General features: G+C 42.9%; 4 protein-coding genes and 1 non-coding gene across 8 annotated transcripts in view; 1 reads left to right on the forward strand and 4 right to left on the reverse strand.

Annotated features, from left to right (window-relative positions):
• Nucleotides 1-8,500: 8,500 nt before the first annotated feature.
• cnih2 (cornichon family AMPA receptor auxiliary protein 2) lies at nucleotides 8,501-64,928 on the reverse strand. The gene is made up of 6 exons (XM_062964898.1): nucleotides 64,703-64,928; nucleotides 41,474-41,542; nucleotides 24,834-24,881; nucleotides 20,599-20,711; nucleotides 15,612-15,755; nucleotides 8,501-9,149 (listed from the first exon to the last, which is right to left on the reverse strand). Exons 1-6 carry the CDS (start codon nucleotides 64,781-64,783, stop codon nucleotides 9,122-9,124), a joined length of 483 nt encoding a protein of 160 aa, XP_062820968.1. The 5' UTR covers nucleotides 64,784-64,928; the 3' UTR covers nucleotides 8,501-9,121.
• Nucleotides 64,929-76,237: 11,309 nt separating this feature from the next.
• rab1b (RAB1B, member RAS oncogene family) lies at nucleotides 76,238-95,006 on the reverse strand. Its single transcript, XM_062964897.1, has 6 exons — nucleotides 94,829-95,006; nucleotides 88,579-88,651; nucleotides 86,078-86,173; nucleotides 84,969-85,064; nucleotides 84,731-84,862; nucleotides 76,238-78,469 (listed from the first exon to the last, which is right to left on the reverse strand). The coding sequence occupies exons 1-6, from the start codon at nucleotides 94,840-94,842 to the stop codon at nucleotides 78,275-78,277; spliced, it is 606 nt and encodes a 201-aa protein (XP_062820967.1). The 5' UTR covers nucleotides 94,843-95,006; the 3' UTR covers nucleotides 76,238-78,274.
• Nucleotides 95,007-100,784: 5,778 nt separating this feature from the next.
• On the reverse strand, nucleotides 100,785-125,084 carry klc2 (kinesin light chain 2). 3 transcript variants are annotated; one of them, XM_008121043.3, is made up of 17 exons: nucleotides 124,943-125,044; nucleotides 120,180-120,236; nucleotides 115,862-116,103; nucleotides 114,540-114,770; nucleotides 113,028-113,100; nucleotides 110,737-110,959; nucleotides 109,829-109,916; nucleotides 109,644-109,745; nucleotides 107,064-107,237; nucleotides 106,787-106,886; nucleotides 106,122-106,171; nucleotides 105,853-105,926; nucleotides 104,979-105,087; nucleotides 104,561-104,710; nucleotides 103,961-104,085; nucleotides 103,780-103,840; nucleotides 100,785-101,077 (listed from the first exon to the last, which is right to left on the reverse strand). In XM_008121043.3, the coding sequence occupies exons 3-17, from the start codon at nucleotides 116,099-116,101 to the stop codon at nucleotides 100,997-100,999; spliced, it is 1,881 nt and encodes a 626-aa protein (XP_008119250.1). In that variant the 5' UTR covers nucleotides 116,102-116,103; nucleotides 120,180-120,236; nucleotides 124,943-125,044; the 3' UTR covers nucleotides 100,785-100,996. The 3 variants fall into 3 exon arrangements, with proteins under 3 accessions (XP_008119250.1, XP_008119249.1, XP_003227776.1); XM_008121042.2 differs by lacking the exon at nucleotides 120,180-120,236 and having other exon boundaries at nucleotides 124,943-125,084; XM_003227728.4 differs by lacking the exons at nucleotides 120,180-120,236; nucleotides 124,943-125,044 and adding an exon at nucleotides 120,952-121,316.
• Nucleotides 108,466-108,659, forward strand: LOC134294436 (U2 spliceosomal RNA). Its single transcript, XR_010001345.1, has one exon. It is a non-coding gene; the product is annotated as a U2 spliceosomal RNA (small nuclear RNA).
• A 1,872-nt stretch (nucleotides 125,085-126,956) lies between the features above and the next one.
• pacs1 (phosphofurin acidic cluster sorting protein 1) overlaps nucleotides 126,957-144,179 on the reverse strand; it is a 64,614-nt gene continuing 47,391 nt past the window's right edge. For both annotated transcript variants that reach the window (XM_008121044.3, XM_003227729.4), the window contains exons 21-24: nucleotides 138,990-139,125; nucleotides 136,719-136,945; nucleotides 133,169-133,288; nucleotides 126,957-130,915 (exon numbers count right to left, since the gene is read on the reverse strand). In XM_008121044.3, the coding sequence (XP_008119251.2) occupies nucleotides 130,803-130,915; nucleotides 133,169-133,288; nucleotides 136,719-136,945; nucleotides 138,990-139,125 (596 nt within the window). In that variant the 3' untranslated portion in view covers nucleotides 126,957-130,802. The remainder of the gene's footprint in view (nucleotides 130,916-133,168; nucleotides 133,289-136,718; nucleotides 136,946-138,989; nucleotides 139,126-144,179) is intronic.

Consider the following 144,179-nt stretch of genomic DNA (forward strand, 5'->3'; position numbering starts at 1 on the left):
TCCAAGTGCTGCCAGTTAGAAGGCTAAGCTCCACCCACTTGGTCTCCTAGCAACCTACTCAGCCCAGGGGACAGGCAGAGTTAGGCTTCACTTAGGCCTCTTCCACACTACCTATAAAATACTGATTATCTGATTTGAACTGGATTATATGGCAGTGTAGACTCGAGGCCCTTCCACACAGCTATATAATCCATTTATAATGGACTTAATGTAAGGTAAAACTTTGACCCTTTACCTTAACTACCACCAGTTCCTCAATACTTTATTTCCCATACCACCAGACTTCGCCACAGCAATGCGTGGCTGGGCACAGCTAGTCTGTATATATAAAAGGGTAATGAAATTTCGGCCTAGGACAAAACAACAAAACTACACATCCCAGAAACACTAAAGTTGGCAGCACAACCCCTCATCCATGCCTCTACGTTCATACAACAAAAGGAAAAGAAAAATAAAGTCTAAGCTCTGCCCACTTGGTTTCCTAGCAACCCACTCACCCCAGGGGACAGGCAGAGTCAGGCCTCACTTAGGCCTCTTCTACACTGCTTATAAAATACAGATTATCTGATTTGAACTGGATTATATGGCAGTGTAGACTCAAGGCCCTTCCACACAGCTATATAACCCATTTATAATCTTACTAGCTTTGCCCGGCCACGCGTTGCTGTGTCTTATGCTTTCAGAGTGTTGCTCTTTATTTACTGTCCTGATTTTAGAGATTATATTGTTCTGTATTATTATTAATCGCTTTGAATGCGATTTCCTGCTTCTTGGCAGAATGGGGTTGGACTGGATGGCCCATGAGGTCTCTTCCAACTCTACTATTCTATGATTCTATATCACAGTAATTATTACATATTATATTTATAATCTTATATTATCTGCTTAGAACTGGATTATATGAGGCCCCTTCTTCACAGCTGTATAAAATGCACACTGAAGTGGATAATATGGCAGTGTGGAGTCCAGATAATACAGTGCAAAGCAGATAATATAAGATTATAAATGGGTTATATAGCTGTGTGGAAGGGCCTTGAGTCTACACTGCCATATAATCCAGTGCAAATTAGATAATCTGTGGAACAGGCCGAGGCCTAAGTCTGCCTGTCCCCTGGGCTGAGTTGGTTGCTAGGAGACCAAGTGGGCAGAGATTAGTCCTCTAACTGGCAGCAATTGGATAAAAACAATTATTGCTCCCCCTCTAACTAGGACTTTATTTTTCTTTTCTTTTTGTTGTATCAACCTAGAGGCGTGGATGATGGCTTGTGTTGTCAAATTTCGAGGTTGGGGGGCCTGTAGTTTTGTTGTTTTGTGGGTTGCCGTGATGCCATCACTCATTTATATATATAGAAGATATCTATGGATAGCACCAGCTCTTCGACTTAGAAATGGAGATGAGCACCAACCCCCAGACACAACTGCACTTAATGTCAGGGAAAAACCATTACCTTAACTACCACCAATTCCTCAATACTTTATTTCCCTTACCACCATACTTCGCCACAGCAATGCGTGGCCGAGCACAGCTAGTTTCAAAATAAAAATAGATACCAATAAAATTTCATTAATCAAGGCATCAGTAGGTTAAATGTTTTTGAATATTTACCGTATTTCCAAGAAAATAAACTAGCTCTGTAAGTGGAAAAGTAGGGGCAACAAAAACAATATGGTATCAACAATAACCTAATAGTAATAATAATAATGTGCGATTTTTTCTTACAGCAGCTGAGGATGTGATCAATGGTTTCGTCGGTTTCCTTGCACAGTCTGCATTTTGGGTCATCAGCTGATTTTTCGATCTTTGACAAATGCAATTCAGGCCAAAATCGAAAAATCAGCTGATGACCCAAAATGCAGACTCTGCAAGGAAACCGACGAAACCATGGATCATATCCTCAGCTGCTGTAAGAAAATCGCACAGACAGACTACAAACAGAGGCACAACTATGTGGCCCAAATGGTTCACTGGAACTTATGCCTCAAGCACCACCTCCCAGCAGCAAAGAACTGGTGGGATCACAAACCTGCAAAAGTATTGGAAAATGAGCACGCAAAGATACTGTGGGACTTCCGAATCCAGACTGACAAAGTTCTGGAACACAACACACCAGACATCACAGTTGTGGAAAAGAAAAAGGTTTGGATCATTGATGTCGCCATCCCAGGTGAAAGTCGCATTGACGAAAAGCAACAGGGAAAACTCAGCCGCTATCAGGACCTCAAGATTGAACTTCAAAGACTTTGGCAGAAAGCAGTGCAGGTGGTCCCGGTGGTGATGGGCACACTGGGTGCCGTGCCAAAAGATCTCAGCCGGCATTTGGAAACAATAGACATTGACGAAATTACGATCTGCCAACTGCAAAAGGCCACCCTACTAGGATCTGCACGCATCATCCGAAAATACATCACACAGTCCTAGACACTTGGGAAGTGTTCAACTTGTGATTTTGTGATATGAAATCCAGCATGTCTATCTTGTTTGCTGTGTCATAATAATAGTAATAATAATAATAATAATAATAATAATAATAATAATAATAATAATAATAATAATAATAAAAACTTCATTTGGATCCCACCCTATCTCCCCATGGGGACTCAGGCCGGCTTCCAACGTAGTAACAGGCAAATATTCAATGCTTATATGAACAATGCAGAGCTAGATATAGATCTATCATTATAGATACTAATTTCACATATGCATTTCCCCCTGAAACGTTTGCAAATCCCATCTCTCTGTGTGTGTGTGTGCATTTCCCCTACAATATTTGCAAGCCATATATATATATATATATATATATATATATATATATATATATTCATATCTATCTATACATGTCTATATATATTTGTGTGTTCATTTCCCCCTGTAATATTTGCAAGCCCGATATATAAGTAGGTAAGAATATATTAATATCTATCCAGACATCTCTCTTTATATAAATAATTATATCTATATAGAATTTGCAGAGACTTGCAAATATATGAGGATAAATTCATATATCAAAATAATGTATATGTATGGCTACAGATACACAGGTACATGTATAAAGGATTTGCAAAGACCTGCAAACATATGAAGGGAAAATTCATATATAAAATTAATGTACATAGATACAAATATAAAGGTACATAGAGATGGCAAAAGCTTGCAAGGGATTAATGCCTATATATCTGTAGGAAAGTTTAACAAATATTTCAGGGGAAAGTGCTTTCATAAGATTAATGAGTATATATTTTACTTCTTCCTGACTTGCAAGGGCGGCTTTTTCTTTTCAAAACATTCCCTTGATTAAGAGCGAGGGAGGCTTTGCAAAAGAAAACACACTGATAAGGGAGGAGAAGAGAGAAATAGATCACATATTGCAAGCAACAGCCTTCAGGCTCCGTTGCCAGCCTTGACCCTGACCCGATTATAAGCTGGGGGAGGCTTTTTCAGCTCATAAAAAGGGCTGAAAAACTCGGCTTATCTTTGAGTATATACGGTATTTCCTCCACCACAGACATCCCAGTTATAGAGAGCGCCGTGAACATATCCAAGAGCCCTGCCAATGTCTTCCACCAAAACCACCCTGCCCACCACCCACATGAAGGCTTTCCTATAGGATGAATTTAGTCCTAGATTTCATGTCTTTCCTCCACCACAGACATCCCAGTTATAGAAAGCGCCGTGAACATATCCAAGTTCACCCTAGATTTCATGTATTTCCTCCACCACAGACATCCCAGTTATAGAAAGCGCCGTGAACATGTCCAAGTTCACCCTAGATTTCATGTATTTCCTCCACCACAGACATCCCAGTTATAGAGAGCGCCGTGAACATGTTCAAGAGCCCTGCCAACGTCCTCCACAAACACTACCCTGCCCACCACCCACATGAAGGCTTTCCTACAGGGAGAATTTCACCCTAGATTTCATGTATTTCCTCCACCACAGACATCCCAGTTATAGAAAGCACCGTGAACATGTCCAAGTTCACCCCAGATTTCATGTATTTCCTCCACCACAGACATCCCAGTTATAGTGAGCATTGTGAACATGTCCAAGAGCCCTGCCAACGTCCTCCACAAACACCACCGTGCCCACCACCCAAGTCCAGACTTGACTTTTCTCTCTCTTGATTGGATTGTGATGTGTTTCGATGTAAATATCCCCACGCCTTGCGTTCTGGGAGAAGGGTGCGCATGTGTGCGCGGATACACAGATCCATAGAGCGCCCGCTTCCCAAATTAATCCACTTAGAAGCCGATAAGAGTCATAAAGGGAGAGGATTACCATGGGTGTCGGAAATCATTTACGCTTAAGTCACATGAATATACAGCAGCATTCAGAGCGGCTTAGCGGAGCCAGCGTGGGGCCTGAGAGCCGGGCCTCGCAGATCAGGGTTCGGATTCCCCGCTTGGCCACGGAAAGCCATGCTCTCTCAGCCTCAGAGGGAGACCAAGGTGAATCTTTTCATAGAATCATAGAATCCTAGAGTTGAACTTGGACATGTTCACGGCACTCTCTATAACTGGGATGTCTGTGGTGGAGGAAATACATGAAATCTAGGGTGAACTTGGACATGTTCACGGCACTCTCTATAACATGGGTCATCCAGTCCAACCCCATTCTGCCAAGAAGCGGGAAAATCGCATTCAAAGCGCCCCCGACACGTGTTGCTGTGGCTGATGGGAATCCTTGGTTGGCCAGGTTGAATAGCATTGAATAGTCGCGGCGCGGCAGGTATGAATGCTGCAATTAGTCACCTTGATTAGCATCTAATGGCCTTGCAGCTTCAAAGCCTGGCTGCTCCCTGCCTGGGGGAAATCCTCTGTTGGGAAGTGTTAGCTGGCCCTGATTGTTTCCTTTCTGGAATTCCCAATTTCCCTGCTTTCTGAGTGTTGTACGTTATTTACTCTCCTGGTTTTAGAGATTATATTGTTCTGTATTATTATACAGTAGAGTCTCACTTATCCAAGACTCGACTCGCTTATCCAATGTTCTGGATTATCCAATGCATTTTTGTAGTCAATGTTTTCAATATATCGTGATATTTTGGTGCTAAATTCGCAAATACAGTAATTACTACATAGCATTACTGTTTATTGAACTACTTTTTCTGTCAAATTTGTTGTATAACATGATGTTTTGATGCTTAATTTGTAAAATCTTCATCTAATTTGATGTTTATTACACTTTTCCTTAATCCCTCCTTATTATCCAACATATTCACTTATCCAACGTTCTGCTGGCCCGTTTATGTTGGATACATTGTAAGGTTATGTTGTAATTACTGTATTTACGAATTTAGCACCAAAATATCATGATATATTGAAAACACTGACTACAAAAATGTGTTAGATAATCCAGAACGTTGGATAAGTGAGACTCTACTGTATATAATAATATAATATTCCAGAATTGTATTACCTGGCATTCTCTGGGATATATATTATTACACTTTATTATTATTATTGGAGCCCCGGTGGCGAAGTTTGTTAAAACGCTGAGGTCCCAGGTTCAAATTCGGGGACCGGAGTGAGCGCCCGCTGTTAGCTCCAGCTTCTGCCAACTTAGCAGTTCAAACACATGCCAATGTGAGTAGATCAATAGGTACCGCTCCAGCGGGAAGGGAACGGCGTTCCATGCAGTCATGCCAGTGGCCACATGACCTTGGAGGTGTCTACAGACAATGCCGGCTCTTTGGCTTAGAAATGGAGATGAGCACCAACCCCTAGAGTCAGACACGACTGGACTTAACGTCAGGGGAAAACCTTTACCTTTTACTATTAATATATTATTATATTATATTACTATACTATATTTTATATTATATTATATTATTATAATATAATATTATTAATATTATATTGTTATATTATATGTAATAATATTCCAGAATTGTACTACCTTCCATTCACCCAGATAAATATTATTATACTTTTTATTTTTTATTTTTTATTATTATTATTATTATTATTATTATTATTATTATTATTATATCTACCCAGCTTGTATCTATAGAAAATAGAGATCTCCTCCCTTTCCTACTACCGTTTTCCTTCTTCCATTCCCTTTGTTTCCTTCCACCTCTGTTTCCTTCTCTTCTATCTATCTACAGTAGAGTCTCACTTATCCAAGACTCACTTATCCAAGCTTCTGGATTACCAAGGCATTTTTTGTAGTCCATGTTTTCAATATATCGTGATATTTTGGTGCTAAATTCGTAAATACAGTAATTACAACATAACATGACTGCGTATTGAACTACTTTTTCTGTCAAATGTGTTGTATAACATGACGTTTTGGTGCTTAATTTGTAAAATCATAACCTAATTTGATGTTTAATAGGCTTTTCCTTAATCCCTCCTTATTATCCAACATATTCACTTATCCAAGGTTCTGCCGGCCCGTTTAGCTTGGATAAGTGAGACTCTACTGTATATATGGTATATTTATTATTTATCTCTATTATTATTGGTATTGTTACATTTATTATTTTACTCTATTAATTATTATTACAGTAGTCTCTCACTTATCCAAGCTACTGTATCTATCTATCTATCATCCATCCTGTATTGCACCACCTGACATCCGTCAGGAAGTAGCAGCCTGTAATCTCCCATCCGGGAGATAGGGCGGTATATAAATAATAATAATAATTATTATTATTATTATTATTATTATTATAATGAAAGGACCAAGGCGGTGACATCTCTGTCCCATCCTCTGTTTGGATATCATCCAGCAAACCAACGACTTAAATCAAGAAACAGCTTCCTAAGATCGATAGAGATCCTTGCAGGAACACCGCAGCAAGCAAGAGTCCAAAAGTGGCAGGCTAAAACCCGGAACCGGATGAGAGACTCATTCCTGGGCTCTTTCCTCCTGCATTGTCCCATCCACCCTTCCTTCCCTTCTTTCTCTCCCATTCCATTCCATCCTTCCTTCCCTCCTTCCTTCCTTCCCATATGCTGGCAGCAAGACCCGAGGAGGAAGCATGTGTGCAAGTGTGCATGTGTGTGTGTGCAATGCAGGAAAACCAATTTGGGGGGGGGGGGGGGAGAGAAAGATAGGCCCGGGTGTTGCCATGGCAACCATATCTCCACCACTTCCAGCCTCAGCCTTCCTTCTCCATCTGACAACCTCCAGCAATCTGAAAATGAAGGACGGAACGAAGGACAGAAACCTCACAACCTCTGAGGATGCCTGGCCTAGATGTGGGCGAAACGTCAGGAGAGAATGCTTCCGGAACACAGCCACACAGCCCGGAAAACCCACAGCGACCTAAAGTTCCGAAATATATATACCCCACTTGTCTAGTTTCCAATAGATCTCACAACCTGTGAGGATGCCTGGCTTAGATGTGGGCGAAATGTCAGGAGAGAATGCTTCCGGAACACAGCCACACAGCCCGGAAAACCCACAGCAACCTAAAGTTCCGAAATATATATACCCCACTTGTCTAGTTTCCAATAGACCTCACAAACTCTGAGGATGCCTGGCCTAGATGTGGGTGAAACGTCAGGAGAGAGTGCTTCCGGAACACAGCCACACAGCCCGGAAAACCCACAGCGACCTAAAGTTCCGAAATATATATACCCCACTTGTCTAGTTTCCAATAGATCTCACAACCTGTGAGGATGCCTGGCTTAGATGTGGGCGAAATGTCAGGAGAGAATGCTTCCGGAACACAGCCACACAGCCCGGAAAACCCACAGCAACCTAAAGTTCCGAAATATATATACCCCACTTGTCTAGTTTCCAATAGATCTCACAACCTGTGAGGATGCCTGGCTTAGATGTGGGCAAAACGTCAGGAGAGAGTGCTTCCGGAACACAGCCACACAGCCCGGAAAACCCACAGCAACCTAAAGTTCCGAAATATATATACCCCATTTGTCTAGTTTCCAACAGGCCTCACAAACTCTGAGGATGCCTGGCCTAGATGTGGGTGAAACTTCAGGAGAGAGTGCTTCCGGAACACAGCCACACAGCCCGGAAAACCCACAGCGACCTAAAGTTCCGAAATATATATACCCCACTTGTCTAGTTTCCAACAGGCCTCACAACCTCTGAGGATGCCTTGCGAAGATGTGGGTGAAACGTCAGGAGAGAATGCTTCCGGAACACAGCCACACAGCCCGGAAAACCCACAGCGACCTAAAGTTCCGAAATATATATACCCCACTTGTCTAGTTTCCAACACTCACAACCTCTGAGGATGGCTGGCCTAGATGTGGGTGAAACATCAGGAGAGAATGCTTCTGTAACACGGCCATACAGCCCGGAAAACCCACAGCGACCTAAAGTTCCGAAATATATATACCCCACTTGTCTAGTTTCCAATAGACCTCACAAACTCTGAGGATGCCTTGCGAAGATGTGGGCGAAACGTCAGGAGAGAATGCTTCCGGAACATAGCCATACAGCATGGATAATGCACATCAACCAGCTTTCGACAACACATTGGACGAACGAAAGAGACGAAAAGAGAGGCCGGAAGCAGTCGAGACGGAAGAGCGACTCCCTGTAGAATTATTATTTGAGAGCGGAAGGAACGACAGGACGTGGACGGTGGTCCCCGCGTGCCTCCCTCCCTCCCGCCGGCCCCCCACGCACAACCACGTTTTGTTTTTCTTATGGCTCTCCTTTGTTTGTTTCCGTTGCCGACGAATCCGTTAAGACAAGTTATGATTCATATACTTACAAAAGGGGGGCCTGAAGACCACGGTCGGCCAAGGAGCCACGAAACCCCCCCAGGTTGGGATTCCCTAGAAAAAAGACCCAAAGGTCCCTGGCCTTGCAAATGTCCACCGCGAGAGTTCAAAACGACTTAGTTTGGCTTTACACACATACAGAGAGAAAGAGAGGCCCTGGTGTCCCCCCAGGACATGACGTGGGGCGTCCGGAAAGAAAGACGGAGCCGTGGCTCTGAGGCAGCAAAGTAGGGTGTCCAAGGCAGCCAGGAAGGGAACGGCCCACACGTGGCCGCCTTCGCGAAGGGGCAAGTCCGGCCCCTCCCGGGCAAAGTCTGTGCAGGAGCCTGGCCGTGAGTCCCATGGGGCGGAAGAAGACCCCCAGGAGGAGCCGGGAAAGGGCCGTCCGTCCGTCCATCCGAAGAAGAAGAAGGCCCCGTTAGAAACTCACCAACGTGTAGACCATACTGGAAGGAAGGAAGGAAGGAAGGAAGGAAGGAAGGAAGGAAGGAAGGAGGGAAGGAAGGAAGGAAGAGGAAGGAGGAAGGAAGGAGGAAGGAGGGAGGAAGGAAGGAGGAAGGAGGAGGGAGGGAGGGAGGAGGGAGGGAGGGAGGAAGGAGGAAGGAAGGAAGGAAGGAAGGAAGGAAGGAGGAAGGAAGGAGGAAGGAGGGAGGGAGGGAGGGAGGGAGGAAGGAGGAAGGAGGAAGGAAGGAAGGAAGGAAGAAGGAAGGAAGGAAGGAAGGATGGAAAGGAAGGAAGGAAGGAAGGAAGGATGAAAGGAAGGAGGAAGGAAGGAGGAAGGAGGGAGGAAGGAAGGAGGAAGGAGGGAGGGAGGGAGGGAGGGAGGGAGGGAGGAGGAAGGAGGAAGGAAGGAGGGAGGAAGGAGGGAGGGAGGGAGGGAGGAAGGAAGGAAGGAGGGAGGAAGGAAGGAAGGAGGAAGGAAGGAAGGAAGGAAGGAAGGAAGGAAGGAAGGAAGGAAGGAAGGAAGGAAGGATGAAAGGAAGGAAGGAAGGAAGGAAGGATGAAAGGAAGGAAGGAAGGAAGGAAGGAAGGAAGGATGAAAGGAAGGAAGGAAGGAAGGAAGGAAGGAAGGAAGGAAGGATGAAGGAAGGAAGGAAGGAAGGAAGGAAGGATGAAAGGAAGGAAGGAAGGAAGGATGAAAGGAAGGAAGGAAGGATGAAAGGATGAAAGGAAGGAAGGAAGGAAGGAAGGAAGGAAGGAAGGAAGGAAGGATGAAAAGGAAGGAAGGAAGGAAGGAAGGAAGGAAGGAAGGAAGGAAGATGAAAGGAAGGAAGGAAGGAAGGAAGGAAGGATGAAAGGAAGGAAGGAAGGATGAAAGGATGAAAGGAAGGAAGGAAGGAAGGAAGGAAGGATGAAAGGATGGAAGGAAGGAAGGAAGGAAGGAAGGAAGGAAGGAAGGAGGAAGGAAGGAGGAAGGAGGGAGGGAGGGAGGAAGGAAGGAAGGAAGGAAGGAGGAAGGAAGGAAGGAGGGAGGGAGGGAGGAAGGAAGGAAGGAAGGAAGGAAGGAAGGAAGGAGGAAGGAAGGAGGGAGGGAGGGAGGAAGGAAGGAGGAAGGAGGGAGGGAGGGAGGGAGGAAGGAAGGAAGGAAGGAGGAAGGAAGGAAGGAAGGAGGAAGGAGGGAGGGAGGGAGGGAGGGAGGAAGGAAGGAAGGAAGGAGGAAGGAAGGAGGGAGGGAGGGAGGAAGGAAGAAGGAGGAAGGAAGGAGGAAGGAAGGAGGAAGGAGGGAGGAGGGAGGAAGGAAGGAAGGAAGGAAGGAAGGAAGGAAGGAAGGAAGGAGGAAGGAAGGAGGGAGGGAGGAAGGAAGGAGGAAGGAGGGAGGGAGGGAGGGAGGGAGGAAGGAAGGAAGGAAGGAGGAAGGAAGGAAGGAAGGAAGGATGAAAGGAAGGAAGGAAGGAAGGAAGGATGAAAGGAAGGAAGGATGAAAGGATGAAAGGAAGGAAGGAAGGAAGGAAGGATGAAAGGATGGAAGGAAGGAAGGAAGGAAGGAAGGAAGGAAGGAAGGAAGGAAGGAAGGCGGAAGGAAGAGGAAGGAGGGAGGGAGGAAGGAAGGAAGGAAGGAAGGAAGGAGGGAGGGAGGAAGGAAGGAAGGAAGGAAGGAGGAAGGAAGGAGGGAGGGAGGGAGGAAGGAGGAAGGAGGGAGGGAGGGAGGGAGGGAGGGAGGGAGGGAGGGAGGGAGGAGGAAGGAAGGAAGGAAGGAAGAAGGAGGAAGGAGGGAGGGAGGAAGGAAGGAAGGAAGGAAGGAAGGAAGGAGGAAGGAGGGAGGAAGGAAGGAAGGAAGGAAGGAAGGAAGGAGGAAGGAGGGAGGGAGGGAGGGAGGAAGGAAGGAGGAAGGAAGGAAGGAGGAGGAGGGAGGGAGGAAGGAGGAAGGAAGGAGGGAGGGAGGGAGGAAGGAAGGAGGAAGGAGGGAGGGAGGGAGGGAGGAAGGAAGGAAGGAGGAAGGAAGGAAGGAGGAAGGAGGGAGGGAGGAAGGAAGGAAGGAGGAAGGAAGGAGGGAGGAAGGGAGGAAGGAGGAAGGAAGGAAGGAAGGAAGGAAGGAAGGATGAAAGGAAGGAAGGAAGGAAGGATGAAAGGAAGGAAGGAAGGAAGGAAGGAAGGAAGGAAGGATGAAAGGAAGGAGGAAGGAAGGAAGGATGAAAGGAAGGAAGGAAGGAAGGAAGGAAGGATGAAAGGGAAGGAAGGAAGGAAGGAAGGAAGGAAGGAAGGAAGGATGAAGGATGGAAGGAAGGAAGGAAGGAAGGAAGGAAGGAAGGAAGGAAGGATGAAAGGAAGGAAGGAAGGAAGGAAGGAGGAAGGAAGGAAGGAAGGAAGGAAGGATGAAGGAAGGAAGGAAGGAAGGATGAAAGGAAGGAAGGAAGGAAGGAAGGATGAAAGGAAGGAAGGAAGGAAGGAAGGATGGATGGAAGGGAAGGAAGGAAGGAAGGAAGGAAGGAGGAAGGAAGGAGGAAGGAGGGAGGGAGGAAGGAAGGAAGGAAGGAAGGAGGAAGGAAGGAAGGAGGAGGGAGGGAGGGAGGAAGGAAGGAAGGAAGGAAGGAAGGAGGGAGGAAGGAGGGAGGGAGGAAGGAAGGAGGGAGGGAGGGAGGGAGGGAGGAAGGAAGGAAGGAGGAAGGAAGGAAGGAAGGAGGAAGGAGGGAGGGGAGGGAGGAAGGAAGGAAGGAAGGAAGGAGGAAGGAGGGAGGAGGAAGGAAGGAAGGAGGGAGGAAGGAAGGAAGGAAGGAAGGAGGAAGGAAGGAGGGAGGGAGGGAGGAGGAAGGAGGGAAGGAGGGAGGGAGGGAGGAAGGAAGGAAGGAGGAAGGAAGGAAGGAGGAAGGAGGGAGGGAGGAAGGAAGGAGGAAGGAGGGAGGGAGGGAGGGAGGAAGAAGGAGGAAGGAAGGAAGGAGGGAGGGAGGGAGGAAGGAAGGAAGGAGGGAGGGAGGGAGGAAGGAAGGAAGGAAGGAAGGAAGGAGGAAGGAAGGAGGAGAAGGAGGGAGGGAGGGAGGAAGGAAGGAAGGAGGAAGGAAGGAAGGAGGAAGGAGGGAGGGAGGGAGGAAGGAAGGAAGGAAGGAGGAAAGGAAGGAGGGAGGGAGGGAGGAAGGAAGGAGGGAGGGAGGGAGGAAGGAAGGAAGGAGGAAGGGAGGAAGGAGGGAGGGAGGAAGGAAGGAAGGAAGGAAGGAAGGAAGGAAGGATGAAAGGAAGGAAGGAAGGAAGGAAGGAAGGAAGGATGAAAGGAAGGAAGGAAGGAAGGAAGGAAGGATGAAAGGAAGGAAGAAGGAAGGAAGGAAGGAAGGAAGGAAGGAAGGAAGGAAGGAAGGAAGGATGAAAGGATGGAAGGAAGGAAGGAAGGAAGGAGGAAGGAAGGAGGAAGGAGGGAGGGAGGGAGGGAGGAAGGAAGGAGGAAGGAAGGAAGGAGGGAGGAAGGAAGGAAGGAAGGAAGGAAGGAAGGAGGAAGGAAGGAGGGAGGGAGGAAGGAAGGAAGGAAGGAAGGAGGAAGGAAGGAAGGAGGAAGGAGGGAGGGAGGGAGGAAGGAAGGAAGGAAGGAAGGAAGGAAGGAGGAAGGAAGGAAGGAGGAAGGAGGGAGGGAGGGAGGGAGGAAGGAAGGAAGGAGGAAGGAGGAGGAAGGAGGGAGGGAGGGAGGGAGGAAGGAAGGAACGAGGAAGGAAGGGAGGAGGAAGGAGGGAGGAGGAGGGAAGGAAGGAGGAGGAGGAGGAGGATGGAGGGAGAGGAAGGAGGAGGAAGGAGAGGGAGGGAGGAAGTGAAGGAAGGAGGAAGGAGGAGGGAAGGAAGGAAGGAGGGAGGAAGGAGGAAGGAGGGAGGAAGGAGGGAGGGAGGGAGGAAGGAGGAAGGAAGGAAGGAAGGAAGGATGAAGGAAGGAAGGAAGGAAGGAAGGAAGGAAGGATGAAAGGAAGGAAGGAAGGAAGGAAGGATGAAAGGAAGGAAGGAAGGAAGGAAGGAAGGAAGGAAGGAAGGAAGGAAGGAAGGAAGGAAGGAAGGATGAAAGGATGGAAGGAAGGAAGGAAGGAAGGAAGGAAGGAAGGAAGGAAGGAAGGAGGAAGGAAGGAGGGAGGGAGGGAGGAAGGAAGGAAGGAAGGAGGAAGGAAGGAAGGAGGAGGGAGGGAGGAAGGAAGGAAGGAAGGAGGAAGGAAGGAAGGAAGGAAGGAAGGAAAGAAGTAAGGAAGGAAGAAGGAAGGAAGGAAGGAGGGTGGGAAGGAAGGAAAGAAGGAAGGAGGAAGGAAAGAAAGAAAGAAAGGATGGTAGGAAGGAAGGAAGGAAGGAAGGAGGGAGGGAGGGAAGGAAGGAAGGAAGAGAGGAAGGAAGGAAAGAAGGAAGGAAGGAAGAATGGAAGGAAGGAGGGAGGTAAGGAAGAAAGAAAAAAAGCAGAAAAGAAAAAAAGGAGGGAAGGAAGGCAGAATGGATGGAAGGAAGAAGAGAAGAAAGGAGGGAAGGATGGAAGGAAAAAATAAGGAAGGAAGGAGAGAAGGAAGGAGGGAAGGAAAGAGGGATGGGTGAAAGGAAGGAAGGAGAGAAGGGAGGAAGGAAGATGGGGAGCGAAGGAAGGAGGGTGGGAAGGAGGGAAGGAAAGAAGGAAGGATGGAAAGAAAAAATAAGGAAGGAAGGAGGGAAGGATGGAAGGAAAAAATAAAGAAGGAAGGAAGGAAGGAAAGAAGGAAGGATGGAAAGAAAAAATAAGGAAGGAAGGAGGGAAGGATGGAAGGAAAAAATAAAGAAGGAAGGAAGGAAGGAAAGAAGGAAGGATGGAAAGAAAAAATAAGAAAGGAAGGAGGGAAGGATGGAAGGAAAAAATAAAGAAGGAAGAAGAGAAGGAAGGAGGGAAGGAAAGAGGGATGGGTGAAAAGAAGGAAGGAGAGAAGGAAGGAAGGAAGATGGGGAGTGAAGGAAGGAGGGAAGGAAGGAAGGAAGGAGGGAAGGATGGAAAGAAAAAATAAGGAAGGAAGGAGGGAAGGAGGGAAGGAAAAAATAAAGAAGGAAGGAGAGAAGGAAGGAAGGAAGGAGGGAAGGAAGGAAGGAGGGAAGGATGGAAAGAAAAAATAAGGAAGGAAGGAGAGAAGGAAGGAAGGAAGAAAGGAAGGAGGGTGGGAAGGAGGAATGGAAGGAAAGAAGGATGAAAGGAAGAATGGAAGGAAGGAGGGAGGTAAGGAAGAAAGAAAAAAAGCAGAAAAGAAAAAAAGGAGGGAAGGAAGGCAGAATGGATGGAAGGAAGAAAAGAAAGGGGGGAAGGATGGAAGGAAAAAATAAGGAAGGAAGGAGAGAAGGAAGGAGGGAAGGAAAGAGGGATGGGTGAAAGGAAGGAAGGAGAGAAGGGAGGAAGGAAGATGGGGAGTGAAGGAAGGAGGGTGGGAAGGAGGGAAGGAAAGAAGGAAGGAAGGAAAGAAGGAAGGATGGAAAGAAAAAATAAGGAAGGAAGGAGAGAAGGAAGGAAGGAGGGAGGGAGGGAAGGAAGGAAGGAGGGAAGAAAGGAAGGAAGGAAGGAAGGAAGGAAGGAGGGAAAGATGGAAAGAAAAAATAAGGAAGGAAGGAGAGAAGGAAGGAAGGAGAGAAGGAGGAAAGAAGGAAGGACGGAGAAAAGGAAGGAAGGAAGGAGGGAAGGATGGAAAGAAAAAATAAGGAAGGAAGGAGAGAAGGAAGGAAGGAAAGAAGGAGGAAAGAAGGAAGGACGGAGAAAAGGAAGGAAGGAAGGAGGGAAGGATGTAAGGAGGGAAGGATGGAAAGAAAAAATAAGGAAGGAAAGAGAGAAGGAGGGAAGGATGGAAGGAAAAAATAAAGAAGGAAGGAGAAAAGGAAGGATGGAAAGAAAAAATAAGGAAGGAAAGAGAGAAGGAAGGAGATAGGAAGGGAAAGAATATATGGAGGGACAAAGAAAGGATGGAAGAAAGGCAGGAGGGAGGGAAGGAGGGAATGGAAGAAAGGAAGGAAGGAATTGATGGAAGGGGGAGGAAAAGAAGGAGGGAAGGAAGAAACGAAGGAAAGGTGGATGAAAGGAGGGAGGGAAGGATGGATGGAAGGAAAGAATAAAAAAGGAAGGAAGGCAGGATGGGCGGAAGGAAGGAAAGAGAGAGAAAGGCCGTCACCAAAGAGGAACTGCAGCAAACAAAACAAAGGACAAAACTTTTCTTTTTGCAGAAGAGAAGGAAGGTTATGCTGTCAAGCAGATCTGGGCCGACTTGGGCCTTCCTTCCAGGTGTTTTGGACTCCAACTCCCAGCATTCCTCACAGCCTCAGGCCCCTTCCTTTTCCCCCTCAGCCGCTTAAGCGGCTGAGGGGGAAAAGGAAAGGGCCTGAGGCTGTGAGGAATGCTGGGAGTTGCAGTCCAAAACACCTGAGCAAACACAAAGCAAACCCATCACATCAACAACGAAACACGAAAAGCAACAAGACCATTCCACCCATGCATGACGAAATAGGCCCACGCTCACCTGTACAGGTAATAGAAGAACGACAACAGGTAAAAGGCCAGTTTGCACCACGACTCCTTCTGGCAGTAGTTCAAGATGTCGGCGTTCATGATGGAGACGGCGTCATACATGACCTCCGATCCGTCCGCCGGGCGGTGGAAATACCTGCGACGGAGAGAATCAACAACAATAGCTGTCCTCCCATCAAATCCTCCTCCTGTTTTTTTCCTCCACCACAGACACCCCAGTGTTTGGCCACTAAACAGTGATAAACTTCGTCCTCTTTCATTTATTTTTTAATTACCATATATACTCGGCACTCCATGCAGTCATGCCGGCCACATGACCTTGGAGGTGTCTACGGACAACGCCGGCTCTTCAGCTTAGAAATAGAGATGAGCAGACATGACTAGGCTTAACGTCAGGGGAAAACCTTTACCTTTTTATAATAATATATATCCCAGAGAATGGCAGGCAGTACAATTCTGGAATATTATATTATATGATTATATATAATAATATAATATAATATAATACAGTAATAATATAATATAATAATTTACCTTACCTATAATCGAGTATAAGTCGACCCGAATATAAGCCGAGGCACCTAATTTTACCACAAAAAGAACTGGGAAAACATTGACACCAGTATAAGCCGAGATACCAATAAAATTACATTAATTGACACCTCAGTAGTTTAAATGTTTTTGAATCTTTACATCAAACTGTAATTTAAGACGTGACTGGGTTGTTGTATGTCTTTCGGGCTGTGTGGCCATGTTCCAGAAGCATTCTCTCCTGACGTTTCGCCCACATCTATGGCAGATGTGACTGTTCAACTCTGATTAAATCATTATTTTCCTCTTCTTCAATCTAAATGTGCTTATGTATCCTTTTAATAATAATAGAGTGAAATAATAAATGTAATAATAATAATAAATGCAGTAAAATAATAAACAAAATAATAAATCAAGTAAAATAATAAATGTATTAATAATAATAAATATAGATTAAAATAAATGGAGTAAAATAAATGTAAAAGTAACAATAATAGAGTGAAATAACAAATGTAATAATAATAATAAATGCAGTAAAATAACAAATGTAATAATAAATAGAGTAAAATAAATGTAAAAGTAACAATAATAGAGTAAAATAATAAATGTATTAATAATAATAAAGATAGATTAAAATAAATAGAGTAAAATAAATGTAAAAGAAACAATAATAGAGTGAAATAATAAATGTAATAATAATAATAAATGCAGTAAAATAACAAATGTAATAATAAATAGAGTAAAATAATAAATGTATGAATAATAATAAAAATAGATTAAAATAAATGTAAAAGTAACAACAATAATAGAGTAAAGTAATAAATGTAATAATAATAAATAGAGTAAAATAATAAATGTAACAATACCAATAATAATAGAGAAAAATACAGTAGAGTCTCACTTATCCAAGCCTCGCTTATCCAAGCCTCTGGATTATCCAATGCATTTTTGTAGTCAATGTTTTCAATATATCGTGATATTTTGGTGCTAAATTCGTAAATACATTAATTACAACATAACATTACTGCGAATTGAACTACGTTTACTGTCAAATTTGTTGTATAACATGATGTTTTGGTGCTTAATTTGTAAAATCATAACCTAATTTGATGTTTAATAGGCTTTTCCTTAATCCCTCCTTATTATCCAAGATATTCGCTTATCCAAGCTTCTGCCAGCCCGTTTAGCTTGGATAAGTGAGACTCTACTGTAATAATAATTAATAGAGTAAAATAATAAATGTAACAATACCAATAATAATAGAGAAAAATAATAAATATACCATATATACAGTAGAGTCTCACTTATCCAACATAAACAGGTCGCTTTATTTACTCTCCTGGTTTTAGAGATTATATTGTTCTGTATTATTATACCACAGTAATTATTTCATATTATATTTATAATGTTATATTATCTGCTTAGAACTGGATTATATGGGGCCCCTTCTACACAGCTATAGAAACTCCACACTGAAATGGATTATAAAAGTGTGGACTCAAGATAATCCAGTTCAAAGGAGATAATATAAGATTATAAATGGGTTATATAGCTGTGTGGAAGGGCCTTGAGTCTACACTGCCATATAATCCAGCTAAAATCAGATAATCTGTATCTTATAGGCAGTGTGGAAGAGGCCTAAGTGAGGCCTAACTCTGCCTGTCCCCTGGGCTGAGTGGGTTGCTAGGAGACCAAGTGGGCGGAGCTTAGCCTTCTAACTGGCAGCAACTGGATAAAAACAATTATTCTTCTCCCTCTAATTAGGACTTTATTTTTCTTTTCTTTTTGTTGTATGAACGTAGAGGCATGGATGAGGGGTTGTGCTGCCAAGTTTAGTGTTTCTGGGATGTGTAGTTTTGTTGTTTTGTCCTAGGCCGAAATTTCATTACCCTTTTATATATATAGACTAGCTGTGCCCGGCCACGTGTTGCTGTGGCTAGGACTTAATTTTTCTTTTCTTTTTGTTGTATGAACGTAGAGGCATGGATGAGAGGTTGTGTTGTCAATTTTCGAGGTTGTGGGACATTTAGTTTAGTTGTTTTGTCCGGTGCCGTGATTCCATTACCCTTTTATATATATATAGATGTGAACGACATGTCCATCCTGACCTGCTTGCAAAAATAAAAACCTCCCAAGATAAAACAGCTTGAAGGGGACGTTATATTTGCCGCGTTGGGACCAACCTGAAAGGACAATTAGATTATTATTTTCTATTCCTGGATATCTCTGTAGGTTTGCAGCCTCTGTCCTGGAAATGAATGCTGGTGAGACATTGATGCGGGAAGGGGAGGAGGAGAAGCATTGTCCTTTATGAGCATAATTAACACTTTTAATTTAGTATGTTCAGTTGCTGATCAATCTTTCTGTTTGCTGTGTGCCATAGAAAAGAATAGGAAAGGGTTAAGGGTGAGGCAGTGGGCGGGGTCATGCAAATTAAAGAACCCTGAGATGTCCATTCTGGAGGAAAAACAGAACATCTCGGATGAAATTGTCCCTGTATGAAAGCCTTGACTTGGGTGGGGGGCAGGATGGTGTCGGTGGAGGACATTGGACATGTTCACGGCGCTCGCCATAACCTACAATGTCATTGGTGTCTCCAGAGCAGTCGGAGCTATTTGTGGAAGTGGGTGCTTGTCTGTGGAAGCCACACACATACAGACATATTTTCACTTTTATTATGTGTATAGATTATGATTATGTTTATATTTATTTATTTATTTACAACATTTATATCCTGCCCTTCTCACCTTGAAGTGGACTCAGAGTGGCTTACAAGTTCTGATGTACACATACAATATATATTATTAGCATAGCACAATATTAACATATGCAATTATATTATTATATATTACCGTATATACTCAAAGATAAGCCAAGATTTTCAGCCTTTATTTATTGAGCTGAAAAAGCTTCCCCCGGCTTATAATTGGGTCAAGGTCAAGCTGGCAGCGGAGCCTGGAGGCCATTGCTTTCAATATATAATATATTTATCTCTCATCTTACCCTCCCTTATCAGTGTTTACTTTTCCAAAGCCCCCCTCGCTCTTAACCAAGGGAATATTTTGAAAAGGGGAATAAGCCCTTGCACATCAGCAAGAAGAATATATATATACCCATCAATCTTATAAAAGCATTTTCCCCTGAAATATTTGTTAATCTCTGCTACAGATATGTAGTCATTTCCCCCTGCAAGCCTTTGCAATCCCTATGTACCTTTATAATTGTATTTATCTATCTATCTACATTAATTTTATATATGAATTTCCTCCTCATGTGTTTGCAAGCCTTTGCAAACCCTATATACATATAGATATCTAGAGATTTCCATGTACCTGTATATCTGTATTTATGTGTATACATTATTTTTATATATGAATTTTTGCCTCACATGTTTGCAAGCCTTTGCAAACATGTATTATATGTAGTATTATATTGTATTGCATTATAATATTATCAATATTATATATATATATATATATATATATATATAGAGAGAGAGAGAGAGAGAGAGAGAGAGGGCATAGCACAGTATCAGTGTGTGTGTGTGTGTGTATGTATATATATACAGTAGAATCTCACTTATCCAACACTCGCTTATCCAAGGCATTTTTGTAGTCCATGTTTTCAATACATCGTGATATTTTGGTGCTAAATTCGTAAATACAGTAATTACTACATAACATTACTGCGTATTGAACTACTTTTTCTGTCAAATTTCTTGCCTAACGTGATGTTTTGGTGCTTAATTTTTAAAATCATAACCTAATTTGATGTTTAATAGGCTTTTTCTTAATCTCTCCTTATTATCCAACATATTCGCTTATCCAACATTCTGCTGGCCCGTTTATGTTGGATAAGTGAGACTCTATTGTATATATGGTATATTTATTATTTTTCTCTATTATTATTGGTATTGTTACATTTATTATTTTACTCTATTAATTATTATTATTACATTTATTACTTTATTATTGTTGTTACTTTTACATTTATTTTAATCTATTTTTATTATTTATTATTTTACTGCATTTATTATTATGTTTATTATTTTACTGCATTTATTATTATTATTACATTTATTATTTCACTCTATTATTATCAAAAGGATGCATAAACACATTTACATTGAAGAAGATGAAAATAATGATTTTATCAGAGTTGAAACAGTCATATCTTAAATTACAGTTTGATGTAAAGATTCAAAAACATTTAAACTACTGAGGCCTCAATTAATGTAATTTTATTGGTATCTCGTCTTATACTGGAGTCAATGTTTTCCCAGTTTTTTTTTGTGGTAAAATTAGGTGCCTCGGCTTATATTCAGGTCGGCTTATACTCCAGTATATACGGTATATAACTATATTGTATTATTAGTAGTATTAAATAAATGGGCATTAAACCGAACTATTATGAGATGGTAAAGTGGTAAAGCCGGGCTTTGTGCTCACCTCCACAAATGGTAGAAAAGCAACGGGATGTTGAGCCCCAGGGTCACCCATTCGGCGGCACAGAGAAACATGAGGCAGAAAAGGCCATGGATGGAGTATTCAGGGACCACCAGCTGCAAGAAAAACAACGTCAGAAACATAATCATGCTTCGAGCTATAAACATAAGTTCGAAAAAATGCAAATGTGAGTAGATCAATAGGTACTGCTCCTATTGGAGGGTAACAGCGCTCCATGCAGTCACTTCACATTGGAGGTGAAGAACATTGTCCGTAGACGCCTCCAAGGTCATGTGGCCACTGGCATGACAGCATGGAGCGCCGTTACCTTCCCGCCAATAGGAGCAGTACCTATTGATCTACTCACATTCGCATTTTTTCAAACTGCTAGGTAGAGACATATATCCACCATCCCTCGGAAGGAAGGAAGTCGTTAACCTGAAAAAAAGTCATTAACCTTTCCGGACTTTCATCGTTATCTTGAAATCAATTTCGGGTTTTTAACAGAAATCGTGACTCCCAAATACTGAAGCTTTGGAGCAACCTGAAAAAGCCCAATTTCTCACTGTTTTTTGTTCTCTTTCAGTCACATTCTTTGTAAATCCTGACATCTTTCCAAATTTCTTTCAGCTAATATTTCAATCTCCTGCCTGTGTGTGCAAAGGATCTTCTAAAAATATCACAATATCATCTGCAAACGCTTTTATAACTCTGGGGCCTTTTGTATAACTACATTGTGTGACCCATCTCACCATGAGATAAGAAATGAAATAATAATAATAATAATAATGCCACTTGCACAATGGAGGACCTTCTTATAGTGACCCCAGAGGCACTCCAAGTGTCCAGCTTCTGGTCAAAGGACATTTAGCATCATGCCAGCAACACCTGACTTGATGATGATGATGATGATAATAATAATAATGTACAAGGTTTTTGTGGATGAATGGCTCAAGTATTTTGTATTGTTTTAAATCTGTATTGAACTGCTTATGTTTTTATTCTTTTGTATTGTTGACCAATTTCCAACCTCCTGTTTTTGGGCAAGGTTCTGGAGCGGGTGGTTGCCACGCAGCTCCAGGAATTCCTCGATGACACTGATTTTCTGGACCGCTCGCAGTCTGGCTTCAGGCCTGGGCACAGCACCGAGACGGCTTTGGTGGCCTTGGTGGGTGACCTCCGCAGGGAGCTGGACAGGGGGAGTGTGACCCTGCTGGTTCTCTTGGACATCTCAGCGGCTTTCGATACCATCGACCATGGTATCCTTCTGGGGAGGCTCTCCGGGATGGGGCTCGGGGGCACGGTTCTGCAGTGGCTCCGGTCCTTCCTGAAGGGCCGCTCCCAGATGGTGAAGCTGGGGGACACGTGCTCGGACCCCTGGCCATTGACCTGTGGGGTCCCGCAAGGGTCTATCCTATCCCCCATGCTATCTAACATCTACATGAAACCGCTGGGAGAGGTCATCTGGAGTTTTGGAGGGCGTTGCCGTCTCTACGCAGATGACACGCAAATCCACTACTCGTTCCCATCTGATTCCAAGGAAGCCCCTCGGGTGCTGAACCAGTGCCTGGCCGCTGTGGCGGACTGGATGAGGAGGAACAAGCTGAGGATCAATCCTGACAAGACAAAGGCCCTCCTGGTCAGTCGCTCATCGGATCGGGGTATTGGGTGGCAACCTGTGCTGGACGGGGTTGCACTCCCCCTGAAATCACAGGTCTGCAGTTTGGGGGTCCTCCTGGACTCAGCGTTGACGCTTGAGGCTCAGGTGTCGGCGGTGGCCGGAAGGGCCTTTGCACAACTCAAGCTTGTGCGCCAACTGCGACCATACCTCGTGAAGTCTGATTTGACCACGGTGGTGCATGCTTTAGTTACCTCTAGACTGGACTACTGTAATGCGCTCTACGTGGGGCTTCCCTTGAAGACGGCCCGGAAATTACAATTGGTCCAGCGTTCGGCTGCCAGATTAATAACAGGGGCGAGTTACAGGGAGAGATCCACTCCCTTGTTCAAGGAGCTCCATTGGCTGCCGTTTATTTTCCAGTCCCAATTCAAGGTGCAGACCATCACCTATAAAGCCCTAAACGGTTTGGGACCCACCTACCTCCGTGACCGTATCTCCTATCATAAACCTGCCCGATCTCTTCAATCGTCAGGGGAGGCTCTCCTGTCGCCACTGCCAATATCTCAGGCCCGCCTTGTGGGAACAAGGGAGAGGGCCTTCTCTGCTGTGGCCCCCCGATTGTGGCACTCACTGCCCAGTGAGATTAGGCAAGCCCCCACACTAGCAGCCTTTAAGAAAGATTTGAAAACATGGCTCTTCCGTTGTGCTTTTGGAGAGTAATTACTGCAGACATCCCTTTTGTTACTCTCCTCCAATATCTGTCCTCCAGATTGCACCACTACTTTATGACCCTTTTTTCTGTGGTTTATTCCTATTCCCTTTCTCACCCCGAGTTTTTAACCTAGTGTTCATGTGGCCCGCCCTTGGTTTATTGTTCTTTTAATTTTGCTTAATGTAGTGTATATTATATTTTATTGTATTGTTTAATGTGTTATGATTTGTTGTTCTATTTATATTCTGTGATATTGTATTGTTCTGGGCATGGCCTCATGTAAGCCGCCCCAAGTGTTCCCGTTGGGGAGATGGTGGCGGGGTATAAATAAAGATTATTATTATTATTATTATTATTATTATTATTATTATTATTATTATTATTATTATTATGTATTGGCATCGAATTCTACCAGTTTTGTAAGCCGCCCTGAGTCCCTTCGGGTGAGAAGGGCAGGATAGAAATGATGGAAATAATAAATAATAATACAGTAGAGTCTCACTTATCCAAGCCTCTGGATTATCCAAGCCATTTTTGTAGTCAATGTTTTCAATATATCATATTTTGGTGCTAAATTCGTAAATACAGTAATTACAACATAACATGACTGCGTATTGAACTACTTTTTTTGTCAAATTTGTTGTCTAACATGATGTTTTGGTGCTTAATTTGTAAAATCATAACCTAATTTGATGTTTAATAGGCTTTTCCTTAATCCCTCCTTATTATGGGGCCGGGCTGTAGCGCAGGCTGTTGAGCAGCTGCAATAAATCACTCTGACCATGAGGTCATGTGTTCGAGGCCAGCCCGTGGCGGGGTGAGCACTCATCAATTAAAGATAAAAAATAGCCCCTGCTCGTTGCTGACCTAGCAACCCGAAAGATAGTTGCATCTATCAAGTAGGAAATAAGGTACCACTTATAAAAAAAATTGGGGAGGCAAGTTTAACTAATTTACGACCTAGAATGAGGAAGTGTCGTCAGAGTGGATGATGAAGCAGCTGCTCCCCCTGTGACCAGAATCGAACATCCCCCTCAGGAGGTTAAATTGCCTCTGCGTCTGTCTGTCTTGGTCTCTGTTTGATGTGTTTATGGGCATTGTATGTTTGCCCTATGTGTGTATAATGTGATCCGCCCTGAGTCCCCTTCGGGGTGAGAAGGGCGGAATATAAATACTGTAAATAAATAAATAAATAAATACATATTCGCTTATCCAAGCTTCTGCCAGCCCGTTTAGCTTGGATAAGTGAGACTCTACTGTAATAATAAATAGGTTTATTTATACCCCGCCTCCATCTCCTCCGAAGGGGACTCGGGGCAACTCGCAGATAATACCAGATAAAAACAATAACAATATACAATACATCAATGAGCAAAAACATACACAAATTACAAAATTTAAACATTAACCACTAGAAATAAAAAAAAAACAACTTTATCTTCCGCCCTATCTCCCCAAGGGGACTCAGAACTTTGCTGTGTTTTACTTCTCTGCTTCTTCTTCTATTTCTTTCCCAAATCAAGGAGCAAATTGGCAACGCTCTCCATCTGGAAGGCATCCGAAGAAAGTGCATGCGGAGTGGGCGGATAGTCACGCGAAGCCAGCAAAGTTTCCCCGGGTCTATCGCTCAACGAATGCGAGAACACCGATGAGTTGCAAGGCCCTTCCACCCAGTGAGTAATTGCCAGCGATAGATTTATTTCCTCGGAGGCTTACGTGAAGGTCGGCTTATGTTCGGCACCATTAACGGAACACTGCCCCCCCCGCCATCCCCCCCCCACCGTCCCCCCCGCCATCTCCTCGGATATGATCCGGGATGATAATATTTGGTCATTGGGTGGGTGTTCCGCTCATGCCGCGATGGAAAAGCGTACGATGCAAAGGGTCAGGAAGCCAAGCACTCACCTTTCTCAAGAGGCAGCAGATGCGCTCAATGTTTTTCAACCTCTCTCTCTGTGCGGGAACATAAGAGGAAAGGAAACGGGGTCAGACTCAAGGAAAGCGGCACGGCGGAGGGAGAGGAAGGAGGAAGGGGTGGGTGTGGAATCAACCAGAGGGTATTGAATCTGCCTAATGTACACAGTGGAGACGAGAGACACAGAACAAACAGTTACAGTTACGAGTGGGACACCTGTCCCTAAAAATTGTGGGAAGCCACAATCTTGTATGCGGTTCAATGTCTAGACCAGGCACGGGAAAACTTCGACCCTCCAGACGTTTGGTGCAGCTGCAATAAATAACTACTGCCATAGATGTGGGTGAAACGACAGGATACTTCTGGAACATGGCCACACAGCCCAAAAGACATACAACAACCCTGTGATCCCGGCCATGAAAGCCTTCGACAACACAATAACTACTTATTTCGAAGCCAGCCCGGGTCGGATTAAGTCCCTGACCATTAATAGCCTAGCTTGCTGTTGACCTAAAAGGAACCTAAAAGACGGCTGCATCTGTTGAGTAGGAAATTTAGGTACCACTTGGTTCAGGGAGGCTAATTTACCTTACCTACACCATAAAACCTTCGAGCAGTAAAAGGCGAAAGATTTATACGATCTGAAGAGAAACTAGAGTATAATGGAGATTTGGAAATTAATAGGCTTTTCCTTAATCCCTCCTTAATATCAAAGATATTCACTTATCCAAACTTCTGCCGGCCTGTTTAGCTTGGATAAGTGAGACTACTGTAATAATAAGATCAGAGTGAAATAATAAATGTATTATTAATAATAATAAAACTAGAGTAAAATAAATGTAATAGTAGCAATAATAATAGAGAAAAATAATAAATGTACCATATATTCTCGAGTATAAGCTGACCCAAATATAAGCCAACCAGGACCCTCACCCTAGTATAAGCCGAGGGGAACTTTTCAGTCTTAAAAAAGGGCTGAAAAACTAGGCTTATACTCGAGTAAAATGACAGTTATGAAGTCGCTCACAATGAAAATAATGTTATGGTTGGAAGTCACCACAACATGAGGAACTGGATTAAGGGGAAGGTTGAGAATCACTGGCTGAAGGGAAGGCTTTCCTTAGACCTCCGAACATGAGAGTTACTTCTCCACAACCCCTTCCCTTAACACAATACCGACAACAGAGCTTTGGGACGTGGCTGCTCGCAGAGGAGAGCTCAGCGGCTCCGTGCAACCATTATACAGCTGCTACACACAGAATGCAATGCGCACGGACATGCCCAACGGGTCCCCGTCCTCCTGCTCTACCCAGGCGTGTGGCTCATTAGCCTCAATCTTATTAAATTCACCTCAAAAGCGGGTAAACGCAAATGCTTTTTTCTGTATTTAGGGACAGTTTGTGAGACAAAGCTGCAAAACAAAAATAATCCCATAGCCAAAGGGGTTGTTGTTGAGCGAAGGAACGATGAATTTACAGACCATATCAAGTGGTGCTTTCTGTAGGCCAGGCTTAGCAGAGAAACCCAAGCTTGGAATATTCTTCTTTTATCAAAGAGCTGGTGTATTTATTATTATTATTGACACAACGACGTTGTATGACACAGCAAACAAGATAGATATGCTGGATTTCGTTTCACAAAATCACAAGTCGAACATTATTATTATTATTATTATTATTATTATTATTATTATTATTATTTAGTAAAGGTAAAGGTTTTCCCCTGACGTTAAGTCCAGTCGTGACCGACTCTGGGGGTTGGTGCTCATCTCCATTTCTAAGCCAAAGAGCAGGTGTATTTATTATTATTATTATTATTATTATTATTATTATTATTATTATTATTTAGTAAAGGTAAAGGTTTTCCCCTGACGTTAAGTCCAGTCGTGACCGACTCTGGGGGTTGGTGCTCATCTCCATTTCTAAGCCAAAGAGCAGGTGTATTTATTATTATTATTATTATTATTATTATTATTATTATTATTTAGTAAAGGTAAAGGTTTTCCCCTGACGTTAAGTCCAGTCGTGACCGACTCTGGGGGTTGGTGCTCATCTCCATTTCTAAGCCAAAGAGCAGGTGTATTTATTATTATTATTATTATTATTATTATTATTATTATTATTATTATTATTTAGTAAAGGTAAAGGTTTTCCCCTGACATTAAGTCCAGTCGTGACCAACTCTGGGGGTTGGTGCTCATCTCCATTTCTAAGCCAAAGAGCAGGTGTATTTATTATTACTATTATTATTATTATTATTATTATTATTATTATTATTATTATTATTTAGTAAAGGTAAAGGTTTTCCCCTGACGTTAAGTCCAGTCGTGACCGACTCTGGGGGTTGGTGCTCATCTCCATTTCTAAGCCGAAGAGCCGGCGTTGTGCAGAGACACCTCCAAGTTCATGTGGCCATAGGCATGACTGCATGCAGCGCCGTTACCTTCCCGCCAGAGCGGTACCTATTGATCTACTCACATTGGCATGTTTTCGAACTGCTAGGTTGGCAGGAGCTGGGGCTCACAGCGGGAGCTCATTCCGCTCCCAGGATTTGAACCTGGAACCTTTTGGTCCGCAAGTTCAGCAGCTCAGTGCTTTAACACACTGTGCCACCAGAGGCCCCTACTCAATATATATTCATATAATAATAATAATAATAATAATAATAATAATAATAATAATAATAAATAAAACTTTATTTATATACCGCCCTATCTCCACTGAATTAAATAATAATATACTGTATATACTCAAGTATAAGCCTAGTTTTTCAGCCCTCTTTTTAAGACTGAAAAAGCCCCCCTCGGCTTATACTCTGGTAAGACTCCTGGTTGGCTTATATTTGGGTCAGCTTATACTTGAGAATATATGGTACATTTATTATTTTTCTCTATTATTATTGGTATTATTACATTTCTTATTTTTCTCTATTATTGTTGCTAAAAAGGTAAAGGTAAAGGTTTTCAGGCTGACTTATACTCGAGTATATATGGTAATTTATCTGGATTAAATAATAATATAATTCATCTTGTTCACAGATGGGAAAACAGATTTGGGTTGGGAAAAAATGGTCCAGGAAAAAATATTATTATTATTATTAATAATAACGAGACGGTATTATTATTAATAATAATTCATAATTCAGCTTGCTACCAGATGAAAACAGAGATTTGGGCTGGAAAAATGTCCAGGATGAGATAATATTATTAATACTGTATATACTCGAGTATAAGCCTAGTTTTTCAGCCCTTTTTTAGGGCTGAAAAAGTTCTCCTCGGCTTATACTCGAATGAGGGTGCTGGCCGGCTTCTATTCAGGTCAGCTTATACTTGAGTATATAAGTATTCAGAGTTGGACAGTCTTATTAAAGTCTTATTATTATCTTAAATTACAGTTTTATATAATTATTCAAAAACATTTAATGTACTGATGCCTCAAATAATGCAGTTTTATTAATATCTATTTTTATTTTTGAATTTGACCCGTAGCTGCTGCATTTCCCACCCTTATCTTATACTCCAGTCAATAAGTTTTCCCAGTTTTTGTGGTAAAATTAGGCTTATATTTGGGTCAGCTTATATTCAAGTATATATGGTAATAGAAATTTGATGGTATTATTAGTATTAATAATAATGATAATTCAACTTGCTAACAGATGGAAACAAAGCTTTGGGATGGAAAAATGACCAGAAAAATATTATTATTATTATTATTATTATTATTATTATTATTATTATTATTATTATTATTATTATTTTATGACACAGCAAACAAGATAGACATGCTGGATTTCGTATCACAAAATCACAAGTCGAACACTTCCCAAGTGTCTAGAACTGTGTGATGTATTTTCGGATGATGCGTGCAGATCCCAGTAGGGTGGCCTTTTGCAGTTGGCAGATCGTGATTTTGTCAATGTCTATTGTTTCCAAATGCCGGCTGAGATCTTTTGACACGGCACCCAATGTGCCCATCACCACTGGGACCACCTGCACTGGTTTCTGCCAGAGTCTTTGAAGTTCAATCTTGAGGTCCTGATAGCGGCTGAGTTTTTCCTGTTGTTTTTCATCAATGCGACTGTCACCTGGGATGGCGACATCAATGATCCAAACCTTTTTCTTTTCCACAACTGTGATGTCTGGTGTGTTGTGTTCCAGAACTTTGTCAGTCTGGATTCGGAAGTCCCACAGTATCTTTGCGTGCTCATTTTTCAATACTTTTGCAGGTTTGTGATCCCACCAGTTCTTTCCTGCTGGGAGGTGGTACTTGAGGCATAAGTTCCAATGAATCATTTGGGCCACATAGTTGTGCCTTTGTTTGTAGTCTGTCTGTGCAATTTTCTTACAGCAGCTGAGGAGATGATCAATGGTTTCGTCAGCTTCCTTGCACAATCTGCATTTTGGGTCATCAGCCGATTTTTCGATCTTGGCCTTAATGGCCTTTGTCCTGATGTCTTGCTCCTGGGCTGCAAGGATCAGGCCTTCTGTCTCCTTCTTCAGGGTCCCGTTCGTGAGCCAGAGCCAGGTCTTCTATTATTATTATTATTATTATTATTATTATTATTATTATTATTAATGGCCTTTGTTCTGATGTCTTGCTCCTGGGCTGCAAGGATCAGGCCTTCTGTCTCCTTCTTCAGGGTCCCATTCGTGAGCCAGAGCCAGGTCTTCTCCTTATCAGCTTTTCCTTCAATTTTGTCAAGGAACTTTCCATGCAATGTTTTGTTGTGCCAGCTGTCAGCTCTAGTTTGTAGTGCAGTTTTCCTATCCTGGTTTTTTGTCTGCTGTGCTTTGAGGAGTTTCTGATTTTTAACTTCAATCAAAGCAGGTTCTTCACTTTGCTTTCCATATTCTGCCAGGGCATGTTCTTCTTCTTTGACTGCTTGTTTGACTTGTAAGAGTCCTCTGCCCCCTGATCTTCTAGGCAGATAGAGCTGGTAAACATATCGTAATTTTGTCAATGTCTACTGTTATATTATTATTATTATTATTATTATTATTATTATTGTTGTTGTTGTTGTTGTTATATTATTGTTATTGTTGTTATTATTATTATTAACAATAATAATGGAGATTTGTTTACAATGGGGATTGCTGGTTGCACGGGATGTTTATTAGGCACTATTGAGGAGAAAAAATCTTTCCAAAGCTCGTATTCAAAGCTTTGAAACAGGCAACTTAAATGGGAATGACATTGAACCGAGGTGTGTTGCGCTCAATGTTTGGGAATTTATTTCTCGTCTGGACAGAGCAGAGAAAACAACCCTCCAATTCGGCTAATCGCAGCCAACAGCTTCTTCCTTCTGCTCAGTCCATTCCTGCTTTTTTGGGTCTGCAAAGCTAAAAATGATGCGCAAGCGGCCATGTTTTCGCAGGGAATTGACAAGGGCGGCCAGTGTTCTGACCCCTTTTTGTCCCTCATCCCAATGGGACGCGGCGCAAGGAAGACGTGGTATTTCCAACGCGAGACGCCATGTAATCCACCCGATGCCCGGGGAATACACTTTCTGGCGAGTGAACGGGGATAATGAGCCGTTCAGGAACCGTCTTTATCCAGCCGGCTGCCCTTATCTGGTCCGCGGCCCTTAATCCCCAAATTGTATTTTTAACTAATTGGCGGTAATTGTTTCGTAAGCCAAGGGACGCCGCTCAGATCCCGAACCCGCTCCCGTTGACCCAGAAACCTTTCCCTTTGCCGAGATCTCGACACTCTCCTCCTATTGCGGCAGCCGAGAATCGCATTGGCTTTTTGTGCCGCCGCATCACACTCTGATCCCCTGGAGTGGAGCCGTTCAACCGTGCTGCCTCTCACAGAATATCCGAGGAAAGAGATATCTGTGGCCACGGCAGAAGACATTCTCATCCTCACATCGCTCTACTTCACCCATTAACGGCCAACTCGGTGACATTGCAGAGGGCCACTTCACCCAGCAACTGCCAACCCAGTGACAACGCACAGAGCCATGTCACCTATAGCAACAGCCAACCTGGTAACATCACAGAGGGCCACTTCACCTAGTAACGGCCAACTCAGTGACATCGCAGAGAGCCACTTCACCCAGCAACTGCCAGCCTGGTGACGCAGCAGAGGGCCACTTCACCCAGCAACAGCCAACCCAGTGACATCACAGAGGGCCACTTCAACTAGCAACAGCCAACCTGGTAACATCGCAGAGGGCCACTTCACCCAGCAACAGCCAACCCAGTGACATCACAGAGGGTCACATCACCCAGCAACTGCCAGCCTGGTGACACAACAGAGGGCCACTTCACCCAGCAACTGCCAGCCCAGTGAGAACGCACAGAGCCATGTCACCTAGCAACAGCCAATCTGGTAACATCACAGAGGGCCACTTCACCTAGTAACGGCCAACTCGGTGACATCGCAGAGAGCCACTTCACCCAGCAACTGCCAGCCTGGTGACACAACAGAGGGCCACTTCACTCAGCAACAGCCAACCCAGTGACATCACAGAGGGCCACTTCAACTAGCAACAACCAACCTGGTAACATCACAGAGGGCCACTTCACCTAGTAATGGCCAACTCGGTGACATGGCAAAGAGCCACTTCACCCAGCAACTGCCAGCCTGGTGACACAACAGAGGGCCACTTCACCCAGCAACTGCCAGCCCAGTGACAATGCACAGAGCCATGTCACCTAGCAACAGCCAATCTGGTAACATCACAGAGGGCCACTTCACCTAGTAACGGCCAACTCGGTGACATCGTAGAGAGCCACTTCACCCAGCAACTGCCAGCCTGGTGACACAATAGAGGGCCACTTCATCCAGCAACAGCCCACCCAGTGACATCACAGAGGGCCACTTCAACTAGCAACAGCCAACCTGGTAACATCACAGAGGGCCACTTCACCTAGTAACGACCAACTCAGTGACATCGCAGAGAGCCACTTCACCCAGCAACTGCCAACCTGGTGACACAATAGAGGGCCACTTCACCCAGCAACAGCCAACCCAGTGACATCACAGAGGGTCACTTCATCTAGCAATGGCCTTTGTGGAATGCATATGTATACATATGTGTATGTATATGTGTATATATATGGCATGTATGTGTCTGTGAATATATATATGTGTGTGTGTGTGTGCATATATTTATATGTATATATGTCCTTTCCTTTTGTGACTCATGTGACACTCTGTATGGGAAGGAAATGGGATGTGCGTGTGTGTGTGTGTGTGTGTGGGAGGGGTCCCCTCAAAGGCGCACAGGTTATTCTTTCTTCCGGAGATCAAGGGGACACGCCAGCAGACTGTGCCGCGTGTGCCGGGTGCCTCTGATGCAAAAGGGAGAGAAATCAAGGTCAGGCCGGGCTATTTATACTTGCTGGAGGGAGGGGAGGGGAGGGGGGGAGGGGGCCACCTTGAAGCCACGTCACCTTCCTTTCCTTTTGGCGCCATGCCAGCCCCTACCGACCTCTCCGCTGTTTCGGGGACATCCCGGAATTCAACCTACTTTCTCTCTCCTTTTCCCCGTGGGACGGGTCTCATGCCTCCCTTCCTTGGTCTGATTTTCCACTCTGTTTCCTCAATCGACCTGGACGTGGCTCTGAAGGGTTTCCTTCTCTCTCCTGAGGGCCACCTCACCTAGCAACAGCCAGCCTGGCAACATCACAGAGAACTACTTCACCTAGCAACAGCCAACCTGGTAACATCACAAATGACCACTTCACCTAGCAACAGCCAACCTGGTAACATCACAAAGGACCACTACACATAACAGAAGCCAGCCCGGCAAAATCACAGAGGGCCACCTCACCTAGCAACAGCCAGCCTGGCAACATCACAGAGAACTACTTCACCTAGCAACAGCCAACCTGGTAACATCACAAAGGACCACTTCACCTAGCAACAGCCAACCTGGTAACATCACAAAGGACCACTTCACCTAGCAACAGCCAACCTGGTAACATCACAAAGAACCACTTCACCTAGCAACAGCCAACCTGGTAACATCACAAAGGACCACTTCACCTAGCAACAGCCAACCTGGTAACATCACAAAGGACCACTTCACCTAGCAACAGCCAACCTGGTAACATCACAAAGGACCACTACACATAACAACAGCCACCTCGGCAACATCACAAAGGACCACTTCACATAACAGAAGCCAGCCAGGCAAAATCACAGAGGGCCACCTCACCTAGCAAAAGCCAACCTGGCAACATCACAAAGGACGACTTCACATAACAGAAGCCAGCCCGGCAAAATCACAGAGAGCCACCTCACCTAGCAACAGCCAGCCTGGCAACATCCCAAAGGACCACTCCATCTAGCAACAGCTAACCTGGTAACATCACAAAGGACCACTTCACATAACAACAGCCAGCCCGACAAAATCACAGAAGGCCACTTCACCTAGCAACAGCCACCCCTGCAACATCACAGAGGCCACTTCACCTAGCAACAGCCTGCCTGGCAACATCACAGAGGGCCACTCCATCTAGCAACAGCCAACCTAGTAACATCACAAAGGACCACTTCACATAACAACAGCCACCCCGGTGACATCACAGAGGGCCACTCCATCTAGCAACAGCCAAATTGGTAACATCACAGAGGGCCACTTCACCTAACAGCCAACCTGGTGACATCACAAAGGACCACTTCACCAAGCAAGTCAGCTCGGTGACACCACAGAGGGCCACCCCATCTAGCAACAGCCAACCCGGCAACATTACAGAGGGCCACTTCACCTGGCAACAGCCACCCCGGCAACATCACAGAGGGCCACTTCACCTAGCAACAGCCAACACGGCAACATCACAGAGGGCCACTTCACCTAGCAACAGCCAACCTGGTGGCATCACAGAAGGCCACTTCACTTAACAAGTGTCAACTTGGCGACATCACAGGAGGCCACTCCACCAAGCAACAGCCAGCCCGGTGACACCACACAGGGCCACTTCACCTAGCAACAGCCAGCCCGGTGACATCACAGAGGGCTACTTCACCCAAGTCTGCTATATACAGTGTTTCCTCACTTGTTGCTGGGGTTACGTTCCAGGACCACCCGCAATAAGTGAAAATCCACGAAGTAGGGACGCTATATTTATTTCAATATTTATACATTATTTTAGTAGTTATACACTATTTTAAGTCTTTATCAACCAATTGTGCGCTGATAAATCCCCTCCTCCTCCCGTTGCCACTTGGGCTCCTTTTCTCTCCCAAAAAGTGAACCGCGAAGTAGTGAGGGAACACTGTAGTCTTTTTTGGGCCCTCTCACCATGGAATCCTAGAGCCAGAAGAGACCCCCAAAGGCCAGCTACTCCATCCTCCTTCAGCCAGGCAGGAAGAGACACCACCAAACCCCTCCCGACAGATGGCCACCCAGCCTCTGTGTCCACATCCTTGCTAAACCACAATGGAGGAGAATGTCGGAAAGGGCACGAGGACGAGCGAGCGGGGATATGGGCTTCCCTTTTCTCTCTCTCTGCTGCGGGAGGGAGGGAGGCCTCTGAGCCACACTTCTGGGGGGGGGGGGGGGGATCTCAACAAGGTTCCCGCGGCTAAATGTTCCCAAGCTCTTGCCACGGCTTTGTGCCCATTTCGGAGGCTGACGAAAGCCACCTTTTGTCCCGAAAATTGCCTGGCAAACCATCCCGCTGGCTTCCGAACAGCAGCCCTTTCCCCCTTGCCTTTCCTTCCTTCCTTCCCACTCACTGACCCGCCCTTCCCTCCTTAACCTCTTCGGTCCCTTCCGAACAGTCGCTCCATCCTACAAACCCAAACCGTACATTGCTGCAAAGTCCATAGAGTCGCCCAACACATTGTTTGGATTTTCCCAAACTCTCCTTCTCTCTGGCCTTGCGCCAGGGGCGGTTCAACCATAAGGCAATTTAGATGGTTGTCACAGGCATTTGGGGCTCACGCACCAACACTTCCAGCAAGGTCTCTTGGAAACTCAGATTTATATATATGTGGAATGTCAAGTGTGAATGTTGTAAGTGGCCACCTTGATTAGCATTGAATGGCTTTGCAACTTCAAAGCCTGTCTGCTTTCTGTCTGGGGGAATCCATTGTTGGGATTGTTTCCTGATTGTTTCCTGTCTGGAATTCCTCTGTTTTCTGAGTGGTGTTCCAAGGTAATTTTCAAGTGTAGGCGAACTGAATTTTGGCACCCGCCCCCCCAAACCAATCACTAAAAAATAAAAGTACTGGATAAGTGAAAATGTTGGATAATAAGGAGGGATTAATAATAATAATAATAATAATAATAATAATAATAATAATAATAAGTTTATTTATATCCCGCCTCCATCTCCCCCGAAGGGGACTCAGGGCGGCTTACAGCAAAATCAAAATACAGTAGAGTCTCAGTTATCCAACACTCACTTATCCAACGTTCTGGATTATCCAACACATTTTTGTAGTCAATGTTTTCAAAACATCGTGATATTTTGGTGCTAAATTGGTAAATACAGTAATTACTACATAGCATTACTGCGTATTGTACTACTTTTTCTGTCAAATTTGTTGTATAACATGATGTTTTGGTGCTTAATTTGTAAAATCATAACCTATTTTGATGTTTAATAGGCTTTTTCTTAATCTCTCCTTATTATCCAACATATTCGCTTATCCAACGTTCTGCCGGCCCGTTTAGCTTGGATAAGTGAGACTCTACTGTATTGGATAAGTGAAAATGTTGGATAATAAGAAGGCATTAATAATAATAATAATAATAATAATAATTTTATTTATATCCCGCCTCCATCTCCCCCAAAGGGGACTCGGGGCAGCTTACAGCAAAATCAAAATACAAGCAATGATAAAATATGAAACATCAAAGGACAACAACAAAAACCAATAATAAAATATACAATAGGCGAAAAAACACAACACAGAATTAAAACATCAAATTAAAAAGCCTAAATAAAGAACACTACTCTGAAAACAGGGGAAATCCAGACAGGAAACCATCAGGGCCAGCTAACACCTCCCAACCAAGGATGACCCCAGGGAGGAAGCAGCCAGGCTTTGAATTTGCAAGGCCAATCAATGTTAATCAAGCTGGCCAACTGCAACATTCACACTAGCCTCAGACAAGAGCTCTTTCTCCCACCCTGGACTTTCCACAGATATATAAACCCCACTTACCTAGCTTCCAACAGACTTCAGAACCTCTGAGTATGCCTGCCATAGATGTGGGTGAAACGTCAGGAGAGAATGCTTCTGGAACATGGCCAGGCCTCGAGGGCGAAGGCCAGAACAGGTCTCAACAGCAGCCCCAAGAGGATGTTGCCTCAGGCAACTGCCTAGCTCGCCTAATGGTTGAACCACCCCTAGGTGTTCTTTATTTACTGTCCTGATTTTAGAGGTTTTTTTTAATACCAGGGGCCATATTCTCTTTCGGTGGCCTTTTAATTGTGGATTATCTGCCTTGATATTCTGAGTTACATGGCTGCGTGGAAGGACCCACAGTGCTGTTCCACACAGCCATATAATCCAGAACATCAAAGCAGAATAACTCACAATATCTGCTTTGAACTGGGTTATCCAAGTCCACACTGCCCTATATCCCAGTTCAATGTTCGGTGCTAAATTCGCAAATATAGTAATTCCTACATAACATTAGGAGCCCCGGTGGCGAAGTGTGTTAAAGAACTGAGCTGCTAAACTTGCAGACTGAAAGGTCCCAGGTTCAAATCCCGGGAGCGGAATGAGCACCCGCTGTTAGCCCCAGCTCCTGCCAACCTAGCAGTTCGAAAACATGCCAATGTGAGTAGATCAATAGGAACTACTCCGGTGGGAAGGTAAAAGTGCTCCATGCAGTCATGCCAATGGCCACATGACCTTGGAGGTGTCTACGGACAACGTCGGCTCTTCGGCTTAGAAATGGAGATGAGCACCGACCCCCAGAGTCAGACACGACTGAACTTAACGTCAGGGGAAACCTTTACCTTTACTATTATTACATGTATTATTTTCCTGTATTTATTATTATTATTATTATTATTATTATTATTATTATTATTATTATTTTGCTCTATTATTATTAAAAGGATACATTTATTATTTCACTCTGATCTTATTATTATTATTGCATTTCTTATTTTACTCTATTATTACTTGTATTATTTTTCTGTATTTATTATTATTATTATTATTATTACATTTATTATTTTACTCTATTATTATTAAAAGGATACATAAGCACATTTACATTGAAGAAGATGAGAATAATGATTTGATCAGAGTTGGACAGTCTTATCTATGTAAATGTTCAAAAACGTTTAACCTACTGATGCCTCAATTAATGTAATTTTATCGGTATCTATTTTTATTTCTGAAATTTTCCACCCTCGGCTTATACTTGAGTCAGTGTTTTCCCAGTTATTTCGTGGTAAAATTAGGTGCTTCAGCTTATATTCGGGTCGGCTTATACTCGAGTACTGTATAGGTTACGTGCCAATTTACAACTCGGAACTGATCACGGTCTTGATTTTACAGGTGTCGCACTCCAAGGCAGAATTCCCATTAAATCCCAACTGGAAATAGAAAATATCATTGGAAACCCAGAACACTTGGAAACAGGAACCTTGGAGGTAAAGCAAAGTTGTCTTGACTGGAAAACGAAAGCTGCATCAATCAATAAAAACCTTCCCCAAATCCCCAGACCGTGAGGAAAGCATTCTTTTTTCCTTTCAAGGGGGCTGACTCATTATTATCTTGAGCACCTGAGTTTCTGAGAGACTTCCCTATCTTTGCTGTAAAACTGTCTTCGGTTCAAGGTTATCTTCTGGCTTCCACCTGAAGAAACAGCCTCCGAGTCACTACTAGACTGTAACTCTGCAGAATTCGGTGAAAGGCCTTTCCCTGACACCTCCCCTTCCTTAGGCTTCTCATCTGAACCTTGCTCATCTCCACTTAATTCCAGCTGCTCAGGCTCTCTGCCTTGCTGCCAAACAGGATTTCCTTCTAATTAGATCTTTCAAGTCATGGATCTCATTCCGCTCCATCGTGGGTGACAACTCTTCAAACCAAAGACAGCTTTCATGTCTGCCTTTCCTTTGGGCTCTTTGCAGGACTCGGTTGCCATACCTTGTGGCTCCCGTTGACTAAGGGTCCTTTGTAATGTATGGCATCCAAAACGGGTCAAACCATTTCATATGCAGGGGAAATTAGCACAGCCAGGTCACTATTGGGAGTGCTTTGATTGTGTCCTCCTGTATGGATCTCTTCCAATCCTAGGAGTCTATGATTCAAAGAGTGGGTGGCCATCTGTTGGGAGGGCTTGGATTGTGTCCTCCTGTATGGCAGAAGAGTATTGGACTGGATGGCTCTGGGTGTCACTTCTAATTCTATGATTCTATAATTATAGTAGTAGTAGAAATAATGATAATACTGTAATAATAATAATACACTAGAGTGCGATTTCCTGCTTCTTAGCAGGGGGTTGGACTAGATGGCCCATGTGGTCTCTTCCAACTCTACTATTCTATGATTCTATGAGTCTCACTTATCCAAGACTCTGGATTATCCAAGGCATTTTGGTAGTAAATGTTTTCAATATATTGTGATATTTTGATGCTAAATTTGTAAATACAATAATAACATGACTGCGTATTGAACTACTTTTTCTGTCAAATTTGTTGCATAACATGATGTTTTGGTGCTTAATTTGTAAAATCATAACCTAATTTGATGTTTAATAGGCTTTTCCTTAATCCCTCATTATCCAAGATATTTGCTTATCCAAGGTTCTGCAGGCCCGTTTAGCTTGGATAAGTGAGACTCTACTGTAATAATAATAATAATAATAATACTAGATAATAATGATGATGTCTTGAAGGCTCCTTCTCTGGAGGTTTTGAAGCAAAGGCTGGATGGTCATCTGTCAAGAGGGCTTTGATTGTGTCTTTCCCGAATAGCAGAATGGGTTGGACTGGATGGCACTCGGGGATCTATGATGAGAGGACGGATGGCCATCTATCAGGAGGGCTTTGATTGTGCCATTCCAAATAGCAGAATGGGTTGGACTAGGTGGTCCTTGGGGTCACTTACAACCCCAGCATTCTGCGACTCAGAGGCTGGATGGGCATCTGTGGGGAGGGCTTTGATAGTGCCATTCCTAAATAGCAGAATGGGTTGGACTAGGTAGTCCTTGGGGTCTCTTACAACCCCAGCATTCCGCAACTCAGAGGCTGGATGGCCATCTGTGGGGAGGGCTTTGATTGTGCCATTCCTAAATAGCAGAATGGGTTGGACTAGGTGGTCCTTGGGGTCTCTTACAACCCCAGCATTCCGCGACTCAGAGGCTGGATGGCCATCTGTGGGGAGGGCTTTGATTGTGCCATTCCTAAATAGCAGAATGGGTTGGACTAGGTAGTCCTTGGGGTCTCTTACAACCCCAGCATTCTGTGACTCAGAGGCTGGATGGCCATCTGTGGGGAGGGCTTTGATAGTGCCATTCCTAAATAGCAGAATGGGTTGGACTAGGTAGTCCTTGGGGTCTCTTACAACCCCAGCATTCTGTGACTCAGAGGCTGGATGGCCATCTGTGGGGAGGGCTTTGATAGTGCCATTCCTAAATAGCAGAATGGGTTGGACTAGGTAGTCCTTGGGGTCTCTTACAACCCCAGCATTCTGTGACTCAGAGGCTGGATGGCCATCTGTGGGGAGGGCTTTGATTGTGCCATTCCTAAATAGCAGAATGGGTTGGACTAGGTAGTCCTTGGGGTCTCTTACAACCCCAGCATTCTGTGACTCAGAGGCTGGATGGCCATCTGTGGGGAGGGCTTTGATAGTGCCATTCCTAAATAGCAGAATGGGTTGGACTAGGTAGTCCTTGGGGTCTCTTACAACCCCAGCATTCTGTGACTCAGAGGCTGGATGGCCATCTGTGGGGAGGGCTTTGATTGTGCCATTCCTAAATAGCAGAATGGGTTGGACTAGGTAGTCCTTGGGGTCTCTTACAACCCCAGCATTCTGTGACTCAGAGGCTGGATGGCCATCTGTGGGGAGGGCTTTGATTGTGCCATTCCTAAATAGCAGAATGGGTTGGACTAGGTAGTCCTTGGGGTCTCTTACAACCCCAGCATTCTGTGACTCAGAGGCTGGATGGCCATCTGTGGGGAGGGCTTTGTGTCTTTCCTAAATGACAGAATGGGTTGGATGGCACTGGGGGATCTAGGATCTATGACAAGAGGCTGGATGGCCATCTGTGGGGAGGGCTTTGATTGTGTCCTTCCTAAATGACAGAATGAGTTGGACTGGATGGCTCTGGGGGATCTAGGATCTACGGTATGATTAAGGGCTGGATGGCCATCTGTCAGAAGGGCTTTGATGGTGTCTTTTCTTAATAGCAGAATGGGTTGGACTAGATGACCCTTGGGGGTCTCTTCCAACTCTAAGATTCGATGATGATGATGATAGAATCCTGGCCCTTTCTGGTACAGTAGAGTCTCACTTATCCAACATAAACAGACGGGCAGAATATTGGATAAGCGAATATTTTGGATAATAAGGAGGGATTAAGGAAAAGCCTATTAAACATCAAATTAGGTTATGATTTTACAAATTAAGCACCAAAACATCATGTTATACAACAAATTTGACAGAAAAGGTTGTTCGATACGCAGTAATGTCGATGTTTTATTGATGCGACATTTGTTTTTTTCTCGATATTTGTTTTATTGTTTTATTGCTGCCTCTGGATTATCCAAGCCATTTTTGTAGTTAATGTTTTATTGCTGCTGTTGTATTGTTGTCGGGCATGGCCCCATGTAAGCCGCTCCGAGTTCCTCCGGGGAGATGGGGTGGGGTATAAAAATAAAGTTAATATTATTATTATTATTATTATTATTATTATTATTATTATTAATAATAATAATAATAATAATGCTATTTATTTATTTATTTATTTATTTATTTACAGCATTTATATTCTGCCCTTCGTTCTCACCCCGAAGGGGACTCAGGGTGGATCACATTGCACACATAAAGGCAAACATTCAATGCCATAACATAGAACAGAGGCAGAGACAAGACGCAGGCACGGGCTGGCCTCCAACTCATGAGTGATTTGTTGCAGCTGGCTTGCTATCCAGCCTGCGCCACAGCCTGGCCTATGTAGTAATCACTGTATTTACGAATTTAGCACCAAAATATCACGATATATTGAAAACATTGACTACAAAAATGCCTTGGATAATCCAGAACCTTGGATAAGCGAGTGTTGGATAAGTGTAGCTGTGAATGGTGCAATCCTGATGGGAAAATGGCCCCAAAATGGCCTATATTGTTTTTCTCCCTGGGAGGCAAAGGGAGACTCTGCAGCTCTCTCGCGCCCGCCTGCACCAGAGATAATTTCGGCAGCGATTGTGCCCATTGTGGCAATCTATCGGATTCAGGAATGGGAGGGGTGCGGGATCTGGGATTTCGGTGCTGCACCATCGAGTGATGCAGACAGAAGAGGCCCCTTTTCCCTGCCTTTTCCCCCAAACTAAAAACACACTCATTATGACAGGCATTTGGTGCTGGTTCCTAATATAAACCTGCTGCGGATCAGAGGGAAGGACGGGGAGGGGGCGGGGCAGACAAACAAATGAGCACTGACGGAGGAGACAGACACACCTCGGACACGACATGTATAGACTTACGGCCCTGGCTGGGTTGCCCTGGTCAATGGGGTTCTTGAAGTCCATGTGCAATTCGTCAAAGGCGATTATCTGCATCGGAGGGAAAGACAACAGGAAGGAGAGGTCAGCCAGAAGGACACAAAGCAGCCAGCTCTGGATGGAAATCTCTACGCCATATCTCCAGAGAACATCGCGACATGCAGGAAGACACCACTCAAAACTCTCCCGACAGATGTCCATTCGGTCACTACTTAAAAACCTCCAGAGAAGGAGACTCCACCAAACTCTAAGGCAGTCTATATTCCACTAGATGTGGAAGGGATCGCCAAGGATCACCCATCCAACCCTATCCTGTGACACAAGAGGACACCACTCAAAACACTCCCGACAGATGTCCATTCGGTCACTACTTAAAAACCTCCAGAGAAGGAGACTCCACCAAACTCTAAGGCAGTCTATATTCCACTAGATGTGGAAGGGATCGCCAAGGATCACCCATCCAACCCTATCCTGTGACACAAGAGGACACCACTCAAAACACTCCCGACAGATGTCCATTCGGTCACTACTTAAAAACCTCCAGAGAAGGAGACTCCACCAAACTCTAAGGCAGTCTATATTCCACTAAATGTGGAAGGGATCGCCAAGGATCACCCATCCAACCCTATTCTGTAACACAAGAGGACACCACTCAAAGCACTCCCGACAGATGGCCACCCAACTCCTGCTGGAAAAGCTCAAGAGAAGGAACCTCCAGTCTATATTTCACTAGATTTGGAAGAGACCCCCATGAGCCATCCAGTCCAACCTCATTATATGGACAGTAGAGTCTCACTTCTCCAAGCTAAACAGGCCGGCAGACCCTTGGATAAGTGAGTATCTTGGATAATAAGGAGGGATTAAGGAAAAGCCTATTAAACATCAAATTAGGTTATGATTTTACAAATTAAGCACCAAAACATCATGTTATACAACAAATTTGGCAGAAAAAGTAGTTCAATACGCAGTAATGTTATGTTGTAATTACTGTATTTACGAATTTAGCACCAAAATATCACAATACAGTAGAGTCTCACTTATCCAACACTCGCTTATCCAATGTTCTGGATTATCCAACACATTTTTGTAGTCAATGTTTTCAATATATCGTGATATTTTGGTACTAAATTCATAAATACAGTAATTACTACATAGCATTACTGTGTATTGAACTACTTTTTCTGCCAAATTTGTTGTATAACATGATGTTTTGGTGTTTCATTTGTAAAATCATAACCTAATTTGATATTTAATAGGCTTTTCCTCAATGCCTCCTTATTATCCAACATATTCGCTTATCCAACATTCTGCCGACTCGTTTATGTTGGATAAGTGAGACTCTACTGTATATTGAAAACATTGACTATGAAAATGCATTGGATAAGCGAGTCTTGGATAAGTGAGACTCTACTGTATCATGTAGGAACACATAATAAAAGCCCTCCCAACAGATGGCCATCCAGCAGCTACAGCAGAGTCTCACTTATCCAAGCTTTGCTTATCCACGCCTCTGGATTATCCAAGCCATTTTTGTAGTTAATGTTTTCAATATATCGTGATATTTTGGTGCTAAATTCGTAAATACAGTAATTACTACATAGCATTACTGGTGCCATTTGGGGAATGATGGACCACGGATGATGGGATTTGCAGTACTTTCAACCGCTTTGACTCCCACAGATCATTGTGATGCCCACCAGTGATGGATCTGGACCAAACTCTGCACACAGACCCATCATGCCCAACTGTGCATACAGGCAGGGTTTCGGGGTGATTGACCTTTGCTCTGGGAGTTGTAGTTCACCCTTATCCAGACAGCACTGAACCCAGCCGACTTTGGATCTGGTCCAAACATGCCACAGAGAAGCCCCATGACCAACTAAACATATTGCAGGGATTTAGGGAAATTGACCTTGATTTTGGGAGCTATAGTTCACCTTCATCCAGAAAGTACCGAACCCTGATCACATCAGATGTGGACCACATTTGGCGCACAGACCCAACATGGCCAATTGTGATTGTCCCGGGAATCTGGAAGTTGTAGTTTACCCTTATCCAGATAGCACTGGACCCGGCCGACTTCAGATCTGGTCCAAACATGCCACAGAGAAGCCCCATGACCAACTAAACATACTGCAGGGATTTAGGGGAATGGACTTTGATTTTGGGAGTTATAGTTCACCTTCATCCAAAAAGTACTAAACCCTAATGACATCAGATGTGGACCACATTTGGCGCACAGACCCAACACGGCCAATTGTGAGTGTCCTAGGATTCTGGAAGTTGTAGTTCACCCTTATTCAGACAACGATGGATCTGGACCAAACCTCAGTGATATTTCCTAACATCCCAAAACAAACAGTGCCTTCTTCTAATAACCCGGGCACCGCCGGGTCCCCAAGCTAGTACATTATAACTGTACCCTCAATTAGCTTCTGACACGATAAATAATCTTTCTGTATTATGGAACTTTAAGGAGCTTTCCCAGATGTTAAGAAGGCTTCCCAGGCTGCTGGAAGGGGGTGGCATTAATTACCCGGCGGCGATGTACCTTCTCCTCTCGAACCCCGACCCGCAACCTCCCGGTGCCTCATTTTCCTCCCCTGCGGCATGCGGCTTCCTACTCAATGCGCTCCTTGGGAACAAGGTGGCCCAACCAGAGGTGAGTCACCCAGGATCTTTGGGATGACAAATCCTCCAGCGCAGGGCAAGGAGAGAGACAGGCCCCGCTACTAGCCACGCAACAGGAAAGACTTTCATTCTCCTCTCTGCCACCCAGAACAAGTAGAGCGATATCAAAAGAATAGCTAGCTACCCTAAATGGATTCAGGTCAACAAATACTGTATATACTCGAGTATAAGTCTAGTTTTTCAGCCCTTTTTTTAAGACTGAAAAAGCCTCCCTCGGCTTAGACTCGGGTGAGGGTCCTGGTTGGCTTATATTTGGGTCAGCTTATACTCGAGAATATATGCTACATTTATTATTTTTCTCTATTATTATTGGTATTATTATTGGTACATTTATTATTTTTTTCTATTATTGTTGCTAAAAAGGTAAAGGTAAGGTTTTCCCCTGACGTTAAGTCCAGTCGTGTCTGACTCTGGGGGTTGGTGCTCATCTCCATTTCTAAGCTGAAGAGCCGGCATTGTCCGTAGACACCTCCAAGGTCATGTGGCCGGCATGACTGCATGGACCACCGTTACCTTCCCGCAGGAGCGGTACCTATTGATTTACTCACATTTGCATGTTTTCGAACTGCTAGGTTGGCAGGAGCTGGGGCTAACAGCAGGCACTCATTATTGCTACTACAGTAGAGTCTCACTTATCCAAGTTAAACGGGCCAGCAGAAGCTTGGATAAGTGAATATCTTGGATAATAAGGAGGGATTAAGGAAAAGCCTATTAAACATCAAATTAGGTTATGATTTTACAAATTAAGCACCAAAACATCATGTTATACAACAAATTTGACAGAAAAAGTAGTTCAATACGCAGTAATATTATGTTGCAATTACTATATTTACGAATTTAGCACCAAAATATCACGATATATTGAAAACATTGACTACAAAAATGCCTTGGATAATCCAGAGGCTTGGATAAGCGAGGCTTGGATAAGTGAGACTCTACTGTATTCTTCTTATGATGATGATGATGATGATGATTATTATTACAGTATTATCATTACTACTACTACTATTATAGAATCATAGAATTGGAAGTGACACCAATTCTATGGTTCTATAGAATCATAGTGTTGGGTAAGTAAGACTCTACTGTATTATTATTTATTATTATTATTATTATTATTATTATTTAATTATTACATGTATTATTTTACTCTATTATTATTAAAAGGATACATAAGCACATTTACATTGAAGAAGATGAGAATAATGATTTAATCAGAGTTGGACAGTCTTAGCTTAAATTTGAGCTTTATGTAAATATTCAAAAACATTTAACCTACTGATGCCTCAATTAATGTAATTTTATTGGTATCTATTTTTATTTCTGAAATTTACCACCCTCGGCTTCTACTGGAGTCAATGTTTTCCCAGTTTTTTTGTGGTAAAATTAGGTGCCTCGGCTTATATTCGGGTCAGCTTATACTCGAGTATATACGGTATCTGATTGCCTTCAAAGGGCCGCTGAGTCCATGGCTGGAGAATCCATGGATACAGAGGACTAGCTATAACTTTTTAACGTCATTCTAGACTTGGAAGAGAGCCCAAGGGCCATCCAGTCCAACCCCCTTCTGCCAGGCAGGAGGACATCATCCAAACCCTCCCGACAGATGGCCACCCAGGCTCTGCTTAAGACAGTGGTTCTCAGCCTTCCTAATGTAATAACTCTACCGTTTTGCCACTGTAACTGGAGTTGATGCCACTCAACAGGAAGCATATTTCCCCGCTCTCCACCCTTGTGTCTCTTTCCCTTCCCGTTGCTCAAATTTGTTGTGAAGTGTGGCTCGTGCGCTCCTCGGCTTGCCATCATTCACGAATCGTAGCCAGGGAGTGACAGCGCCGAACCAGACAGGACTAGCAAGGTCTGGACGTGTGCCGGAAGAGGACGAGTTGCCAAAAGCAGCAAACACAAGACAATAGGGGACGTTAGGCATGCTTTCCTGGGAAAAAAATAAAATATAAACACTAGATATACACCACATCTGTTTGGCAGCCCATTCCTAGGAAGGAGGCCTTGCAAGGACGGAGGGACCCTATGGAATAGGGATGACTGAACTGAAACTTACGGGATCAACTTACGGAATCATCATGGCATCATATACAGTGGAGTCTCACTTATCCAAGCTGAACGGGCCGGCAAATATCTTGGATAATAAGGAGGGATTAAGGAAAAGCCTATTCAACATCAAATTAGGTTATGATTTTACAAATTAAGCACCAAACCATCATGTTATACAACAAATTGGACAGAAGAAGTAGTTCAATACACAGGAATGTTATGTTGTAACTACTGTATTTACGACTTTATATTGAAAACATTGACTACAAAAATGCATTGGATAATCCATAACCTTGGATAAGTGAGGCTTGGATAAGTGAGACTCTACTGTACACAAAAGAGGGAGACATCGGTAAGTAAATCAGAGGAAAACGTAAGACCTGGGAGTCCAATGAAGTCTCCATCTCCGGACATTTTTAAGCAGAGGATGCATGCCTATCTGTCGGGAAGGATTAGATTGTGTCTTCCTTCATGGCAGAAGGGGCTTGGACGGAATAGCCTTTAGGGTCTCTTCCAACTTGAGGCTTCCATTACTTCACTGAAACAGTCTCAAGGAGTGGGGTTGGATTTTATTATTATTATTATTATTATTATTATTATTATTATTATTATTATTATTATTATTATTATTATTTATTAACCTATTCCCCAGTGATGATGATGATGATGATGATGATTATTATTATTATTATTAGGCATCTCACAGCAACCTATTCCCTAGTGTTAATATTATTATTATTATTAGGCATCTCACAGAAACCTATTCCCTAGTGTCAATAAAATATTATAAAGTACAGTAGAGTCTCACTTATCCAACGTTCTGGATTATCCAACGCATTTTTGTAATCAATGTTTTCAATATATCGTGATATTTTGGTGCTAAATTCATAAGTACAGTAATTACTACATAGCATTACTGTGTATTGAACTACTTTTTCTGCCAAATTTGTTGTCTAACATGATGTTTTGGTGCTTCATTTGTAAAATCATAACCTAATTTGATGTTTAATAGGCTTTTCCTTAATACCTCCTTATTATCCAACATATTCGCTTATCCAACATTCTGCTGGCCCGTTTATGTTGGATAAGTGAGACTCTACTGTATTGGAAAATGAGCACACAAAGATACTGTGGGACTTCCAAATCCAGACTGACAAAGTTCTGGAACACAACACACCAGACATCACGGTTGTGGGAAAGAAAAAGGTTTGGATCATTGATGTTGCCATCCCAGGTGACAGTCGCATTGACGAAAAACAACAGGAAAAACTCAGCTGCTCTCAGGACCTCAAGACTGAACTTCAAAGACTCTGGCAGAAACCAGTGCAGGTGGTCCCGGTGGTGATGGGCACACTGGGCCAAAAGATCTCAGCCGGCATTTGGAAACAATAGACATTGACAAAATTACAATCTGCCAACTGCAAAAGGCCACCCTACTGGGATCTGCACACATCATCCGAAAATACATCACACAGTCCTAGACACTTGGGAAGTGTTCGACTTGTGATTTTGTGATATGAAATCCAGCATATCTATCTTGTTTGCTGTGTCATAATAAAATAATAATTTTATTTTTATACCCCGTCCCATCTCCCCGAGGGGACTCGGGGCGGCTTACATGGGGCCAAGCCCAGGCAACAAGCAATATAAAACTCAACAATGAAACAAATCATAAACAAATAAAATCACATATACCAATAAACAATAAGCACACTTTGATAAAATCCTGGGTTGGCTCCTAAAAGGGGTAGTGGGCCAGAAAAGTGCAAATAGTTTTGTACGGTACAAATTAGGAAAGAGGTAGGTACCAGGGACTATGGATGGATGGCCATCTATTGCGAGTGCTTTGATTGTGCTCTGTATGGCAAGAGTTTGACTGGATGGCTCTTGGGGTCTCTCCCAACTCTAGGAATCATAGAATCATAGAATAGTAGAGTTGGAAGAGACCTCATGGGCCATCCAGTCCAACCCCATTCTGCCAAGAAGCAGGAAATCGCATTCAAAGCACCCCCGACAGATGGCCATCCAGCCTCTGCTTAAAAGCCTCCAAAGAAGGAGCCTCCACCACAGTCCGAGGCAGAGAGTTCCACTGCTGAACAGCTCTCACGGTTAGGAAGTTCTTCCTGATGTTCAGGTGGAATCTCCTTCCCTGTAGTTTATTATTCAGAGGCTAGATGGCCATCTATCGGGAGGGCTTTCATTGTGTCTTCCTGCCTGGCAGAATGGGGTTAGACTAGATGGCCCTTGGGATCCCTTCCAACTTCAGGAGTCTATGATTCAGGGGCTGGACGGTCATCTATCGGGAGGGCTTTGATTGTGTCTTCCTGCCTGGCAAAATTGGGTTAGACTGGATGGCCCTTGGGATCCCTTCCAACTTCAGGAGTCTATGATTCAGGGGCTGGATGGTCATCTATCGGGAGGGCTTTGATTGTGTCCCTGCCTGGGAGAATGGGGTTGGACTAGATGGCCCTTGGAATCCCTTCCATCTCTAGGAATCTATGATTCAGATGATGTTTGGCCATCTGTTGGGAGGGCTTTGATTGTATCCTCCTGCCTGGCACAAAGGGAATAAGTTAAGACAAATGCAGATACATATGATTTGCCCTTCCTGGAGACAACCACTGCACTTGTCACCTGCGAAAGCCCCTTTGCGTGTACAGGCGCCCGTTGGGGTTGCCTAGCGACACTCACACGTATGTGTGTGTGTGTGTCAGTTGTGTTGTTCTCCATGGAAGGAGACATTGCATGCCATGGGGCAGCTTTCCTCTCTTACCTGCCCAAATATTTCTCTCAAGCTTCATCTGCTCAAATGATCGCTCAATTCAGCACCGCGGACAGTTCCCACAGATCCTTCCTTATTGACCGACCTATGCATGAGACGCAGAGATTGAGGATTGAGGTCCTTGTGTCAATTTCACAATCAGGGCCAGCTAATCACCTCCCAACAAAGCATCCCCCCGGGGAAGAAGCAGCCAAGCTTTGATGCTGTAAGACTATTCTATGCTAATCAAGCTGGCCAATTGCACCATTCAACAACAGACAAAGAGTTCTTTCTTTCTCCCACCCTAGATCAACAACAGACAAGAGTTTCTCCCATCCTAGACATTATTTTATATATATATGTATATATGTGTGTGTGTGTGTGTGTATATATATATATATATAAATAACTCCACTTGCCTAGTTTCCAACAGACCTCACAACCTCTGAGGATGCCTGCCACAGATGTGGGCAAAACGTCAGGAGAGAATGCTGCTTCTGAAACATAGCCAGACAGCCCAGAAAACTCACAGCAACCCAGTGATTCCAGCCATGAAAGCCTTTGACAACACATTATTATTATTATTATTATTATTATTATTATTATTATTAGGTATCTCACAACAACCTGTTCCATAGTGATTATTATTATTATGCATATCACAGCAACCTATTCCCCAGTGTTAATAGATTATTATTATTATTAGACATTTCACAGCAACCTATTCCCCAGTGTTTATTATTATTATTATTATTATTATTAGGCATCTCACAGCAACCTATTCCCTAGTATTAATAAAATATTATCATTATTATTAGGGATCTCACAGCAACCTATTCCCTAGTGTTATTATTATTATTATTATTATTATTATTAGGCATCTCACAGCAACCTATTCCATAGTGATTATTATTATTATTATGCATATCACAGCAACCTATTCCCCAGTGTTAATAAATTATTATTATTATTATTATTATTATTAAACATCTCACAGCAACCTATTCCCCAGTGTTTATTATTATTATTATTATTATTATTATTATTATTAGGCATCTCACAGCAACCTATTCCCTAGTGTTAATAAAATATCATTATTATTAGCATCTCAGCAACCTATTCCCTAGTGTTAATATTATTATTATTATTATTATTATTATTATTATTATTATTATTAGGCATCTCACAGCAACCTATTTCCTAGTGTCAATAAATTATTATTATTATTATTATTATTATTATTATTATTATTTTATTATGACACAGCAAACAAGATAGGTATGCTGGATTTTGTATCACAAGTCGAACACTTCCCAAGTGTCTAGGACTGTGTGATGTATTTTCGGATGATGCGTGCAGATCTCAGTAGGGTGGCCTTTTGCAGTTGGCAGATCGTAATTTTGTCAATGTCTATTGTTTCCAAATTATTATTATTATTGTTATTATTATTATTATTATTATTATTATTATTATTATGCATCTCACAGCAACCTATTCCCTTGTGTCAATAAATTATTATTATTATTAGGCATCTCACAGCAACCTATTCCCTAATATTAATAAATTATTATTATTATTATTATTATTATTATTATTATTATTAGGCATCTCACGGCAACCTATTCCCTAATGTTAATAAAATATTATTATTATTATTATTATTATTATTATTATTATTATTATTACGCATCTCACAGCAACATATTAACTAATGTTAATATATTATTATTATTATTATTATTATTATTATTATTATTAGGCATCTCACAGCAACCTATTCCCTAATGTTAATAAAATATTATTATTATTATTATTTTTACAACTACTATTATTGTATTATTATTTTACGCATCCCAGAAGTGAGCTCCGGCATTGCCTTGGAGAAGAAGCTCGGGAGCCAGCCCTTGATTAAACCAAGCCTCTTGGGAAGAAATTATCTTATTTTCCTTTCCTAAGCTAAGCATCTTCTTAAGAGTTGTGCAAACTAGAGAGCGTTTCGCAGGAATCTCCAAACACTTCCTAGTCTCCCTGGAATTTCTGCAAAAATGTGGGTCATTATGGGCTTTCCGGGGGGGAGTGTCGCCGCCACATGAAAGGATCCCCGGTTGTTTTGAAAAGACAGGAGGATATATAAATATATATTATATATATATTTACTGTATAATTATATAATTAGCCAATAAAAGGAGAACTCTATGTAAAAGTAATCAACAGCCCTGGGATCAATCAGGCTGGGACTTTCCGCATGCCAACAAATGCATCCCTGTCTCTGTCTTGCAGTCTTTGATAATGTCGTCACGACTTGTATTAAAGCATTGATGCATAGATGTGTGCGAAACGTCAGGAGAGAATGCTTCTGGAACATTGCCATACAGCCCGGAAAACACACAACCACCCTGATTTTCCCACTTCGTGTCAGAATTGGGTTGGGCTGGATGGCCCATGAGGTCTCTTCCAACTGTGATTCTTTATTCCTATTATTATTATTATTATTATTATTATTATTATTATTATTACAAAGGCTGAACGGCCATCTGTTGGGGTGCTTTGGTTGTGCCTTTCCTGCAGGCGGAAGGGAGTTGGCCCATCAGGTCTTTTCTGGATGGCCCACAAAACAGGAAACAATCAAGGCCAGCTAGCACCTTCCAACAAAGGATGGCAGGAAGCAGCCAGGCTTTGAAGCTGCAAGGCTATTCAACGCTAATCAAGGCGATCAACGGCAACATTCACACTTGCCTCAGACAAGAGTTCTTTCTCCCACCCTGGACTTCATTCCACAGATATATGAACTGCACTTGCCTAGTTTCTATCAGACTTCACAACCTCAGAGGATGCCTGCCATAGATGTGGGAGGAACGTCAGGAGAGAATGCTTCCGGAACATGGCAACATTCACACTTGCCTCAAGCAGACAAGAGGCCTTTCTCTCTCCCACCCTGGACATATACAAACCCACTTGCCTAGTTTCCAACAGACCTCACAACCTCTGAGGATGCCTGCCATAGATGTGGGAGGAATGTCAGGAGAGAATGCTTCCGGAACATGGCAACATTCACACTTGCCTCAGACAAGAGTTCTTTCTCCCACCCTGGACTTCATTCCACAGATATATGAACCGCACTTGCCTAGTTTCCAACAGACCTCACAACCTCTGAGGATGCCTGCCATAGATGTGGGAGGAATGTCAGGAGAGAATGTTTCCGGAACATGGCAACATTCACACTTGCCTCAAGCAGACAAGAGGCCTTTCTTTCTCCCACCCTGGACACATACAAACCCACTTGCCTAGTTTTCAACAGACCTCACAACCTCTGAGGATGCCTGCCATAGATGTGGAAGGAATGTCAGGAGAGAATGCTTCTGGAACATGGCAACATTCACACTTGCCTCAAGCAGACAAGAGGCCTCTCTCTCTCCCACCCTGGACATATACAAACTCCACTTGCCTAGTTTCCAACAGACCTCACAACCTCTGAGGATGCCTGCCATAGATATGGGAGCAATGTAGGAGAGAATGCTTCCGGAACATGGCAACATTCACACTTGCCTCAAGCAGACAAGAGGCCTTTCTCTCTCCCACCCTGGACATATACAAACCCCACTTGCCTAGTTTCCAACAGATGCCTGCCATAGATGTGGGAGGAACGTCAGGAGAGAATGCTTCCGGAACATGGCAACATTCACACTTGCCTCAAGCAGACAAGAGGCCTTTCTCTCTCCCACCCTGGACATATACAAACCCCACTTGCCTAGTTTCCAACAGATGCCTGCCATAGATGTGGGCAGAATGTCAGGAGAGAATGCTTCCGGAACATGGCAACATTCACACGTGCCTCAAGCAGACAAGAGGCCTTTCTCTCTCCCACCCTGGACATATACAAACCCCACTTGCCTAGTTTCCAACAGATGCCTGCCATAGATGTGGGAGGAACGTCAGGAGAGAATGCTTCCGGAACATGGCAACATTCACACGTGCCTCAAGCAGACAAGAGGCCTTTCTCTCTCCCACCCTGGACATATACAAACCCCACTTGCCTAGTTTCCAACAGATGCCTGCCATAGATGTGGGCAGAATGTCAGGAGAGAATGCTTCCGGAACATGGCAACATTCACACGTGCCTCAAGCAGACAAGAGGCCTTTCTCTCTCCCACCCTGGACATATACAAACCCCACTTGCCTAGTTTCCAACAGATGCCTGCCATAGATGTGGGAGGAACGTCAGGAGAGAATGCTTCCGGAACATGGCAACATTCACACGTGCCTCAAGCAGACAAGAGGCCTTTCTCTCTCCCACCCTGGACATATACAAACCCCACTTGCCTAGTTTCCAACAGATGCCTGCCATAGATGTGGGCAGAATGTCAGGAGAGAATGCTTCCGGAACATGGCAACATTCACACGTGCCTCAAGCAGACAAGAGGCCTTTCTCTCTCCCACCCTGGACATATACAAACCCCACTTGCCTAGTTTCCAACAGATGCCTGCCATAGATGTGGGAGGAACGTCAGGAGAGAATGCTTCCGGAACATGGCAACATTCACACGTGCCTCAAGCAGACAAGAGGCCTTTCTCTCTCCCACCCTGGACATATACAAACCCCACTTTCCTAGTTTCCAACAGATGCCTGCCATAGATGTGGGCAGAATGTCAGGAGAGAATGCTTCCGGAACATGGCAACATTCACACATGCCTCAAGCAGACAAGAGGCCTTTCTCTCTCCCACCCTGGACATATACAAACCCCACTTGCCTAGTTTCCAACAGATGCCTGCCATAGATGTGGGAGGAACGTCAGGAGAGAATGCTTCCGGAACATGGCAACATTCACACGTGCCTCAAGCAGACAAGAGGCCTTTCTCTCTCCTACCCTGGACATATACAAACTCCACTTGCCTAGTTTACAACAGACCTCACAACCTCTGAGGATGCCTGCCATAGATGTGGGAGGAACGTCAGGAGAGAATGTTTCCGGAACATGGCAACATTCACATTTGCCTCAAGCAGACAAGAGGCCTTAATCCCTCCCACCCTGGACACATACAAACCCACTTGCCTAGTTTCCAACAGACCTCACAACCTCTGAGGATGCCTGCCATAGATGTGGAGGAACGTCAGGAGAGAATGCTTCTGGAACATGGCAACATTCACACGTGTCTCAAGCAGAAAAGAGGCCTTTCTCTCTCCCACCGTGGACACATACAAACCCCACTTGCCTAGTTTCCAACAGATGCCTGCCATAGATGTGGGCAGACTGTCAGGAGAGAATGCTTCTGGAATATGCCCATGCAGCCTAGAAAACTCACAGCAACCTAGAATAACGTTCTCTCCATTTCCTATCTCATCCCAACCTCTCGCAGTTGTCGTAAGGATACAGACAGGGACACCATGTACACCATGGAAAACGTTCATAAAAAGTATTATTAAAGTATTGTCTTAGAATACAAGCATAAGACAAACAGATTAGGGGTGATCTCATCCCTGTAATCGCTGCCGATCCTCCTCCTGTCACGCAAAAACCACTGGAGGTTAAATTTAGGTGCAGAACAGAAAAGAAAAGAAGGAGTCGACGCAACTCCTTGAGGAGAGAAAGGTCGCAAGGTTTGACACAGAGAACAAAAGAACGGGGGAATTCAGCCATGCACCATTTGCAGAAAGGAGATTTCTATATTGCCGTTTCCCTTTGATTGTCCCAGCCAAATGCATGTCTCCATATAGTGTCCTAGCAACTGAATGTCCCATGTTGAGCTTTATGGCATGATGTCTGAATATACAAAGCGTTCAAACCATCCTCTCATTGATAGTCTTGCCTTTCTTGATGGAACCAGCCTAGAACTCGGATCCAAAAGGAGATCCGTTCAATAATGGACGTTGTTGGAAATGTGGGACGCACACAGGCACTTTCCTACACATGTGGAGGGAGTGCAAAAAGATCAAAAAAATTCTGGTATGAGATATACATAAAAATGACAAATATAGTACAAAAGAAATCTGAATTCAAACCAGAATGTTTTCTACTGGGAATTACTGACCCACAAATGGATAAGAACACTGATAAATAGAATAGTGCTACCGTGTTTCCCCGAAAATAAGACAGTGTCTTATATTAATTTTTGCTCCCAAAAATGTTCTAGGTCTTATTTTCAGTGGATGTCTTATTTTTCCATGAAGAAGAATTCACATTTATCGTTGAACAAAAAAATGAAGATTTATTATATACTGTACAGTAGTTGTCATCACAAACCAGCATAACCAGACAAACTGTGAATCCTATCCAGAATTACTTGTTACCATTATTTCCATGTACAACACTCTGGTACGTACATTTACCAATCCTGCAAGCTCTGGTGTTCTGTTTGTTGGGCATGCTTCCAAACAAAAACTTTGCTAGGTCTTACTTTCGGGGGAGGCCTTATATTTAGCAATTCAGCAAAACCTCTACTAGGTCTTATTTTCTGAGGATGCCTTATTTTAGGGGAAACAGGGTAGCAGGAGTATGGAAACTAGAAGAAGTACCCAGTATAGAGAAATGGATCAATAAAGTGCTGGACGTAATGAACATGGATTTATTGACTCAAAAATTAGCGCAGGACAGAAACTTCAAAAATAGAACAGACTGGAAAGCTATGAACGAATATTTACAAAAGGAAAAAGTAAATATTTACATAAAGTTAGACTAATGAAACTTCCTGGGAACACAACGTAAAATAAAGGTATAGAGTCTCACTTATCCAACGTTCTGAATTATCCAACACATTTTTGTAGTCAATGTTTTCAAAACATTGTGATATTTTGGTGCTAAATTAGTAAATACAGTAATTACTACATTGCATTACTGTGTATTGAACTACTTTTTCTGTAAAATTAGTTGTATAACATGATGTTTTGGTGCTTAATTTGTAAAATCATAACCTAATTTGATGTTTAATAGGCTTTTCCTTAATCCCTCCTTATGATCCAAGATATTCGCTTATCCAAGCTTCTGCCGGCCCATTTAGCTTGGATGGGACGGGAGATAAAAATAAAGTTGTTATTATTGTTGTTATTACAGTAGCGTCTCACTTATCCAACATAAACAGGCCGGCACAACGTTGGATAAGCAAATATGTTGGATAATAAGGAGGGATTAAGGAAAAGCCAATTAAACATCCAATTACATTATGATTTTACAAATTAAGCACCAAAACATCGTGTTATACAACACATTTGACAGAAAAAGCAGTTCAATACACAGCAATGTTTTGTAGTAATTACTGCACTTACGAATTCAGCACTAATGTATTGAAAAGATTGACTACAAAAACATTGACTACTAAAAGGCCGACTGCGTTAGATAATCCAGAACGCAGGATGAGTGAATGTTGGATAAGTGAGAATCTACTGTATTATTATTATTATCATTGGATTTTATTTATTTATTACAATATTTATATCCCGCCCTTCTCACCCAACAGGGGACTCAGGGCGGCTTACAATAAAACACACATATAAAAATTGTACAATGCATTATAAAACAGTTAAAATTATTAACTTACACTGGAAATTCATAAAACACATTATAAAATACAGATGGGCGTGAGATCGTTGAGAATGACTGAGAATGATTTCCCTTATTTCCCAACCAAATCTATATATATAAAAGAGTGATGGCATCACGGCGACCCACAAAACAACAAAACTACAGGCCCCCCAACCTCGAAATTTGACGACACAACCCATCATCCACGGCTCTAGGTTGATACAGCAAAAAGAAAAGAAAAATAAAGTCCTAATTAGAGAGAGAGGAATAATTGCTTTTATCCAATTGCTGCCAGTTAGAAGGCCAAGCTCCTCCAACTTGGTGTCCTAGCAACCCAATAAAAAATAATAAAAAACACTAAAAAATACTTTAAAATGCTAAAAAGTTAATACAACAAAATACTATAATAACAGAAAATAACTAAAATAATACAAGAAAATAATAAAATATAATATATAAAAAGATAACTTACAATAAAATTAATTAAAAAATACAAATAACGTCAAATAAAAATTACACAACAATTTTTAACCAATACCACCAACACTTTACCACAGCAACGCGTGACCGGGCACAGCTCGTGTACCTATAGAAGTGGAGAAATCAAGATTTCTCTTAGAAATCTTGGTTTCATTAGGCTTTTATGAGAGACTTATGTCTTTCAAATACCTGTTTTTTATGAAAAAAGAAACTGCCATGGAGTTGATCTCTCTGGAGATCCTTCTTCATCCTAGTTCCAACGATGTTGGAAAAGTCTGACCTTGAGTGTGGCACTGTTAGTTTATTATTATTTCTAAAAACGTTTTTTTGTATATGTTTTACCTTCACCTGATTCAGCTCCCACAGACCCCCACGACCCCCACCAATGACGGATCAGGACCACACTTGGCACACAGAGCCCCCATGACCCACGGGCTTCATTGGGTCTACAAAATAGTAATAATAATAACAACAACGGCTGGGAATGTCATGGGAACAGAATGTGTGATAATATGTTCAACCTTCCAGAGCATGTTTCCTATGTCCTTTTATTGAGTAGAGACATATGAGACAGTTCTTCTGGTTCCTGTACTTCCAGACGGGTTGAACGCTCTCCATATTATTCATCTTTGTTGGTGTTCTTTCCATAGAAGCACGCTTTCCCCCTTACCCTTGGATTAGACGTCATAGAGAAGGCCTTTTGACTCCCATCTCTCCCATATATTTTTGGGAAATCTGGAGCTCAAACCAGGGGTGAGGGCTGCTCCACGTCTCATTAACTTCGCCTCTTTTTTCCCCAATATCAAAGGCTTGGGAAGCATTGCCAAAGCATTGCCCGCCCCCAAAGCATGCTCCTCCGGTTCCCACTGAGAGAGTAGGCTCTTCTTAGATGCACCGTCCCCATCATTCTCGGGGAGAGATGGATGGAACGAGGGAAGGGGAAGACAAAGGAAAGGGAAGAATGCCATGCCATCTCTCTCTCTCTCTCTGAGGTCTAAGAGGTACAGTCGGTTGCTAAGGCAACAGCAGCTGCCAATGGTGGGGGCCCCGGGACTTGAAACCAGACCCAGTGGGGCACATAATAATAATAATAATAATAATAATAATAATAATAATAATAATAATAAACTTTATTTATACCCCATCACCATCTCCACGGGGCGGCTTAGATGGGGCAGAAGCCCAAACAACATAGGGACAAAATAAAAAGGCAACATTATACAAATCTATATATATAAAAGAGTGATGGCATCACGGCAACCCACAAAACAACAAAACTACAGGCCCCCCGACCTCGAAATTTGACATCACAACCCATCATCCATGCCCCTAGGTTGATACAACAAAAAGCAAAGAAAAATAAAGTCCTAATTAGAGGGAGAGGAATAATTGCTTTTATCCAATTGCTGCCAGTTAGAAGGCTAAGCTCCTCCAACTTGGTCTCCTAGCAACGCAATAAAAAATAATAATAAAAAACACTAAAAATAATTAAAAACACTAAAAAATTAATACAATAAAATACTATAATAACAGAAAATAACTAAAAATAATACAAGAAAATAATAAAATGTAATAAATAAAAAGATAACTTACAATAAAAATAATTTAAAAATACAAATACCGTCAAATAAAAATTACACAACAATTTTTAACCAATACCACCACCACTTTGCCACAGCAACGCGTGGCCAGGCACAGCTAGTATATATATAAAAGGGTAATGAAATTTCGGCCTAGGACAAAACAACAAAACTACACAACCCAGAAACACTAAACTGGGCAGCACAACCCTTCATCCATGCCTCTATGTTCATACAGCAAAAAGAAAAGAAAAATAAAGTCCTAATTAGAGGGAGAGGAATAATTGTTTTTATCCAATTGCTGCCATTTAGAAGACTAAGCTCCGCCCACTTGGTCTCCTAGTAACCCACTCAGGCCAGGGGACAGGCAGAGTTAGCCTCACTTAGGCCTCTTCCACACTGCCTGTAAGATACAGATTATCTGATTTGAACTGGATTATATGGCAGTGCAGACTCAAGGCCCTTCCACACAGCTATATTACCCATTTAAAATCTTATATTATCTGTTTTAACTGGATTATCTTGACTCCACACTGCCATATAATTCACTTCAGTGTGGATTTTATAAAGCTGTGTAGAAGGGGCCTCATACAATCCAGTTCTAAGCAGATAATATACTTTATATACTTTATTTCCCATACCACCATACTTCACCACACCAACGCGTGGTCGGGCACAGCTAGTCACAATATAAAAAAGATAAAACAGTAATACAATATGAAACAACAGTATTGTAACAGTTAAAGCCAATCAATTAAAACAACAATACAAGGATAAAAAATTGCATTTAAAACACATAATAATACAGGATAGATTATTACAGGTACATGTACAAGGACACGGGTCCAGGTCCATCAGGTCATTGGGAAGGGACTAGATCCATGGGGTGCTATTTTACCTGGTCCAGATGTTCACCCTGCACAAGACCCAAAGGAATGGTGCACTGTGTTGTTGAAGGCTTCCATGGCCGGAATCACTGGGTTGCTGTGAGTTTTCTGGACTGTATGGCCATGTTCCAGAAGCGTTATTCCACAGACACATAAATCCCACAGACCTCACAACCTCTGAAGATGCCTACCATAAATGTGGGTGAAACATCAGGAGAGAATGCTGCTTCTAGAACATGATCATACAGACTCACAGCAACCCAGACAGCCCAGAAAAACCCACAGCAATCCAAAGTTCAGAAATATATACACTACTTGCCTAACTGTCAAAGGACCTCACAACCTCTGAGGATGCCTACCATAAATGTGGGCGAAACGTCAGGAGAGAATGCTGCTGGGACATGGCCATACAGACTCACAGCAACCCAGAAATCCAAAGTTCAGAAATATATACACTACTTGCCTAATTGTCAACAGACCTCACAACCTCTGAGGATGCCTGCCAGAGATGTGGGCGAAATATCAGGAGAGAATGCTGCTGCTGGAACATGACCATACAGACTCACAGCAACCCAGACAGCCCGGAAAAACCCACAGCAATCCAAAGTTCAGAAATATATACACTACTTGCCTAATTGTCAACAGACCTCACAACCTCTGAGGATGCCTGACAGAGATGTGGGTGAAACGTCAGGAGGGAATGCTTCTCAAACATGTCCAGACAGCCCAAAAGACTCATAGCAACCCAAAATTCTGAAATATATACCCCACTTCTTGTCTAGTTTCTAACAGATCTCACAACCTCTGAGGATGCCTGATAGAGATGTGGGCGAAACGTCAGAAAAGAATGCTTCTCGAACATGTCCAGACAGCCCAAAAGACTCACAGCAACCCAGAGTTCTGAAATATATACCCCACTTCTTGTCTAGTTTCTAACAGATCTCACAACCTCTGAGAATGCCTGACAGAGATGTGGGTGAAACATCAGGAGAGAATGCTTCTCAAACATGTCCAGACAGCCCGGAAAACTCAAAGCAACCCTGAAAGCCTTCGACAACATGAAGGAAGGAAGGTCCATTTTGTACAAAGAAGAGTGAGACGATGACTTCCCTCTTTCTATCCCAACACTATCCTTGTATGGATGCAGCTTAGAATCGCATTGGCCTTTTTTGCTGCCACATCACACTCTTGACTCATGCCCAGAGATCCCTTTCCCATGTATTGTCCCCTCGCCCCAATCCTATATCTTTGCATGCCATTGTTATTATCAAAGTCCCATCTTCTATCTATCTATATAAAAGAGTGATGGCATCACGGCGACCCACAAAACAACAAAACTACAGGCCCCCCAACCTCGAAATTTGACAACACAACCCATCATCCACGCCTCTAGGTTGATACAACAGAAAGAAAAGAAAAATAAAGTCCTAATTAGAGAGAGAGGAATAATTGCTTTTATCCAATTGCTGCCAGTTAGAAGGCTAAGCTCCTCCAACTTGGTCTCCTAGCAACCCAATAAAAAAATAATAAAAAACACTAAAAAATTGATACAATAAAATACTATAATAACAGAAAATAACTAAAAATAATACAAGAAAATAATAAAATATAATAAATAAAAATATAACTTACAATAAAATTAATAAAAAATGCAAATAACGTCAAATAAAAATTACACAATAATTTTTAACCAATACCACCACCACTTTGCCACAGCAACGCGTGGCCGGGCACAGCTAGTACTTTATAAGGGGGATTCTGTCAATATTTCTCAGCCTCATGATCTATAACTCGCCCATCTTTTTTTCCCTTGCAATGCCTATGGCAGGTTTGCTTTGTTTCAGCCCAATGGAAAGAGCTGGGGAAAGGGGAAGGGAGGCACCAGGCTGCAGCAGGCGAAGAAGGGTTAAAAGATGGGCAGCATCCGGATTATTAGTCGGGAACATCATTTTGTAAACATATGTAGTTCCCTTGGCAACCGGAGCCAGGTTCCTTAGTTACGGATGGAGACGGCAAAATCGAGATGTCGGGAGAATGGAGGAAGAGAGGGAGGAGAGGGGTTTTTTTCCCCCATTTCTTTTTTTTTATGGGATTCCTGAAAGCATCACAAAAGGAAGGAAGGGGAAAAAGAGGAGGGGGGTCGATAGAGAAAGGCAGTCACCATCAAAGGGACAGGGTGCAGAAGCACATCTGTTTCAAGATGCACCTATTTTTGCAGGTTCCTATGCTTTTTCTCAATGCATTTATTGCTGTGTTTGGATTTGTTTTTACTGTTGTATTTTTATATTGTTTGGGCATGGTCCCATTGTAAGCCGCCCCGAGTCCCCTTGGGGAGATGGGGCGGGATATAAGAATAAATTATTATTATTATTATTATTATTATTATTATTATTATTATTATTACAATGGGATCCCATTCCAGCTATCGATTGGCGATACCAATACACTGCTAATAAAGCTGATACATTCTCCTGCACTACCTTCAGCTCTCTTCCCTAAAAAGAAGCCAAAAATCCTATACATAGATCTAAAATATTAAACTGTTCTCCCTCTGATTGTGGCGGATCCTTCTTCTCTGCTGCTCAGGCCAGATGGCCATCTGTCAGGAGGGTTTCGATTGTGTCGTCCTGCCTGCTAAATGGCATTGAACTGGACAGGCTTCCAACTCTAGTGAAATACAGACTGCCCGAAAGTCCGGTGGATTCTCTTTCCAGGGAGGTATTTATAATAATACAATAATAATAATCATCATCATTTAATTACTTATTAATCGCCCTCCATCCAAGATGCTCTAGGCGATTTACAAGATAAAATAGTAAAGGATAAAAATACATACATACAAATATTGATAAAATTAACATAGATTAAAATATAGAATAACATAGAATAAAACATAGAATAATAAAGTGCATTATTATTGTTATTATTACAGTCGAGTCTCATTTATCCAATCTAAACGGGCCGGCAGAAGCTTGGATAAGTGAATATGTTGGATAATAAGGAGGGATTAAGGAAAAGCCTATTAAACATCAAATTAGGTTATGATTTTACAAATTAAGCACCAAAACATCATGTTATACAACAAATTTGACAGAAAAAGTAGTTCAATACGTAGTAATGCTATGTAGTAATTACTGTATTTATGATTTTAGCACCAAAATATCACAATGTATTGAAAATATTGACTACAAAAATGTGTTGGATAATCCAGAATGTTGGATAAGTGAGACTCTACTGTATTTAAATAGACGGCGGATGGGCATCTCTCGGGAGGGATTGGATGGTGTCCTAATGGGATCGGACTGAATGGTCTTTGGGGATCCTTTGTAACTGTAGGATTCAATCATCATCTTTGAGAATGACAATGAAGGAGTCTCTTTCTCTGGAGGTTTTGAAACCGGGGCTGGATGGCCGTCTGTCAGGAGGGCTTTGATGGTATCCTTAGGGAATCAGACTGGATGGTCTTTGGGAGTCCATTCTAATGCTAGGATTCAATGATCGTCTTTGATAATGATGATGATGGAGTCTCTTTCCCTGGGGGTTTTGAAGCTAAGACTGGATGGCCATCTATCGGGAGGGCTTTGATGGTGCCCTAAAAGCATCAGATTGGATGGCTTTCTCTATGATTCATGGGTGAGTCAATAGAAAGACCACTGGACTGGCCAATTAAACATGGATGGGCATCTGCCGGGATCGCTTTGATGGTGTCCTAAAGGGATTGGATTCGACAGCCTTTGGAGGGATCCATTCCAACGCTAGGATTGAAATATCATCTCTGATAATAATGATGGGGAGGCTGGATGGGCATCTGTCAGGAGGGCTTAGATACTGGCCCTTGGGGGTCCCTTCTAACTCCAGGATTCAATCATCATCTTGGATAGTAATTATGGGGAGGCTGGATGGCCATCTGTTGGGAGGGCTTTGATGGTGTCTTAAGGGGATTGGTTTGGGTGGCTTTCTCTATGATTCATGGGCGAGCCAAACCAAAGGATCATGGGTCCAGTCACCATCTCCATCCCATGGAGGGGCTGGCTGGATGGCCATCTGTTTGGAGGGCTTTGATGGTGTCCTAAGGGGATCGAATTGGGTGACTTTATGACTCATGGGACGGGCCAATGCAAGGAGGACCATTGTTCCCACCATCCATCTCCATCCTTAGCTGTGTTCCCATAACACAGAATATGATAATGATGATGGGGAGGCTTGATGGCCATCTGTCGGGAGGGCTTAGATGGTGTCCTAAGGGGATCGAATTGGATGGCTTTCTCTATGATTCATGGACGAGCCAATGCAAGGGCCATTAGTCCAGCCACCATCTCCATACCATGGAGAGGCTGGATGGCCATCTGTCGGGAGGGCTTAGATGGTGTCCTAAGGGGATCGAATTGGATGGCTTTCTCTATGATTCATGGACGAGCCAGTGCAAGGACCATTAGTCCAGCCACCATCTCCATGCCATGGAGAGGCTGGATGGCCATCTGTCGGGAGGGTTTAGATGGTGTCCTAAGGGGATCGAATTGGATGGCTTTCTCTATGATTCATGGACAAGCCAGTGCAAGGACCATTAGTCCAGCCACCATCTCCATGCCATGGAGAGGCTGGATGGCCATCTGTCGGGAGGGCTTAGATGGTGCCCTAAGGGAATCGGATTGGGTGGCTTTTTCTATGACTCACGGGACGGGCCAATGCAAGGAGGACCACTGGTCCCACCATCCATTTCCATCCTTAGCTGTGTTCCCATAACACAGAATGGGATAATGATGATGGAGAGGCTTGATGGCCATCCGTCGGGAAGGCTTAGATGGTGTCCTATGGGGATCGGATTGGGTGGCTTTCTCTATGATTAATGGACAAGCCAATGCAAGGACCATTAGCCCAGCCACCATCTCCATGCCATGGAGAGGCTGGATGGCCATCTGTCGGGAGGGCTTAGATGGTGTCCTATGGGGATCGGATTGGGTGGCTTTCTCTATGATTCATGGAGGAGCCAATGCAAGCACCCTTGGTCCAGCCACGCTCTCCATCCCTTAGCTAGGGATGGAGATGGTGGTGGGACCACTGGTTCCTTGCCATGCCTTGGGCTCACCCACGAGTGTTTCCACAGCCCTGGAGCCCCCCAAAGACCTCCCCTTGTCCTTCCATGCCCCCCTTTCCCTCTGTGTAGCTCCTGTTGCCTCTTTGTCCCTCATTCCCTACACAATACAACCCCCCTCCCCATTTTGATTGACAGCTAACGACTCACATGCCAGATGACGAAGAAGATGAGGGAGGCGCAGAGGACCAGGGTGAGCATGTAGCAGAAGGCGGCGAAGGTGAACGCCATGGCGGGGCGGCGGGGCTGCTCCCCCCTCTCTTTCCTCTTCCCTGGGAGATAAAAAGGGGAAGAGAGGCAGCCTGAGGGGAGACAAGGAGCGCGCGGGTCCAGCTCCCTCCACGGTGGCACTCTGGCCACCGACTGACAGGAAAGAGCAAAAAAGCAGCAGAAGAGGAGGAGGAAGGGGCGTGGCCAACACAAAGGCACGCCCCGCTCCTTTTAACAGGCAAGGCCCCGCCCCCAAGAAAGAGCAGGTGCAACAGGACAGGGGAAGGGGCGTGGCTAAAATTAGGAAGACACGCCCGCTCGTTTTTAACATACAAGGCCCCGCCCCTAAGAAAGAGCAGAGGCAACAGATAAGGGGCGTAGCCAACATAAAGACACGCCCTGCTCCTTTTTAACATACAAGGCCCCGCCCCCAAGAAAGAGCAGAGGCAACAGGAGAGGAAGGGGCGTGGCCAACAGGAAGACACGCCCGCTCCTTTTTAACATACAAGGCCCCGCCCCCAAGAAAGAGCAGATGCAACCGGACAGGACGAAGGGGCGTGGCCACCGCTCCTTTTTAACATGCAAGGTCCCGCCCCCAAGAAGAGCAGAAGCAACAGGACAGGAGGATGGGGCGTGGCCAACAGGAAGACACGCCTGCTCTTTTTTAACATACAAGACCCCGCCCCCAAGAAAGAGCAGAAGCAACAGGCGAGGAAGGGGCGTGGCCAATAAGACAGGCCCGTTCTTTTTGAACATACAAGGCCCCGCCCCCAATGCATTCTCCCCGCCCCTGACTCCTCCCTCTTAAAGATCCGTCTCAGAAAAAGACAGCTTTGCCCTCTAAGGAAAAGGCCGAAAGGGGGCGCTGTTGCCTAACTCGCTGTACATTCAGAACTGTAGATTGCCTTACACATGCAATTCATATGCAAAAAGTCAACGTATGTGCGTTGGTTTGTACCACCAAGGTTCTCTCATAGATTGATGGATCTGGACCACACTTGGCAACCAGATAGTCCACGACCCAACTTAACATAATGGCTGGGAATCCACTTGAAAATCCACCCCCAAAATCTTCAGAGACGTATCAATTGCTGTACATAATGCATGCACAAAGTCAATGTATGTGCATTGGTTTGTACCACCAAGGTTTCTCCATTGCTTAGTAAATTTGGACCATACTTGGCAGCCAGATAGTCCATGACCCAACTTAAAATAATGGCTGGGATTCCACTAGAAAATCCACCCCAAATGGAAAAAAATGGCAATTTATGGATAGAAGGGATTAGCTACCAGCCTATGGGTATGTATGTCCGTAGTATTCTGGTTCAGGGCAGTGCATAGAATTACTCTCTCTCTCTCTCTCTCTATATATATATATATATATATATACAGTAGAGTCTCACTTATCCAAGCTAAACAGGCCGGCAGAACCTTGGATAAGCGAATATCTTGGATAATAAGGAGGGATTAAGGAAATGCCTATTAAACATCAAATGAGGTTATGATTTTACAAATTAAGCGCCAAAACATCATGTTATACAACAAATTTGACAGAAAAAGTAGTTCAATGCGCAGTAATGTTATGCTGTAATTACCATAACCTGTTAGCAAAGGTAAAAACCTTAGGTTGCAGAGTATTAAAGAAAAATAGAATAAAGCTGCAACAGAAACATAGCCCCGAAGTAATGTGGTCAACTTACTTTAATGCTGTAACAGAAGCATAACGCAGGAACAAAAAACTCAAGAGAGAGAATACAGTCAGAGTGCAAAGAATATATAAATGACAAACATAGCTCCACCTGTATCTAATTGATAAAGCTCAAAATACAAGCATACTACCAGTTAAAGGTACAGACCTACTGGCTCAACATGAACTATATAATTTTGCAAACATTATAATACTTTCAACAGTATTTACGAATTTAGCACCAAAATATCACGATGTATTGAAAAAATTGACTACAAAAATGCCTTCGATAATCCAGAACGTTGGATAAGCGAAGGTTGGATAAGTGAGACTCTACTGTGTGTATATATATATATATTAATATATATGTTGTTTATTTGTTCAGTCAGGAGAGAATGCTTCTGGAACATGACCAGACAGTCCTGAAAACTCACTGCAACCCAGTTATTCCGGCCATGAAAGCCTTCGACAATACAACAACAATAATAATAAATATAATAATTATTATTATTATAATAAATATAATAATAATAATAATAATAATAATAATAATAATAATAATAATAATAATAAGATCTGGCTCTGGCTCAGGAATGGGACCCTGAAGAAGGAGACAGAAGGCCTGATCCTTGCAGCCCAGGAGCAAGACGTCAGGACAAAGGCAATTCAGGCCAAGATCAAAAAATCAGCTGATGACTCAAAATGCAGACTCTGCAAGGAAATTGACAAAACCATTGATCATATCCTCAGCTGCTGTAAGAAAATTGCACAGACAGACTACAAACAGAGGCACAACTACATGGCCCAAATGATTCATTGGAACTCATGCCTCAAGTACCACCTCCCAGCAGCAAAGAACTGGTGGGATCACAAACCTGCAAAAGTATTGGAAAATGAGCACGCAAAGATACTGTGGGACTTCCGAATCCAGACTGACAAAGTTCTGGAACACAACACACCAGACATCACAGTTGTGGAAAAGAAAAAGGTTTGGATCATGGATGTTGCCATCCCAGGTGACAGTCGCATTGATGAAAAACAACAGGAAAAACTCAGCCGCTCTCAGGACCTCAAGATTGAACTGCAAAGACTCTGGCAGAAACCAGTGCAGGTGGTCCCGGTGGTGATGGGCACACTGGGTGCCGTGCCAAAAGATCTCAGCCGGCATTTGGAAACAATAGACATTGACAAAATTACGATCTGCCAACTGCAAAAGGCCACCCGACTGGGATCTGCACCCATCATTCAAAAATACATCACACAATCCTAGACACTTGGTAAGTGTTCGACTTGTGATTTTGGGATATGAAATCCAGCATGTCTATCTTGTTTGCTGTGTCATAATAAAATAATAATAATAATAATAATAATAATAATAATAATAATAATATCACCCAGTCCTAAACACTTGGGAAGTGTTCAACTTGTGATTTTGTGATACGAAATCCAGCATATCTATCTTGTTTGCTGTTTCACACAATGTCGTTCTGTCAATAATGATAAGTAACAACTGCTTGAATGCCATAGATGGGGGCAAAACATCAGGAGAGAATGCTTCTGGAAAATGACCATACAGCCTGGAAACTCACCGCAACCCAAGATTAAAACTCCCTTGAGTTTTAAATCTCTCCTCCTTTCATGTTTTTATCATTATTATTAATTATTATTAAACTTTATTTGTACCCCGCTAGCATCTCCCGAAGGACTCGATGCGGCTTACAAAGGCCAAGGCCTCAACACACAATATAACAATACAAAACAAAAGGCAAATTAAAAACAATTAAAACAGTATAAACAACAAGCAATAAACAATACGCTAAAACACAATAAAACTGGGCCGGGTTCATTGGGTTCTTTCAATATGAATGGGCACCTTTCGGTCTGGATGCAGTCCACACAGGGCACAAAATAAAACAAGCATTGAACCCAATAATTGAATGTTATGACGAAACTTTCGAAAAGTTTTCCTTCCCCCAGAAAGTACATTCCTTGCCGAACCCAAAGGGAGATCTCCTGGCATTTCCTTCCCTTCCCTTCACACCTACACATCCCATATGCTATTTACACACACACATACAACATCCGCGTTTCCGCTTTCCCACCCAAACCCTTTCTATGGCTTTGACCCATTTCCCTTGCGTTCTCCTACGCAGGGTGTCCCTCTTGGCTGTGCGCATGGATCCCTGTGGGTGTTTGAGAGGGAAGGAATAAATACACGTTGAGTGTGCCTTGATTGGTCTTGCTTTGCTTTCAGTTACAGTAGATCAGTCTTAATATCGAGGCATAGCATGGTATAGTGCAGTGGTTCCCAAACTTATTTGGCCTGCCACCCCCTTTCCAAAAAAAATATGACTCAATGCCCCCTGGTAAAGGGGCGTGGCTTAGAGGGGTGGGCGTGGCTCCTGCTCAAGAGGGCGGGGCTGAGCCTCTCCCCTAGTCCCAGATGCAGGGCTGGGAGGGGAGGTGTGCGGGGCTACCAATGGGCAGCCAGGACTGGGATGGGCGGAGTTACGAGCTCTGAGTCAGGGCTGAGCTTCTATCCCTGTCCTGGACAGAGGGGGCGGGGCTAGAGGAGGGGGCGGGGCCTCTTCCCAAGTGCCTGACGTGTTATAACAAGCACCTCAGGGGAGGTATACAGAGGCTCAGCCCTGTCTCGCGCTCTTGGGAAGAGGCCCCGCCTCTTCACTAGCTCCGCCCTTTAGTCCTAAAAGTCCTCTCAGGAGTAGTATAGAGGCTCAGCCCTGTCTTGGGCTCTTGGGAAGAGGCCCCGCCCCTTCACTAGCTCCGCCCTTTAGTCCTAAAAGGCCTCTCAGGAGAAGTATAGAGGCTCAGCCCTGTCTTGGGCTCTTGGAAGGAGGCCCCGCCCCCTTCCCTAGCTCCGCCCTTTAGTCCTAAAAGGCCTCTCAGGAGAAGTATAGAGGCTCAGCCCTGTCTTGGGCTCTTGGGAAGAGGCCCCGCCCCCTTCCCTAGCTCCGCCCTTTAGTCCTAAAAGGCCTCTCAGGAGAGGTATAGATTCTCAGCCCTGTCTTGGGCTCTTGGGAAGAGGCCCCGCCCCCTTCGCTAGCTCTGCCCTTTAGTCCTAAAAGGCCTCTCAGGAGAGGTATAGAGGCTCAGCCCTGTCTCAGGCTCTTGGAAGGTGGCCCCGCCCCCTTCCCTAGCTCCGCCCTTTAGTCCTAAAAGGCCTCTCAGGAGAAGTATAGAGGCTCAGCCCTGTCTCCGGCTCTTGGAAGGAGGCCCCGCCCCCTTCATTAGCTCTGTCCTCTGTGTCCCAACAAGGGCCTCAGGAGAGGTATAGATTCTCAGCCCTGTCTCGGGCTCTTGGGAAGAAGCCCCGCCCCCGCATTCTAATAGGCGCCATCACCCCCCCCCCCGGATCACTGCAGCGTCCACCAGGGGGCGGTAGCGCGCACTTTTGGAATCACTGGTATAGTGTTAGGCCTGGGTTGCTGTGAGTTTTCCGGGCTGTCTGGCCATGTTCCAGATGTTTCGTCCACATCTATGGCAGGCATCCTCAGAGGTTGTGAGGTCTGTGGGAAACAAGACAAGTGGGGTTTATATATTTGTGGAATAAAGGGTGGAAGAAAGAACGAACTCTGGTCTGTTGGAGGAAAGTGGAAATGTTGCCATTGGCCAGCTTGATTAGCATTGAATGGCCCTGCAGCTTCAAAGGCTGGCATCCTCAGTGGTTGTGAGGCCTGTCAGAAACTAGGTAAGTAGGGTTTATATACCGTATATACTTGAATATAAGCCAACCGAAATATAAGCCAAGGCATCTAATTTTACAAAAAACTGGGAAATCATTGACTCCAGTATAAGCCGAGGGTGGGAAATTTCAGAAATAAAAATAGATACCAATAAAATTACATTAATTGAGGCATCAGTAGGTTAAATGCTTTTGAATATTTACATCAAGCTCAAATTTAAGATAAGACTGTCCAACTCTGATCAAATCATTATTCTCACCTTCTTCAATGTAAATGTGCTCATGTATCCTTTTAATAATAATAGAGTAAAATAATACACGTAATAATAATAATAAATACAGGAAAATAATACAAGTGATAATAAACAGAGTGGAATAATAATTGTAATAATAATAATGATCAGATTGAAATAATAAATGTATTATTAATAATAAAATAGAGTAAAATAAATGTAATAGTAAAAGGTAAAGGTTTCCCCTGACGTTAAGTCCAGTCATGTCCGACTCGGGGGTTGGTGCTCATATCAATTTCTAAGCCGAAGAGTTGGTGTATTTATTGTTGTTGTTGTTATTATTTAGTAAAGGTAAAGGTTTTCCCCTGACGTTAAGTCCAGTTGTGACCGACTCGGGGGTTGGTGCTCATCTCCATTTCTAAGCCAAAGAGTTGGTGTATTTATTATTATTGTTGTTATTATTATTATTATTATTTAGTAAAGGTAAAGGTTTTCCCCTGACGTTAAGTCCAGTCGTGACTGACTCTGGGGGTTGGTGCTCATCTCTATGTCTAAGCCAAAGAGCTGGCGTTGTCCGTAGACACCTCCAAGGTCATGTGGCCATAGGCATGACTGCATGGAGCGCTGTTACCTTCCCGCCGGAGTGGTACCTATTGATCTACTCACATTAGCATGTTTTCGAACTGCTAGGTTGGCAGAAGCTGGAGCTAACAGTGGGCAATCACTCCGCTCCTGGGATTTGTTTTTAAGCAAAGGCTGGATGGCCATCTGTCGGGGGTGCTTTGAATGCAATTTCCTGCTTCTTAGCGGGGGGTTGGACTAGATGGCCCATGAGGTCTCTTCCAACTCTACTATTCTATGATTCTATTATTTGAACCTGGGACCTTTCGGTCTGCAAGTTCAGCAGCTCAGTGCTTTAACACACTTCGCCACCGGGGCTCCTCACATGTAATAATAAATAGAGTAAAATAATAAATGTAATAATAATAATATCAGAGTGAAATAATAAATGTATTAATAATAATAAAAATAGAGTAAAATAAATGTAATAGTAGCAACAATAAAAGAGAAAAATAATAAATGTAATAATACCAATAATAAAGAAAAATAATAAATGTGTCATATATTCTCGAGTATAAGCTGACCCAAATATAAGCCAACCAGGACCCTCACCCTCGTATAATCCGAGGTGGGCTTTTTTAGTCTTATAAACAGGGCTGCAAAACTAGGCTTATACTCGAGTCTATACAGTATTTGTGGAATGGTGTCCAGAGTGGGAGAAAGAAAGAACTCTTGTCTGTTGGAATCCAATATACTATTGGGTTTCTGTCCTATCTGAAAGGAAGGGAGGAAAACAGCCAAGCTCAACCCCCTTCCTCCAAAATCTGGGAGAAAAACAGAGAAGATTCAGCAGCCCGGGTTGACAGCTCCCTTTGCCAAGTGATCAACACCGATGACAGACGGGAACATTTTGTCAGATCTCGCAAATGTGAGAAAAGAGGCAGACGATGTGTTTGCGTACAACAAGAGGGTGCATGGGGATGTCTGGCTTTTTAGAACTGGGAAGAGAACCGAAAAATCCTAGACCCCCAAGGGACACCCAGCGTAGAGGCTAGCAAGTTAGCTGTCCACTTTTAGCATTACATGTCCTAAAAATTGGGCTTTTTTGTATTATTCTTGCTTTGCAAGACAGTCAAATGGAGATTCTGGAGATTTGGAAGCAGAGGCTGGATGGCCATCTGTCGGGAGGGTTTATATGGTGCCGGGTGTTGGACTGGAAAGCCTGTGGAGATCTCTTCCAACTCTAGGATTCTATAATAATCTTTGATAATAATGACTGAGTCTCCTATGAAGATTTGGAAGCAGAGGCTGGATGGCCATCTGTCAGGAGGGTTTATATGGTGCCGGGTGTTGGACTGGAAAGCCTGTGGGGATCTCTTCCAACTCTAGGATTCTATAATAATCTTTGATAACAATGACGGAGTCTCCTATGAAAATTTGGAAGCAGAGGCTGGATGGCCATCTGTCGGGAGGGTTTATATGGTGCCGGGGGTTGGACTGGAAGGCCTGTGGGGATTCTATAATAATCTTTGATAATAATGACGGCGTCTCCTATGAAGATTTGGAAGCAGAGGCTGGATGGCCATCTATCGGGAGGGTTTATATGGTGCCGGGGGTTGGACTGGAAGGCCTGTGGGGATCTCTTCCAACTCTAGGATTCTATAATCATCTTTGATAATAATGGTGGCGTTTCCTGTGAAGATTTTGAAGCAGAGGCTGGATGGCCATCTGTTGGGAGGGTTTATATGGTGCCGGGCATTGGACCGGATGGCCCTTTCCAACTCTAGGATCGTAAAAGGATCCTAGAGTTGGAGGATTTTGGACGAATGGATTTTAACTATTTTGTATAATGTGTTTTTATTCTGTAATGTTACGCTGTTTTTATACGAAGTGTTGTTTAGTGTATTGTTCGCAGGCATTGAATTTTTGCCTATTTATTGTAGAATCATAGAATAGTAGAGTTGGAAGAGACCACATGGGCCATCCAGTCCAACCCCCTGCTAAGAAGCAGGAAATCGCATTCAAAGCACCCCCGACAGATGGCCATCCAGCCTCTGCTTAAAAGCCTCCAAGGAAGGAGCCTCCACCACGGCCCCGGGGAGAGAGTTCCACTGTCGAGCCGCCTTGAGTCCCCTCGGGTGAGAAAGGCGGGGCAAAAGTGTTGTAAATAAATAAATAAATAATAACAACTACCTTTGATAATGACGATGTAGTCTCCTTCTCCGGAGGCTTTTATGCAGAGCGGATGGCCATCTGTCCGGAGTGTTTTGATTGTGTTTCTGCCTGGCGGAATGGGGTTGGGCTGGATGCCCTTTGGGGGTCTCTCCTTCAACTTTTTCTACTGTCCATCTGTTTGCAGGCATGAAGTGCTGAGGTGGTTCTTAGCGCCTTGACCTGACCTTAATTTCGGCTTTAAATAGCGGCCTGCGCTTTGGGAGAAACAAGACAATCGCAGAGATCAGCAGCGGCGGCAGAAATAACCCGGACACCCCTGGTGCAGGGAAGAAGGCTCACAAAGTGCTGAGAGAAGCAAATTCTCCCTTCATCCCTCTTTATTCTGGTTTATTTCCTCTCCTACCTACAGAAAAACAAGCTTGACTCACAAAGGAACAAATTCAAATTGCTAAGCAGAACAGTGCCCTCAAGTGGCTTCTTTGGGAATATGTTTCAAAAATATATACATTTCATGAGCTCTGACTGATAAGAAGTTTCTTCTGTGCTAACGATGAGGCCATCACCGCCCAATCAGGGAGCTCTGAAATGGATCCATAGGAACTCTGATACAAAACAGGAGCTTTTTTGTTGAGTTCCGTAATGCTAATAGTGTGCTATGCTAATAATATAATATACTATATAGTACATATAATTTGTAAGCCACTCCGAGTTCCCTTTGGGGTGAGAAGGGTATGATACAAATGTAGTAAATAAATATAGTAAATAAATAAATAAATTTTAGACTTAGACTCGCCCAAAGTCTGAAATGACTTGAAGGCACACAACAACAACAATCCTAATTAAATTGACTATCTCATTGGCCAGAAGCAGGCCCACACTTCCCATTGAAATCCTGATAAATGTATGTTGGTTAAAATTGTTTTTATTTTTAAATATTGTATTACTCTTTCATTGTTCTTGTTGTTTTTGCACTACAAATAAGACATGTTCAGTGTGCATCGGAATTTGTATTTTTTTTTTCAAATGATAATTTGGCCCTTCAGCAGTCGGAAGGATTGTGGACTGGCCCTGCTTAAAAAGTTTGGGGACCCCTGATCTACACCAATGATTCCCAAACTTATTTGGCATGCCGCCCACTTTCTAGAAAAAATATTACAGTGCCACCTGGAAAGGGGGTGTGGCTTAGAGGGGTGGGCGTGGCTCCTGTCCAAGAGGGCGGGGCTGAGCCTCTCGCCTAGTCCAAGAGGCAGGGCTGGGTGGGAGAGGTGGGCAGGGCCACAAATGGGCGGAGTTACGAGCTCTGAGGCAGGGCTGAGCTTCTATCCCTGTCCTGCGGGGCCTCTTCCCAAATTCCTGATGGGGCTGAGCCTCTATACCCTGCCCCCGTGTTCTAACAAGCGCCTCAGGGGAGGTATACAGAGGCTCAGCCCTGTCTCATGTTCTTGGGAAGGGGCCTCACCCCCGCCCTGCAATCCTAAAACGCCTCAGGAGAAATATAGATGCTCAGCCCTGTCTCAGGCTCTTGGAAAGAGGCCCCGCCCCCACCCCTAGCCCCGCCTGTTAGTCCTAAAAGGCCTCTCAGGAGAGGTATAGAGGCTCAGCCCTGTCTTGCGCTCTTGGAAAGAGGCCCCGCCCCCACCCTTAGCCGTGCCTTTTAGTCCTACAAGGCCTCTCAGGAGAGGTATAGAGGCTCATCCCTGTCACACGCTCTTGGGAAGAGGCCCCCCCCCTTAGCCCCGCCTTTTAGTCCTAAAAGGCCTCTCAGGAGAGGTATAGAGGCTCAGCCCTGTCTCAGGCTCTTGGGAAGAGGCTCCACCCCTGCCCCGCAGTCCTAAAAGGCCTCAGGAGAGGTATAGAGGCTCAGCCCTGTCTCAGGCTCTTGGAAGGAGGCCCCGCCCCCTTCCCTAGCTCCGCCCTGTGTGTCCCAACAAGTGCCTCAGGAGAGGTATAGATTCTCAGCCCTGTCTCGGGCTCTTGGGAAGAAGCCACACCCACTCCTCTAGCTCCGCCCCGTGTCCTAACAGGCGCCTCAGGTGCTCAGCCCTGTCTCTGGCACTTGGGAAGAGGCCCCACCCCCATGTCCTAATAGGTGCCATCACCGCCCCCCTGGATCGCTGCAGCACCCACCAGGGGGCGGTAGCGCCCACTTTGGGAATCACTGATCTACACAAATGACCATCCACTGCCAGATGGGACAGAGAGTTTCATCTATGCTGACGATCGTGCCATCACCGCCCAAGCAAAGATTTGAAATGGTTGAACAGAAGCTCTCTGAAGTTTTAGGTGCTCTTACTGCCTATTACAAGGAAAACCTGTAATTGCTACATCCATGTTTAACATTAACACTAATGATCTGCCACTGCCAGAAGGGATAGTTTCATCTATGCTGACGATCGTGCCATCACCGCCCAAGAAGAGAGCTTTGAAAGGGTTGAAGAGAAGCTCTCCAAAGCTTTAGGTGCTCTTACTATTACAGGAATGACGGATGGCTAATAGACAGACAGACAGATGGATAATAGATGGACGGATTGAAGAGTAAAGGATGGATGATAGGCAGACAGATGGATGGAGGTTTGCTAGTCAAACTGAACAACTGTGCGCGAAATGATGCATGTCTCATAAGTGTCCCACAATCATGAAAAACTTGGAAAGCTCCGATATTGAGTCAGGCGGTGACACCAACTTCTCATGTCTAACTCTTTAAGCCGCTCCTCATCGGGATTGTTGTTCTCCAGATTCTCGATCCTTTGAGTCGCTCTTCCAGCTTAGTCCACATCTCCCTTCAACTGTGGTGCCCAGAATTGGACACAGTGTGATTCCAGGTCTCATTTGACCAAGATATTTGCTGCAAGAGGTCAAAGCGAAACTGGTCTGTTCTTTGGAGAGAAAGGCGTTCAAGACCAAGAGCAACGCAACGAGGTTCCTCTCGATCCATGCGGTGCAAGATCCTCAGCATCAAACTGCCAAAAAGGTGGGATTTCCGACCTTACTCCTCGAGTTTTGACGAATGACGACAAGTAGGAACGACATTGATAGGACTGCAAACATTCCCACTTCATTTTTCAACGCCGATCGCATCCAAAGGGGAAAAAAAACACGAACGACAGAGGCAGGCCTGAAAGTCCCTCCTTTTGCAGAGGCGTTATTATGTTTTATTATTTATATATAATTTTTTTTGTTTCCGTTTTTCTCTTTTTCCTCTCATTTGTGTCATTTTTGTGTGTGTGTTCATTGGTGGAAAAAAAAAGGGAGGGGGAATAAAGCCGACAAACAAAACCTTCCTCCCACTGCCTGGCCCAGTGGGGTCCCTGACGCTCCTTAAATAACAAGGGGGGAAATGGGGCAGTGGAGCAATTTCCAAAAAAAGAAAGAGACAAACAGCTTCTTGGTGCTAAAAAGAAAAGAGACACACACGCACGCGATACAGCTTTCAGGGGAGCCAGGCGGACGGATGGGCCTGGATTTGGTCATTGATAAGGAGGAGAAAAAGGTGGGTGGGTGGGTTGAAGGTTTGGTTCAGAAGCAGGTTGAAATGGCTGCAGGTAAGCCACACCTGAAGCTGTGGACACAGCAAAGGGGATGCCCAGCGGCCCAAAGATACATTCATTCATAGACTATGAATAGGCAAACAAACAACAGCAGCAGCAGCAATGGCCCAAACCTAAATCTCCCCTTACTTCCAGGTTTTAAAAAGTGTTAAATTAGTTCTGAGCAAGAGAAGAGGCAAGGGATGCGAAACGCCCACCAAATGTCCGTTCCTAGAGCAAGATGTGGAAGAGAGGGTGGGAAGGTAAGGAGAAGAAGAAGGGGTGCTCGGGAGGGGAAAGAACGGGAGAGGAAGGCAGAGGAGTAAGGAAAGAGGGGAGATAAGGGAAGACATGGTGGGTCCTGCTGAAGCCCCACAAAAGGTCCGTTCTGAGAGCAGGATGCTGAACGGAGCAGGAGGAGGGAGGGAGGGAGGGAGGAGGAAAAGGATGGAGGGAGTAAGGAGAAGGACAGAAGGAAAGAAGAAATGAAGGAAAGATGGATGGAAAAGGAGGGAAGGAAGGAGAAAAGGAAGGGAAGGAATATATGAAGGAAGGAAGGAGAAAGGAAGGGAGGGAAGGAATATATGAAGGGAGGAAAGAAGATAAGAAGGAAGGAAGGAGATAGGAAGGGAGGGAAGGAATATATGAAGGAAGGAAAGAAAATATGAAGGAAGGAAGGAAGGAAGGAAGGAAGGAAGGAAGGAAGGAAGGAAGGAAGGAAGGAAGGAAGGAAGGAAGGAAGGAAGGAGAAAGGGAAGGAAGGATGGAAGAATGGAGGGAAGAAGGGAAGGAAAGAAGATATGAAAGGAGGGAAGGATGGAAGGAAAAAAGAAGAAAAGAAAGGAAGGCAGGATGGGTGGAAGGAATGAAGGAAGGATGGAAGAAAGGAAGTCCCGAGAGGAAGAGGTTCAGGAACACTAATGTGCGTGGGGGAGAGCGGGGATGCGATGTAGTGATCGGGAGGGTAGCAACAGAGGGACGACTCCCCCAAAGAGGCCAAAAGAAAGCCTTCCCATGTGGGGAAATATGAGTGTCGCAGGGCCCACTCCCCACAAACCAAGCACAGGGCAGAGAAAGAGATTCCCTCCAGTCCTTGGCACCAGCCGAAAGTGACATGTTGGTGAACCACCAAGACCAACGGAAGGATTGGAGGAGCACGAAGCAGCGTAGCCGGCCCACGAGAAAGATCTGTGGGGCTGCAGGCAAGATGGAGAAAAAAAAAATACAAAAGCTCTCCCTTACTTTCGTGGCGCGGACAGGAAGGATGAGAGGAGAAAGCAAGGGCAGCAACACAAAAACCCAGCAAGGAGAACCGTTGACGTCGCCATGAGACCAGTCTCCCCACCCCACCCTTCCTCTCCCTCCCCTCCAAACACCACCACCCTATAGTTAAGTGGGGGGGAAACAATAGGCCAAAGCTGCTCAACAGCCCTTGGGAGCGGCTGAGCATGAAGGGGAGGCCCCGTCCCCCTCTGCCGAGGTATCATCCGGGAAAAGCCACCTTGGAGAGAAGGGGAAAAAAAGCACAAAGGGCTGGGCAGGAGCAGAGCGGGGGCACGGCTCCCCCTCTCCCCCCAGGCCCCAGCCAGAGCCCCCTCCCGCCCCCCAACCCCACCGTGTCCCTCCTCAGCAGCAGCCACTGCCTCCTTGTTTGACGGGAGTGCTGTCGATTTTCAGGTTGGGCCGGTCTCCGCCAGCGGTGGCTCCGGGGCCCATGCGCTTCTTGATCTCCGCCGCCATCGTCATGAAGGACTGCTCCACGTTGGTGGCGTTCTTGGCACTCGTCTCCAGGAAGGGGATCCCCAGGGAGTCCGCAAATTCCTGAGCAGAGGAAGGAAGGAGAGGGGAAGGTTGGGAAAGGAGCACCAAAGCCTCAGTGCCAGTCCAGGCCACATCGAAAGGAGCGTCTATTGGAAATAGGAGTATCTATGGAAAATATTTTGGCAATCATAGTGGCTTGGTCCAGGTTTTGGGAAGCATTTTTACGCCAATTAGGAGCTAAGCAAGCCCTCAACACAGCATACCATCCCCAGACTGACGGGCAAACAGAAAGGATCAACCAGGTGCTGGAACAATACTTGAGATGTTACTCCAACTACCAGCAGGATAATTGGTCAAAGTTTCTGGTCTATGCTCAGGTTTGTTGTCGAAGGCTTTCATGGCCGGGATCACAGGGTTGTTGTATATTTTCCGGGCTGTATGGCCATGTTCCATAAGTATTCTCTCCTGACGTTTCACCCACATCTATGGTTAATATATATCTGTGGAAAGTCCAGGGTGACAAAGAGTTATTCTCACATCCTGGACTTTCCACAGATATATATTAATAATAATCTATATATATATAAAAGGGTAATGAAATTTCAGCCTAGGACAAAACAACAAAACTACACATCCCAGAAACACTAAACTTGGCAGCACAACCCCTCATCCATGCATCTACGTTCATACAACAAAAAGAAAAGAAAAATAAATTCCTAATTAGAGGGAGAGGAATAATTGTTTTTATCCAATTGCAGCCATTTAGAATGCTAAGCTCCGCCTACTTGGTCTCCTAGCAACCCACTCAGCCCAGGGGACAGGCAGAGTTAGGCCTCACTTAGGCCTCTTCCCCACTGCCTATAAAATACAGATTAGCAGATTTTAACTGGATTATAGGCAGTGTAGACTCAAGGCCCTTCCACCCAGCTATAGAACCCATTTATAATCTTATATTATCTGCTTTGAACTGGATTATCTTGACTCCACACTGCCATATAATCCACTTCAGTGTGCTGTCGGACACAACTGGACTTAATGTCAGGAGAAAACCTTAACTACCACCAATTCCTCAATACTTTATTTCCCATACCACCATACTTCGCCACAGCAACGCGTGGCTGGGTGCAGCTAGTAATAATAATAATAATAATAATAATAATAATAATAATAATAATAATAATAATAACAACAACTTTATTTTTATACCCCGCCCCATTTCCCCGAAGGGACTCAGGGCAGCTTACATGGGGCCTTGCCTGATACAACAATCAAACAACAATAACAGAGCAATAACACAATTATCCCAATAAAACATCAGCATCAGTAAAAAACAGTCATTAAAATCAACATGTAGTATACAATGTTAAAAACAGGAGACTAATTCATAGATCCCAGGCAAAGTGCAGAATGTTCCAAAATGGGGAAAGGTAATTACACAGTTGAAATGGGCAATGAAGTGCAGTATAATAATGGCAACACATCAACAATGGGGCTATTATAGAATGGGCAGATAGATCAACCTTCCTTGCTTAGTTTCTCCATACCTCACAACCTCTGAGGATGCCTGCCATAGATGTGAGCGAAACGTCAGGAGAGAATACTTCTGGAACATGGCCATACAGCCCAGAAAACATACAACAACCCTATGCTCAGGTTGCTTAGAATAATTCAGTGCATTCCAGCACCCATTCGAGCTAGTTTACGGCCACAATCTCCGCACCCTGCCAACCCCAGAGGTCATCCAGTCTGACCCAGTCCCCTTTGCAGAATGGATGGTGTGAATCAAAGATGCATGGCTAGTCTTCACACAGGCACTTGATTAGGCCAAGGCAGCTTACAAACACCTGTACACAGGAGACCAGATTAGGACCTGAAGCCAGGTATACCAGGTATACCTCTCCACCAAATACTTAAAAAGTTGACAACCAAAATCCGAGAAAAAATTAATTACAGTAATATACAATAAACTTCTTGAATGGTTTACCGAAACTGAACAAATTACAAATTCAGTGATAAAGTGGGCGAGAAACATTGGTAGATCAATACAATTTCATGAATGGGAAGAAATCTGGCTGAGGAAATTAAAGTATACGTATGCAACATATCTAGAAGAAAATTATTTGAAGATGTTGCACCGTTGGTACATGACTCCAGCAAAACTGGGAAGAATGTACCAGAATATGGACAATAAATGTTGGAAATGCAAGACTAATGAAGGCACATTCTTCCATTTATGGTGGACATGTAAAAAGACATCAGACTTTTGGAAGAATATCCATGCCAAATGCCAAAAAATTCTTAAAAAATCTTTCCCTATGAAGCCGGGATACTACCTATTGGGTTTGTTTGATTTGGGATTATTTGCAGATCGAAATATGGATAAACTATTTACTTTTTTAACAACAGCAGCAAGAACAGTCTTTGCCAAAAGCTGGAAGCTGGAAACTACTCCTTTTAGGAAAGATTGGATTATTAAAATTATGGACATAAAAGATATGGATAAGTTAACATTTTTATTAAAAGAAAATAGTGGCAGTGGATTGAAAAAGACTGATTGGTCATTATTAGAAAATTATCTTAAGAAATATTAAAGATACAAGCTGGAAAGAATTTACATTTAGTTTTTATAAGGATCTTGACGAGTTGTTGTTTTACAGGAATAGTAATAGTGGAAGTCGTTGAATACCTTTTTCCTGACTGTGCGAGAGGGTGTTTTTTTTCCTTAACCTTTTTTCTTTGTATTTCATACTTTCCTATACATATATTGTTCCCCCACTTTCATGTAAATATAATATCTGCTTCAATATGTTTTCTTTGGGTTTTTTTCTTGTTCTCTTTTCCTACTTTCCTATATTTTATATTGTTCCCCCACTTTCATGTAAATATAATATCTGCTTCAATATGTTTTCTTTGGGTTTTTTTCTTGTTCTCTTTTCCTACTTTCCTATATTTTATATTGTTCCCCCACTTTTTATGTATTGAATAATATTTTCTGTTGTTTAATAAAAATTATATTAAAAAAGTAGACAACCAGCTAAGAAATTGGCAGCCAGATACATTGGCCCCTTCATGGTCAAAAGGCTGGTCAATGAAGTGTCTGCAGAACTAGAACTCCGCCAGACCTACAGAATGATTCACCCAGTCTTTCACTTCAGCCTGCTCAAACCAGCTCCCAATGGCACCCAGTCAAGCCCCCACCCCCACCCATCAACCAACACTATGAGGCAGCAGAAATCTTAGACTTCAGGCTCAGGAAAAACACTCTACAGTACTTTGTTAGGTGGAAACACTTTCCCCCCAGTGAATCGGAGTGGGTAAAGGAATCTGACATAAATGCACCCACACTCATCAAGAGGTTTCACACTCAATACCCACACAAACCTCCACACAAGGTTTGGAGGGGGTGTGTGTCATGATCCCCATCTCATGCCATCTCCGGACACAGAGTGCTGACACAGAACACATGGCCATGGGCCAAAAGAGAGAACAGGACATATGAACCAGCCATAAAATTCAATTGCCCTGAGGTGGTGGAAAGGGACTCTCGAATGTGGGAATGGGCAACCTACAGGTGCCAGGACTCTCAGAGTGATTTATAACACTGTAGTTAGGGCCTATATAGATGAGCGGTAGAGCAGACTCTTGTATTCCGAACAATAAAGCTGTATGGTATCTTCACTCATTGTGTCTTGGTGTATTCTTCCAAAGAAGACTAACCCACAGCAACACAGCCGGAGCTGAGAAGCCTCACACATAGCCTTATTGAAAAGGAAAAAATAATGTCATATCGGTTTGGCAAATGTGAATCTCCTTGAACATGTGGATACTACCTTTTGAAAACCACTAGTCAAGAAAAGCCTGACCTTGTTAGAAGCCAACCCTTTGAACAAGTGATATTCATAAGCATTCATGTAATGGCACACAGGTAACTCAGCTGTTAGACTGAAGAACCATGTCTTTAAACGGCGAAGGACAAAGACAGGCCACTACAAGAATATATTTGGTTAGTAGAGGATGGTTGTTTCTTTGCAGTTGCCCAAAAGATATACACTCCCTTGAAATCTCTTAGTTAAAATATGCACTCAGAAATAAAAAAGTCTTGAAAAATAACATATCTTGTTTACTCACAAACATCTTGTATGAATTCACCATACAGGCACATTTCTTATTAAAGTTTGGTTATAGATAGGGTATTATTCTTAATCAATAGTCCATAGTCTTTAGGCAGAGTTGTACTCATTGAAATCCAAAAGTCATACTTCTCTACTGAAGTCCAAACAGCATTATGCATCTACCTCCACTGAGGTTTGATGCTAAATATGCATCCACCTCCACTGAGATCTGATGCTAAACACGCATCCATCTCCACTGAGATCTGATGCTAAACACGCACCCACCTCCACTGAGATCTGATGCTAAACATGCACCCACCTCCACTGAGATCTGATGCTAAACAAGCACCCACCTCCACTGAGATCTGATGCTAAACACGCATCCACCTCCACTGAGATCTGATGCTAAACACGCATCCATCTCCACTGAGATCTGATGCTAAACACGCATCCATCTCTACTGAGGTCTGATGCTAAACACGCACCCACCTCCACTGAGATCTGATGCTAAACCCATGTCCACCTCCATTGAGGTCTGATACCAAACATACATACATCTCTACTGAGGTGTAAAGCAGACTGAACACAAATTGGAGTCCTGAATCTGAACATGCTCAGTACAATCACATGTCTCCCACATCAGAGGTACAGTCAAACTGGCAATTCAACACACACATAGATACAGGTCAGGAAAGTGAGCAAAATGAGCAAAGACTTTGAAGCCAAGCCCCATGAGGAATGGAAAGAAATGAAGAAAAGAGACGACCAGCAAAAAAATGTCTCCTTCTCCTTAGCAGGAAGACATTCACGACAAGTTCCCAAAGGAACGTTTTCTACCAGAAGAGAAGGAACCACCCAAGATACATCCAAGCCTCTACCGCTTTAAATAGGGAAGGTGGGAAGAAGGAACATAAAAGTGCTGGGAAACTAGGTCAAGACTACTTGCTAGCAAACCCTCCTCCCAAAATAAGCTCCCACAGATGCCAACCTGTCCTACTTATAATGTGTTGGAGGAATTGGCTCAAGTCACTGCTCCACACATCAGTTTCAAGGGAGCATTAGTAGAAATCGTTGCAGATGTAGCTGCAGAATCCAGTTGCATTGCTTTCTTTCTCCCACCCTGGACATCATTTCACAGATATATAAACTCCACTTGCCTAGTTTCATATAGACCTCACAACCTCTGAGGAAGCCTGCCATAATGTGGGCGAAACTTCAGGAGAGAATGCTTCTGGAACATGGCCAGACAGCCCGGAAAACTCACAACAACCCAATAATAATAATAATAATAATAATAATAATAATAATAATAAACAACTAGAAAAGCTGACACGATATGAGGATTTAAAGATCGAATTACAAAGACTGTGGGCACAAGCCAGTCAAGGTGGTCCCAGTGGTGATCAGCACACTGGGTGCATTGCCTAAAGACCTTGGCCTGCACTTAAACACAATCGGCGCTGACAAGATTACCATCTGCCAGCTGCAGAAGGCCACCTGACTGGGATCTGAGCGCATTATTCGCCGATACATCACACAGTGCTAGACACTTGGGAAGGGTCCGACGTGTGATCCAATACAACAGCCAGCAGAGTGTCTGCTGTGGACTCATCTTGTGTTTCAAATAAATAATAATAATAATAATAATAATAATAATAATAATAATAATAATAAACAATATTTGTATTCCGCCATATCTCTCCAGGAGGACACATATACTATAATATATAAGAATAAATTGTATATAATATAGCATATAACGTAACAATAAATAATTTCTGCTTGGTGCTTGGGTACTGAAAAAAGTCACTAAGGTAAATCCCCATCTTTTGCTGTCACCATCTCCGTCCTGGCCTCTTCAGCAACCCAGAAAGTGCTGATAGAAGGCTAACATGGGCCATACCACGAGAATGCAGTCAAATAATCATCTTCTTATTTCTCATTCCCCACAAAGGGAATGCAGCACCGTAGGCAAAGGCCTATGGTAGAGACTCTTGTTGATTTCCCCCACAAATACATTTTCTGTTTGCCTGCAAGTAAGCCTATATTTGCATGTTTGCAAAAACATGTATGTGAAGAAACATGCAAATGTGACTCTATAGAAGCAAAGCAACATAAGAATTGGAAGAGGTAGGCAGCAAGTAGTGAAAAAGCCCACAAACGGGTGGGGGTTCACCCATGCCAAGCCCTGCCCCTCCACCGCTCACACCTTGGCGGTTGTGTAGTCCACCACTTTCTTTGTGGTCAAGTCGCATTTGTTGCCCACGAGGAGCTTGTTGACGTTCTCGCTGGCGTAGCGCTCAATTTCCTGCAGCCACTGCTTCACGTTGTTGTAGGATTCCTGCGCAAAATGTGAAAGAGAACAGGATGAGGCACAGCAGAGCCACATCACAGGGTGGCATAAAGGCACCCAAATGAGCTTTTTAATAGAGCTGCTGGTCTATTACCTGGTCTGTGACGTCGTAAACTACAATGATGCCATGTGCCCCTCGGTAGTAGCTGGATGTGATGGTCCGAAACCGTTCCTGCCCAGCTGTGTCCCACTGGAGGGGGTGAAAAAAGAAAGAGACAGTAGTTAATCCCATGTCCTCACAAACTAGAGTTGACAGACGGGAGCTCATCCCGCCTCACAGATTCTTATTTATTTACTACATTTATATTTATTTATTATAGACTCAGGGCGGATCACATTGCACACATAAAGGCAAACATTCAATGCCGTGACATAGAACAGAGACAGAGACAAGACGCAGGCCTCGAACTCATGACCTCTTGGTCAGAGTGATTTGTTGATTTGTTGCAGCTGGCTTGCTTTCCAGCCTGCGCCACAGCCCGGACCTTATATCCCGCTCTCCTCACCCCGAAGGGAACTCAGAGTGGCTTACAAATCAAATGAATATACAATATATTATTAGAACAGCACAATATAAGCATTAAATTACTATATTGTACTATATAATTATATAGTATTATTATTAGTAATATTACATTTAATATATAACTAATATTATTATACTGTATTATTACCGTGTTTCCCCGAAAATAAGACAGTGTCTTAAATTAATTTTTGCTCCCAAAGATGCTCTAGATCTTATTTTCAGGGGATGTCTTATTTTTCCATGAAGAAGAATTCACATTTATTGTTGAACAAAAAAATGAACATTTATTATATACTGTACAGTAGTTGTCATCACAAACCAGCATAACCAGACAAACTGTGAATCCTATCAAGAATTTCTTGTTACTACCATTATTTCCATGTACAACAATCTATGATATGTACATTTAGCAATCCTACATACTTGGTGTTCTGTTTGGCGGGCATGCTTCCAAACAAAAACTTTGCTAGGTCTTACTTTTGGGGAGGCCTTATATTTAGCAATTCAGCAAAACCTCTACTAGGTCTTATTTTCTGGGGATGTCTTATTTTAGGGGAAACAGGGTAGTAGTATAAGATTCAAACTGGCAACCTTTAGGTCAACAGTTCAGCCGGCACAAGGGTTTAACCCTTCTATTGGAGGAGCTGCCCACCAGATTTTCCCAACACAACACTCACAATTTGCAGTTTGATGGTTTTGCCATCCAGTTCGATGGTGCGGATTTTGAAGTCCACCCCGATGGTGCTAATGTAGCTTTCTGTGTAGGTGTCATCCTAGCAATGTGAAAAACAGACATAGAGTTTGGTTATTCACAGGGAGAGAGCAATCACTCCTATTCCCGTGAGGATGGGGGAGAATGCAGCCTACACTCCTTAAGTACCCAAAACTATGTGCCCAAAAGTAAGGCACAGAACGTATTTTTAAGTTTGCCTGACTGGGCACAGGACAGTGGTAAATGCAGGCCTAGAAAACCATCTCACAAGGAAAAACACTGGCGTAGGCCTCCTTTAATGTATGGATTACCGTATATACTCAAATATAAGCCGACCCGAATATAAGCCGAGGCATCTAATTTTACCACAAGTATATAAGTATAAGCCGAGGGTGGGAATTTTCAAAAATAAAAATAGATACCAAAAATGACATTAATTGAGGCATCAGTAGGTTAAATGTTTTTGAATATTTACATCAATCTCTAATTTAAGATAAGACTGTCTAACTCTGATTAAATCATTATTCTCATCTTCTTCAATTTAAATGTGCTTATGTATCCTTTTAATAATAATAGAGTAAATTAATACATGTAATAATAATAATAAATACAGAAAAATAATACATGTAGAGTAGAATAATAAATATAATAATAAGATCAGATTGAAATAAAGTATTAATAATAATAATAATAATAATAAAAATAGAGTAAAATAAATGTAATAATACCAATAATTATAAAGAAAAATAATAAATGTACCATATATTCTCAAGTATAAGCTGACCCAAATATAAGCCAACCAGGACCCTCACCCGAGTATAAGCCGAGGGGGGGGGGGTTAGTCCTAAAAAAAGGGCTGAAAAACTAGGCTTATACTCAAGTATATACAGTAATTAAATGGGGCCTGACAGTTGCACAACTGCAGAGGATATTAGGAGCTTGCACACAAAAATCAAGGACTGAGCCTGCAACCAGTGGCACCCTGCTTCTTCCATATCCTATTGGAATACCTCCATGAGAAGATTATTAGTTTTTTTTAAATCATTTTTATTAAAAAATATTTTAAAAAAGATTGACATCTTCTAGATTTGCTAAGGAAAGGTATGGGGGAGGGAAGGGTTTAGGTTAGTCGGGGAGGGTTAATAGGGGGTGAATGAGTGATTCTGAGAATACTGAGGGATTGGGTACATATTTTTGGGTTGGTGAGATTTATCTAAATAGATTGACAGATAGATTTGTAAGAGGGTAGGTTTTGGGAAAGTCAGAGGGGAAGTTCGGGGAAGAGTCTGAATACAGACATCCAGAAAGGTAGCCTAATGGGGGAGGGGGTAGACTTCCAATCTTCTTTCTTCCATACTATGTCTTGTCTTATCCTTTCAGTTCTTCCGCTACGTATTCTTCAAATTCGGACCAGTCTGTTTCTTTCATCGCCTTACCGGTGCTTCTTTTTAGTAAATAAGTTAGTTTATCCATATTTTTATGTCCATTAATTTCTCTAACCACATTGCTTTTGTAGGGCAATTAGGATTTTTCCAATTTTTGGCTATCACTATTCTAGCTGCTGTTACAGCATATACATAAATTTTAGATTTATTTTCTTTTTCCCCTGGAGAGTATATTCCGTCTTTGTTTTCCATATCATAAAGTCCTAATAGGCAATATTCCGGTTTGCAATCAAAGTCATTTTTTAGAATTTTTTTACATTCCATGTGTATCTCTTTCCAATAATTTCTAATTTTTTTACACTTCCACCAAACGTGAAAATATGACCCTATCCTTTCTTTACATCGCCAACATTTCTTATCTCTATTTTTGTACATTAATCCGAGTTTTTTTTGGTGTTAGATACCACCTATGGATTGTTTTTAACCAATTTTCTTTTAATTCTATAGCATAACAATATTTCATCTTTCTGTTCCAGATATTTTCCCATTCGTCCATGGTTATACTTCATGAGAAGATTATTAGTGACGGGATGTACATCAATGTCTAATGGTCAGGGGATGATAGGATCAGGGTTTCCTGGGCAAATTCATCAGGTATGTAAAACCCTATGAAAATGAATTATAATCATGGCTGCTAGTCTTTGGGGACGCAGAAAGAGTGTACATAAAATGCAACTGACTTCATGTTGGAGAAAGTTTAGTAAAAGATTTTGTGACCTATTTCCTTGTCCCATTTGGAAAATGTATTGTCACATGGTAATTGAGTGTATTTATTTATTTATAACATTTATATTCCGCCCTTCCTTCTCACCCCAAAGGGGACGCAGGGCAGAGCACAACATATATACGGCAAACATTCAATGCCGGAGCATAAAATAAACCATAAATATACATAAACCCCAAAATCAGTTATCTTCACACTAAAACCATGATTTAAAACCACTGCAAGACATCGCAATCCTCCTTACAACTGGAGGATTGTAAGCAAAGCAACTGACTTCAGGTGGAGTGAGATACTCACTGCAAACCGTAGCAAGAGACAAGATTTCCCCACACCAGAGTCACCAATCAGAAGCAGCTTGAATAGGTAGTCACTGAAAAAAAGAGATACATCTCAGGGAGGTTTTACATGGATCCAAACAACAAACCCTCCCCAGCCAATCATTACTATTGATCTACTTTCTTGGAATGAGCCAACATGATTCCAGCCATGGATTCTTCGAAACTCCTTTCACTCTCTTGAACTAACCCATGCTTGAATGTTATACCAGCTAACACTAACAATGATCCGGCTGAATAAAGGTTTGCAAACATACTTCAGTGTGTTGTTGTGAGTTTTCCAAGCTGTCTGGCCATGTTCCAGAAGCATTCTCTCTTGCAATCAATCACCTTGATAATAATAATAACAATAATAACAACTTGATTTTTCTATCCCACCTCCATCTCCCCGTAGGGACTCGGGGCGGCTAGCACAAGGCTAAGCCCAAAGAATAATAAGCAAGTAAAATACATGTAAAAACAGCATCTTCAACTAAATAAAACACATTTGCATTAAATAATAATACAGTAGAGACTCACTTATCCAACATGAACGGGCCGGCAGAACGTTGGATAAATGAATACGTTGGATAACAAGGAGAGATTAAGGAGAAGCCTATTAAAAACCAAATTAGGTTATGATTTTACAAATCAAGCACCAAAACATCATGTTATACAACAAATTAGACAGAAAAAGTAGTTCAATATGCTACGTAGTAATTACTGTATTTATGAATTTAGCATCCAAATATTTATTTTTATTTATTTACAGCATTTATATTCCACCCTTCTCACCCCAAAGGGGACTCAGGGCGGATCACATTACACATATAGGCAAACATTCAATGCCTTTTAATATAGAACAAAGACAAACAAACATAGGCTCCGAGCGGGCCTCGAACTCATGACCTCCTGGTCAGAGTGATTCATTGCAGTTAATTGCAGCTGGCTTGCTCTCCCGCCTGCACCACAGCCCGTATTGAAAACATTGACTACAAAAATGCGTTGGATAATCCAGAACATTGGATAAACAAGTGTTGGATAAGTGAGACTCTACTGTAATAATAAACTTTATTTTTATATCCAACCCCATCTCCTCGAAGGGACTCAGGGCGGCTCACAACAGGGACAAGCCCAACAACGACACAATGTATTTGACAAAAACGTAAAACATTTCAACAATAAACAAAATAATATAATGAACAATACATTAAAATCCAAGCAGATAAAATCAGAGTAATTAAAAGCAACCAGCGGGGACAGGTTTCATAAAGTGCTATATCATGGACATAAGTAACAGTGATAAAGTGCCGTACAGTTTTATAAGCATTGAACAGCGTTGCAGCTTCAAGTCCTGGCTGCTTCCTGCCTGTAGGAATCCATTGTTGGGAAGTAATTAGCCGAACAAAATGTGGTCATGAACAAAATCTCGCTACCAGTATCAGGTACTACCTGGTATCGGTGTACTGTAACAAGCTTTCCCCAAAAGAGAAGAGGAAAGAAAGGGGGATTCCACTTAAAGATTAGAAAGAACTTCCAAGAGCGGTTCAGTAGTGGGATAGGCTTCCTTAGGAGCCTGGTGGAGTCTCCTTTTCTGGAGATTTTAAAACACAGGTCGGATGGCCATCTGGCGGAAGTGCTTTAATGTGTGTTACTGCGTGGAGTTTCTTCCAACTTTAGGATTCTATGATTCTAACAGGGACTCTTGACACCACACTGTTCTCTCCCATGTTCTGGGCAAATGCAGCCAACAGTCATAGGAAGGAAGTTTCTCAACTGGTGCAGGGAGAGGTGACAGGAAGCAGGCAAGTCACGAGATGTTGTGCTGGCACTCTTCTCATAGAGCACTAAAGGCAGACCCGATCTCTAATCCCAAACCTTCAGGGGTGGGGAAAGCAATGCCCTTTGCAAAGTGAAGGCAGGACAGGAGATCTGGATCAGAGTCCCTCAGATGCAGCGGCTCCTGGCCAGTGAAGGCACTTCAGTCTCAAAAAGGACAAGATACATATATACTTTGGGTTTCAGAGGTTGGGAAAGTGACACATTTGGACTGCTATGCCCTGACTACCCAATTCAGCATAGCACAAAAAAAGCAACTTTCTGGTCTCCATAATAAGCATAGATTCAAAAATATATTCAATATTTAGTCTGACGTAGAAACAGCTTCGGGGCTTCAATAAACTAAAGGCACCAGATAGGCCTGGTATTGAGAGCTAAGTGGAGTCAGCCATGGTTCGTTTTTAAATGGGGACCACCAACAAATATCTCTCAACCTCTGAGGATGCCTGCCACAGATGTGGGCGAAACTTCCGGAGAGAAAGCTTCCGGAACATGGCCATACAGCCCAAAAGACTCACAGCAACCAGTGATTCCGGCCATGAAAGCCTTCAGCAATATATTACTGTTGTTTTAAACTTTTTATTTTGTGATGTTTTATACTTATTACTGATGTATTTGGATTGTTGTATACATGATTTTAATATGTTGTAGGCTGTTTTGGGTCCCGTGAGGGAGAAAAGTGGGATATAAATAAATATTTATAATAATAATAGTAATAATAATACTTTATTATTATTATTATTATTATTATTATTATTATTATTATTATTATATAATTATTAGTATAAAGGTAAAGGTTTCCCCTGATGTTAAGTCCAGTCATGTCTGACTCTGGGGATTGGTGCTCATTTCCATTTCTAAGCCGAGTTGTCCGTAGACACCTCCAAGGTCATGTGACTGCATGGAGCGCCATTACCTTCCCGCCAGAGCGGTACCTATTGATCTACTCACATTGGCATGTTTTCGAACGGCTAGGTTGGCAGAAGCTGGAGCTAACGGCAGGCGCTCACTCCGCTCCCGGGATTTGAACCTGGGACCTTTCGGTCTGCAAGTTCAGCAGCTCAGTGCTTTAACACACTTCGCCACTGGGGCTCCTAATTATTAGTATACTAAGACTATATTTCATAGGATATAATAGGGGAAACCAGCTCTATTTCCTTCCTAGAAACCCCTATGAAATTAATGTGGTCGCCATAAGCGGACAGACAACCTGAAGGCACAGACACACATAGAAACAACTTCAGACTATTCTTACAGGCTTCACACAGACCATGTACCGGTACTTCTGATCTATCAACCTGGCACCCAAGAACAGGAATGTAACACTTTCCAGTTCACTTGCTGAGGGAGTTTAAACCCAGCAGTAAAGACCAGGATGTGCTAGAAAACTAAGGGCAGTGAACGGTAAATCCCATCATATATGATGAGACAGAGACACACCTTGAGGCATACTCAGTGACTTGTAGGAAGATCATTTACTGTGAGCAAGCCCTTCTAAAACCAAAATACCAATCCTGCATATTCTGCAAAACAGTGCCCCTTCACCTCAGAATCCCAGGCCTCTGTAGAGGCAATATTGGGCATATTGAGTATTTGTGTCAAGTTTGGTCCAGATCCATCATTGTTTGGTATCCACAGTGCTCTCTGGATGTAGGCGAAATACAACACCAAAACTACAACCCCCACCAAAGCCTTGCAGTATTTTCTCTTGGTCATGGAAGTTCTGTGTGCCAAGATTGGTTCAGTTCCATCATTGGCAGAGTTCAGAATGCTCTTTGATTGTTGGTGAACTTTTTTTTGTGTGTACTTGAGAAACTAAAAATCGTTTCTGGTGTGAGAGAATTGGCCATCTGCAGGGATATTGTCTGCAGGGATGTTTTTAATGTTTTCACCATCCTTGTGGGAGGCTTCTCTCATGTCCCTGCAGGGAGCTGGAGCTGACAGAGGGAGCTCATCCGCACCCTCCCCGGGTTGGATTCGAACTGGCAACCTTCAGGTCAGCAACCCAACCTTCAAGTCAGCAGTCCTGCTGGCACAAGGGTTGTTTATTCTACTTTCATAGTATTTTTACTCCTTAGCCATACATAGTCTTGGTGGATGGCTTCTCCAGCACTTTAATGGGATAATAGTCCCTGCTACCTATCTCTCTCCTAATTTCATCGTACAAAACTATTCACACTTTTCTGGCCCACTTCCCCTTTTAGGAGCCATCCCAGGATTTTATCAAAGTACAGTAGAGTCTCACTTATCCAACATAAACAGGCCGGCAGAATGTTGGATAAGCGAGTATGTTGGATAATGAGGAGGGATTAAACAAAAGCCTATTAAACATCAAGTTAGATTATGATTTTACAAATGAAGCGCCAAAACGTCATGTTATACAACAAATTTGACAGAAAAAGTAGTTCAATAATTACTGTATTTACAAATTTAGCACCGAAATATCACGACGTATTGAAAACATTGACTACATTGGATAATCCAGAACGTTGGATATGTGAATGTTGGATAAGTGAGACTCTACTGTATGTTTATTGTGTATTGGTATATGGGATTTTATCTGTTTATGATTTGTTTTTACTGTTGAGTTTTATATTGTTTGCTGCTTGGGCTTGGCCCCATGTAAGCCGCCCTGAGTCCCCTCAGGGAGATGGGGCGGGGTATAAAAATAAAATTATTATTATTATTATAAAAACCACTGTGCCAACGGGGGCTCCAAGGTGAACTATAAATCCCAGCAACTACAACTCCCAAATGACAAAATCATTTACCAGTATTCTAATATGAGCCTAAAAACCTGGCTCTTCACACAGGCCTTCGGTTAAAGATTGTCCATCCCCATAACAATTTGTTCCTTGACCTTTCTGCACTGGTCACACTTCTCCTGGTCAACTTGACACTAGCTCAGAGTTTTTCCCATCCCAAACTGACTCCAAACGAATTTACTGCATTTTATTTGTCATCTTGAATGTACAACTTATAATGTGCACTTTAGCTTATCTATGACTGCAACCTCTCTGGTTTTAATTCTATGTTTTATTAAGCGTGTTTTTATAGTAAAAGGTTTCCCCTGACATTAAGTCCAGTCATGTCTGACTCTGGGGGTTGGTGCTCATCTCCATTTCTAAGCCGAAGAGCCGGTGTTGTCCGGAGACACTTCCAAGGTCATGTGGCCGGCATGACTGCATGGAGCGCCGTTACCTTCCCGCAGGAACCTCCTGCTAGGTTGGCAGGAGCTGGAACTAACAGCGGCCGCTCACACCGCTCCCGGGGTTTGAACCTGGGACCTTTCGGTCTCCAGCTCAGTGTTTTAACGCACTTCGCCACCGGGGCTCCTTAAGCGTGTTTTTATATCATAAGTTAATGTTCAGATTTTATAACTTTTGTTTATTGATATACTGTATACTGTTATTGCTTTTACAGTAGAGACTTATCCAACACTCGCTTATCCAACGTTCTGGATTATCCAACGCATTTTTGTAGTCAATGTTTTCAATACATCATGATATTTTGGTGCTAAATTTGTAAATACAGTAATTACTATGTAGAATTACTGCATATTGAATTCCTTTTTCTGTCAAATTTGTTGTGTAACATGATGTTTTGGTGCTTAATTTGTAAAATCATAACCTCATTTGATGTTTAATAGACTTCTCCTTAATTTCTCCTCATTGTCCAACATATTCACTTATCCAACGTTCTGCCGGCCCATTTATGTTGGATAAGTGAGACTCTACTGTATTTGATATTTTTGTGAGCCGCCCCGAGTCCCCTTCGGGGGAGATGGAGGCGGGATATAAATAAACAAAAGTAAATATGGGTGTATCGGGTATTTGTGCCAAATTTGGGTCCAGTGAATGAAAATACATCCTGCATATCAGATATTTACATTGCGATTCATAACAGGAGGGAAATTACAAGTTATGGAGTAGCAACGAAAATAATTCTATGGTTGGGGGTCACCACAACATGAGGACGTTAGAAAGGTTGAGAACCACTGATTTACACACATACATGTCCTACAGATGACTGAAGTCCAAGGGAGGTCATACTCTCAAGCAGGTCTGGGCCAATTTGGGCCTTCCTTCCCCAGGTGTTTTGGACTCCAACTCCCACCATTCCTCACAGCCCCAGGCCCCTTCCTTTTCCCCCTCAGCCGCTTAAGCGGCTGAGGGGGAAAAGGAAGGGGCCTGGGGCTGTGAGGAATGGTGGGAGTTGGAGTCCAAAACACCTGGAAGGAAGGCCCAAGTCAGCCCAGGCCTGGTCTAAAGAATACGACTGCCTTTTCCAGGCCCAGAGGCCTCTCTCTCTCCCCTGAGGCTTCAGGGGAGAAACTAGGCCGCATTTCCTCCCCAGCCCTGAAGTATAAGCCCGGGCCCAACAAGGACACTCACTACTCGGGGTTCATGGCGGCGGCTCCTCCGCGGCGGCTGGCGAGCGGCTTCTCTTCCTTCCTTGTTCCCTCTTTCTCTCCCCACTTCCTTCCTTCCTTCTTTCCTTCCCTCCCTCCCTCCTTCCTTCCTGGGCCGCTCACTCCCTCACACAAGATGGCGGCCGCTCCCTCCTTCCTTTACTCAGGGGTTTTATTGCGCAGGCGCACTGGAGGCGGCAAGGAAATATCCGCGGGCGCGTGTTCTGCGTCAATTCGTTGCGCCAGTCCGGAGAATGCCGGGAGATGTAGTTCTGAGGGGAGCAAGTGCAGAGAATAGTTGAAACACACTAAAACAACTAACGTTGTTTACCCATGCACCCGAATTCTTGCTATCCAGGTAACAAATCTATATATATAAAATGATAAAGTTGTTTGCGCAGTGACTATAACAACAAAACTAAACATCCCAGAAATACGAAATTTGGCAACACAATGCAAAATGCTTGCCTCCAGGTTACAACAACACAACCACACCACAAAACCACAATCCGGACCCACAAAACTCACAACAACGCATCATGTGATAACAACACAACTAAACACCCCAGAAATACAAAACTTGGCAACACAATGCAAAAGCCTTACCTCCCAGTTGTAACAACACAACCACACCACAAAACCACACAGGACCCACAAAACTCACAACAACGCATTGTGACTATAACAACACAACTAAATGCCCCAGAAATACGAAACTTGGCAACACAACGCAAAAGCCTTCCCTCCAGGTTGTAACAACACAATCACATCACAAAACCACAATCCGGACCCATAAAACTCACAACAACGCATCGTGACTATAACAACACAACTAAACGCCCCAGAAATACGAAACTTGGCACACAACTAAACACCCCAGAAATATAAAACATGACAACGCAAAAGCCTTGCTTCCCGGTTGTAACAACACAACCACACCACAAAACCACAATCCGGACCCACAAAACTCACAACAATGCATCGTGACTATAACAACACAACTAAACGCCCCAGAAATACGAAACTTGGCACACAACTAAACACCCCAGAAATACAAAACTTCACAACACAACACAAAAGCCTTGCCTCCCGGTTGTAACAACACAACTACACCACAAAACCACAATCCGGACCCACAAAACTCACAACAACGCATTGTGACTATAACAAATACAAAATTTGACAACACAACTCATCCACCTCCCCAATCACTACATTCACACTTGGCCTCCAAAAAAACAATTACAATAACAACAACAATAAGAATCAACACCATCACAGGCAAGAAACAGCCAGGCACTGAGACTGAGAGGCCAGTCAGTGCTACACTGGGCCTCCAAAAAACAATACAGTAGCATCTAACTTATCCAACCTTCATGACCACAACAACAACAACAATAATAAACACCTACACAGACAAAACAAAAAAGGACTATTGTACCACAATAAAAATATAAACCGCACTCAGCAGAATCAGACATTACAACTAACAACAAACCAAAGACAACAGGGATCTCAAGCAATTATCAATCAACACAAAAATTGAAGACGGTAACAGACTTCAAATACTACTACTAATGTGAGTATAAAGAAGGTGGAGGTCACAGCATCAATACAACCTAATGTAGACTGACCAACACCACCAGACTAAGCCACAGCAACGCGTGGCCGGGCACAGCTAGTTATTACTATAATAACAATAACAATAACAATATAAGTAACAATAATAAATAATATAATTAATAATATAAATACGTAATAAGTAATAATAATGAATATAGAATCATAGAATAGTAGAGTTGGAAGAGACCTCATGGGCCATCCAGTCCAACCCCCTGCCAAGAAGCAGGAAATCGCATTCAAAGCACCCCCGACAGATGGCCATCCAGCCTCTGCTTAAAAGCCTCCAAGGAAGGAGCCTCCACCACAGCCCGGGGGAGAGAGTTCCACTGTCGAACAGCCCTCATATTATATTATTAATATGATTAATAATATAATATGAGCTGGTCATTGACCGTAATAAAAGTTTACTTTTACATTTACATGATTAATAATATATTTAATGATAATGATAAGGTATAATGATAATATAATTAATGATAATGCAACTAATTAATATTGTAATAAATGTTAATACAGTAGAGTCTCACTTATCCAACATAAATGGGCCAGCAGGTTGGATAAGCGAATACGTTGGATAATAAGGAGGGATCAAGGAAAAGCCTATTAAACATCAAATTAGGTTATGATTTGACAAATTAAGCACCAAAACATCATGTTATACAACAAATTTGACAGAAAAAGTAGTTCATTACATATTAATGCTATGTAGTAATTACTGTATTTATGAAGTTAGCACCAAAATATCGCAATGCATTGAAAACATTGACTACAAAAATGCATTGGATAATCCAGAACGTTGGATAAGTGAATGTTGGATAAATGAGACTCTACTGTACTATAATACGTAAATAATATAAGTAATGATAATGAATAATATGATGAATGATATAAACATGATTATTAATATAAGTAATAATTAATAATATAAATAAGTAATAATAATGAATAATATGATTAATAATATATTTAATAAGGTATAATTAATGATAATGCAATTAATAATATTGTGATAAATGTAAATTAATAATATAATACATAATGATAGTGAATAATATAATTAATTATAATGTAATTAATAATAGTTAATATTGGATAATATAATTAACAATAATGTAATTAATAATAGTTAATAATGAATATTAATGATAATGTAATATAGTTAACAATCAATAACAATGATAATGTAGTTAATAGTTAATCATGAATAATGTAACTAATGATGTGATTAATAGTAATAGTTAATTATGAATAACAATATAATTATAATGTAATTAACAATATAGTTAATAATGAATATAATTAATTATAATGTAATTAATAATATAGTTAATAATGAATAATTAATTATAATGAATAATATAACTGAGCTGTTTTCCCTATTCTCTTCAGACTGATTCTAACTTTGTGATCTGAACTGATTTTACATACATATATAATATATATACAATAATTTATGATATTGATATTATAATGTAATAAAATATTATTATTATTATTTAAATGTAATATTACTAATAATATTGCAATATGATATAGTACAATTTAGTAATTTAATGCTTATATTGTGCAATTCTAATAATATATTGTATGTACATTTGATTTGTAAGCCGCTCTGAGTCCCCTCCGGGGTGAGAAGAGCGAGATATAAATGTAATAAATAAATAAACTACAGTCAGCTCCAGGTCTTGTTTTCACTGACCGGATGGATGTCCGCTACCTTTGGCTGCTGCAAAGGATGTAGGCAAATCTGATTTCAGTGTTGACCATCTGGGGAAGTCCACGTATAAAGCCTCCTTTTAGGTTGTTGGAAGATAGTGTTTGTTATGCACTGTGAGTTTTTTCCGAGCAAAATTCTACCTAGTGCTGAGTATATGCACGAGTGAAAACATAAATCGATCTTCCCTGGCTTGTGTTAATTACCAGCTCTATAACTACAGAAAAGTACGGAGCCAAGTCGGTACAACACAGAGATAGGAAAATAAACGGATCAGGTTTTCCTTTTGTTTATTTATTTATGTATTTATTTCTACAGCAACATAACTGAATGCAGAGCAAGGTGTGCCCCTTCCTCTCATCCCATCCCGCGGAAGCTGCCTCGACTGCTCAACCGCGTCACACAGATCGGCAATGCCAGTTGGCCTGGGCCCTGCCCATTCGTCATGGATGGGATGAGGATCTTCTCCCTCCAGATACAGTAAGACAAAGTATGTTTTCAAAACGGAAGTGCCTTCGGTGGAAGCAGACAAGAGGCAGAAGGGCTGAAGGGGACCTTCCCCAGCCGGGGAAAAGGGATCTTCACTTCCGACGTCAAGATAACCCTCGCCCTCATTCTCCTTGAGCCTCTCTGTGCCCCATTTCAAGTTAATAAGGTTCTAACAATGCCAAAGAATCCATTACAGTAGAATCCCGCTTATCCGACTTCCGCTCATCCAACACACCGTATGACCCGCCCTCGCTCACTTACTCACCCGCCCTCCCGGGCCAGCCGGGTCTTGGTTCTGTGTGAGCGAGGGAGGGAGGGTGGCAATGGTGGCAGAAGCAGGAGCCTGGCCTCCCCTTCCCGCCTCCTCCAGATCCCAGATCCCTACCCCGCTCCTCCCGGCAGCATAAGCCACCTTTCCCGTTTTCCCTTGCTTGCTGGCTCACTCACCAGGCCAGGTCCTCGTTCTGCCGCCACTGCTGGGACTAGTCTTGGTGAGTGAGGTAGGGCCTCCTGCACTCACTCGCTGGCTCACTCATTCACTCACTCACCGGACTGGGTCCTGTATTGCCGTTGCTGCCGGGATCTGGCCTGGTGAGTGAGTGAGGACCTCCCGCCCTTGCTCACTCATTCACTCACTGGGCTGGTTCTGGGACTGCCTTCACTGCTGGGACCTGGCCCAGTGAGTGAGTGAGCGAGTGAGGGTGGGAGGGCCTCTGGTCCTCACTTGCTCACTCACTGGACTGGATCCTGTACTGCCATTGCTACCAGGACCTGGCCTGGTGAGGGCCTCCCGCCCTTGCTCATTCACTCACTCACCGGGCCGGGACCTGACCTGGTGAGTGAGTAAGCGAGTGAAGAAGGGAGGGCCTCCCGCCCTCGCTTGCTCACTCACTCACTCACAGGGCTGGGTCCTGGGACTGCCATTGCTGCCGGGACCTGGCCTGGTGAGTAAGTGAATAAGGGCCTCCCGCCCTTGCTCATTCACTAACTCACTGGGCTGAGACCTGGGCCGGTGAGTGAGTGAGGGTGGGAGGGCCTCCGCCCTCACTTGCTCACTCACTGGGCTGGGTCCTGTACTGCCATTGCTTCCAGGACCTGGCCTGGTGAGGGCCTCCCGCCCTTGCCCATTCACTCACTTACCAGGCCGGGACCGGGCCGGGACCTGGCCTGGTGAGTGAGTGAGTGAAGAAGGGAGGGCCTCCCCCCCTCGCTTGCTCACTCACTCACTCATTGGGCTGGGTCCTAGGACTGCCGTTGCTGCCAGGACCTGGCCCAGTGAGTGAGCCAGCCAGCGGGAAGCAAAGGAGCAGTGGCAACAGAGGCTTCCTCCTCCTCTGCCAACAAGGAGGAGGAGGCGGCTCTTATCCAGCAACAGGGAAGAGGCTCCTTCTTCTGCCACCCTCCCTATTATCCAACAGTTTCACTGATCGGACATTCTGCCCGCCCGTTTATGTCGGATAACCGAGACTCTACTGTATCTTGACCCGTAAAGAGCAACACAAGACACACAAGTGCATTGGCTAGTGAAGTATCCTGACCATTTTCCCCGCAACAATGGTATTTTTCAGAGGAAAGAAAGACGGCAAAGATTGCACCTCTTGCAATCTTTGTACCTTTGCTCACACTCATGACCCAGCATCAATACCAGAGATCAATGCAGAAAGACTTCCAGTTCTAGTTCCTAAGTCCCACTAAGACGGGGATGTGCAAATGACAAAATGAGCAAAACAAGTACCGGTGCAAATGTGGAAAGGCTACCAAACCAACAAAGGGATCAGAGGAAATAAGGAATATGAGCATGGACATGGTAGCACAGGGACATACACGTAGCAGCGAGAAAGTCTGAACAGGACAGCAACTCCCTGAGGCCAAAAAAGACGAACGGGAAAGCGTACCGAGACAGGAAAATGGGAAAGCAAAGGTTCACATGACAACAGGATGCTGAGGAGCTATAGTTCTTTTTGATATAACCAGATTTTCCAACTCTGAATTCCAAGCAAGCGTGACCATGAATACACCGATATGAAGACTGTAGTGCTGTGTTCCAATGTCCTGGGCCTTGATGGGGACAGGATTGCTCTCTCTCCTCTGGTAGCGATATGGCAACCGTGGATGCGTGCACGGGAGAGAGGGCAGACGGTCCCGCGGCACCGGGCAAGTTGGGGCAGCGCAGCCTCGTGACTTTGGGGTGGTGAGTGGCTCTTCGGGTGCCTCGCAGGGGCAAGCATTCACCGGTGGAGCAGCAGCACAGAGAAGGCAGGTGGTCGACCGGTCCAGTGGGGCCCAGGTGGGCACACGCCAAGCTGCGGGCCGGGCCGTCCCTCCTCATGCCAGCAGAGAACTGCGCCGGGAGAGGTCGACATTACTCGCGCTAAGGCCCCGGCTGTCGGACAGGCTGCTGGAAACCTGTTGGGACGAGAGGGAGGACAATACTCGAGTATAAGCCAATCCGAATATAAGCCGAGGCACCTCATTTTACCACAAACAAACTGGGAAAACATTGACTCCAGTATAAGCCGAGGGTGGTAAATTTCAGAAATAAAAATAGATCCCAATAAAATTACATTAATTGAGGCATCAGTAGATTAAATGCTTTTGAATATTTACATCAAGCTCAAATTTAAGATAAGACTGTCCAACTCTGATCAAATCATTATTCTCATCTTCTTCAATGTAAATGTGCTTATGTATCCTTTTTAATAATAATAGAGTAAAATAATACATGTAATAATAATAATAAATACAGGAAAATAATACATGTAATAAAAATAGAGTAAAATAATACATGCAATAATAATAGTAATAAGATCAGAGTGAAACAATAAATGTATTAATAATAATAATAAAAATAGAGTAAAATAAATGTAAAATAAATGGGATATAAATATTGTATTTATTTATTTATTACAATATTTATATCCCACCCTTCTCACCCAACAGGGAACTCAGGGCGGCTTACAATAAAACGCATATATAAAAATTATACAGTGCAATATAAATCAGTTAAAAATTATTATTAACTTACATCAGTATTCATAAAACACATTATAAAATACAGGTAGGCGTGTTCAGTTCAAAAAACTGGGTCTGTCGATTGAGTTCCAGTGTACATGATAATAATTAACGCTGCCAATTATTATTCAAAAGCCTGGCCCCATAACCAAGTTTTAACCTTCCTATGGAAAGATAGGAGGGAGGGAGCCTGCCTGACTTCAATGGGGAGGGTGTTCCATAGGCGGGGAGCCACTACTGAAAAAACCCTGTATCTCGTCCCAAAGCGACAATAATAGAGAAAAATAATAAATGGAATACCAATAATAATAGAGAAAAATAATAAATGTACCATATATTCTTGAGTATAAGCTGACCCAAATATAAGCCAACCAGGATCCTCACCCAAGTATAAGCCAAGGGAGGCTTTTTCAGTCTTAAAAAGAGGGCTGAAATACTAGGCTTATACTCGAGTATATACAGTAGGTAAAGGTAAAGGTTTCACCGACTGTGGGGGTTGGTGCTCATCTCCGTTTCTAAGCCAAAGAGCTGGGGTTGGCCATAGACACCTCCAAGGTCATGTGGCCGGCATGACTGCATGGAGCGCCGTTACCTTCCCGCTGGAGCGGTACCTAATGATCTACTCACATTTGCATGTTTTCGAACTGCTAGGTTGGCAGGAGCTGGGGCTAACAGCGGGCGCTCATTCCACTCCCAGGATTTGAACCTGGCACCTTTTGGTCCGCAAGTTCAGCAGCTCAGCTTATTTATTTATTTACAGTATTTATATTCTGCCTTCTTTCTCACCTCGAAAGGGACTCATGGCAGATACATGGCAAACATTCAATGTTATTATTAGACAGAGTACATATATAGACAGACACAGAGGCAATTTAATATTTTCCAGCTTCCGGCTTCATGAAGGTTTGCTCATGAAGATGTTTCACCATCTACTTGTGACATCGAGTCCTTGATGGAGTACTTCCTCATTCTTCTGCACGCTCTTGGACGTTTTGATGGTGTCATAAATTAGTTAAATTAGCCTCCCCGCATAAAGCGGTACTTAAATTTCCTAGTCGACAGATACAACTGCCTTTCAAGTTGCTTAGGTCAACAGCGAGCTAGGCTATTAACAGTTGGGAGCTCAATCCGACCCAGGCTGGCTTTGAACCCATGACCTCTCAATCAGTAGTCATTTATTGTTATTGCTTTTATCTGGTATTATCTGTAAGCCGCCCCGAGTCCCCTTTGGGGGAGATGGAGCTGGGGTATAAATAAACTTATTATTATTATTATTATTATTATTATTATTATTATTATTATTATTATTATTATTATTATTTTATTATGACACGGCAAACAAGATAGATATGCTGGATTTCATATCACAAAATCACAAGTCGAACACTTCCCAAGTGTCTAGGACTGTGTGATGTATTTTCGGATGATGCGTGCAGATCCCAGCAGGGTGGCCTTTTGCAGTTGGCAGATCGTAATTTCGTCAATGTTTATTGTTTCCAAATGCCAGCTGAGATCTTTTGGGACGGCACCCAGTGTGCCCATCACCACCGGGACCACCTGCACTGATTTCTGCCAGAGTCTTTGAAGTTCAATCTTGAGCTCCTGATAGCGGCTGAGTTTTTCCTGTTGTTTTTCGTCAATGCGACTGTCACCTGGGATGGCGACATCAATGATCCAAACCTTTTTCTTCTCCACAACTGTGATGTCTGGTGTGTTGTGTTCCAGAACTTTGTCAGTCTGGATTCGGAAGTCCCATAGTATCTTTGCATGTTCATTTTCCAATACTTTTGCAGGTTTGTGATCCCACCAGTTCTTTGCTGCTGGAAGGTGGTACTTGAGGCATAAGTTCCAATGAATCATTTGGGCCACACAGTTGTGCCTCTGTTTGTAGTCTGTCTGTGCGATTTTCTTACTATAATTAATTATTATTATTATTATTATTATTATTATTATTATTATTATTATTATTGCGGCTGACTACTAACCACAGTAGAAAGCATGAGGAAAGATAGCAGCAGCACCAAGGGAGGGAGGGAGAAGGCCCCTTCCTGTTGCTGAGAAAATGTACACAGGACAATTCTATAATCTGTGCCTACCTGGCTTGACTCCTCTTCTACGCTCTTGTTCAAAAAGTTGAGAGAGCTGGCCCGCTTCATCCTGTGGGAAGACCCAAAAGTGTCAGATGTTAGAGTCTACGAAGAGAGGAAAGAGACTTGCTTGGGAGGAGAACATAGATTATTCTTGTGGGATGTCACAGCAATTGGTTGGGATCCTCACCCCAAATTCCTGGGTTCCTGAGGGCTGCTCCCTTGCAGCTTTTTCACCAGCATCTCACTGCTCCGCCGCAGAGCATCGCGTAGTTTCCCAAAGGAGCTGCTGCGCTGCAGGGCCCCAGAGCCCATCTGGAAGGATTCGGGAGAGGAAGAAAGCATGAAACATGCTGGGGAATGTTTATATATCACAGCACTTTGGGGTTTGCGTCAAAACTGACTTGGAAATAGCAACCTCCCAAGTTTTTATTTGTCAATATATATATTTGCTAACCTGTATTCTATGTGTGTGTTGATTTGCCAGCTTGACTGTGCCCCTTTAGTGTGGGACTATAGACGTGTGATTGTACTGAGCATGTTCAGACTCAGGACTCTATTTTGTATTCCCTTTGGGATCAGACCTCAGTGGAGGTGTATGAATATGTTTGCTCTTCAATGAAAGCAGACGTATGCGTCTGGACCTCAGTGGAGATGGATGCATGTCTGTTGCTGTTCGGAATTCAATATAGAAGTATGCTTATGGACATCACTGAGTACAAGTATTTTACAAACATAACACACTAGCTGTCTAATGGGCCTGGCTGTTTCACGCTTTGTCGGTTCTCACCCCAGACCATTCGGCCGTTCCGTCCTCAGCTTCGTTCCCATTTTCGCATTTGTTGGTGCTGGAAACTCCCTCTCGGTTCTGCCAGTGCTCCGAACGGTTGCCATCCTTCAGGAGTTCCACTACTTTGCTCTGGTTGATGGCATCCATGCCCTAATGGGACGAAGAGCCACAGGTTGCGATCCCAGGCAGCAGGGAATAGGGACCAGGAACTATGATACACCATTCAGCTGGGTTGCTGTTTGCTTTTCATATAAACCCCATTTGCCTAGTTTCCAACAGACCTCACAACCCCTGAGGATGCCTGTCATAGGTGTGGGCGAAACATCAGGAGAGAATGCTTCTGGAATATGGCCAAACGGCCCGGAAAACTCACCGCAACCCAGTGATTCCGGCCATGAAAGCAATCGACAACATTTACCTGTTTGCGGGTTTTCTGGGCACATTCTTCCAGTGTCTCTGCAGCCTCTAGCTTGCCTTGGCGCCGATAGAGAGCCCCCAGGCTTTTTAGCGTTGTGTTGACCGTAGGGCTATGGAATGAAGGAAAAATGTAAAGAGCGATGGGGCCGGCTGGTTAGCAGCCCACTGCAATAAATCACTCTGACCAAGAGGTCATGAGTTTGAGGCCAGCCCGTGTCGAGGTGAGCACCCGACAATTAAAATAAAAAATAGCCCCTGCTCGTTGTTGACCTAAGCAACCCGAAAGGTAGTTGCATCTATCAAGTAGGAAATTTAGGTACCATTTATATGTGGGGAGGCTAATTTACGACACCATAAAAATCACCCAGTTGCCGTTGGAATGAGGAAGTTGCCGTCACAGTGGATGATGAAGCAGCTGCTCCCCCTGTGGCCGGAATCAAGCATACCCTCAGGAAGCTGGAGAAGGTTTAAATTGCCTCTGCGTCTGTCTCTGTTCTATGTTATATGGCATTGAATTTTTTCCATTTTATATGTACAATGTGATCCGCCCTGAGTCCCCTTCAGGGCAAAAAGGGCAGAATATAAATACTGCAAATAAATAAATAAATATAGGAGGTATGCCATCTTTGTGTCTTTTTGATCTCTTAAGCAGAAGCCCTTACGATAAAAGTATTTAGAGCTTCACTATTTCAATGACACGTCCCCTTCTGTCCCGTTTTTTATTCCGTGCCACCTTTTAAATTTTGTGTTTGTGCGTTATTAATTTGTTTCCAGTGTTCAGCCCATGAAAAGAAAAGGATGGGGTTTCTGAGCTTAAGCAGAAGGAATAACCCACAGAATTACTGACACGCTCAAAGGAAGCAGGCAGGACTCACCTGTCCACTTTGCAGGCTTTGTACCAGCTGCCATACTCCCCGTAAGGAGCGCTGTCCTTCTCCCTGCGCTTATCCTGAGAAGAAACATGTGTGAACTGGTACAGCAGGGTGGGCACAGTGCAGCCCCAAAGACCACATATACAGCTTCTCGTTGAATCCCGCTTTCGTGGCCCCTACCACATACTTTAAGTCCCCTTATTTTTAAAAAAGGATTGTTTGGGATTCTGGTCCAGTCCTGGCTCCGTTCTCCTTCCAAAAGGCAGAGTTACCTTGCTCTCCTCCCGCTCCTCGGCATGCATCCAGATGGGCTTGTTGTCTCCTGCAGAGAAGACAGAGCAGAAAAGACCAAGTGTGGATGAAGCAAAAAGTTGAAAGTAAACCCTCTTAAGTTGCATGTAATTACCGTATATACTCGAGTATAAGCCGACCCGAATATAAGCCGAGGCACCTAATTTTACCACAAAAAAAACTGGGAAAACATTGACTCCAGTATAAGCAGAGGGTGGGAAATTCCCAAAATAAAAATAGATACCAATAAAATTACATTAATTGAGGCATCAGTAGGTTAAATGTTTTTGAATATTTACATCAATCTCTAATTTAAGATATTAACATTATATATTACTATATTGTACTACATCACTATAATGTAATATTATTAGTAATATTACATGTACTATATAATTAATATTATTATATTAGTATAATATTGTATTACATTATAATATTATCAATATTATATGTAAATACATTATATTTTATTTTTATATATAATCGGATATATAATTGTTATATACGTATGTATGCATAGCATGTTACTGGGGAGAGGTGCCCCAAACTGATGGCACAGGAGATTGTGTGGCATCTTGTAAATAACATATGGACAAAGCCAATTCATTCACCTCACCCTTTTATCACAGACTTCCACACTCACCATTGACAGACCCAAATTCTCTCTCATGCGCTCGGGTCAGGATTTCCTTGTAGAGCGCCTCTGCATCCTTGTATTTGCCTTGCTTGAGGTAGCAGGATGCCTGCGAGAATACATTCAGAAGGAAGAGGAAGGTGCCCAAATAATAATGAGTTGCTCATTCATCCAAGGCATTTTTATCCCCAGCTTCTGAAAGATCCCTTTTGAATCTCCCTCCCATTCCCTGTATGCTTAAGCCACTGCCTACGACAATCTGGAGCCCCCTCCACAAGCCTCTCACCAGGTTGTTTTTGGTCTTGGCCACGTTGGGATCGTCGGGCCCAAGGCGTGACTCGTAGATCTCGAGGGCGCGCCGGTAATAGTACTGGACCTCCTCATACTTGCCTTGGTTCTGGCACAGGAGGGCCAAGTTGTTCAACTGCTTGGCTACGTCCGGGTGGTACTTCCCGAGTACCTGGGGGAGGTTTGGAAGAAAAAGAAATCAGTCCTGTTGATTCTAAGAAAAATGCCATGTTATTTATTTATTTATTTATTTATTATTTACATCATTTATATCCCGCTCTTCTCACCCCAAAGGAGACTCAAGAGTGGCTTACAAGTTATATGCACACACACGATATATTATATTATTAGCACGGGACAATATTAGCATTACATATTACTATATTGTACTATACCACTGTACTGTAATATTATTACTAATATTACATGTAGTATATAATATATAACTAATATTATTATATTACTGTATTAATAGTATTATATTGTATTACATTATAACAATATCAATATTATATGTATATACAATATATTATATTATTAGCATAGCACAATATTAGTATTACAGTAGAGTCTCACTTATCCAACATAAACGGGCCAGCAGAACGTTGGATGAGCGAATATGTTGGATAATAAGGAGGGATTAAGGAAAGCCTATTAAACATCAAATTACATCATGATTTTACAAATTAAGCACCAAAACGTCATGTTTTACAACAAATTTGACAGTAACGCTATGTAGTAACTACTGTATTTACGAATTTAGCACCAAAACATAGCAATGTATTGAAAACATTGTCTACTAAAAGGCAAACTGCATTGGATAATCCAGAATGTTGGATAAGCAAATGCTGGATAAGTGAGACTCTACTGTATATATTACTATATTGTACTATACCACTATACTGTAATATTATTAGTAATATTACATGTAATATAGAATACATAATTAATATTATTATATTGTATTATCTTGTATTACATTATATTATTATCAATATTATATTTATAGACAATATATGTTATTAGCATAGCAAAATATTATCATTACATATTACTATACCACTATACTGTAATATTAGTAATACAGTAGAGTCTCACTTATCCAACGTAAACGGGCCAACAGAACGTTGGATAAGTGAATATGTTGGATAATAAGGAGAGATTAAGGAAAAGCCTATTAAACATCAAATTAAGTTATGATTTTACAAATTAAGCACCAGAACATCATGTAATACAACAAATTTTACAGAAAAAGTACTTCAATACGCAGTAATGCTATGTAGTAATTACTGTATTGACGAATTTAGCACCAAAATATCATGATATATTGAAAACATTGACTACAAAAATGCATTGGATAATCCAGAACGTTGGATAAGTGAGAGTCTACTGTATTACATATTGCTTCTCGGCCTTTTGGCTAAGATCAAGTGTAGTAATATTACATGTAATATGTAACATATAATTAATATTATTATATTGTATTATTATTAGTATTATATTGTATTACATTATAACACTATGATCCATATTATATATATAGACCAGGGGTCCTCAAACTTTTAAAGTGGAGGGCCGGTTCATGGTCCCTCAGATTGTTGAGGGGCTGAAATATCATTTGGGGAAAAAAACCGAACAAATTTCTATGCACACTGCACATGTCTTATTTGTAGTGCAAAAAAACACCCAACAACAATTATTTATTTATTTATTTGCTACATTTATACTCCACCCTTTCTCACCCTGCAGGAGACTCAGAACAGCTTACAAGTTGTATGTACATACAATATATTATATTGTTAGCATAGCACAATATTAACATTATATATTACTATATTGTACTATACCACTATATTATATTATTATTAGTAAGATTACATTTAATATATAATATATCATTAATATTATTATATTATACAATATTATTACATTGCATTATTATTATTATTATTAGCCGCGCTGAGTCCCCTGTACTGTAATAAATAAATAAATATTATATTGTATTACATTATAATATTATTATCAATATTATATATATATACACAATATATTATATTATTACCATAGCACAATATTAGTAAATGAAAGAACAATACAATATTTAAAAATAAAAACAATTTTAACCAATATAAACCTATCAGGACTTCAATGGGAAGTGTGGGCCTACTTCTGCCCAATGAGATAGTCAAGTTAAGTAGGATTGTTGTTGTTGTGTGCCTTCAAGTTATTTCAGACTTTGGGCGAGCCTAAGTCTAAAACTGAGGGCGGGGGCTAGGTAAATGACCTTGGAGGGCCGTATCCGGCCCCCGGGCCTTAGTTTGGGGACCCCTGATATAGACAATAGATTATATTACTAGCATAGTACAATATTATTATATAGTACTATATTGGAACCCCGGTGGCGAAGTGTGTTAAAGCACTGAGCTCCTGAACTTGCAGACCGAAAGGTTCCAGGTTCAAACTCCGGGAGCGGCTGCAGGGGAAAACCTGCATGACTGCAGGGGAAAACCTTTACCTTTACCTATATGTAAAAATTTCTCAGATGGAAAGGGTGAATGGGAAAAAACCCAACAAGTACCTTTTCCCGGATCTCCAGAGCTCTCTTGCACAGGGGCTCTGCTTCCTTGTATTTGCCCCTTTTGCCATACAAAACGGCCAGGTTGTTGAGAGTAGCAGCCACCTAAGGATGAAAAGGGAAACGTTGGGCAATTCAAGGTTTGTTATATTAATCAGCACAGGAAACCCAAAACCCACCACACTTACAGCTGGGTGATCTTTCCCCAGTGTTTTCTCCCGGATGGCCAAGGCATCGTTGAGAAGGTGGGCTGCCTCCTTGTATTTATTTTGGTCCCTAGAGAGGAGGAAGAGGAGGAAAAGTGACATTCTCCGCCGCACTTACAATGCACAGTTTTTGGGGTTTTTTTCATGACAGAAGCAACTTGAGAAACAGCAAGTCGTTTCTGGTGTGAGAGAATTGGCCGTCTGCAAGGACGTTGCCCAGGTAACACCCGGATGTTTTGATGTTTTTACCATCCCTATGGGAGGCTCATGTCCCCACATGGAGCTGGAGCTGATAGAGGGAGCTCATCCGCGCTCTCCCCGGGTTGGATTCGAACCTGGCAGCCTTCAGGTCAGCAACCCAACCTTCAAGTCACAAGGCTTTAACCCACTACGCCACTGGGGGCTCCACAATGCACAGTAAAAGGAAATGGTATACATTTCTCCCATTTCTCCCTCTGTAGCCACATGGTGGCATAGTGCGTTAAAGCGCTGAGCTGCTGAACTTACGGACCAAAAGGTCCCAGGTTCAAATCCCGGGAGTGGAATGAGCGCCCGCTGTTAGCCCCAGCTCCTGCCAACCTAGCAGTTCGGAAACATGTGAGTAGATCAATAGGTACCGCTCCGGCGGGAAGGTAATGGCGCTCCATGCAGTCATGCCGGCCACATGACCTTGGAGGTGTCTATGGACAACGCTGGCTCTTCGGCTTAGAAATGGAGATGAGCACCAACCCCCAGAGTCGGTCACGACTGGACTTAACGTCAGGGGAAACCTTTACCTTAGCCACACGAAGCAAGCAATACCACCTACACTGGGCTGCTTCATTCTAAATATCCAAAATACTACCAGAACCAAAACCCAAATACTTCCCCAAGGCAGCCAAGTCCCACACCTGTACACCAGCGCAAGAATATTCAGCATGGTCGCCACATCCGGGTGGTCATGGCCTGAGGTTTTCTCCAAATCCTCCAGCGCTTGCTTACAGAGCGGCACGGCCACCTCATAGCGCCCTTGTGAGGCGTACTGGATCACCAGGTTGTGAAGCGTCCGCAGGCGGGCCGGGATCTCGTAGCCGCCATGCTGGGCCGCCGCGTCCCCACTGCTGTGCGCCTGCCCTGCAGAGAGTTTGACACAATCATCATCATCATCATCAGCTTGGAAGCAGAGCCCCTACTGCCCAACATGTGTCCCTGAAACCCCATACAGACACTTGTGAAATGTGATACAAATACAACCATTTAAGTTCTTTCTCTGTCTAATGTGCTATTTCCTTACAGCACTAATTTTGAAAAGATGTCACCCGTATTTCATCGCATAATAGTCATCAACTCGTAATAGTCTCACCCCCATTTTTGGGAGCAAAATTAGCATTTTTGTGTTCTTCGCATAATAGTCGCAGAGCCATTTGGGGCGGATGTTTTTAATCTGAAGGCCAGGCAGTTTGAAAAATAAACAAACAGAAATGGAGTTGGGTTGCTGTGAGTTTTCTGGGCTGTTCCAGAAGCCTGCCATAGATGTGGGCAAAACGTCAGGAGGGAAGGCTTCTGAAACATGGCCACGCAGCCCGGAAAACTCACAGCGACCCAGTGATTCCGGCCATGAAAGCCTTCGACAATACAAACACGGAGCTGTCTGGTTGAGGCTGGATCATCCCTCCTCCTCTTGTCTCAGAGGTATGCCAATTACTGTATATACTCGAGTATAAGCCTAGTTTTCCAGCCCTTTTTTTGAAACTGAAAAAGCCCCTCTCGGCTTATACTCTGGTGAGGGTCCGGGTTGGCTTATATTTGGGTCTGCTTATACTAGAGAATATATGGTACATTTATTATTTATCTCTATTATTATTGGTATTGTTACATTTATTATTTTTCTCTATTATTGTTGCTAGTATTACATTTATTTTACTCTACTTTTATTATTACAATAGAGTCTTGCTTATCCAACGTAAACGGGCCGGCAGAACGTTGGATAAGTGAATATGTTGGATAATAAGGAGAGATTAAGGAAAAGCCTATTAAACATTAAATTAGGTTATGATTTTACAAATTAAGCACCAAAACAGCATGTTATACAACAAATTTGACAGAAATAGTAGTTCAATACACAGTAATGCTATGTAGTAATTACTTTATTTACGAATTTAGCACCAAAATATCATGATATATTGAAAACATTGACTACAAAAATGTGTTGAATAATCCAGAATGTTGTATAAGCGAGTGTTGGATAAGTGAGATTCTACTGTATTATTAATACATTTATTATTTCACTCTGATCTTATTATTATTATTGCATTTATTATTTTATTTATTATTACATGTATTATTTTCTGGAATTTATTATTGTTATTATTATTACATGTATTATTTTACTCTATTATTAAAAGGATACATAAGCACATTTACACTGAAATAGATGAGAATAATGATTTGATCAGAGTTGGACAGTCTTATCTTAAATTAGAGCTTTATGTACATATTCAAAAATATTTAACCTACTGATGCCTCAATTAATGTAATTTTATTGGTAGGTTAAAAAAGGTAAAGATTTCCCCTGACGTTAAGTCCAGTCATGTCTGACTCTGGAGGTTGGTGCTCATCTCCATTTCTAAGCCGAAGAGCCGGCGTTGTCCGTAGACACCTCCAAGGTCATGTGGACGGCATGACTGCATGGAGCGCCCTTACCTTCCTGTGATCTACTCACATTGGCATGTTTTCGAACTGCTAGGTTGGCAGAAGCTGGAGCTAACAGGGGTTAGAACCTGGGACCTTTCGGTCTGCAAGTTCAACAGCTCAGTGCTTTAACCCACTTTGCCACCGGGGTGCCTTAATTTTATTGTTATCTATTTTTATTTCTGAAATTTAGCACTCTCGGCTTATACTGGAGTCAATGTTTTCCCAGTTTTTTTGTGGTAAAATTAAGTGCCTTGGCTTATATTTGGGTCGGCTTATACTCGAGTATATACTGTATTTTTTTCCAAAAATTCAGGAATCATAGAATCAAAGGCAGATTTTTTTTTCATCATTTTATTGGGGTAAAAAAAGGCCAAAAAATGCAACTATTATGTGATGAAATATTCATCAAAAGGAAGTGAATATGGGCTAAAGACATGTTGCAAGAGAAGGGAAGGTCACAAAGGCTGACAGAAACCAGCTCGGCTCCAGGGAACTGGGCACTGCTCACCTTGTCCCTGGTCATCATCACTGGGGAAAAGGTCATCTAAGGTGTCCTTGGATGTATCCCCACTCTTCTCATCCTGGGCAGAAAGACAACATCTAGGGCTGGAACCTCACAATTGCATAGGGACAAGAGACCAAAAGAAAGCCCACTTTCGCTCTAACCACCCAGACGTAGACTCAATCTGAGTTTGGCGGTTCCAGTATGCTCACCGCTGCCTATTTATTTATTTATTTATTTATGGCTTCCATTTATATCCTGCCTTCCTACAAAGGTCTCGAGGCAGAATGCCATTCCTGTCAATTTTATCCTGGTAACAATCTTGTGATTGGTGTCCAATGACAAGTAGTGAGCTCCATGCCTCAATGAGGACTAGAATCCAGATTCCCCAAAATCCCACTCTAATTACAACATCTCACAGACGTATTGCTTAGAGTTATGGAAATCACTGCCAGGTCAAGTAACACTGATAAGCTCAAAGAGAGTTGGCTTTCCTACTGCAGTACTGTGACAGAAATAAATAATAAAATAATAATAATAATAAAGCTTTATTTATATCCCATTATTATTATTATTATTACTTTATTTTTCTATCTATTTTTCTATTTTATTTAACGATATAATAATATATAATAATATTATACTATACTATTATATTGTATATACATGTAATATTAGTATTATGATGTAATACAATAATAATTATAATTATTATTCACTATTATAATTGTATATTTATATTACATGCAATATTACTGATAATATTGCAATATAGTGGTATAATACAATATATTGTATGTATATATACTTGCAACTGCCCTGAGTCCCCTTCGAGGTGAGAAGGGCGGGATATAAATGTCGCTAATAAATAAATAAATAAATAAATAAATAATATCCCACCTCCATCTACCCACAGATACTCGGGCCGACTAACACGGGGCCAAGCCCAAAGAACAAATAATGATCAAAAATAAAGTTCATATAAAAACAGCATATTCAACCAGATAAACACATTAAAATCAAAGTAATACAACATAATAACAATAAAAACATTTAAAGCATAAAAATAACTTATTATTATTATTATTATTATTATTATTATTGGGAAGAGTTTGACTTGTGATTTTGTGATACGAAATCCAGCATATACATCTCGTTTGCTGTGTCATACTGTGCTTTTGTGTCAGCAAAATAATAATAATAATAAATCTTTATTTATATCCCAACCTATGGTGATACAAGCCAAATTCAAGAACTCAGAGATCAGACTCGAAACTGTGTTTCAAGATTCTGGTGATACAAGTCTGGTTCTAGAAATCACAAAATAGACTCCAAACCTTGATTCAAGATTCTGATGATACAAGTCTGGTTCTAGAAATCACAAAATAGATTCCAAACCATGATTCAAGCCAAATTGCGGCTTGAATAGATTTATTAGGATTGTAAACGACCACATGGAGTACTTATTCCTACGAACAGAGAATAAGGAAAAATGTGAAAAGTTGAGAAGGCACCTACAGATGGGGAAACGTCGTCGTCGAATTTTTTGATCTGGTTCATAAATTCCAGGTGTTTTTTCTCCTCCTCGAGTTGGGCCACGGCCTGCTCGCTGCACTGCAGCTTCTGCTGGGTATTGGCCAGTTCATCCCGCAGCCACTGGTTCTCCTGCACCAGGCGCCGCACTTGCGCTCGCAGCTTCTGTTTCTCCGATTCCACTGCGCCCAGGTGGCTGGACAGGGCAATGATCACCTGGAACAAGGGGCAATGAATACAAAAGTAGTCAGTGTCTTTGGAACTCAGCAACTGAAGTCCTTGAACACATCCACAGCTTGGAAATATGAGACTCTCACAGCCACTGGCAGCATTTAGTTCCAATTATTTATTTTTATTTATTTACTACATTTATATCCCATCCTTCTCACTCTGAAGGCGACTCAGTGCGGCTTACAAATTATATGTACACACAATTATATGAATATATATACAATATATTACATTATTAGCACAGCACAATATTAGCATTATATATTACTATATTGTACTATACCACTATACAGTAATATTATTAGTAATATTACATGTAATATATAATATATAATTAATATTATATATTGTATTATTATTAGTATTATATTGTATTACATTATAATATTATTTTATATATACAATATATTATATTGTTATATATCATTGTATAGCATATTGTATATGACATACAATATGCTATATATGCTGCTGCTCAGTCGTTTAGTCGTCTCTGACTTTTCGTGACCTCATGGACTAGTCCATGCCAGAGTTCACTGTTAGCATATATGTATGCTATATATGCATAATACATATTATATTATTAACATAGCATGTTATGGGGCGAGGGGCCTCCAACTTAGGGCATCTCCTTTGAGTTCAACAATGGAAAAAGGTACATTATGTGGAGAAGTAGGATAGGGGCTCGTCTGTTGTTGGATATATTTCCTTTGGAGGACTATATTATTATTATTATTATTATTATTATTATTATTATTATTTACAGCATTTATATTTATATAAATTTACATTTATATCACATTTAAATGGTTCTGGCACTGACTTGCTTTCCAAAGCCCAAAATCGGATAGAAGTGTAAACCGAGTAAGTCACCTACATATTTCAGAAAAGTAAGAGGACATAGCAACCCTCCACTGATCCTAATAGATTAATTAAGGTGTTACTTTTAGTTCCTAGAGTTTAGAAGCAAAGCTCAAACCTGCCCCATATGCATTAAGCAGCAGGTTTTGTTTCCAGCATCTCCCTGTAGAATCAAAACAGGCATCAGGCTGATCTTTGGGCTTCAAGGATATTACCTGAGCCTCCCCGAGCCCCAGTTCGATGGCTTCCAGAGACTTCCGCAAGAGACTGGCCTTCTCCTGGGCAGCGCTGCTTTCATGCTGTTGCTCCATGCGGTTGACGGTGTCAAGCAGCGCAGCCAGCAGCGAGTGGTGCTCCGTGCGTAACGTTTCCAAGCCCTGCACCACGGCCTTGGTGCCTAGCACTATCTCGTCCTGGCTCATCTTCTCCTCGCGTGGGTACAGCATGGTCGTCATTGCTTTGATAGGAAGAGAAAGAAGCAAGGTGAGGCCCAAGCCAGTATTTAAAAAACTCTAAAATCAGGACAGTAAATAAAGAGCACCATTAAGTAAACAGAGGAATTCCAGACACAAATCAATCAGGGCCAATTAACACCTCCCAACACAGGATTCCCCCCAGGCAGGAAGCAGCCAGGCTTTGAAGCTGCGAAGAATTGTGACGAGCTACCTTAGGCAGGAATCCCTATTGTAAAATGCAGGATTGATGTTCCTAGTTGGCGTGCATATTTGAACAACCCATGCCACGTTGAATACTTGACTGAAGAACAGCTGAGCCCCAAACCTGTTATACGAGATACCCAAGTTCATATTCATAATCTCAAGTATTACAACACAGAGGTGAAGGAATTTTTAAGTAAAGGTTAGATGGCCATCTGTTGTGAGTGCTTTGTGTCTTTCTGCATGAGAGAATATAGTTGGACTGGATAGCCTTTGGGGTCGCTTCCAACTCTAGGATCCTTATGTTCAAATATTTGAAAGGAGGTCCCTTTGAGGAGAGGGAAAACTTGTTTTCTGCTGCTTGAGAGACTAGGACACAGTGGATTCAAATTATATGAAGAGAGAATCCACTTCAACATTAAGAAAAACTTCCTGACGGTAAGAGTTGTTGCACAGTGAAATATCCTGAGCATCTGGGGGAGTCTCCTTCTTTGGAGGTTTTTAAGCAGGGTCATCTGTTGGGAGTGCTTTGATTGTGTGCATACATTATTCGCGGATACATCACACAGTCCTAGACACTTGGAAAGTGTCTGACATGTGATTGAATACAAAAGCCAGCATAATATATCTTGCTTGTTGTGTACTAATGTTGTTTGTCAAATAATAATAATAAGAAGAAGAAGGAGGCGGCCACCTTACTGGGATCTGCACGATTATTCGCCGATACATCACACAGTCCAGTCATATCTGACTCTGGGGGTTGGTGCTCATCTCCAATTCTAAGCTGAAGAGCCGGCGTTGTCTGTAGACACCTCCAAGGTCATGTGGCCGGCATGACTGCATGGAGCGCCCTTACCTTCCTGCCAGAGCGGTACCTATTGATCTAGTCACATTGGCATGTTTTCGAACTGCTAGGTTGGCAGAAGCTGGAGCAACAGCATGAAAGCGCTCACTCCGCTTCCGGGATTTGAACCTGGGACCTTTCGGTCTGCAAGTTCAGTAGCTCAGTGCTTTAACACACATCACCACGGGGCTCCTCAATAATAATAATAATAAGGGCCATCCATCCAACCCCATTCTGCCAGGCAGGAACACAATCAAAGCCTTCCTAACAGATGGCCATCCAGCCTCTGTTGATAAATCTCTAAAAAATGAGACTCTATAATAATACAGTAAAGTCGCACTTATCCAACATAAACGGGCCGGCAAAACGTTGGATAAGCGAATATGTATAAGGAGGGATTAAGGAAAAGCCTATTAAACATCAAATTAGTTTATGATTTTACAAATTAAGCACCAAAACATCATGTTATACAATAAATTTAACAGAAAAAGTAATTCAATACGCAGTAATGCTATGTAGTAATTACTATATTTATGAACTGAGCAACAAAATATCATGATATATTGAAAACATTGACTACAAAAATGCGTTGGATAATCCAGAACGTTGGATAAGTGAGTGTTGGATAAGTGAGACTCTGCTCTAATAATAATAGTAGCAGAAGGCCACCTTACAGGGATCTGCAAGCATTATTTGCGGATACATCACACAGTCCTAGACACTTGGGAAGTGTCCAACGTGTGATCCAATACAACAAAGCCAGCAGGGTGTCTGCTGTGGACTCACCTTGTTGTGTTTATAATAATAATAATAATAATAATAATAATAATAACAACAACAACACACCAGACATCACAGTTGTGGAAAAGAAAAAGGTTTGGATCATTGATGTTGCCATCCCAGGTGACAGTTGCATTGACAAAAAACAACAGGAAAAACTCAGCCGCTATCAGGACCTCAAGATTGAACTTCAAAGACTCTGGCAGAAACCAGTGCAGGTGGTCCCAGTGGTGATGGGCATTTGGAAACAATAGACATTGACAAAATTACGATCTGCCAACTGCAAAAGGCCACCCTACTGGGATCTGCGCACATCATCCGAAAATACATCACACAGTCCTAGACACTTGGGAAGTGTTCGAGTTGTGATTCTGTGAAACGAAATCCAGCATATCTATCTTGTTTGCTGTGTCATACAATAATAGAGTCTCATATTTTGGAGATTTATCAACAGAGGCTGGATGGCCATCTGTCAGGAGGGCTTTGATTGTGTTCCTGCCTGGCAGAATGGGGTTGGACTGGATGGCCCTTGGGGTCTCTTTCAACTCTAGGATTCTTTCATTCCATGAGTTGCCACTGAATCAGCACCCACAGCATCTAGAACCAGGTCAAATGGTGTTGAGGTAGTGCTGCTTGGAGCCCCCCAATGTTTGGGAAATTCAGGGGAGGGTCAGAGGAAATAACTTTCCCCCCTTTTCAAGCCTAGCAGGCCATGCAGTTTGCTGCTCTCCCCGGCAGGCGGCTGCTTCAGGCCTGGACAATAGAGACGCAATGCGGCACAACGGAGCTGGTGCCCGGCGAGTCCAAGCGCCTGAGCCGCAGGATCAGCCGCAGCAGCGAAAAGAGGGCAATCTTCACAAAACCACATGCCCACTCTCTCTTCTCACCCATAATATCCACCCAGACCGTCAAAGCCGCATATGTGGCATTGCTGCCTGTAATCAGAATCCCATTCTACAAACACCGACTTTGCGATGTGACAACTCCTTTCTTTCCTAGGAACGGAGAAAGCAATGCCTTTCCCAAAGGGCATTACAATGAGAACCATACCCATTTGCACACAGTTTTTCCAATCCTCCTAAAGCTGGGGTTTACAAACAACCCATAAAGTTTAAAAATGAACACATTAGCAGCTACTGATCATATAATGTGGAAGGCAGGGGAAGCTTTTGAGTATCTAACTGAAAAGCAGAAAGTGCTTTGCAGTGTTTTTTTTCCCCATCCCTTACCACCCAATGTTTTTTCAACACCCACTAAGAATAATAATAACAACTTCATTTTTATATCCCGCCTCCATCTCCCCGAAGGGACTCGGGGCGGCTAACGTGGAGCCATGTCCAGGTAATGACGATAACACAAAATAAAATACATACATAACGTAAATCCTCAACAAACAGAAATTAAAACCAGAAAAAAACATTTAATAGTAACAAGGATTCAAACGATTAATCTTTTGACAAGTAGACATTTTTGCGTCTTCTTTGACTACTCGTATCAAAGATTTCAGAAACCAAAAGGAGCCTGCGTGACATTGGAACAAAACTGGGCTGTCAACGTTTCTGATGGAAGATTACAAAAGAAGGCAGAGAAGGGTGTCATCTTCCTTCCATCATGCAATGACACAGGTCAAACTATAAGGTATTAGTCAAAGAGTCAAAGAGAAGTATTTCCAAAGTAAAACATACGACGCAAAAGGAAATGTTTATGTCTTCTAGAAAATCCATACTGTCTTTCTATAACTTTTGACTTTGTCAAAAATATAAATAAATAAATAATATAAATAATCTGAAATTCGTTCTCCATCTCTGTACTTTTGGGAAGTTGGGAGAAAGGATTCCTCTAATCCTCATTTGCTTAACAGGAGCTTTAGCGTTTGCTATTCAGGAGTCAACTGTACTCTTTAACCTTCAGATAGTACGGGGGTTTCGTGACACCCTAAATGACGGGGAAAGCCTCCTCTTGATCCAAGTCTTTCCCCATAATTTAGTGTGTCACGAAATCCCCATATTTTCAGGTTTATCGCCTTGAGGTCTATAAGCTTTAGGGATTTCCAACCCTACTTTTTCTCAGCCTACTGATGCTCTATGTGGCTCTGCAGAACTCCTCCCTGGTTGATTTGCAGCATCGTCCTGCTCTCCCAGTTCTTTTCTCACTATTCACTCTTCCCATTTATGCCCCTAGGAAAACTGCAGTCTCTTTTTGCTTCAATCTACAGCAAGCCATCTTTCTGCTCTGAGGATCCAAGTTACTTACATGACACGTAAGTTTTACAAGATACATCCGTCTTCTTCTCATGGATCGTGTTGAAGGCTGTAACAACATTTTGCCTCTATTTTAATTTTGTAGAGATTCCACTACTTATTCCAGATTTTAGCACTCATGCTGAAGTGCCAAAATCATCTCTACATAATAATAATAATAATAATAATAATAATAATAATAATAATAATAATAAAAAATTACAATCTGCCAACTGCAAAAGGCCACCCTACTGGGATCTGCGCGAATCATCCGAAAATACATCACACAGTCCTAGACACTTGGGAAGTGTTCGACTTGTGTTTTTGTGATATGAAATCCAGCATATCTATCTTGTTTGCTGTGTCATAATACAATAATAATAATAATAATAATAATAATAATAATAATAATAATTTATTTATATACAGCTCTATCTCCCCGAAGGGACTCAGGGCAGTTTCCAATTTGAGTGCAAAACAACATACAATAACATAATACAGTAAAGTAAGTGCATTATTAAAGCAAGACAAAACAATTCAGTTAAAATAAACAATAAATAAAATAAACAATCAGTCAGAACCTTCGATCAAGAGGGTGGGAATCATTATGCTCTGATCTTTTCAGTATTAGGGGGAAAGCTTCTTTTTGATCACTACAGAGTTGGAAGAGACCCCAGGGGAGGAAAACACGATCAAAGCCCTCTCAACAGATGCCCACCCAGCCTCAACTTAGAAATCTCCAGAGAAGGAGACTCAATCGGACTCCCATGCTGAACAGCTCTTACCATCAAAAAGTTCTTCCTAATCCTTACGTGGAATCTCTTTTCCTGAATTCATTCCTCCATTATGTCCCTAAAGCAGCAGAAAACCAGCTTGCCCTCTCCTTGTCCTCAATGGGATCTCCGTTCAAATATTTTAACATGGAAATCATGTCTGCTCTCAGCCATCATAAGCATCCCTTTTCAGCCATTCCTTAGAGTGCTTGCCTTCCAAACGTTCGATCATTTTGGTCAGCCTTCTCTGGATGCATTCCATCTGGTTCATCATCTCCTCCCTGTCTTGTGATGGGCACTGGGGACAGTATTCTAGGTGAGGCCTGAGCAAAGATGAAGAGGGGAAAGGGGTGCCATGCTGTTCCTTCAGAGACGGAGTCGTGAAGTGAAGAAGGGGGGGGGGAAGCCCTTCAAAGTGGAAGGTAATCTTTTCTCTGCTTGGGGAGCATCCTGGGTAAAGAGGGAGCCTAAAAGGCCCTATCTGTTCAAGAAGGATAAGGAGTCCAGAGAAGGCCAACCAAAATGATCAAAAGTCTGGAAAGAATGAATCCTGATGAGGAGAAGTTTAGGAAGTTGGGGATGCTTAGCTCGGGGAAGAGAAGGTTGAGAAAAGGGAAACTGAGAGCTGAAAGGATGTCCCATTGAGGAAAAAGGGGCAAGCTTGTTCTCTGCTACTCTGGAGACAATGGAGCAAGAGATTTAAAGTTACAAGGCCAAAAGAAATAGGATGCAAATGTTATACAGGATCTAAATCTATAAGGATTGTCTTGAAAATGATTAATATGTAAAAGAAAATAATCCTCATGGTGATGGGAATTGTATATGTTGTGTATCTGTATGTCCTAAATATATTCCACCTAAACACTAGGAAGAATTTAACACTAGGATCAACAGTGGAATATGCTGCCTGGGAGTCTAGTGGAGTCTCTTTCTTGACAGGTTTTTAAACAGAGGCTGAATGGCCATCTGTCAGGAAGGCTTTGATGGTGTCTTCCATGATGGGGTTGGATTGGATGGCCCTTGGGCTCCCTTCCAGCTCTACGATTCTATCATGTATTTATTTATTTACCGTGCTTGTATTCCGCCTTTCTCAACCCTGAAGGGGACTCAAGGCAGCCTTACAAAGGCAACAATTCAATACCGCGTGTAGACATGCATCAATGAATAAACAAAAACATTAAAACCAACCAATTAAAACAAGACTTAAAATCACACTCTAGTGAAATACAGTCTGCCTGAAAGTCCGGTGGATTCTCATTCCAGGAAGGTATTTATAATATAATAAAAAGTTTATTATTATTGTTATGATTATTTAAGTAGACGTCGGATGGGCATCTCTCAGGCAGGATTGGATGGTGTCCTAAAGGGATCAGACTGGATGGCCCTTGGGGGTCCCTTCTAAAGCTAGGATTCAATCATCGTCTTTGATAATGACGATGACAGAGTCTCTTTCTCTGGAGGTTTTGACACTGAGGCTGGATGGCCGTCTGTTGGGAGGGCTTAGATGATGTCCTAAGGGCATCGGATCAGATGGCTTTCTCTATGATTCATGAGTGAATCAACGCAAAGAACACTAGTCCAATCTGCATATTTATAGGTGTATTTTTATGAATGTCTAATATAATTAATTTTAATTGAATTGCAATGTATTCTATTATTTTTATATATTGTATGTGTTTTTATTGTAAGCCGCCCTGAGTCCCCTCTTGGATGAGAAGGGCGGGATACAAATGCTGTAATAAATAATAGATGTCATCCCCTCCACCAACCTGGTGGTCCATTTTATTTTATTTTAACTGATTTTATTTTTAGCTGATTTGTACGTTAACTGAATTTTTATGATTTAATGTATTGTTTTGAAGGTACAGTAGAGTCTCACTTATCCAAGCCTCTGGATAATCCAAGCCATTTTTGTAGTCAATGTTTCCAATATATCGTGATATTTTGGTGCTAAATTCGTAAATACAGTAATTACAACATAGCATTACTGCGTATTGAACTACTTTTTCTGTCAAATTTGTTGTATAACATGAAGTTTTGGTGCTTAATCTGTAAAATTATAACCTAATTTGATGTTTAATAGGCTTTTCCTTGATCAGTCCTTATAATCCAAGATATTCGCTTATCCAAGCTTCTGCTGGCCCGTTTAGCTTGGATTAGTGAGACTCTACTGTAACTGTTTTATATAACTGCTGATTTTACTGTCTTTGTATTGCAATGTGTTTTAACTGTTTTATTGTTTTGTATTTCGGGCTTCTGACATGTGTAGCCGCCCCAAGTCCCTGCCGGGAGATGGTGGCTGGGTAGAAAAATAAAGTATTATTATTGTTATTATTATAAATAGTCCAGCCAATTTAAGCATGGCTGGACATCTGTCAAGAGGGCTTTGATAGTGTCCTGAAGGGACTGGACTGGAAGGCCCTTGGGAGTCACTTCTAACTCTAGGATTCAATCATCATCTCTGATTATAATGATAAAGTCTCCTTTTCTGGATATTTTGAAGCCGAGCCTGGATGGGCATCTGTCAGGAGGGTTTGATGCCAATTTAAGCATGGCTGGGCATCTGTCAGGAAGGCTTTGATAGTGTCCTGAAGGGATTGGACTGGACGGCCCTTGGGAGTCCCTTCTAACTCTAGGATTCAATCATCATCTCTGATTATAATGATAAAGTCTCCTTTTTCTGGATATTTTGAAGCGAATGCTGGATTGGCATCTGTCAGGAGGGTTTAATGCCAATTTAAGCATGGCTGGGCATCTGTCAGGAGGGCTTTGATAGTGTCCTGAAGGGACTGGACTGGACGGCCCTTGGGAGACCCTTCTAACTCTAGGATTCAATCATCATCTCTGATTATAATGATAAAGTCTCCTTTTTCTGGATATTTTGAAGCCGAGGCTGGATGGGTGTCTGTCAGGAGGGTTTGATGCCAATTTAAGCATGGCTGGGCATCTGTCAGGAGGGCTTTGATAGTGTCTTGAAGGCACTGAACTGGACGGCCCTTGGGAGTCCCTTCTAATTCTAGGATTCAATCATCATCTCTGATTATAATGATAAAGTCTCCTTTTCTGGATATTTTGAAGCCGAGGCTGGATGGGCATCTGTCAGGGTTTGATGCCAATTTAAGCATGGCTGGGCATCTGTCAGGAGGGCTTTGATAGTGTCCTAAAGGGATTGTACTGGATGGCCCTTGGGAGTCCCTTCTAATTGTAGGATTCAATCAGGAGAGTGCGGATGAGCTCCCTCTATCAGCTCCAGCTCCATGCGGGGACATGAGAGAAGCCTCCCACAAGGATGGTAAAAAACATCAAAAAAAAATCCGGGCAATGTCCCCTGGGCAACATCCTTGCAGACGGCCAATTCTCTCACTCCAGAAGTGACTCAAGTTGCTCCTGACATACTATAATGATAAAGTCTCCTTTTCTGGAGATTTTGAAGGCGAGGCTCGATGGGCATCTGTCAGGAGGGTTTGATGGGGCTGGACTGGGTGGCTTCTAATGCTGGGAGGTGAAGTCCAAAACACTTGGAAGGAAAGCCCAAGTTGATACAGGCCTGCTCTCCATAACTAGGGCTCATTTGTTGTGTGTTGCCAACACAGCAACCTCTGGATATGTGTCGACTATTTGGTCCAGGCCTGGGCCAACTTAGGCCTTCCTTTTAGCTGTTTTGGACTCCAACTCCCAGCATTCCTCACAGCCTCAGGCCCTTTCCTTTTCCCCCTCAGCCGCTTAAGCGGCTGAGGGGGAAAAGGAAAGGGCCTGAGGCTGTGAGGAATGCTGGGAGTTGGAGTCCAAAACAGAAAAGGAAGGCCCAAGTTGGCCCAGGCCTGGCCTAGTCCCGTTGGCCTATACAAAGGCCTTCCCGCCTAGGCCCAAATCCCCACAGAAGCCCGAGGGCCCCTCACTCCCCTCAGAAGGCGCCTCCTTTCCCCTTCCTCCAATCCCCTCACTCCCTCCAACCCAAGCGAGACCCTTCTCTCCTCCTCCGGGGCCCGAACCAGAGCCCTACCTGAGCCCGCAGCTCCTCGGCCCACCACCGCCGCCGACTCCGCAGCCCCTTCCGACGCAGCGGCTGCTTCTCCCTCAGCCTCACTGCCTTCCCAGCAGGCACTGCGGCACCGGCTGCCGCTCGGCCCCGCCCCAAAACAACCTCCTTAAAGGAGACGCCGGCTCTTTCTTTAGTGTCGGAGGGCAAGAAACCTCCCTCGAGTTTTTTTTTGCTAGCTGTTGCTTATGGATTTCAATAGGTTTGTCAATCCAAGGCGGCAGATAACATTCCACCATGTCTCCAGTGTCAATATAACTATATAATAATATATAATACAGTAGAGTCTCACTTATCCAACGTTCTGGATTATCCAACACATTTATGTAGTCAATGTTTTCAATATATCGTGATATTTTGGTGCTAAATTCATAAATACAGTAATTACTACATAGCATTACTGCTTATTGAACTACAATAGAGTCTCACTTATCCAAGCCTCGCTTATCTAAGCTTCGCTTATCCAAGCTTATTATCCAAGTCATTTTTGTAGTCAATGTTTTCAATGTATCGTGATATTTTGGTGCTAAATTCATAAATACAGTAATTACAACATAACATTACTGCGTATTGAACTACTTTTTCTGTCAAATTTGTTGTATAACATGATGTTTTGGTGCTTAATTTGTAAAATCACAACCTAATTTGATGTTTAATAAGCTTTTCCTTAATCCCTCCTTATTATCCAAGATATTCACTTATCCAACATTCTGCCGGTCCGTTTATGTTGGATAAGTGAGACTCTACTGTATCGTGATATTTTGGTGCTAAATTCGTAAATACAGTAATTACTACATAGCATTACTGCTTATTGAACTACAATAGAGTCTCACTTATCCAAGCCTCGCTTATCCAAGCTTCTGGATTATCCAAGTCATTTTTGTAGTCAATGTTTTCAATGTATCGTGATATTTTGGTGCCAAATTCGTAAATACGGTAATTACTACACAGCATTAATGTGTAATGAACTACTTTTTCTGTCAAATGTGTTGTATAACATGATGTTTTGGTGCTTAATTTGTAAAATCATGACCTAATTTGATGTTTAATAGGCTTTTCCTTAATCCCTCCTTATTATCCAAGATATTCACTTATCTGCCAGCCCGTTTAGCTTGGATAAGCGAGACTCTACTGTAATACAATATAATACTAATTATATATTATATTTTACATGTAATATTACTAATAATATTACAATATATTGATACAGTACAATATAATAATTTATTACCAGTATTGTACTATGCTAATATAATATTGTATGTAAATTTAATTTGTAAGCCGCTCTGAGTCCCCTTCGGGGTGAGAAGGGCGGCATATAAATGTAGCTAATAAATAAATAAATAAAATATTATGCTATACTAATAATATATATTGTATATACAGTAGAGTCTCACTCATCTAAGCTAAACGGGCCAGCAGAAACTTGGATAAGCGAATATCTTGGATAATAAGGAGGGATTAAGGAAAAGCCTATTAAACATCAAATTAGGTCATGATTTTACAAATTAAGCACCAAAACATCATGTTATACAACAAATTTGACAGAAAAAATAGTTCAATGTGCAGTAATCCTATGCAGTAATTACTGTATTTACGAATTTAGCACCAAAATATCACGCTATATTGAAAACATTGATTATAAAAATGTATTGGATAATCCAGAACCTTGGATAAGCGAGGCTTGGATAAGTGAGACTCTACTGTAATATGCATTTTAATGCACGTCTTTCATAGAAATAGATTTCAAGATGTGTATTTTATATAGTGCTTATATGATGTGTTTTCAACTGTGTTGTGCCCCGTTTCAAGGAGAGGCAACTAAGATATACAATTATTATTATTATTATTATTATTATTATTATTATTATTATTATGTTTCATTGATTTTAGATTCCAGAAATGAACTTCCAGTCCCCCTTTCTCCCAGCCTGAGATGAAATTAATATTACCAAGTGATCACGCTTGAGAACAAACCTTGTTATGAAAAAAGACACAGTTTTATTTAATGAAAAATCCCTAAAATAGGAGCGGTGGGGGAGACAACGGACCCCGAGAATAAAATGCATTGAATACCAACAAGGCTCCAAAAGCTGGAATTGTGAGTGACTGTTTGGGGGGTAAAATCAGAAATGAAAAGAATTGACATGTTTACCAAAAAAAGGTATATACAAAACTCAATACTTATGTACAGCGAGTGACACAAATAAAAAAAAGAGCACACAGAATTTCCAGACAATTTGAATTATAGACACACACAAAATATATTCAGAATGTGCAAAAAAACCCACACGGCAATACAAGGGGACACAGCGGTCCTACAATGGACCCACATATTGTAACAGTCATGACGGAAGAGGAGGTCTGCGTGGAAGCGATGGGCACAGACCGTGGAGAGCTGCCCATCTCCAAACTGTGGTTCGTCCTTGGGAATCCAAAATCCTTCTCTTTGGTAAACCTCTTTAGGAAGCTGGCTGAGCGAGGTTTGAGGAACCCGGGAAAAAAATGGCTGTGATTCGGTCCTTGGAACTGCACATCTGCAAAATTAGGAAGCTACGGCACAAAAGACAACCTCGATTGCATGGCAACAATCCCTGCCCATTCAGTCCTGGAGCATTCAGTCCTTCACTCTCTTGCAGAAACGCTAAATAATAAAGAGCTGGTGAAAGGACTGCCTGCTGGACCAGAATCCTAACTATAATACGAACCACTGCACAGCAAATGGACCCAGGACAGCTACTTCTTGGAATGAGCCTCTGCTAACTTCCCTGTGGCTTTGCAGACAAAGGAGAAAATCAACACTGGGCACCCAAGGGGATTTAGGAGTGTAGGGGTGAGCCAGCTGCACAGGCTTGACCACAAATGCGGTCCAAAATCCTTACAATCCCAATCTCACTGTGTCCCAAATCTGATCCGAGCAGCCGGGTCTATAGAGAGAAATGCAAAATTGCAGCCCTGCGCTTTGGAATGACAGATGGGCACAAATGGTATCAGAAGTGCACTAGTTTGTAAGTTGGCTGGAGCGTGTGCGCGTTCTGAAGAAGCCCAACAGGCCACGAGTCTCTGTCACAGCTTGTGCTTGCTTTGGGACAGAAATAATAGAAATGTAGAATATACGAAGAGTTAAATCATGATGCCGACTCGTTTCCTGGATGCTGATAAATCCTATTGATTCAAGGTCCCACCTTGGACATGCACAGGCTGTGGATTGTAATGTCAACAAACCCATTTCAAAATAATCGACATAAACAGCCCCTTGATCAACTAGGTGGACCGCCATACAGAGCTAGTAGGCTGCACTTAGCTTTTAAAAAGGGGTTAGGTTTAAAAGACTTACAATAATATTTTCCTAGAGTGAGAATCTAGTAGGACAGAGGATGTAAAGAAGGGTCTTCCGGGCTGTATGGCCATGTTCCAGAAATATTCTCTCCTGATGTTTCGCCCACATCTAGGGCAGGCATCCTCAGAGGATGCCTGCCATAGATGTGGGCAAAATATCAGGAGAGAATGCTTCTGGAACATGGCCATACAGCCTAGAAAACACACAACAACCCTGTGATTCCGGCCATGAAAGCCTTTGACGACACAAGGGTCTTTAGGTTGACTAGAAATCCTGAATATTGCTTAACTTGGAACAAAGTGATGTGATTTGTCTGCTTCCTTCCAAATATTAGCCTAATTTTGAGAGGTTCTCTCCCTAGCTTATCCCAAAGTCTTGACCATAAAACGACATTTGTAAATCGGAAGGTGTGGGGATACAAGGATGAAATACTATTTCGCCAGCCGATGTGAAAAGACATCGGAATTGTGCTTATTCGAAGACGTTGAGATAAAAAGCCGTCTTCGATCCGTGCCGTCCCTCAAATCCACACACAAGGGACGCAGAGAATAAACTCCCTTTCCCTGTGGCTCAACATTCAGGGCTGCGTGTGAAAATAATCTCTCGCCACTGAGAAGGGAGGTCACATAGTTTACGACAGGCACCCAAGAACAAGGTCACAAAATCACATTTGGTAGAACAGCTCATAGCGGTAGTTAAGAGAAGGCAAAAAACAACACCTAATGCAATGCTATCTGTCAATGGGACCCCACAAGAGAAATGGCATCTTAGATAGGCCTTCTAGTAGCATTAAGTGAATGGAGTACTCCATTCAATAGTTGCTATTTGACATGTTTTTTTTTTTCTCTTGAGCAGAATACCAACAGCAAAGGCTTGCCTGAAGGCGATCTGAGGAGAAACAGCTTGACGGAAAGTGATGCAAACATTCCTCTCTGGCAGGAAAATAAGACCCTCTCACTGCAACCTTAAATTCCATTGTAACAGCCTAGAAATTAGGACACTTTCAGAATTTTCCTTCCCTATAACCCATCCATTAATTCATCCAAATCAGTTTTCGAAGGTGGTTGCTCCCAAACGCAAAAAGGCATCCAGAGGATTGGCTTTGGACTCTATGCCTGACTTGGTGATAGGCTTTGGGCAGATATGTGCTTTGGACTCATCATATGCCCAGAGTTGTTCTAAGCCAGGACTAGTGTCATGGTCCCAAAAATATAGTGATCAAGTCTCCCCAAATGGGATTAGTATTTTAGGTGTTTGAGGGCAGGTTGTTCATAACAATTTTGACAAAATGACCACTGAAGCGTCCTATACAGAAACGTATTTTCCCCAACCTCAACTTTATATCCTATTAGATGCCATTTTGCATCTGAGCCCAAACTTGTACATTAATATTCAACCAATCCCCTTCAACAGGAAGATCTCAATACAAAGGCTCCTCTCTTACTTGTCCCAGCACGTGTTTTGGAAATGGAGCATCTACCAAAGTCCGTGACTTCTGATTGGCACAAATATATATATTCCTAAAGGCCTTGTGACATGGGCCTTTTACAAAGTGAAATGTTTAAAAGGCAGGCATGCTGCTGTGATCCCAATCCCAGTGAAAGGGATAAGAGATGGCTGGGCAGACCACCTCCTCCGCTCTCCTTGTGCATCATACTTAGCAAGTAGGGCCTTTCCCGGAATGTAGCCTATATATTAGTGAAATATGTTCCTCCTTTAGTTGAGAAGAACTGGTTTCCTTAAAAAAACCCATAGGAAATACTAGTACCATTACAGAACAGTGAATGCACATAGTAAAGCCAGCAGAGTGGATGAAACAACCAAAGTGAGTGTCAAAATGAACCTTCTGATCCTCATCCTGGCAACAAGAGGACAACCTCACATGTTGGATCAGGCTCCTTCCAACTATTTGACATGTTTGAGTTTGTGATTGTGAGACTGGAGCTGAGACAACGCAGCAGGCTTTGTAGTTTTGTGCTTTTGAGAAGGCCAAGGCCAAGAAGAACTCTTACGATGTCACCGCTCTCATCCAGTTCAATGAAAGCCAGGATGCAAGAAAAGGAACAACGTTGTTGAAGGCAGATGTTCAAAACGCTCATACTCAAAACACATTCTTCAGGAAGACATGGGTGTGTCAGCTCAGCTCAAGTAAGGAGTGTGCAAAGGTACGATGAAAGATGAGCAGAACTGAAATCTTCTGGGATTCGTTCCCAAGAGGCAGGACAAAATCAGATGCCCACGACACAAATGTGGCAGCAGAATACGGGGGAAAGGGGTGTCCGTGGGTGCTCCTTGGCTGGAGACAATAAAATGCAGCGAGCGTCTCTCTTGGCATCTGAAGCTGGTCCCTCCCTGGTGAGGCCAGAGCAAGACACAGTAATGGGTGACGTGATCACGGGAGAGCTCCGATTTGGCCGACGATTTGGACACGGTTGATGACACATCACAGAGCAATGAGGGTGCAGGAAAGAGGCCTGGCCCACCTCAGGCTGGCTTGGAACCAAAGAGTCCAACGGGGAAGTGTTTCACATGGGTTGGCCACTGCGCGGCAAGCTGGAAAAACTTAATGTCGCTCCATTCCACTCCGTCAATGGAAACTAGGAAAGACAAAAAGGTCTGATGAATATATAATAATAATAATCTATTATAAGTAAGTAGTAAGTAAAAGTTTATTTGTATACCGCCCTCTCTCCCGAAAGGGACTCAGGGCGGTTTCCAATATAAAATCAGCATAAAACATTGTACAATAAAACACTGAAAACACTATAAAACGCTATAAGAATTAAAAACAAATCAAAACATAACAATTGACTAAAACAATCACATAAGCAGAAGGAATATAATCACTCAAATAACATATGAATCTGCAAAGAAAAAAGAAAAAAGACCACTGGGATGGAGGAGGGACCACTAGAACTAAAATACAATGTTATATTCTAAGATGCTTTCAGGCAGAGGAATATAGTGCAATGTTTCAAGTCAAAGAGATGGCCTGTGCAACTACTATAGCTATGGGCTCGGTTATCCAATTGTATATTTATATTACATGTAACATTACTAATAATATTGCAATATAGTCATGTCATACAATATAATACTATATATACTCGAGTATAAGCCTAGTTTTTCAGCCCTTTTTTTAGGACTAAAAAAGCCCCCCTCGGCTATCACTCGGGTGGGGATCCTGGTTGGCTTATATTTGGAAAATATGCTCCACAGTAAAGGTTCAAAACATAGAACACAATCTGTATATTAGAGCATCATATACATAATGTTAACAATAATATAAATAATAATACAACTGATGATCCAATTCTGTCAGCTGTAGTGGCACACAGTCGCTAACAAACTTTAGTTGGAGTCTTGTTGATATGTCTGATATATGTTTTATACTGAAAACTGCTCTGTATAGCAATTAAATCTGGGTGATTGCAGTCTAAAAATCTTTATAGAGTCTCACTTATCCAACATTCGTTTATCCAACGTTCTGGATTATCCAACGCATTTTTGTAGTCAATGTTTTCAATATATCATGATATTTTGGTGCTAAATTCGTAAATACAGTAATTACTACATAGCATTAATGTGTAATGAACTACTTTTTCAACCTATTTTGATGTTTAATAGGCTTTTTCTTAATCTTTCCTTATTATCCAACATATTCACTTATCCAACATTCTGCCGGCCCATTTATGTTGGATAAGTGAGACTCTACTGTACTCTATAAGTTACGACTGTGTGCCACTACAGCTGACAGAATTGGATCATCAGTTGTATTATTATTTGTATTATTGTTAACATTATGTATATGATGCTCTAATATACAGATTGTGTTCTATGTTTTGAACCTTTACTGTGGTGCATATTTTTCAGATATTGTTTAGAATAGACAGCTGTGTTTAGTTATTATGGCTTATATTTGTGTCAGCTTATACTCGAGAATATATGGTACATTTATTATTTTTCTCTATTATTATTGGTATTATTACATTTATTATTTTACTCTATTATTATTACATTTATTATTATACTCTATTATTGTTGCTACTATTACGTTTATTTTACTCTATTTTTATTATTATTAATAAATTTATTACTTCACTCTGATATTATTATATTTATTATTCTACTCTATTTATTATTACATGTATTATTTTCCTGTATTTATTATTATTATTACATGTATTATTTAACTATTATTATTAAAAGGATACATAAGCACATTGACATTGAAGAAGATGAGAATAATGATTTAATCAGAGTTAGACAGTCTTATCTTAAATTAGAGCTTGATGTAAATATTCAAAAACATTTAACCTACCGATGCCTCAATTAATGTAATTTTATTGGTATTTCTGAAATTTCCCACCCTAGGCTTATACCTGAGTCAATGATTTCCCAGTTTTTTTGTGGTAAAATTAGATGGCTCGGTTTATATTCGGGTCAGCTTATATTCGAGTATATGCGGTAATATATAATGCTTATATAGTGCTTATACTGTGCTATACTAGTAATATAATATATTGTATGTATATATAACTTGTAAGCCGCCCTGAGTCCCCTTCGGGGTGAGAAGGGCGGGATATAAATGTCGCTAATAAATAAATAAATAAATAATTTTACAAAGTATACCAGGGAGGGTTGTTGTGTGTTTTCCGGGCTGTATGGCCATGTTCCAGAAGCATTCTCTCCTGACGTTTCGCCCACATCTATGGCAAGCATCCCCAGAGGGACACCATATGTGCATATTTCACAGCTGACCACGCTGGAGAAACACACTATAATGAAAGCTATGATGTTCGCTTAAAACATTAAAACCCAAACACAGGAACCGAGGACACAAGCATTACCTTTCAGCATAGTTTGCTGCTGTTTCGCAGAGCAGATCAACCGGCTGATTCCGTCAATCATTTGGCTCTTGGAATCAACCTCTCTCTCTTTGGGTTTCTTGCTCAGAAAAATGGTGGGAACTGGAAGGCAGAAAAGACCCCACTTCATGAAAAGGGACCATTTATCATAAGGCAAGAAACAACGGATGGTGCATCTAGAGCAGTGATTCCCAAAGTGGGCGCTACCGCCCCCTGGTGGGCACTGTAGCAATCCAGGGGGGCGGTGTTGGCACCTATTAGGAGATGGGGCTTCTTCCCAAGGGCCCAAGACAGGGCTGAGAATCTATACCTCTCCTGAGGCACTTGTTGGGACACAGGGCGGAGCTAGGAAAGGGGGCGGGGCCTCCTTCTAAGAGCCCGAGACAGGGCTGAGCCTCTATACCTTCCCTGAGAGGACTTTTAGGACTAAAGGGCGGGGCTAGGGGTGGGGGCGGGGCCTCTTCCCAAGAGCACGAGACAGGACTGAGCCTCTATACCTCCCCTGAGAGGCCTTTTAGGACTAAAGGGAGGGACTAGGGGTGGGGGCGGGGCCTCTTCCCAAGAGCACGAGACAGGGCTGAGCCTCTATACCTCCCCTGAGAGACCTTTTAGGACTAAAGGGAGGGACTAGGGGTGGGGGCGGGGCCTCTTCCCAAGAGCACGAGACAGGGCTGAGCCTCTATACCTCCCCTGAGAGGCCTTTTAGGACTAAAGGGAGGGACTAGGGGTGGGGGCGGGGCCTCTTCCCAAAAGCCCGAGACAGGGCTGAGCCTCTATACCTCCCCTGAGAGGCCTTTTAGGACTAAAGGGAGGGACTAGGGGTGGGGGCGGGGCCTCTTCCCAAAAGCCCGAGACAGGGCTGAGCCTCTATACCTCCCCTGAGAGACCTTTTAGGACTAAAGGGAGGGACTAGGGGTGGGGGCGGGGCCTCTTCCCAAGAGCACGAGACAGGGCTGAGCCTCTATACCTCCCCTGAGAGGCCTTTTAGGACTAAAGGGAGGGACTAGGGGTGGGGGCGGGGCCTCTTCCCAAAAGCCCGAGACAGGGCTGAGCCTCTATACCTCCCCTGAGAGACCTTTTAGGACTAAAGGGAGGGACTAGGGGTGGGGGCGGGGCCTCTTCCCAAGAGCACGAGACAGGGCTGAGCCTCTATACCTCCCCTGAGAGACCTTTTAGGACTAAAGGGAGGGACTAGGGGTGGGGGCGGGGCCTCTTCCCAAAAGCCCGAGACAGGGCTGAGCCTCTATACCTCCCCTGAGAGACCTTTTAGGACTAAAGGGAGGGACTAGGGGTGGGGGCGGGGCCTCTTCCCAAGAGCACGAGACAGGGCTGAGCCTCTATACCTCCCCTGAGAGGCCTTTTAGGACTAAAGGGAGGGACTAGGGGTGGGGGCGGGGCCTCTTCCCAAAAGCCCGAGACAGGGCTGAGCCTCTATACCTCCCCTGAGAGACCTTTTAGGACTAAAGGGAGGGACTAGGGGTGGGGGTGGGGCCTCTTCCCAAGAGCACGAGACAGGGCTGAGCCTCTATACCTCCCCTGAGAGGCCTTTTAGGACTAAAGGGAGGGACTAGGGGTGGGGGCGGGGCCTCTTCCCAAAAGCCCGAGACAGGGCTGAGCCTCTATACCTCCCCTGAGAGACCTTTTAGGACTAAAGGGAGGGACTAGGGGTGGGGGCGGGGCCTCTTCCCAAGAGCACGAGACAGGGCTGAGCCTCTATACCTCCCCTGAGAGACCTTTTAGGACTAAAGGGAGGGACTAGGGGTGGGGGCGGGGCCTCTTCCCAAAAGCCCGAGACAGGGCTGAGCCTCTATACCTCCCCTGAGAGACCTTTTAGGACTAAAGGGAGGGACTAGGGGTGGGGGCGGGGCCTCTTCCCAAGAGCACGAGACAGGGCTGAGCCTCTATACCTCCCCTGAGAGGCCTTTTAGGACTAAAGGGAGGGACTAGGGGTGGGGGCGGGGCCTCTTCCCAAAAGCCCGAGACAGGGCTGAGCCTCTATACCTCCCCTGAGAGACCTTTTAGGACTAAAGGGAGGGACTAGGGGTGGGGGTGGGGCCTCTTCCCAAGAGCACGAGACAGGGCTGAGCCTCTATACCTCCCCTGAGAGGCCTTTTAGGACTAAAGGGAGGGACTGGGGTGGGGGCGGGGCCTCTTCCCAAAAGCCCGAGACAGGGCTGAGCCTCTATACCTCCCCTGAGAGACCTTTTAGCACTAAAGGGCGGGGCTAAGGGTGGGGGCGGGGCCTCTTCCCAAGAGCACGAGACAGGGCTGAGCCTCTATACCAGGGGTCCTCAAACTTTTTAAGTAGAGGGCCAATTCATGGTCCCTCAGATTGTTGAGGGACCGAATTATCATTTGAAAAAAAAAATGAACAATTCCTATGCTCACTGCACATGTCTTATTTGTAGTGCAAAAAAATCCCCCAACAACAATAATTTATTTATTTATTTATTTGCTACATTTATACCTCACCCTCTCTCACCCCGAAGGGGACTCAGAGAGGCTTAAAGTTGTATGTACATACAATATATTATATTATCAGCATAGCACAATATATTACTATATTGTACTATACCATTATACCGTAATATTATTGGTAACATTACATTTAATATATAATATATAATTAATATTATTATATTATACAATATTATTGATTTGTATTATTATGATTAGCTGCCCTGAGTCCCCTGTTGAGTGAGAAGGGCAGGATAGAAATACTGTAACAAATAAATAAATAAATATTATATTGTATTATATTATAATATTTATTATCAATATTATATGTATATACAATATATTATACTATTACCATATCATTCATTTACAATATTTCATTTACAATATTGGTAAATGAAAAAAACAATACAATATTTAAAATAAAAATAATTTTAACCAACAGACTGTAAACTTATCAGGATTTCAGTGGGAAGTGTGGGCCTACTTCTGGCCAATGAGATAACCAAGTAGGATTGTTGTTGTTGTGCCAAGTCATTTCAGACTTTGGGTGAGCCTAAGTCTAAAACTGAGGGCAGGGGCCAGGTAAATGGCCTTGGAGGGCCGCATCCGGCCCCGGGGCCTTAGTTTGGGGACCCCGCTCTATACCTCCGCTGAGGCGCTTGTTAGAACACGGGGGCGGGGTTATAGAGGTTCCGCCCCATCAGGCACTTGGGAAGAGGCCCCGCCCCCTCTTCTAGCCTCACCCCGTGTCCTGGCAGGCGCCACAGGACAGGGATAGAAGCTCAGCCCTGTCTCAGAGCTCATAACCCCTCCCATCCCAGTCCTGGCACCCATTTGTGGCCCCGCCCACCTTCCTGTCCCAGCCCTGCATCTGGGACTAGGGGAGAGGCTCAGCCCCGCCCTCTAGAACAGGGGCCACGCCCACCCCTCTAAGCCACACACCCCCTTTCCAGGGGGTGCTGAGTAATATTTTTTCTGGAAAGGGGGCAGTAGGCTAAATAAGTTTGGGAACCACTGATCTAGAGTGAAACATTTGGGGAGGAGGAATGCCACAAGTCTCCATATTACTCACCCTTCTTATTCTTCTCTTTGGTGACAACAGTCATGGCCATGGTCCCAGACAGCTGGGTTTCCCCGCTGTTTGGAAGCCGTGACACTTGCACAGAGCGGAAGACACTCTTGAGCGTGTTTTTGGAGCTGGCGTCCTTCTTCTCCCCTTCCTTCTTCTTCTCGGAGGACTGGGCGAGCCAGTAGTCCACTTGCAGGCCGATGACGTCTCCGTAAGGACTGTTGGGGGACCTGCGATCCCAAAGGGAAGAGAGGAGATGAACCAGTGACTGCACTGAAAATTTCAGACATCCTACTACACACACACAGTAGAGTCTCACCTATCCAAGCTTCACTTACCCAAGGTTCTGTATTATCCAAGGCAGTCTGCCTTTTAGTAGTCATTGTTTTTGTAGTAAATGTTGCAATGTTTTGGTGCTAAATTCGTAAATACAGTAATTACTACATAACATAACTGTGTATTGAACTGCTTTTTCTGTCAATTTCTTGTAAAACATGATGTTTTGGTACTTAATTTGTAAAATCATGATGCAATTTTATGTTTAATAAGCTTTTTTCTTAATCCCTCATTACCATATATACTCGAGTGTAAGCCGACCTGAATATAAGCCGAAGCACCTAATTTTATCACAAAACTGGGAAAACCTATTGACTCGAGTATAAGACAAGGGAGGGAAATGCAGGAGCTACTGGCAAATTTCAAAAATAAAAATAAATATAGATACTAATAAAATTACATTATTTGAGGCATCAATAGTTTAAATGTTTTTGAATGTTTACATAAAATTGTAGTTTTATGATAATAATAAAAAGGTAAAGGTTTTCCCCTGACATTAAGTCCAGTCGTGTCCGACTCTGGGGGTTGGTGCTCATCTCCATTTCTAAGCCAAAGAGCCGGCGTTGTCCGTAGACACCTCCAAGGTCATGTGGCTGGCATGACCGCATGGAGCGCCGTAATCTTCCCGCCGGAATGGTACCTATTGATCTACTCACATTGGCATGTTTTCGAACTGCTAGGTTAGCAGAAGCTGGGGCTAACAGAGGGCTCTCACTCCGCTCCTGGGATTAGAACCTGGGACCTTTTGGTCTGCAAGTTCAGCAGCTCAGTGCTTTAACACACTTCGCCACCAGGGCTTCTATGATAATAATAATAAGACTTTAATAAGATAGGACTGTCTAAGTCTGATTACCTATATACTTGAGTATAAGCCAACCTGAACATAAGCCAGCCAGGATCCTGTCTCAAGTATAAGCTGAGGGTAGCTTTTTCAGCCCTAAAAAGGGCTGAAAAACTAGACTTATACTTGAGTATATACAGTATCCAAGATTTTTGCTTTTCCAATGTTCTGCCGGCCCATTTATCTTGGATAAGTGAGACTCTACTGTATATATCTGCCTGGCAAGAAGGCTGAATGTGCTGCTTAACATTTGACAGCATTCAGAACCAAATTCAGCTGCTTCACAAAGCTGTCAGAACATGTCAGCATCACTGCTGGCAACCTAGAAGTGCAAGAGGCATCTCTTCCTTTCCTTGTAGCCTGAAAATGGATCAGTTTTGGCAGAATTAGAGGGAGAGGAGGACAAACAGCTGACGTTTGCTAGGCAGTTTTCATTTTTTCCCCTATTTTTTTCCTACTAGCGGTTACTTCTGACCAGTTTTTTTTTTTCGTGTCAGGAGCAACCTGAGTTGCTTCTGGAGTGAGAGAATTGGCCGTCTGCAAGGACGTTGCCCAGGGGACGCCCGGATGTTTTACCATCCTCGTGGGAGGCTTCTCTCATGTCCCCGCATGGAGCTGGAGCTGCTAGAGGGAGCTCATCCGCGCTCTCCCGGGGTAGGATTCGAATCTGGCAGCCTTCAGATCAGCAACCCAACCTTCAAGTCACGAGGCTTTTATCCCCTAGGCCACCGGAGGCTCCTTCTGACCAGTTGTACCTGTTGGTTAACTCCTCGACATAGCCACAGAGTTTACCCTAGTTTAAGGTTCTCCCCATGATCTTATAGCACTTTAACTTCCTTCATGTTTACAAGTTTTACTCAGTGCACTTTGTATGATTTTATTGCTGTGTTTTATGATGTGTTTTATAATGATTGTGATTTTATTTTATGCCTTTTAATTTTAATTGTGTGTTTTTTGTATTTGATACCACTGTATGCTTGTTTTATATCTGTGAGCCGCCCCGAGTCCCTCTGGGGAGATGGTGGCGGGGTATAAAAATAAAATTATTATTATTATTATTTACTGAGAAGGGTGAGTCTCTCCACACACAAACTTACCCCATGATAGCTAATCCACTCGTCATAGAAGGCGACGAGGGAGGAGTGGCAGTGATGTCCCTGGCGAGGCCAGAGGTCGAAGGAGGAGACGTCGAGGGAACCGTGAGGCTGATGAGCGGGGAGTCATCTCCCTCTCCTGAAAAAGAAGGAAAGGGTGAGTACACGAGTCCTGCCCCCTCTTCCAAGTCCTCCACGTTTCCGGTGTGGCCTGGCTGGAAACAGGAGCCTGGCCGCCTCTTCTGGACTCCTGCTGCCCGCCCTCGCTCTCTCAATCTCCCACCCACCCTCGCTCACTGGTACAAGAAAAGCGAAGTGGTGTTCCTTCTTCCCAGCGTTGTTTGTAGATACCTCCAAGGTCATGTGGCCATGGGCATGGACGCTGTTACCTTCCCGCCGGAGCAGTACCTATTGATCTACTCACATTTGCATGTTTTCGAACTGCTAGGTTGGCAGAAACTCGGGATAACAGCCGGAGCTCACCCCGCTCTGCGGGCTGTGGCGCAGGCTGGTTAGCAGCCAACTGCAATAAATCACTCTGACCAAGAGGTCATGAGTTCGAGGCCAGCCCGTGTGGAGGTGAGCACCCGACAATTAAAAATAAAATATAGCCCCTGCTCGTTGCTGACCTAAGCAACCCGAAAGATAGCTGCATCTATCAAGTAGGAAATTTAGGTACCACTTATATGTATGGAGGCTAATTTACAACACCATAAAATCATCCAGCCGCCGTTGGAATGAGAAAGTTGCCGTTGCAGTGGATGATGAAGCAGCTGATACCCCTGTGGCCGGAATCAAGCATACCCTCAGGAAGCTGGAAGCTGGAAAAGGTTTAAATTGTCTCTGCGTCTGTCTCTGTTCTATGTTATAAGGAGCCCCCGGTGGCGTAGAGGGGCAAAGCCTTGTAACTTGAAGGCTGGGTTGCTGACCTGAAGGCTGCCAGGTTCGAATCCCACCTGGGGAGAGCGCGGATGAGCTCCCTCTATCAGCTCCAGCTCCATGCGGAGACATGAGAGAAGCCTCCTGTTGTGAGGTTCAGTTACGGGAATAGTAACCTAATAATGATCAATGTGTATATCCCACCTCTCACATCCCCATATTATATGAAATATGGGTGCAGTTAGAAGCCATGATTCTAGACATCTCACTCCTTCACCCATTCGCCGTAATTATTATGTTGGGGAATTTTAACGCCAGACTAGGCCCTTCACCTGTGGCCTTTGCGTCATCTATAGGCCTACCCAGCGGGATACCCTGTTGGTCTTCCTGCGACACAAAGACCAATGCAGCAGGTGCAAAACTTTTATCACTAATCAGCAAATGCAGCCTGCTAATCCTAGGGGGCAACGGTCCTAATTTCAAATACCCCTACACATACTATGGCACACACACGAGTAGTGTACTTGATTTCATCTGCGTCTCTGTTGGAAAAGACGATCTCTTCTCACAAACTCACGTTCTCCCAAGAGCTGATAGTGATCATCAACCAGTCAGTGTTAAGATCAAGGTACCATCGGACCTTAGATCTACTAATGAGCTAGATCGCTGGATCACAAACAACACCGAGGTACGACTAAACAAAAGAATCAGGTGGCATAAGGTCAATACCGATGCGATAAACAAGTCCCTTAATTCCATAGACTTTGCACATTGGTCAGCCACAATTCAAGCCCCCTCATCCCATTGGATGGCAGTTAACTCAGCGTTTGAGAATATATGTGACCAACTAAAAAACCATTTAACTGAGAACACTACCCCATTAATTACCAAAAGAAATAGAGCGGACTGGTTTGATACTGATTGCCAATCCATTAGGAAAAGACTTAAAAGCCTAATGAGAAAGGTGCAGGGGTCTCAGTCTAAGACTGACCATAACAATATGTTAGAACTGAGAAGGAAATATAAGCAAACAATTAGAGCGAGAAAGAAAAACCATTCAATATCCATCTGGAACGAGTTAGAACTCGCAGCTAAAGGGAGGAACACAGTCCTCTTCTGGAACTCAGTAGCTGGAATTCTTAAAGAAAGGAAATATGCATTTGATGCCCCTATTCCTGCAGCAAATTGGGAGAACTACTACTCAGAACTGTTTGCCCCTTCATCCCTTCCAAAGAAATATATTACTCCTAGTATAGAAAGCCCTGAGAATCTGCCAGACTGGACCCCGACTACTGCACAGGAAATAAAGAGTATAATCAAAAGCCTTAACATCAATAAAGCCCCCGGAGAAGACTTTTTACCACCAGAGTTATTTAAATCCAACCCTGACTGGTGGGCCCCCTTAATAGCAGGTCTATGTAATCACATAAATAACACTGCCAATATTCCTACAGGTTGGAAATTGGCAATAATTATCCCTATTTACAAAAAAGGGTGTAAAAAAGATCCAAAAAACTATAGACCTATCAGCCTAATAGATATAGTGGCCAAAATCTATTCTAAAGTACTTCTTTGTCAGGCTTACTTCAAAGGACCAGTCTGAACGCAGATCAAAGACAGCTGCTCTCAAACACAATCTTTATTGAAGAATACATGACTTTGGAAAAGTCGAGAATGACCTAATGTTTACATACATCTAATTTTATCACTTCTGATGCAACGTAATATCACACGCAAATATCATCATCAAACCCCACCTTCTGGATCACATTTCCACCAAGGTTTCTATCCCCCCCCCCCACTACAGCAATTATAATTGTTTATACTTTCACCCCTGAGTTCCCAGGCTCATTTTATCTTCTCCCGCCAGGTGCTCGCATGTTTATGTTATGAAGTCAGATTCAGGGCTTGGAAATTCAGCCCTGGGATCTGGCTGCATGACATGGCGCCCCCGTTTTCTTCGTCCTCCTCTTCGGTTCTTTCACCATAGTCCTGAAACAAATCAAACAATAACTCTATGGGTCCACTTTGTCTAAAGTCCCCATATATTTTTTCAGCAAGCTGCGATGGAAGACTGGGTGTATTTTCCCTAAACTTTTTGGCAATGCCAATTGGAAAGTCACTTCATTGATAACACCCTGTATTCTGAATGGTCCAATATATTTGGGGCCCAATTTTCTTGAAGGTAACCCCAATTTGATGTTTTGGGTACTTAACCACACTAGATCTCCTTTATCTAATTTATCGCCTTCCACCCTCTTTCTGTCTGCGAACGTTTTATACTTTTTGTGTGCTTCTTTTAACGAAGCAGTCACTTGATTCCAACATTCTATCATTTGCGTTTTCCATTTCCCTGCCTCTGTTCCTTCATTTTCTGTCCACCTCGGCAATTGGGGTAAAGGTTGTATTTCATACCCGTAAACTACTTCAAAGGGGGTTTTGTTTGTTGCTGAATGTATAGTTGAATTAAAGGCTAGTTCCGCAAACGCCAACCACCTAGACCAGTCATTTTGTCTCATGTTAGAGTACATTCGAAGGAACTGCCCAAGCGTTTGCTGAGTACGTTCTACCGCCCCGTTTGTCATGGGGTGAAAAGCAGAACTTAAACTCCTTTCTGCTCCTAGCATTTCCAAGAATTTTTCCCAAAATTTTGCTGTGAATTGTACTCCTCTGTCACTGACTACTCTACTTGGACATCCATGTAATTTGTAAATATGGTTTATGTACAATTCAGCTAGTTTCTCAGCCGATGGTAGCTTCGTCAGTGCTATAAAGTGGGCCTGTTTAGAAAACAGGTCTAATACTGTCCAAATATAACGATGTCCTTTGCTGACTGGCAGTTCTCCCACAAAGTCCATAGCTACACATTCCCAAGGCCTGGTAGGTTCCGCTACTGTCTGTAACAATCCCATAGGCTTCCCTCCTCCCGATTTATTTCTGGCACAATCATCACATTGGACAACATGATTCTTTATGTCCTTCCTCATTCCTGGCCACCAACAATGTTTTGCTATTGCCTTTGTTGTTTTGGTAATTCCTGTATGACCAGCGCTCTGGTTGTTGTGAAAACGATGCAGAATCTTAATCCTTAATATTGCTGGGATATACAGTTTCTTGTTTACAAACCAAAATCCCCCCTTCTGGTCCCCCTTTTCTGCGTTGGACGCGATCCATTGATCTCCTTTATAAGACTGTTTTAGTTCATTTCCCCAGTTATCTTCCCCGCCGAGTTCGACAAAAGCCGTGTCCTCCTTTTGGGTTTGTGCTCTTGTCCTGACAGCTAAGCCCCATTGTTTGTCAGAGAATATTGTCCCCTCCTTTGCTGTGGTTAGGCCTTCGTGTTGAGGCATGCGTGAAAGAGCATCTGCCAAGACATTCTGTTTCCCTTGAAAAAACTTTAATTGGAAATCGAATCTGCTGAAGTATTGCGCCCATCTGATTTGTTTGGGGGACAATTTTCTAGGAGACTTTAAATACTGGAGATTCTTATGGTCAGACCAAATTTCGAATGGGATTCCGCTTCCTTCGAGGAAGTGTCGCCAGCATTCTAAGGCTTTTAATATGGCTAATGCCTCTTTTTCCCATATTGGCCAACTTTTTTCAGTTTCGCTGAACTTCCGTGACAAATATCCACAGGGTTTTAAGTTCCCATTTTGATCCTTTTGCAATAGCACTGCCCCGTACGCACAGTCTGAGGCATCGCAATGGATTATGAAAGGGCTCCTGATATCAGGGTGTTTTAGGATGGGTCCTTCAGTGAAGCATTCTTTTAAGGTCTCGAATGCCTTTTGGCATTCTGGCGTCCAACTCAGTTTGGCGCCGGGAGCTTTCACTTTTGCTGTCTCCCCTTTCCCTTTTGTTTTTAAAAGTTCTGTAAGGGGTGCGGTTATTTGTGCAAAGCCTTTTATGAAGGGTCTGTAAAAATTTGCAAACCCCAGAAATGATTGTAATTGCCTCCTTGTTTGAGGCACTCCCCATTCTTTCACATCTGCTACTTTAGCTGGATCCATAGCTAACCCTTCTGGAGACATCCGATATCCCAGAAAGTCAATTTGAGTTTTATTAAATTCACATTTGGACAGTTTTGCGTACAGCTTTGCTTCTCTTAGTCTCTGCAAAACTTCCCGGACCAATTTTACGTGCTTTTCCTTATCTTCAGAAATGATCAAGATATCATCAAGGAATATGAACACCCCTCTGTACAATAACGGGTGTAGTATTTCATTTATAAGCTGCATAAAGCAGCCGCTTCCATTTTTTAACCCGAAAGGCAAAATTTCGTATTCAAAATGGCCGAATGCGCAGGAAAATGCG

The sequence above is a fragment of the Anolis carolinensis genome, unplaced genomic scaffold (assembly GCF_035594765.1).
Source record: "Anolis carolinensis isolate JA03-04 unplaced genomic scaffold, rAnoCar3.1.pri scaffold_14, whole genome shotgun sequence".
Classification (NCBI taxonomy): Eukaryota; Metazoa; Chordata; class Lepidosauria; order Squamata; family Dactyloidae; genus Anolis; species Anolis carolinensis.

Bases quoted from the DNA above. Each gene is read 5' to 3' on its own strand.
- rab1b (XM_062964897.1), bottom strand. The intron at 85,065-86,077 runs GTGAGTGTTGTG...CACCCCCTCCAG, and splicing joins AAACCATCAAACTGCAAATT to TGGGACACAGCTGGGCAGGA. The intron at 84,863-84,968 runs GTAATAGACCAG...CATTTTGCGCAG, and splicing joins TTTACGACGTCACAGACCAG to GAATCCTACAACAACGTGAA.
- cnih2 (XM_062964898.1), bottom strand. From the start codon at position 64,783: ATGGCGTTCACCTTCGCCGCCTTCTGCTACATGCTCACCCTGGTCCTC. The intron at 24,882-41,473 runs GTAAGTCTATAC...GTTCCCGCACAG, and splicing joins AGGGCAACCCAGCCAGGGCC to AGAGAGAGGTTGAAAAACAT. The intron at 15,756-20,598 runs GTGAGCACAAAG...TCTCCGTCGCAG, and splicing joins CTTTTCTACCATTTGTGGAG to GTATTTCCACCGCCCGGCGG.
- klc2 (XM_008121042.2), bottom strand. From the start codon at position 116,101: ATGACGACCATGCTGTACCCACGCGAGGAGAAGATGAGCCAGGACGAG. The intron at 113,101-114,539 runs GTAGGTGCCTTC...CTTTCTGCCCAG, and splicing joins ACGACGACGTTTCCCCATCT to GATGAGAAGAGTGGGGATAC. The intron at 106,172-106,786 runs GTGAGTGTGGAA...TCTTCTCTGCAG, and splicing joins AGAATTTGGGTCTGTCAATG to GAGACAACAAGCCCATCTGG.